At 42.1% G+C, this 144179-nt stretch overlaps 4 protein-coding genes across 4 annotated transcripts in view; all 4 read right to left on the minus strand.

Annotated features, from left to right (window-relative positions):
- Positions 1-8889: 8889 nt before the first annotated feature.
- Positions 8890-11288, minus strand: LOC143745526 (zona pellucida sperm-binding protein 3-like). The gene is made up of 8 exons (XM_077237653.1): positions 10732-11288; positions 10103-10221; positions 9925-10028; positions 9663-9840; positions 9413-9530; positions 9247-9329; positions 9041-9132; positions 8890-8974 (listed from the first exon to the last, which is right to left on the minus strand). Exons 1-8 carry the CDS (start codon positions 11275-11277, stop codon positions 8904-8906), a joined length of 1311 nt encoding a protein of 436 aa, XP_077093768.1. The 5' UTR covers positions 11278-11288; the 3' UTR covers positions 8890-8903.
- Positions 11289-35545: 24257 nt separating this feature from the next.
- Positions 35546-55701, minus strand: LOC143745533 (very long chain fatty acid elongase 5-like). The gene is made up of 8 exons (XM_077237660.1): positions 55180-55701; positions 54003-54067; positions 52496-52683; positions 46574-46651; positions 42982-43153; positions 38863-38987; positions 37644-37778; positions 35546-37555 (listed from the first exon to the last, which is right to left on the minus strand). The coding sequence occupies exons 2-8, from the start codon at positions 54058-54060 to the stop codon at positions 37436-37438; spliced, it is 876 nt and encodes a 291-aa protein (XP_077093775.1). The 5' UTR covers positions 54061-54067; positions 55180-55701; the 3' UTR covers positions 35546-37435.
- An 838-nt stretch (positions 55702-56539) lies between these two features.
- Positions 56540-107954, minus strand: LOC143745517 (glutamate--cysteine ligase catalytic subunit-like). The gene is made up of 16 exons (XM_077237644.1): positions 107453-107954; positions 100778-100890; positions 88061-88243; positions 84216-84329; positions 81964-82022; positions 79865-80001; positions 79713-79787; positions 77089-77205; positions 71807-71945; positions 70743-70855; positions 70051-70143; positions 68168-68272; positions 67704-67785; positions 65263-65375; positions 64959-65079; positions 56540-57834 (listed from the first exon to the last, which is right to left on the minus strand). The coding sequence occupies exons 1-16, from the start codon at positions 107600-107602 to the stop codon at positions 57653-57655; spliced, it is 1896 nt and encodes a 631-aa protein (XP_077093759.1). The 5' UTR covers positions 107603-107954; the 3' UTR covers positions 56540-57652.
- Positions 107955-136668: 28714 nt separating this feature from the next.
- LOC143745520 (glutamate--cysteine ligase catalytic subunit-like) overlaps positions 136669-144179 on the minus strand; it is an 84558-nt gene continuing 77047 nt past the window's right edge. The window contains exon 16 of the mRNA XM_077237647.1: positions 136669-138165. Coding sequence (XP_077093762.1) covers positions 137984-138165 — 182 coding nt within the window. The 3' untranslated portion in view covers positions 136669-137983. The remainder of the gene's footprint in view (positions 138166-144179) is intronic.

Here is a 144179-nt window from a genome sequence, read left to right on the forward strand (position 1 = left end):
TCCCATGACAACGACTTGTCACAGGAAGTGCTAACTCGTGACGTCATTTTGTAAACAAACCAGCCTAGGTGGCTAAGCTAACTTAACCTAGCGTCCATCCAGCTTAGGCTAAGCTAAGCTAACCTAGCATCCATCCAGCTTAGGCTAAGCTACATAATAACTTCTACAGTTAGCCGTTAGCATCATTTACTTGAAGCCTTAATTTCAGCTTTTATGTATACATCGCAAAGTATTCTAAAATACTTTCTTTAACCCCATTTAGGGTTTCTAATTTTTCTCTTTCCTTACTTTCAATTCTTCTCAGCTGAATTTCACCTTCACTAGTGTAAGGAACTCAGCTTTTTGGAAATATTAATAATCAATAATATCTTGTTATTATTAATTATAAATATTTGGGTCAGTTAATTGGATTAACTTGATGTGGCTGAATTAATATTACAATCAATTAATCAGTTCTTCCAACGAACTATTTTGATTATTAATTTATTCTAATAAAGGGTATCTTCCATGGCCACCGAAGAATAATTATTTCTTCGCCTGTACAGTACTTTGAGCCAGTAGCAAAAACCGTGATCGTAAAGTGACTTGTATTGCAAACAAAACAGAACCAAATACATATTATGTACAAGTTTTATTAACTAAATATAGATATTTATATGAATATAAATAAACTAAACAACATACACACATGAATACATAAATAGGTTAGTGATAGGATGAAATTGGAAACCGGAAGAGGGTCTATGAGAAGAACCATCAGAATTTCATTTTCACATTTCATTGAATTGAATACTTGCATTTGTAATGGGAACAATTCTTGAAGTTGTTGAAAATTGAAGTCGTTGATGGTTCCGGCAGCGTCAAGTGGAAGTTGGTTGAGCGTTCTCTTTCTCCAGGAACGCATGATTGGAAGTGAGGAAGTCAAAAGGATGGGTGATTGGAGTCGTTGTTGGTTGGAGTCTTTGTTCCAAAACTCCTGAGATTGTCCTTGGTTCTTTGTGAGAGAGTCATCTCTCTTTTCCATGAGGCCGGATCTGGTTGGAATCGAGGCCTGCTGGGCCCTGGGGCCCCCGTGGAGGGGGAGGGGGCTCCCCAGTCTCACCAGAACAGTGTTGCGGCTGGATGAAAAAACTAAGAGAGGGCGGTCACTGTTGCCTGCCTCTGATATACTCTGAGAAAAGAACCAACCCCTAAGGTTTGAATGGACCTATGAGTAAGGTGACATGTCCGAGAGGGGAAGCGGCTCTTAGTTGATTTATGGTCTTCGTCCCCAGCATGCTTAGACTGTTCATTCAAGCTCAAATAGACATAACAAATTCACATTGCATTCTAAGAGAAGGTGATGTACATCAAAGTGTGTGTCATTAAATGAGGATTAATTTGCTAGGAAGCATGATACAGGTGAGGTTATATTGACCGTTGGGTGGTTGTTCAACCACATACACCCCAATCAAACATACCATGTTGTTATACCTAATAGTACACGAGACAGTAAATCATCACAGTTTCTGTGAGGCATGTTCCTTCATAGATCAGAGTAACACCGCAAAGTTTATTTAATTAAAGATGGTCTCTCTCTCTCTTAAGCATGTGGCGCATGTGGCCACATTCCTTTGAGGTCGTAAAGTCTGTTATCAGTCTTAAAGTGTTCTGTAACCGGACACCCGGCTGACAAAGTAACTTCATTTGTGAGGTTAGTTTTGGGGGAGAGTTTCATAGACCTTTATATTCATTAAATATAGTGAATATGAATAATTAGTGTGTGTCTGATTGGTCCAGACCCTACACTAGTTTAGGCATAGTCCTTGCTGAGCGCTGTAGGCTAAATTTGCAGATGCCCTGTCAATTAAACCCAAGTTTAATTACATGTAAGCTGTGTAGCTAGAGAAGAATTCTTATAGTTATGAGAATTTTCATCAGCATGTTGACTAAACCTTTGGAGGGACACACACGGTGTGGTCTTAAACACGCAACAGCTGTGACCCACTATGGAGTGTTGGTCCAGGCAAATCTAAAGGTTAGTCACTAGTGCTATTGATTATTCTCAATTTCAGATCATTCCCGCTGTTTTGATCACTTACTTAAGTCCTTTTTATTTTTATTTTACTTCGATAATAATAGCAGTCAGCTATTCACTTGTCTATTCTGTCATGTATATGATTTATTTCCATTTCCTCTCTTGTTCAAATGTGGTTCCATTTCCCATAGGGCCCAGAAAGGAACCAGAGACACCTTTATTTGTGATTTTGTTTATTTTCAACATGTGCACTAATTTTTATGACCCTGCAACACAAGTAATTTCAACGATTACTAGGGCATAACTATAGTCCTGAGGATTGATAATAAGCATACTTTGAATAGGAAAGCTGTCCTTTTTCCTCCTATTCTTCACTTCGTCAAGCCGTAGTGAACCACCAGTTAAGTCCAGAGAAATATTTTAGTCATAAGAACCATCTTAAGTCATTTATTTCATCTCGGCTATGCCCTTTCCAGGAAATACTCTCGGAACCACACAAGTCTTAGCCTCCTAACATCCACAGCTAAGGTGATAAGGATACAATACACACTTCACTAGCTAGCTACACATGAAATACCTAGTTTTATGCTACATATCTAGCAAACCCATTAAACCGTGGCTCTGAACTTTCTAGGGTCATGCATTAGTCTCTCACCACAGGTGTGCCAAAATGTTATAGATCCTCTGCTTAACCTGACTTTAACCGGAGAGGAGACCGCAAAGACTGACAAGCCATTGCGAGGAACACTGTTCCACCCATGGCTGCTGACATCCGACGGCACCAGAGCCAACGCAACTGCACCATGAGAGAAGTGGACAAACGACCCATGACCCAAGCCAGAGTTACAGCCACACCGGGGTGATCAAGATTCTCATCTCCTTACCCCACCTTATGGGTATAAAAAAGAAGGTAAACAACCTCACATAATAGATCACAGCGTCCCACAAGGAGTGGACCTGTGCCCAAAGCCTTACAGACCAGATAGAGACTGAGGTTCGAACCAGATTCAATGCAGCTGGACTGAGCATGCCCAGGACCAGCACAGAACTGTCACCATGGCAACAACCCAGGTACCAGCCAAGCCCCTTGGAGAAGCCATGGAGGACAGCGCCCTCAACCTGCAAACACCACAGGAGGACCAACGGCTGTCAACGACAGCATCCTCTTCCATACCCTTTACACAGGTGTCAATCTGAGGCTCCGCAAGGACAGCTGGACGCACCTGCCTCAGAGTTACTGGAGCTGCTGACACACACAAAATAGCTCCCTGCACAGGACTCACCCGAGGAGTCCTGTAAGGTACAAGCTTCCGACTCCTTGCCCACCCCACCAGCCGTGGAACGACCACCGCTCCAGAAGACACGAGCAACCAGAGGCCACCATGGCCTTCCAGCCTTCTATGACAAGTGTGTGTCTGATCTCTCTGCACTTCCAACTTCGCTCGTGGTTGTCCTTGAGGGGGGACGACAACGATCGAAAGGGGGGATCTGTAGGGTATGGACCAATCAGACACATACTAATTATTCATTATATACAAAGGTTTATGAAACTCTTCACACAGCCCAAATGAACAAACACAAGGGCAGAAACAGTGCCATGTTACAGGGCATGATAAGGAGATTTTACTATGAAACAGAAACCCTCTTTAAAACAGACTTTGCTGCATTAATCATAGACTAACTGATCTATAAATGAACATGCATAAAACTGTGAAAGAAACAGTGTAAATGGTTTACTGTCTCGTGTACTATTAGGTATATATTATTGTATGTATCCTGGTATACAACCAACTAACGATCAATGTAACCTCACCTGTATCATGCCTCCTACCTAATTAATCCTCATTTAATGACTCACACTTTGATGTACATCACCTTCTTCTAGAATGCAGTGTGGATGTGTTATAGCTATCTGAGAATTAATGAAGGTATAATCATGCTAGGGACAAAGATCCGTAAATCAACTAAGAGCCACTTTCCCTCTCAGACATGTCACCTTTCTGATTGGTCGAGTTCAACCCTTAGGGGAGGATCTTTTCCAGGCCTTATTAGAGACAGTCCACATGTGACCTCCCTCTCTTAGTTCTTTCATCCAGCCGCAACACTGTTCTGGTGATTCTGGGGAACCCCCTCCCCCTCCACGGGGGCCCCAGGGTCCAGCAGGCCTCGATCCAACCAGATATGGGATCAGGCAGGAGAGAGATGACTCTCAGAAAGAACCAAGGACAATCTCAAGAGTTTTGGAACAAAGACTCCAACCAACAACGACTCCAATCACCCATCCTTCTGACTTCCTCACTTCTCCTGGGTGCTCGGCGTGGCCTCAACAGAGTCCCAGGCCTTGACCAAACCAGCCATGCGTTCCTGGAGGAAGAGAACACTCAACCAACTCCCACTTGACACTGCCGGAACCATCAACGACTTCAATTTTCAACAACTTCAAGAATTGTTCCCATTACAAATGCAAGTATTCAATTCAATGAAATGTGAAAATGAAATTCTGATGGTTCTTCTCATAGACCCTCTTCCGGTTTCCAATTTCATCCTATCACTAACCTATTTATGTATTCATGTGTGTATGTTGTTTAGTTTATTTATATTCATATAAATATCTATATTTAGTTAATAAAACTTGTACATAATATGTATTTGGTTCTGTTTTGTTTGCAATACAAGTCACTTTACGATCACGGTTTTTGCTACTGGCTCAAAGTACTGTACTACAGGCGAAGAAATAATTATTCTTCTGTGGCCATGGAAGATACCCTTTTCTTAGAATAAATTAATAATCAAAAGAGTTCGTTGGAAGAACTGATTAATTGATTGTAATATTAATTCAGCCACATCAAGTTAATCCAATTAACTGACCCAAATATTTATAATTAATAATAACAAGATATTATTGATTATTAATATTTCCAAAAGCTGAGTTCCTTACAGGTGATACGGGAAGTTTTTAAACGCAGCAATGCAGCACGATAGTGTACTTTTTTTTAGATATATAATTTTTCTCAAGACTCGTGAGGATGACGTTTACATCATTATTTTCTTGGAAACGCACTTTAAATGTTGGCCTTTAATAACAGCACAAACTGTGTGCATTGTCCTGAGATTCTTTGCAAGTGGCTCTTTCATCCAGAGATAGGGAGAACTTGAAAAGTGCTGTCTGTTGTGCCATTCGCAAAGTTTACCTGGTGCTCGAGCAGTTTTTAGGGGGGTTTGTGGCATTTCCAAGCCACTTAAGACACAAGGTTGTACTTGTAAGCTATAGCAGTTTTTTACACATTATAATTTTTAATGAAGATCATGCAATCATGACCATGCCGATTAATATGACACAGTATGTCCCTCAGGCTTCCCTAATGTGATTGGTGCCATAGACTGCGCACACAGTGCAGTGAAGGGGATTCTGTGAACCGAAAGGGGGATCACAATGTAAATGTGTAGGCAAGTTACTATAGCGATTCTTAATATTCCATATTATTAATATTATATCAAATTTAAAAAAAAGGCAGTTTACAGACTAAAATCTCTTAGATGATGTGTGACCATGTTCCATATCACAAATGTGAAAGCAAAATGGATCTGTGCATGACTCAATTTTCAGAGATTCACATTACGCACATTATTTGAATGTGGTAAGGAAAAATATAAATAAAGCTCACTGTGTTATATACACAAAGGCAAACAGGTGTTTTATGACCCCATTCCCTGACCCAAACCCCAGACCAGTTACAATGCAGCTCTAGCCAGGACAAGGGCATACAATGAAATTAACTTTGGCCAACTATTGCACCTGACAGGGCCTGTGACATTGCAGGTGCCATATTACACAACATTTGCCACCATTAGAAAAAAAAAAAACATTTCAAAGACAAGACAAAAATGGTTAGTTCCTTGAGTTTTATTTCAATTGTTCTTTGTAAAGAAAAATTTGCCTGCAATAAGAGATATTATGCAAGGTCAGCAATAGTACTCTGTGTGAAATAATATTAGCACTTACTCTGAAGTTCCTTTGAAGCAACTCTATCTCTAGTGCCAGTTTTTTTTTCTTTATGTTGTCAAGTTTTTTTCAAAATACTCCATTTTCTAGGGGTGGGGTGGTGGGGCAGGGGGACTAGGGGTAAACCTGTCAACACAAGCCTTATGCAACAAACATTAAAAAGAAAAGTACAACACTGGCCACCTCTGTATCACTGCTTTGTGCAGACTCTTCTGTAGATGTGGACTCCTGCAACTCAGATTGCATTCAGAAATAATAGGTAACTCAAGTGTAAATGAAGTAAAGTTATTTAAGCACTTACAGATACTTTCTCCAAAAGACAATCACCGGAGAGGGTTTCTTCGCTGTCCTGTGCATTGGGGAAAAATGGGCATTACAAAGTGTTGTACTTTCTTCCCTTTTGATGTAAAGTTAGAAAAAGTCTTCCTGCACATTCTTCAGCCAACACTTTCTCGGGAACAGATAAAAGTGTTGGTGTATTGTTTAAAAATGCACAAAAGAGGAAAACACAATTTCATTGCAATGAAGTACACTGGGGGGAAATGTGATCAATAACACATGGCAACATATATTTTTTTTACATTAACTACATGTAGTTTCACAATTGTTTCACAAGTCAAAGAAATTCATTACTACTCAACGTTTAACAGTTGATATGACTGGACTGGCCATTGGGCTTATAGGCCTACTTAATTTAATGCAGCAACTAATTATTTTACAGTGTTCGAGGATCATTTACCTGTAATGAAGGTGTTGCTGCGACTGGCCTCTGGGTCTGAGGAAGAGTGGCCCCCATGGATGCCCTCCACAATGGGTCGGTTCACATTTAACCCAAGGGCCAGCTCTTCTGCCTGTGTAGAACGTGGGGGTGCAGGACCACCACCTGTTTATTTTTCTTTTCATTTTTTCTCAGCTTTTTTCTTGGTTGCTTTTATAAACAGGCAAACATTTATTAGCAGTGCCTTATAAGTACAAATTACCATTAAGTAGAATATTCTAGTAATTTACTTTTACTTGTTCCCATGTTCTAGTAGTGGGTGGGTGATGACTGACATTACAATTAACAAAGTTATTAATTATTTAGATGTTAAAATACAAAAATATATAGGCCTATGCCTACTGTAATAGGCTAAGTGATAAAAACATCTAACATGGTCACTACACACTTAATTTAGTACTTTTTGCCAGCCCTCTCTCCTGGCTTTTGCACATTTGAGGTTAAAACTTTTAATTAAGTTTTCAAATTCTGAATATCCTTCAAGCAAGAACTCTTGCTCTGCCGCGGTGAAAAACTGAGTGCGCTCTTTGGCCACGGTGAACAGCCAATAGCAGCATTGCTGATCAAGGTTTCTACTATCGATACATATCCCTTTAAACCAACACATGAACACGCAATTATCTCAGATAACTCAATCCAGCAATACTAGTCATAAACAGGTGTGTTCGAAGAACCCAATTAGCACGATGATATCATCTTGGATGTCTCATTTGATCTCGGATGTTTTAAGCAACGTACGAAGAACGGGCCCCTGATGTTTGGACGTTAAAGTGGGGTAACTACAGTAGCTTGAATGCAGGCCCTGTTTCCTGGTTGGCATTATACGGCTCATAGACTTGAGCTTGCTGTGAGTGACACATTCAAGGAAATTGGATCTACTGATTATTTTAAAATCCTCATGGATAAACTTTACTTGCTCTACCACACATCCAGCAAAAATAAAATGGAACTGGAAGGGTGTGTCTCCTTCATTTCACGGGGATCCGAAGGGTGCATTTGAAGTCGCTTTTGAATAGGGGTAGCTATTGTCGCGCCGCGATGACGTAATCGGCCTTCGACTGCAGCCTCCGAATGGTGCAGCTTTGAATTGGATCATCTTTGTCGAGCCGCATTGACGCAACCGGCCTTGAATTGCACCCTCTGAATTTGGACACCTGCAGTCAACAGAAAGATCTAAAGGGCCCAGCAAAATAAAACTCCCATAATTCCTCGCCATCTCTTGATTTCGGGGCATGCGAGTTTCTTAACACGATGCATGATGGGATACACTTAAGAGCCCCATGGCACTTCTCAAAGAGTAGAGGTGTAACCCTGTTGTCCTAAACAAATTCCCTCCATTGGCCTCCTAATAATCACCATCCATTGAATCGGCTAGATCACTCTCCACCTAATGCTGGTGTGGGGTGAGCGCATTGGCACCGCTGTACTGTGTCTGCCGTCGCATAGTCCAAGTGGATGCTGCACACTGGTGGTTGAGGAAAGATCCCCTGATATAATTGTTAGGTGCACAGTAGTACAAATGAAAGCGCTACATAAAATGCCTCATTAGTGGAAATGATTTACCAGAACCATTTCCGTTAAACAAATTGGGTAACACTTTCATCTCAATAATCCTGACTAAGTAACTTTGCAGCTACAGGTCAACTGTCATTAGATTATTAGTAGACTGCCCACTTAATATCTGCTAACTATTTTGTTGGTCTCCCAGCAGACGTTCTACTGACTATGTAACTTGGCAACTCAATCAACTGAACTATGAATCAACTAACCGTCTACTAATACGGTGTTAATTGAAAAGTTACTTCTAGTAGAATGTCTAAAGTGGATATCGAAATAAAGTGTAACCACAAATTGTAACAAACTAATGGCTTCAACAGCATAACCTTGAGCTTTCACTAGCGGCCTTTAAAAGGTTCATCATTTAAAACTTCAATTTCTCCATTGGGAGTTATTAACTTCAGGAAGACGATGGTTGCGTTCTATACGGGACGACAATTAATTTCACAACATTGACAGAATGAGGCACTTTCAAAAACCAAAAGCAGTTAAACCAGACATGCAGCAAAATGACAAGTCAGATACAACCAAGAATTGATTCGTCAGTTTTATTGAGAACCACTCTTTTGCCCTTGAACAATTACAGGACCAAGTGCGGCCTTGCCTTCCCACTGAATGCCTAGAGAAGAAAGCCAAGTTAGAGCACTTGAATCAAAAGTAACCTTTAAGAGCAAAAGCTACCAACCTCCATAGGGAGAAGCAGCAAATTCACCATCAGGACCACATGTTGAGTCACAGCAACCACAAACTTGGTCGTTTCCATCAGCAGCAAACCACCTGCAACAAAACAAAGACATGGAACCTTAAACATGAGAGAAGTCAACTTGAAAAAACCCCCGAAACCCCCCCCCCCCCCCCCCCCCAAAAAAAAAACAACAACAACTCGCGTACCCATTGGCAAAAGAACAGGATTTACGCTGAGCATCACTGGGTGCAGAAGCAATAGTTGCCTTCAGAATACATGTTATGTAGATCTGCAAAGGATGACAGACAAGTCTCAAAACCAAAGCAGATGGGAGGAGAAGTCAAGTTAACTCATGATATTTGTAGTACATACAGAAGGACTGTTGCCCTCCTGGAACATAAACGCCTCTAGCTGGAACTGTATCTTGTCAAGCTGGGACCGAGGCATGAAGCGGGAGCTGGAAGCTGTAGTTTTGGCATCCACAAAGCACCTGTCAAAAAAAAAAAATTAACTCATGAATGTCAATAGAGCATCAAGCAACTAGACCTTACCCATGATTGTGACAAAGTGGTTACAAAAGGCAACTTAAACAGTCCTGCCGCATCAAGGGCCATGACCTTACCCGTGATTCTCAATGAAGGAATATCTCGGAAGGGAGTTCACATCAGGCACTTGAGTGGCCACACAGCGGTCCACAAACACACGCAGAGGCACATGATTGTACTGCTTCACAGATGCCTCGATGTTAATAACACCACCCAGGAAATAGGAGTATGAAGGCCTCTGATAGGACCAATCATCTACACACAAAAAAAAACATTTTAGGCACAGCCACAATAGCAAGGGTAAAGACTTATTTTATTGAAAAAAAAACCTGTACCAACCCATCATGATCTTCAGGGAGAACTGCAAGACTTCTTCACCAGCTTCTGTTGAGGCATACGGGACCCATGTTGGCCTCAAGGCATCACTGCTTACATTTTGGAGCCTTCGGTTCATGAAAGTACACATTAAATGGTCTCCCAGTTCAAGAAAGTGCAGAAAGTCACAGAGATCCCCTACCTTTGATAATGGCATTGAACACCAACAATTGCACCATCGGCCCGGGTAATCGGTGTACCTGCAAGCGCCTCAGGGGTGTAGGTAAGAGAGAAGGTGTAGACAAGCTCATCCTCATTCATCTGTAAAAAGACTGGTTACCAAGAGGGTCATCCCAGAGACTTTACATACACCAAGACCATGCACTCATATTTCTATGAATGGGAGAAGGTGCACTGCAATATCATGGAATTCCTTAAGAGCAAATCACCAATTAGTAAATTCTTCACATCACCACAGCTGCCATCAGAAGCTCCAGTGTTGCCAGAGAGATAGTCATGTTTTGGAGACACGCATTAAGGACTAAACATGCACATTTTGCTGTTCCAGAGTTAAAACTAGCTTTAACACTATAGAGGCACAAGATTTGATGTTCTTGTTTCTGAAGCTCCTTTCATACCACTTATGGGATAGTTTACATGAGATGTTGGTTTGAAGGGTTGTTTAAAGTCAAGTAACTTAAATTTAGGATTTACCCATTCAAATAGATAAAAATTGGCCTTAGCTGCCCTGGCATTGTAAAACCAAGTAAACCGACTTTCTTTGAAAGGTCCTCTGTCACAAATAACCCATTAATATGCATCTTTTCTTACCATCAGCATGCTGTTGCAGTCCTGTAATTCATACTCAAAGATGAGCACTCTTGACCCAGGATCCTGACCAACAACAGGACATCCACCTAAAGACAGACCAGTTGGCTGGATCAACTGACCATTGCTGAAAAAGTCCTGCTGGACCTCTACGAGAACCCGGTTCTCGCCACATTGAACCGCTACGCTGCTGGGAGTCACAGGTTGTCTCAACTGGAAGTCCACCGCCAACTCGCTCTGCACCTCAGGAACGATGGGATACCTCCAATCCAAAGGCTTCACTGGACCCTGCAACCGCTGCTTCTCCTGATGGCCAAAAGGATCCTGCAAAGGGATTTTGGAGTCGGCACCCAAAGGACTCTGAAACTGAGAAGCCACTTGCAAAGGGTTCCAGAGCCCTAGAGGAGAAAGGGCAGGACTTCTGGAAGCTGGATCTGATTTTGGCCCCATGCTTCTTGGACTATGACTGTACCTCAAACTTGCCAAGACATCAGGTAGATCAAATGCAACGATAACAACCACCACTAAAACAACTTTCAGGAACCACATCCTGACAAATTTTGACACAAACACCACAACAATCACCATTGCTTGGCTTTGCCATTTTGTACAGCTTTGAGTTAAGATGGCTCCACCCCTTTTACCTTAATTGATTATCCTTGATTCTCCCCTGGACATGTAGAGTGTATGCATCTTGGGGAAGCAGCACTCTGCACATTTTTCTATCAGGTTAAACTTTGATTAGTCACTCAAACCTATATCTAAACCTCTCACCGTCGGTTGCGCATATCCCCCATGTTTTGTAGTTTTTTAACACTTTTTACCCGTGTTTGTAGTTCCTCCTCCAAAAGCGTTCCAGTGTTGACCTTTATAACCTATACATTTTGATTTAAAGGCAAATGTAGGTAAATAACCGAACACACTTATCACTGTGATGGGTTGTAGATCAGTGGTAGAACACATGCTTTGCATGTGTGAGGTCCTGGGTTCAATCCCCAGCATCTCCAAGCAATGTAAATCTTTCCATTACTTTCTTTGCTTGTTTCTTAAACCTTGGAACCGCATATGTTTGCATTCCAGTTTTGACCTTTATCAACTATAAATTTTGATTTAAAGGTACAACTAGGTACATAACAGAACACACTTATCACTATGAGGGTATGTAGCTCAGAGAAAAACATCAGCTAAATCATGGGATATAGCTCAGTGGTAGAGCACATGCTTTGCATGTATGAGGTCCTGGATACAATTCCAGCAGCTCCAAGTAATGTTGGACTTTTAAGTCAAAGGCATATCTCACATATATATCGTGCATAAAGAAAATAATATTTAAACAAGAAAAAAAAAAACACCAGCTGAGGCAGGTTATGTAGCTCAGTGGTAGAGTGCATTCTTTGCATGTACGAGGTCCTGGGTTCAATCCCCAGCATCTCCAGACAATGTGGAGCTTTCCGTTACTTTCTTTGCTTTTTTCTTAAACCTCGGAATGCATCCCAGTGTTGACCATTATGACTTATACATTTTGATTTAAAGGCACATGCATGTAAATAAAGCATTCACCATCACATCTTCAAGAAATGTGGTGCTTTCCACTACTTTCTTTATCTCACATACTGTATAGGATGGATAGTATATATGGACATTGAGACGCAGGGATGAACATGCCTGCTGATATACTTAAGCAACGTATGAAGAACGGGCCCCAGGTGGGGTGAAGGGGTGCTTCTCAATTCTTATTTGTGCATCTTCGTTTCCTTTCCTCGTGTCTCAGCTCCTCCCCCTGTAGGTTGTGAGGGAAGGACGCGAGGAAAGAAAATGAGGACGGAGGAATCGAATGAAAGCTTTTTTTATACTATTGGAATACTTGATCACTCGAGCGTCACTTCACAGCGTCATCAGTAGCGCTCAAAGGATCTGCCCTCATGTTGTTGAAGTTTGTTTATTTAAGAATTAACCTGATTCATTCTTTCTGTACATTTATTCATTGCTGTTTTTAAGCTGTTTTTTCAATTTTTTTTAATAAGATGAAGTCTATATAACTCCTTAAATGGCAACTGCAAATACAGTAGATTAGAGTTACATCATGTAGCTCTAAACAAATTCTACAGAATTAAACTGTGGCATTTACTAAAAATTACTGAAGTGTGTTCATCTGTGCACCAGAAGTTGACGGGACGGGGGATTTATTTGTCATAATTTCTGGTGTATTGAGTATAGGCTGCTTCCAAGTGCCTGGGGTTCTGTTGGGACAGGAGGCTCCAAACGACAGATATTACCATCAGAATATTTTGGGACCAACGAAAAACCCAACCCAAAGAAAAATAAATGGAAATATCAAAAATACCCTATATAAAAAATAACACATATGTAGACCTTTTACATTTTATAAAGGCCCTTGGATCTTCGGGAGTGACTGGCTCTGATAAAGTCCCTCCAGGTATTCCCTCAGCCAAAAATGCTGCTGCACTGCTAGACACTGGATGCTATTTAGTTATTTAATATGTAAAATGTTTGTAAAGTCAGGTAGCCTACACTACACCCATGATATGCTCAAGCCTTACCTGATTGAATTATGTTTTTATATTTCATTTTCAGATGCTGCCACATTCTTTTAATGACCTAGCCTACATAAACATTAAAATGAGGTTTAATAACATACTGTTCTTCCAGTTTCACCTCTGATATTATAACAGTTGGGTAAGTTACTCTAAAATAGTTATTAATTACTAACTACAAATGACATCTTCAACAGTGTAATTATATTAATGTAATAACTATCTCTAGAATGTATTGGTCTACTTATTACTAATTACTTTATAAACCCCATATCAACCTCAACCACTTGGAGAGACAATAAACTGCACTTTTAATGCTTTCAAATTAACAATATACAATTGCATGAATTATTCTTGAATTGACCAAAGTGTGTAGAGGGAGAAGGTGACATTACAAATATACCTTTTAAAAATGTATGTTAAATCAACTATTGTTTTATTGTTCTGTGGTCTATGCAGTAGCCTATTTAATGTGATTACATCAGATTTTATTTTAAATTACAGAGGAATTAAGAGTAATCCCTTTAATTAAATTACAATATTCCTTGGTAATTAATTACACCCAACACTGTATAACAGTAATTCATTACTGTTACTCATAATATCTGCGCTCCATTGATAATGGCTTTTTATAGTTGTGGTGCACGGGCTTAACTCAGAGTCAGACAACTCAGAGTTGATTGAACTAACTAATTTTAGCTGATCTGTAACCAAAAACTCAGAGTTTCCCATCTCAGGGTAAGTCAACTCAGAGTTCAAGTTTTAATTTAGAGTTGGTTGAACCTCCTCGTTGAAACAGGCCCCTGCTGTACAGTGGCGGAGCCAGAGGGGGGTCCGGGGTGGCACTGGACACCCTTGACATGCGATTGGCCACCCCGGGTGCCACCCCAAAATTTTATTTGCTACTGGCAGTTGCTGATGCTGATTTTTTTTAAATTACGTTCGCCGGCAGCGCGGCGCGCGCAGTTTTCAAACGGACGAGCAGAGGACGAGAGACGGTTGCAAGATACCGAACTTCACCGAATAAGAAAACATCATATTTGAAGTAAGCTTTTAAGGTTTAGCATCAGGGTGGTTTGCTCCCAATAGCCTACATTAGGCCTAATACACGCATATACAGTACCTTGCCGTGTGTACGTTACAGTATACAAATGTCCTAGCTAATGTGAGGATAGGAGATCAAAACGCAGGCAAAGAAGAGCAGAAACAAGCGATATCATAATGCGATCACTATAGGACTATGAAGCTTTATGGGTGTAGGTTGTTGATGAACTCGATCTACTGTGTTTTGATCATCATTATGAATCTTATCTAGATGTAGTCTTTGATAAAAATGCGATTTTCTCAGCTTTTTGCTCATGTTGCTTTTTATGAAACTTGCCAACATTCAAGTGTTGATTAAAAAAAAAGATGCACGAAGCTAGAATAACATTATTTTTTTGTTTTTGTTTTAAAAGCACAGGGTTTGTTCTTTCTTTTGGTATGTACAGATATTCATACAACAAAATATTCTGGGGTGCCATGAAATTGTGAAAATTACCAAAACCACATTTTTTTTTTTTATACTGGCGAGAAAGAGTTAAATGTTGGTAATCGGATGATGATTAGAATGTGATTATGATTGGAATCATATTTTAAATTTGTCATATTTTTGAACAGGGTCAATTAAACATGAAAAGAAAGGGAGAGATATCAGTTATTTTAAAATAAGCACAAACATAGTCCAGTCATTTTATGAAAAAAAGTTTGAACAAATTGCAACAGAAGCAAACTATTATTTTTGTATCCTCATTATGTCCTGAGTAAGGAAACAAAGTCCCTAAGAATCCCATTAGGGGAAAGTTTCGAAATATGTTTCTGGGGATTCACTTTTTATTTTACTTACCTTTTGTCTTCTGCATTCTCCTTACCCTTGTCTCCTGTTCTTCCCTTAGACTCGTCCCCCAGAAACAGTCGCACAGACCCAGCCCCAAACCCCATCTCTTAATAATTAAAAAAGGCTGGTTTCTAAAGTACTTCTTCCTGCCTCTATGTATTAATGCTCATGGGTAGCCTAAATGGGTTCCATTCAGACCTTAACATTAAGTCTTTTACTGTTATGTGTCAACAAGATTCAACAAGACATTTTCACCTGGCTAGACCCAATGTTTAGATCTGTTGTGGTATTTATGCAAATTACCACATACGTAATTAGATTATGCACCGTTTGTCCATCTTAACAAACAATTTTTAAAAACTTGGAATACATTTTTTGTTTGTCTTGATGTAAGTAATCAATCAAAGTAATCAATTTTCATGGTGATATCTAAAGGTTAAACTTTTTACCCTATTCTCGTAAGAAAAAGGCTATATTTGTGTTTTTTTCTAAACTTTCCCTAATGGGATACTTTGGGACTTTTTTTCCTTACTCAGGACATATTGAGGATACAAAATCAGTTGAGTTTGCTTGTTGCAATTTGTTCAAGGTTGACCCCCATTTTGGCTTAAAATGACTGGACTAACAGGCAGATCAGGTGCAAACAGACCCCCCAGCCCTTGCATCACCACTGGCTAGTCAGAGTCAGTGTGGTCAGACTTCAGAACCAGCAACAGGTCAGAGCATCTACCAGACAAAAGCAGTCAATCACATACCCAATTCAGGAATTTAAGTTGAGATGATTCTGCCAGATTAAAAGGATTGTTCACCCAAAAATGAACACAAAAAAAATAATTATAAATTAAATAATTAGAACTAGAATTATTATAAATTATTATAAAGAAAGAATTATGTTGTATTTAATCTTCCCAGGATAAGATTTTATATTGATGGGCAATAAAATTGTTTAACTTTTTCAAGGACATGTCTGCTTGATGCCTGCTATATCCAATAAAAGATTAAATTAAATTAAAAAAAATTTTTTGTAAATGTGAGTTTTTTTGTAAATAGATGCAGCAGTTCATAACAGACACATGCGGTATCTTATCTACTTGGTGCTTCAGCTTTGTTTTCTGCAATATTTTGGATGTTCAACACTTCGACACAAACAGATTGACCGAATTCCTTCCACAAGCTTTTCCACTGTGTGTGTGTACTGTGTACCCCCGAAAGTAGCAGTGGCCACCCCCTGGCCACCCCATGTATAAAACTCTAGTTCCGCCACTGCTGCTGTATCAAAAAGGGAAGGAAAGTGTGCCTCGCTCTCACACTCTTTCTGAGAGTTTTTGTTTTGTTGGACACAAACTCATGAGATCCATCAAAGAGGAGTTTCACAGGATTGCAGGACAGTGGTGGAGAAACCGATTTAAATGAGGCTAATCTGATAAATGACATTAATTTGATAACATCTTGCTGTGACCTCTGAAAGTAACCTAATAATTAAATTTTCCTTTAGGATTTCCAATGTGGTTGGATGCATTGATGACATACATATTCCCATCATTGCTCCTGCCGAAAATGAAACAGATTACTGTATGCAAATGGATATCTGTGCTAATCGGGGCCTGCCTCAATCCTAATACTGTCTATTTCTCTATCACTCCCCAGCCCGTCCTGTTGGCTCATTTGGACAATTCTGATTTGGCTACGCAATTCAGTTGGCCTGGCATCCCTGAATCTCTGAAAGACCCCTGGAAATGCCCTATCAGCTCTGTGGAAAGGCTGTCTCCAAACAGAGGTTGGCCCACTGGATAGTGGATGCCATTGCCTTGAAATTTCAGTCCCAAGGCGAGCCGTGCCCTCTCGCAGTGAGGGCTCCTCCTGGGTGTTGTCCTGCAGATCTGCGGGCTCAGCAACACCTAATACCTTTGCAAGATTATATAATTAATATATAAAAGAAAATATAATAAGTCCCGATTTCTTCACTTGTTGGGTACATGCAGGTAATGACTCCCTGGGTGCTTCTCAATTCTTATTTTTGTATCTTTGTTTCTTTTCCTCGTGTCTGAGCTTCACCCCCTGTAGGATGCGAGAGAAGAAAAGGAGGACAGAGGAATTGAATGAAAGCTTTTTTTATACATTAGAATACTTGATCACTCGAGCGTCACTTCACAGCGTCATAAGCAGCGCTCTAAGGATCTGCCCTTATCTTGTTGAAGTTTAATTATTTAAGAAATTTATAATAAATAATAATAAAGCAAGATACCCTGTTGAAATATGTGAGATGCATGGTTTATATAAACTGCAAAGGTGAAGTATAAATTAAAATGATTGTGTCCGATGTGAAGGGGGAAGAGAATTCATACGTGTGTCACCTTTAGTCAATAAAACTCTTCCGCAAAGGCATGACTCCTCTGGAAGCTCCTCCTTAAATTTTGAACACTCCTAACTCCTCGATCCTTACTCCTCGATCCTCACTCCTCGATCCTCCACTCCTCGATCCTCACTCCTCGATCCTCACTCATTGATCCTCACTCCTCGATCCTCCACTCCTCGATCCTCACTCCTCGATCCTCACTCCTTGATCCTCCACTCCTCGATCCTCACTCCTCACTCCTCGATCCTCCACTCCTCTATCCTCACTCCTTGATCCTCACTCCTCGATCCTCGACTCCTCGATCCTCGACTCCTCACTCCTCGATCCTCACTCCTTGATCCTCACTCCTCGATCCTCACTCCTCGATCCTCACTCCTCGATCCTCAACTCCTCGATCTTCACTCCTCGATCCTCACTCCTCACTCCTCGATCCTCGACTCCTCGATCCTCGACTCCTCGATCCTCACTCCTCGATCCTCCACTCCTCGATCCTCACTCCTCGATCCTCACTCCTCGATCCTCGACTCCTCGATCCTCCACTCCTCGATCCTCGACTCCTCGACCCTCACTCCTCGATCTTCACTCCTCACTCCTCACTCCTCGATCCTCCACTCCTCGATCCTCACTCCTCGATCCTCACTCCTCGATCTTCACTCCTCAATCCTCCACTCCTCGATCCTCCACTCCTCGACCCTCACTCCTCGATCCTCACTCCTCGATCTTCACTCCTCACTCCTCACTCCTCGATCCTCCACTCCTCGATCCTCACTCTTCGATCCTCACTCCTCACTCCTCGATCCTCCACTCCTCGATCCTCACTCCTTGATCCTCACTCCTCGATCCTCGACTCCTCGATCCTCGACTCCTCACTCCTCGATCCTCAGTCCTCGATCCTCACTCCTCGATCCTCACTCCTCGATCCTCACTCCTCGATCCTCACTCCTCGATCCTCCACTCCTCGATCCTCGACTCCTCGACCCTCACTCCTCGATCCTCACTCCTCGATCTTCACTCCTCGATCCTCACTCCTCGATCCTCACTCCTCGATCCTCACTCCTCGATCTTCACTCCTCGATCCTCACTCCTCGATCCTCCACTCCTCGATCCTCACTCCTCGATCCTCACTCCTCGATCCTTGATACTCACTCCTCGATCCTCACTCCTCGATCCTTGATACTCACTCCTCACTCCTCGATCCTCACTCCTCGATCCTCACTCCTCGATCCTCACTCCTCGATCCTTGATCCTCGATCCTCACTCCTCGATCCTCACTCCTCGAAACTCACTCCTCACCCCTCGATCCTCACTCCTCGATCCTCGCTCCTCGATCCTCACTCCTCGATCCTTGATACTCACTCCTCACTCCTCGATCCTCACTCCTCGATCCTCACTCCTCGATCCTCACTCCTCGATCCTCACTCCTCGATCCTCCACTCCTCGATCCTCACTCCTCGATCCTCCACTCCTCGATCCTCGACTCCTCGATCCTCACTCCTCGATCCTCACTCCTCGATCCTCGACTCCTCAATCCTCACTCCTCGATCCTTTAGAGTATGCTTAGTAAGTAATTAACGCATTACAGTAATCAATTAGGGAAAAAACATAATTATTTTAACTTTTCTGCTACTGAAAGGGATAGCATGGGACACAATTTAGCAATATATCTAAGATAAAAATGTCTTTACAACATTTTGGGGTCAAATGTTAATAAAGAATCAAAATTCACTCTTAGATTCCTCAATTGTTTCTGAAACTCAAGTACAAAACCATCAATGATAAAAAGAGTTTGGCACGCCATATACTGTAGAGCTGATTAGGAGAACCAATGAGCATGACCTAAGTATTATCACCCTTTAAACAAAGAAAATTATTATCCATCCATGATTTTATCTCAGAAATAGATTTAGTGAGCAGTGAAACAGCCTTACTTTGACCATGTTTACAATAAATATATATCTGTGTGTCATCTGCATTAAAATTATACTTAATATCTAGAGTTTGTAGAAGTTGGCCAAGCGGGAATAAATAAAGACTAAAAAGGGTCCTGTGAGATACCAGTAGAAACTGGTCCAATCTCAGACCTGTAGACCCTTAAAGCAACAAACTCTGTGTCCAGTCAAATAAGATCTAAACCAGTTTAAAACTGTGCCAGAAATACCAAGGCAGTTAAGAAAAATATTATGATCACAGTGTCAAATGAGAGAATAAGAATAGTAGGAGATCCAGCTTTAGAAGTCAAAAATAAGTCATTAGTCACTATAACTAGGGTAGTTTCAGTGCTATGAATTTTTGCTCAAACTGCTCAAAAAGATTATTAACAGAAAGGTGATTGTGCAACTGTAAAGCAACAACACATTCTAAAATGTTTGCATGGGAGGGAAGATTTGACATAGGTCGGTAGTTATTTAAAATATACAAATCTAAGTTTCACTACTTAAGTACAGGTGTAACAGCAGCAATTTCTAATGCAGCTGATACAATACCAGTGCTTAAGGGTTCATTAATTATTTTAAGCACTGCTGGGCACAAATTTAAATTCAGGATTTAAACCAGTAGGAAGGGGATCAAGCATGCAGGTGGTAGTTTTCCACTATAACAAAGTCAGCACAAAATTTGAAAACAGAGCACCTGAAAAACTGGACAAACTGGAGTAATTGCGGTAGTTTTTGGAGAAAAAAGCAAAGAAATTTGATTACGAGCATTAGCAATTCTAGTATTTAAAAACGTCAAAAAAATAATTACAGAGCTGATGTGAGGCTGTCAGTGTACTAACATACTTTATTTCAAGAATCTTAAGAGGAACAAAAAAATCCAGTTCCCCTTCAGGGACTACCGCTGCGTGTAATCGCAGTGGGAACGCCCTCCAGCGTAACGCGTCTGAAGCATGAATGAAATCAGTCAATGGAGAGATGGAGCGTCATAGCGAGTGACGTCATCGACCAGGAAGCTACAAATATCCCCTGAACACACAATACGCCAGCTTTTTGTTACTTCAGCAAGCTCTGTGTGTGTCTGAAATCTAGCGATTGTGTTTGTCTGTTTAGACAGGAGTTTCTCACTATATATACATATATATATATATAAAAAACCCAATATGAGTGTCAAAGTGACGAGCGAGCAATATAGAGAGTGTGTTTCCCCCTGTACACGATACATCACGGGTGGGGATACACATCAGCTGTGTGTTGCTTGTTTGGGATTGCTGCATGCCCAGTCGGCTCTCGAGGGGGTCGATTGTGAGCATTGCGAGCTTTTCCCTTGAGAACTCTGCGCTCGCGGCGATCGCTCTTCGAGGAGAGTGGTTTGCTGCGAGCTCCCCGAGGCTCGGGTCCCGCTTCTGTTGAGGCAGAGCGGCGGCGCTTGTCTTGGGGCTCGCAGATGGATCTCACTGGCGACGTTGAGACGGGCTCCGCCCTATCTCAGTTATCTCCAGCGAGATCTACTGCCTCTCACCCGGCTCTGGAAGCACGAGCTGCGGCGGTTACTTCTGGCCGGGTCGAGGCACATGATGTCGAATTTAGATGATCCAGTTCTGAGGAGCTCGATGTCGAAAGTTTTGCATCAGAAGAAACTGACTCGTCACTCCAGCATACTGCTGAAGAGGGGCTGATAGATGTGTTATCTCGGGCTGTAAAAAAACAAAAATCGAAAAAAAAAAAAGTGGCCAACTGATAGGCAGGAGTCTAGAAATGAAAGCAAATTAGATGATAGACTTCTGTCTGCACGTCCTCAGCCTTCTCGCCGGTGCTTACCATTCTTCCCAGATCTTCACTCTGAGGTTTCAAAGACCTGGGTTAGACCTGTTTCAAATAGAATTTATACTAACCAGTCTTATGCTTATGGAAACATTTTTGGTGCAAAAGCTTCAGGGTACGTGACCATGCCGAAGGCAGAGGAGACGCTCTCCAGCTATCTCTCTCCTGCTTCGTCATCTTCACTTAAAGCACCGGCTCTGCCCTCTAAGCCACTAAAAAAAAAAAAAAAAAACTTCTGTGTTAGTGGGGAAGGCTTACTCGGCGCACTATGGCCATTATGCAGGCTTATCAGGCTGTCCTGCTTAAAGATGCTTGTGAGGGGGGTGAAATTTCTGTGGATATGATTTATGAGCTCAGGCAGACTGCTGATCTCACTCTCCGGGCCACCAAGGAGACCGCTAAATCTATCGGCCGGTCTATGGCATGGTGGCCACAGAGAGACACTTGTGGTTGAGTCAGACCTCTATGAAGGAGAAAAATAAGACTCTCCTTTTAATGCTCCAGTTTCGCCTGCGGGCCTCTTCGGTGACGCTCTTCACTCTGTCACGGAGAGGTTCCAGGAAGAGAAGAAACAGGCGGCTGCTTTTCAGAAATTTATGCCCCTTAAAGTGCGTGTCGCTGGGGCTGCTGAGCGAGGGCAGTCCCAGCCGCCGTGTAGTTCAAAAAGAGCGCAGAAGAAACGGAGTGTCGCGTCTCGTGCCCCCCCGCAGAGAAACTGGAGGGACGAGGCGGGGCGCTCTCCGGCGCGACCTTCTCGGGGTAGGGCTGATCTGAGGACAGTCATTATCGCCAAGAAGGCCGCGTCGAAAAAATCCTGACGTGCTGAACGTCAGGACTCTGAGGGTGGTCCCCATCGTGGAAGACTTGAGTTCACTGCACAAAAACACGGTGCCCTGTCTTTCCCGATGCCCTCAGGGGTCTGCTCTACTAACCCTGCCTTACAGGGCGTAGAGAGACTCGGCGAGCGATTTCCCGAGGGACGCTCGCCCCCCTCCGAGGAGGGTTGTGGAGTGCCCAGACCAGCTGTTCCCTGCCAGTACGTTACAGGGCGCTGTGTCTGTCACTCGGGATGTTCATCCAGAGGCCAGCCTCGAGAGGCTGTTTCCCTTAGCGAAAGGAGCTATAGAGCGGGTTCCTCCACCCAGCAGGGAGTTAGGATACTACAGCCAGTTCTTCATCTTTCCGAAAAAAGATGAAGGGCTGCGTCCCTTTCTAGATCTGCGTCTCTTAAATCGCGCTGTAGGGAAGCTCAAATTCAAGATGCTCACTCTCAAGCAGATCGTGTCAAATCAGATCCGAGGACTGGTTCGTCACGATAGATCTAAAGGACGCTTACTTCCACGTATCTATCCTACGTCAACACAGGAAGTTCCTGAGGTTCGCTTTCGGGGGCGAAGCTTACCAATAACAGGTTCTTCCGTTCGGCCTAGCACTGTCACCCCGCGCGTTCACGAACTATATGGATGCGGCTATAGCCCCGCTGAGGCTGCAGGGCATCCGTATTCTGAACTATATAGACGATTGGTTAATTCTAGCTCTATCAGAACAATAGGCGGTTCGGCATCGAGATGTCTTCCTTGCTCACATCAAGAGGTTGGGGTTGAGGCGCAACGCCAAGAAGAGTGTTCTTTCTCCATTACAGAGAACCACTTTTCTCGGTGTAGTGTGGGATTCGACGACGATGCAGGCACAGTTGTCACCTGCTCGTGTTGCTTCGATTCTCGCCGCAGTAGATCAGGTCAAGCTAGGCCAGTCATCCACTGTAAAACAGTTCCAGAGACTGTTAGGTCTCATGGCAGCTGCGTCCAACGTGATACCTTTTGGCCTCCTGCACATGAGACCGTTACAGTGGTGGCTCAGAACCAGGGGATTCTCCCCGAGGGGAAATCCGCTTCGCATGGTCATGAGTTCGCGACGGTGTCATCGCGCCCTGGTTATGTGGAAAGATCCTCGGTTTCTGTCCCAAGGCCTTGTGTTGGGAGCTCCTTGTCGTCGCGTCATGCTAACGACAGATGCCTCTCTCACGGGGTGGGGGGCGATCATGATTGGTCGCCCAGCTCAGGGTCTTTGGGAGGACCGTCACCGTCTATGGCACATAAATTGTCTAGAGATCTTGGCAGTGTTTCAGGTTCTGAAACATTTCCTCCCAGACCTAAGGGTCCACCATGTTCTTGTCCGGTCAGACAACACATCGGTGGTCTCTTATATCAACCATCAGGGGGGTCTGCGTTCTCGCCCACTTTACAAACTGGCACGTCAGATCTTTCTATGGTCCCAGGGGAAATTTCTTTCTCTGAGAGCTATTTATCTCCCGGGGTATTTAAATCAGGGGGCAGACATCCTGTCGAGGCAGGGGCCGAGGCCCGGGGAGTGGAGTCTTCACCCCGAGGTGGTGGAGCTCCTATGGGAACATTTTGGTCGTGCCGAGGTAGACCTATTTGCTTCCCGAGAGACATCACACTGTCCACTGTGGTTCTCTCTCAGCCTGCCAGCCCCACTGGGGTTGGACGCGATGGTACATCTGTGGCCGAGGTCACGTTTGTACGCTTTTCCCCTGATCGCTCTGCTCCCGGGAGTTCTGGAGAGGGTTCGCCGGGACGGGCTCAGTCTTCTGCTAATAGCCCCGTTCTGGCCGGCCCGAGTATGGTTTGCGGACCTAGTGTCTCTCCTCGACGGCTATCCCCTGGAGATACCGATCAGGGGAGATCTACTCTCTCAGGCGAGTGGGTCGATCCTTCACCCCCGCCCAGAACTATGGAGGCTGTGGGCTTGGCCTCTGAGGGGGCCCAGCTCATAGATTCTGGTCTCTCGACTGAGGTCGTTGAGACCATCCTCCAATCCAGAGCTCCCGCCACGAGGAAGTCATATGCCGCGAGGTGGAAACTTTTCACCTCTTGGTGTGGAGAGCGCCAGCAGGACCCAGTTAACTGCCCGGTTGGTACAGTGCTGGATTTCCTGCAGGACCGTCTCTCCACAGGGTTATCCCACTCCACACTGAAGGTGTACGTGGCGGCCTTAGCTGCTTACCACGCCCCTTCGAGCGGAGGTTCTCTCGGGAGACACCCACTTATATCTCGCTTCCTTCGTGGCGCCTTGAGGCTTAGGCCTGCAGTTCGCACGAGGGTACCAGCTTGGGATCTGGCCATCGTCTTAGAAGGTCTCTCCCTAGCTCCTTTCGAGCCCATCGAGGAAGTTTCGGAAAAGTTTCTTACGCTAAAGACTATCCTTCTTCTTGCTATCTCATCTCTAAAATGAATTAGAGATATTCAAGCACTTTCGGTGGCTCCCTCGTGCCTGGAATTTGCTCCTGGTATGGTTAAGGCTTTTCTCTGTCCGAGACCACGTTACGTTCCTAAGGTGCCAACTACGTTTGTTAGACCTATAGTTCTGCAGGCTTTCTGTCCTCCGCCTTTTCTGACGTCAGACCAGAAGTGACTTAATTTGCTGTGCCCCGTTAGGGCTTTAGATGGTTATGTCCACAGAGCTGCCCTGTGGAGGAGATCGGAACAGCTGTTTGTCTGTTTTGGGTCACCTAAGAAAGGGTGTCCGGCATCAAAGCAAAGGATGAGCAAGTGGGTGGTTGAGGTCATCTCGCTTGCTTACGGTTCGGCCCATCAGCCTTCACCTTTGGCTGTAAGGGCTCATTCCACCAGGAGTATGGCTGCCTCTACAGCTCTTCTTTCAGGAGCTTCTCTTCAGGACGTTTGTGATGCGGCAGGCTGGTACTCACCGCACACTTTCGTTAGATTTTATTCCCTTGATCTTAGCTCCACTCTCGGGGCTCAGGTTCTCTCGTCGGTTTGTGTCTCCTAATGACACACGACGGGGATTTGGTCGTATGGGGATGTGGGTATTGCGTTCCCACTGCGATTACACGCAGCGGTAGTCCCTGAAGGGGAACGTCCCGGGTTACGTATGTAACCCTAGTTCCCCGAAGGGACGGACGCTGCGTGTCCTGCCATACTCCCGGCATCCCCTTGGGTCGCTTGCTTCAGTAACTTTAAGCTGGCGTATTGTGTGCTCAGGGGATATTTGTAGCTTCCTGGTCGATGACGTCACTCGCTATGACGCTCCATCTCTCCATTGACTGATTTCATTCATGCTTCAGACGCGTTACGCTGGAGGGCGTTCCCACTGCGATTACACGCAGCGTCCGTCCCTTCGGGGAACTAGGGTTACATACGTAACCCGGGACGGTTTGTAGCCAACGCATTATTTAGCTGTTAAAGTTATTCATCTAAGGACGTTGGGCCCAATTCAGTGAAAGATGAAACAACAGCAGTTGCATATACAGTCTGATCAATTGATTTTCACTTTTGAAACTTCACAGTGCAAGACTAGTTACACATGGAAATAATAAATCCAAGTTGAAAAATAAAGCTAAATGGTTAGAAAGAGCAATATGAACAGGAGAAGGCTGGGACACAACTCATTTGCAGTCAACAGGTCTAGTGTGTGACCTTTGCTATGAGTAAAGCTCTTTACAAACTGAGTAAGACTGAAACATTCCAATAGCACCAAAAAATCTGTGGCCATTGTGGAATTAGTTTGATCAGTGTGTATACTGATATATCCCAGAATAAGTATTCTCTTAAACTTAAAACAGAACAAAGACAATAAATTGGCAAATTCAGACATAAATCTTTGGAGGTCTGTAGTCTGTTGCAATGATAGTAGATTGCAAGGCAGAGATACCCAAAACAACAAGATATTCTAAGGACGTAAACTTTGGTTTAGACACAGTGCTGATGCTTATTTAAATTAAGTAGCACAATGATACCCCCACCTCTACCCAAAAGTTGAGGACAATCAAACAGTCCATACCCAGGGGAGCAATTGTATTAAAACAAAGTCCTTTATTTTGTTTATGCCAAGTTTCTGTTAAAAACATAAGTCCTGGGGCCCGTTTCAATAAGGAGGTTCATCCAACTCTGAGTTAAAACTTGAACTCTGAGTTGACTTACCCTGAGATGGGAAACTCTGAGTTTTCGGTTTCAGAACAGCTGAAATGAGTAAGTTCAATCAACTGTAAGTTGACTGACTCTGAGTTAAGCGCGTGCACCACAACTATAAAAAGCCATTAGGGACTTTAAGTAACAGCTGCTGATGGAACGGCAACGGCAGCCGGAAGTAAACGCTTAACTGCCTTAGTTAAAGAACGCAACAATCGCTAAGCAACAGTGAAGAGTGCGGCGTAGGGGATAATGTAATCATTTGACAAAATACAAATAAAGAAAGTGATTTTAAAAAGCAGGAGAGGGTTGCTTTGGCCATTTAATGATATACAGGAGAACGTCGTGAAGTAGCAGTTAAGTCGCGCATGCGCAATAGATAGCCAGAACGTCGTTGCCGTTCCACCAGAGGCCGTTGCTTAAAGTCCCTATTATCAATGGAGCGCAGATATTATGAGTCACCATGGTAACAGCGCCAGACAAAAAGAGGTCTGCATATTTCTCACCAGCAGTACGCAAACTTTTTCTTTTTAAGCAACAGAGCAGCAGCGGCGATCGAGAGAGTTAGTTTGGGAGAAAATAGTTGCTCAGTCAATGCGTAAGTTTACATTTTAATTACTGTTATACAGTGCTGGGTGTAATTACCAAGTAATCTAAATACTGTAATTTAATTAAAGGGATTAATTCTCTTAATTCTTCTGTAATATAAAGTAAAATATGATGTCATTGCATTAAATACTGCATAGACTATAGAACAATTCTGTATAAAACAATAGTGGATTTAACATTTTTAAAAGGTATATTTTTAATGTAACCTTCTCTCTTTACACACTTTGGTCCATTCAAGAATAATTCATGCAATTGTATATTGTTAATTTGAAAGCATTAAAAGTGCAGTTTATTTTCTCTGTTTGTATTGTTCAAGTGTTTGAGGTTGATATGGGATTTATAAAGTAATTAGTAATAAGTAGACCAATACTTTCTAGAGATATTAATTATTACATTAATCTAATTACACTGTTGAAGATGTCATTTGTAGTTAGTAATTAATAACTATTTTAGAGTAACTTACCCAACTGTTATAATATCAGAGGTAAAACTGGAAGAACAGTATGTTATTAAACCTCATTTTAATTTTCATGTAGGTGCAATCCTGCAGGCATTAAAAGAAAATAGCAGCTGAAAATGAAATATAAAAACATAATTCAGTCAGGTAAGGCTTGAGCATATCATGGATGTAGGCTACCTGACTTTACAAACATTTGACATATTAAATAACTAAATAGCATCCAGTGTTTTGCAGTGAAGCAGCATTTTTGAAAGGTCTAATTAACACAATTAAATGTTCATTCTCATTTGACTTCTACTCAGCCAACAGAAAGAAGGAAGAGGCTCGCAACGATGGAGATGAAGATGCAGAGGAGATGGAGATGGAGATGCAGAGGAGATGGAGATGGAGATGCAGAGGAGATGGAGATGGAGATGCAGAGGAGATGGAGATGCAGAGGAGATGGAGAGGCAGAAGAGACGGAGATGCAGAGGAGATGGAGATGCAGAGGAGATGGAGATGCAGAGGAGATGGAGATGCAGAGGAGATGGAGATGGAGATGCAGAGGAGATGGAGATGCAGAGGAGATGGAGATGAAGAGGAGATGGAGATGCAGAGGAGATGGAGATGGAGATGCAGAGGAGATGGAGATGCAGAGGAGATGGAGATGCAGAGGAGATGGAGATGCAGAGGAGATGGAGATGCAGAGGAGATGGAGATGCAGTGGAGATGGAGAATCAGAGGAGATGGAGATGCAGAGGAGATGGAGAATCAGAGGAGATGGAGATGTAGAGGAGATGGAGATGCAGAGGAGATGTAGATGGAGATGCAGAGGAGATGGAGATGCAGAGGAGATGTAGATGGAGATGCAGAGGAGATGGAGATGCAGAGGAGATGGAGATGCAGAGGAGATGGAGATGGAGATGCAGAGGAGATGGAGATGCAGAGGAGATGTAGATGGAGATGCAGAGGAGATGGAGATGCAGAGGAGATGGAGATGCAGAGGAGATGGAGATGCAGAGGAGATGGAGATGCAGAGGAGATGCAGATGCAGAGGAGATGGAGATGCAGAGGAGATGGAGATGCAGAGGAGATGGAGATGGAGATGCAGAGGAGATGGAGAGGCAGAGGAGATGGAGATGCAGAGGAGATGGAGAGGCAGAGGAGATGGAGATGCAGAGGAGATGGAGAATCAGAGGAGATGGAGATGGAGATGCAGAGGAGATGGAGATGCAGAGGAGATGGAGATGGAGATGCAGAGGAGATGGAGAGGCAGAGGAGATGGAGATGCAGAGGAGATGGAGATGCAGAGGAGATGGAGATGCAGAGGAGATGGAGAATCAGAGGAGATGGAGATGGAGATGCAGAGGAGATGGAGAATCAGAGGAGATGGAGATGTAGAGGAGATGGAGATGCAGAGGAGATGGAGATGCAGAGGAGATGGAGATGCAGAGGAGATGGAGATGCAGAGGAGATGGAGATGCAGAGGAGATGGAGATGCAGAGTAGATGGAGATGGAGATGCAGAGTAGATGGAGATGGAGATGCAGAGGAGATGGAGAGGCAGAGGAGATGGAGATGGAGATGCAGAGGAGATGGAGATGCAGAGGAGATGGAGATGCAGAGGAGATGCAGATGCAGAGGAGATGGAGATGCAGAGGAGATGGAGATGCAGAGTAGATGGAGATGGAGATGCAGAGTAGATGGAGATGGAGATGCAGAGTAGATGGAGATGGAGATGCAGAGGAGATGGAGAGGCAGAGGAGATGGAGATGCAGATGAGATGGAGATGCAGAGGAGATGGAGATGCAGAGGAGATGGAGATGCAGAGGAGATGGAGATGCAGAGGAGATGGAGATGCAGAGGAGATGGAGATGCAGAGGAGATGGAGATGCAGAGGAGATGGAGATGCAGAGGAGATGGAGATGGCCCTGAGCCTGAATGCTGGAAGGCCAATGGCTGAGGGAATTCCTGAAGGGACTTCATCAGAGCCAGTCACTCCCGAAGATTCAAGTGCCTTCATAAAATGTAAGAGGTGTGTGTGATTGTGATAATAACAATATGTGTTATTTTTTATATAGGCTGCTTTTGATATTTCCATATATTTTACTTTGGGTTGGGTTTTTTGTTGCTCCCAACAGATTCTGATGTTAATATCTGTCTTTTGGAGCCTCCTGTCCCAACAGAACCCCAGACAGTTGGAAGTAGCCTACTCAATACACCAGAAATTATGACAAATAGTATTATAAAATGTGCTCAACCAAATGCTCATCTTCACAGGACGATGGGGATGAAGAAACAGTTTCTGCTGCCACAAAGAGACCTACAGAGGAAATGTTAATATTATGTGTCTAGATATCAAACAATCTACACATTCACATTTCTTCAAATTATTTATGTGGAGTAGCCTATATAATATAAGTTTATATCTAAGCATAAACGGATATTCTTATCTCTCCCCCGTCCCCAGAGTGTGGAAGAACCGCAGGAGGAAGGTCCACCAACTGTGCACAGATGAACACAGTTTTTCAGTGAATGGCACAGTTTAATTCTGTAGAATTTGTTTAGAACTACATGATGTAACCCTAATCTACTGTATTTTCAGTTGCCAGTTAAGAAGTTATACAGACTTCATCTTATTAAAAAAATTGGAGGGAAAAACAGCAATGAATAAAGGTACCGAAAGAATGAATGAGGTGTTTAAACACTGCTTCCTCTTTAAAAAAGGGGAGGAGACCGAAATAAACTCTGGGTTTGCAAAGTAAACCTGCTCCCGACCAGGTTAGGTTCACAGAGTAACTTACCATGGTAACTGACTCTGAGTATAAGTTACCTCTCTTTCAGAAATGGGCTTGACTTACCTCCCATTCTGAAACAGAAAACCCAGAGTTTCCCTCATTTCAGGGTTAACATACTCAGAGTTTTTACTTAACCTCCTTTCTGAAACAGGCCCCTGGTTGTTTTCTGTAATAATATCAGGCAAGTGAGAACCCTTTTTATCCACAGATCTTATGTTAAGCAAAGCTGTGTTTAAAGGGCTAGAAATCACTTAAGAGGGAGATTTGGAATCCAAACAGGAAAGTGTTGATAGATCTTTTTTAGATTAGCCCCAGTACAAGACTGTCTTTTGGCCTTTTGCCACGACTTGACAACCAAAATAGAAGATGAGGAAGCAGAGCATAAGCCATGACCAGAATACAGATGTCTAGTTTATTTAGAATCTTATTGGTTTCAATAACTCAGAAAATGTTTAAAACTGCAAATGCATCACACTGACCACAGAATCTAGATCTGATGATGGTTTGTGACAACACACGTGTGATCTCTGGTTTCTGCATCCTATAAAAAACCCACAAGCAGAAACAATCAATCATTTTGGACAATAATTTTTTATATAAATCTAACATACAACTTTTAAAGTAACACAAATAAAGTCAGCTCAATCAAGTCTTTAAGTCTGAGCATTATTATTATAATTATAAAAAGGTCAATAATTGCGTGATTTAAAGTCAATTGCGAGAAAAAAAATTCTGAGATAAAAAGTCACAATTCCCTTTTTTATTTTGTATTCTGTAAACAGAAACAAGCTTGCATAGAAAAAAAACATGGTAGCACTGTGTGGTGCAGGCAGAAGAAGATGAGGAAGAATAAAAACTTCCAATTTAAACTTTCGCACAATAGAATATAGACAGGCACTTAGAAGGACGGCAATAGGACAATGAACAAGGCAACACACAGGGCTTAAATACATATGGAAACAGATCAGGGAAACGAGACACAGCTGACAAGACTAACGAGGTAACAGGTGAGACAGATGAACTAATGAGGGTTGCCATAGAAACAAATTAGTAGCGGGAAAACAGAACAAAGGAAGACATGTGACTAATGAACACACAAACAAACACTGAGACTCGACACTGTGGTTATTTTGGGGAATTTTAAGCTGCGTCTGAAAGCTTAAAAATGGATGAATCATTAAATGTATTAAAATAGTAATAGAATATAACTAAGCTATGGCAGTTTTTGTTAATTTGTATTATACTAACTGTCTTTAGACTACTGTTTTTCATAACAAATACCATAGACACGTGATTTTACCTGTAGATAATATGATCCGAAAACTATGGAAGACCAAATTTTACCATATAAAAATGAGGTGACATTTTTTCAGATGCTACTGTTCCCTTTCGAAGTGGAACATTAAAGGGATAGTTCACCCAAAAATGAAAATTCTGTCAGTATTTACTCACCCTCATGTTGTTCAACCCCGTAAGACCTTCGTTCATCTTCGGAACACGAATTAAGATATTTTTGATGAAATCTGAGAGCTGGATCACTCCTCCATAGGCTTCTAAGGGATTGAACTTGCCAGCCTCGAAAAGTTATTAAAGACATCGTTAAAATAGTCCAAGTGACTACAGTGGCTCAATCTTAAGTTTATCAAATGACGAGAACACTTTTTGTGTGCAAAAAAAACAAAAATAACGACTTTATTTCAACTATTCATTTCCTTCTCTCAAGGTCTTGAAATAAAGACGTATGCTCACCCTTGGGATTGGTGATTTATATATAGGGTTGGGTACTGAAACGCGGTGCCAATAGGGAACCGGTTTCAACGTAAACGTTAGTAACGAGACCGAATAAGAACGAAAATTTCGGTGCCTGATTTTTTTTTTTACCGACCCCTGGTGTTCCGGCGTCAACTTGCGTGACGTCAGCGCCGCTACTCGGCACTCGTTCAACTGATAGCGAGGGGATTAATGAAGATGGCGAGGGCCAAACGCTCCAAGGTTTGGCTGCATTTCACGTGTTAAATTACGCGTCAGAACGCCCTCTGGGTGTGCCGCTGCCAATTGTCTGAAGCCCATATAGAATCACGCCAATACATTGGCTGATGCCGTGGGCGCCGCCACTTGGCAGCGAACGCAGCGTCTCATTCCCTATTCAGAGAACATAGGTTACACCAGTATCCAGAGACATTCTCTTTCATAGGTTCACTCAACGCTGCGTACCTAAGATGCAGTGGGAACGAAATACCAAACTCGCCAAGTTAAGCGCTGCCGTAACTAGTGCAACGACCAGATAATTTGCATGACTGGTTCAAGCAGACAAAACATGGGAACCTGGAGCCATGTCGAGATTAGATTACCCTGGTAGTTATCTATTAATCTCCAGTATTATTACATTGTTTGATAAAATATTGTTTTATTTGATATTATGTAAATGTGAATTTTTATTTTATATTGGTTTATTTATTATTACCATATGTTACTTGAATTTATATTTTTTTAAAGATTTAAGTTAATTGTGTCCAGTTTGGCCCATTAAATAAAAGGGTATTATTTTTTGACAAAGTTTGTCTGGTTTCGTTTTCTTAAGTACGGTTCAAGAACCGTTTAAGCACCGGAACCATTTAAGAAATACCAATCAGGTACTGGTATTGTATAAAACCCAACCGTTACCCAACCCTATTTATATGCCTCTCTAGTATGACCCATGTTCAAGAATCGGACAAGTAGGGGCAGACTGTCTTCAGGTCGTCCCTTCTGGTTTTCTGTTGCATGCTATAGTTAACGCCAGTGTTCGAACTATACCGTGTCCTTTGGGGAGCCAACTTTTTTCTTTTTTTTTCACGTGCACTTGCGCGTTCCAAGGACACTAGCTTGAAGCGGCTTTCAGACAGAACACGGAATGCGCGGCGCTGCACTATGAAACCAATTCATTTAAGAGACTTCCCAAAGATACATAACAGCTACAAGTCTATGCACTATGCAAGCACTATATACAGGATTCATCTTATTATACTTTATCGACACAAATTGATAAGTCAAACAGCCATCCACAAATAGTCTATAAATAGGCTGTCTTTGAGTTCACTTGAACAAGGGTTAAATTACTCGTCTACAGAAGAATACCATAAATCCTCCGTTCAATTAGGCCTAAGACATCGAGAGTCCTATAACAACGCAGACCTATAACAACCCAGCCACAAAACATAATTGGGAATAACATGCCTTACCTTAACACAGAATGGATTTCAAGGACTTTGCGCGTAGATAAAAGGCCTCCAACGTTTATATTTATTCTACGAATCTTTGAGTTAACGTACTAAACATGACTGGAATTTGCACCGCAGCGCCACCACATCTTGATGCTCATGACAAGAATAGCATGTATAGGTATCTTTACTGAAGTGAATTAGGTTTAAATCGCCATCATGCATGAATGAATGAATGATATTTTTGCTATTTTACACATAATACTCCACGATGATCACATTACACAAAACTGAAATTGCACGCCAAAATAAAACGGTGTCAATATTTTTTGAGACCCCCACAAAATTTCACGAATCACGTTTTCAGGGAAGCCCATGTCTTAATAAGGGGAGCCGAGCTCCACCTAGCTCCCCCGTAGTTCGCACCCTGGTTAACGCTAGAGTAAAGAGAAATTGCTTTATTTTATTCAGGGGTTGAGCTGCTCTCCCCCAGTGCAATGGGGAACGTTACGTAGAGCATAAGCTCCCCTGTGGCCTCCTCGGGGTGGGCTTATGCTGGATGAGAGCTATTGGTAAACTAAAGAAGCAGACTGCCTTTCTCTTGTCTGGGACATATCTCCCCTATGGAAGGCCCTTGGGTCGCTGAATAGAATTTTCTAGGGCGGTTTAGATTTCCTCTACTTCACTTACGTCCCTCCCCAATTGCTGTTGGGATTTCAAGTAGGGATGTCATGCCCTTTTGATGGGTGCTCTACTGTGGCCTGCTTTCACAATGCCAGCAAGTATAGGAAGTTCACCTGCGGGGCGAAAACAAATACTTTGGTTTAGTGCTGAAAATAAGTAAATGACAAAGCGCTAGCTATAGCGAATCTTTTAGCAGGTCGTAACAGCAAACGGCTGTTCTACCAAGTACTAGAGATGTTTGACATTGAGGGGTTGAATAATTTTTTGGACTGCAGAAGTCATTCAAATTTGCATTTTCAAACATTTGTTGTGTTGAGCTATTTCAATTTATTTTCTTTGATTTGTTCAGTGCAAACAGCTAAAAGTCTGTAAATCTTTTGCCAATAAACCTGATTTGCAATGAGAGGTTGAATAATTTAGATTACAACTGTACATGTTCTTAATATCTAGAAATATCTGTTTGTACAATGTATCTATATACAGACCGATCTACCCAGCTAACAAAATTATGTTTTAAGCACATTTTGCTAAAGTTTCATTAAGTTATGAAAACATTTTCCTTTTTCTGAATGTTTTTAAAACTATTATTTCCTGGATGTGCGAATGTTGAAGGAACATTACATTTTAAAATGTTGCAAACGTTATTGGAACATTACATTTGAATGTTCTCCGGACATTCTGAAACAAGGAATACGATTTAAAAGACGTTAGACAAAAAAAGTTTCAGAAAAAAGTTCCATGAACAATGTAAAGTTTTTGTGCTAACATTTTTGAAGCCATTCACCACTACATCCTGTGGTGGAGTTAGTGGCAAGATGGAGAAGTTATTTTAACAACTGCCCTGTACTCTCAGAAAAAATGGTACAAAAGCTGTCACTGGGATAGTACCTTTTAAAAGCTTCTCTTTGGGTACAAATGTGTAGCTTTTGAAAGGGTACCGCGCCCCAGTGACAGCTTTTGTCCCTTTTTTCTGAGAGTGTGTAATGTACTGTAGGTTATGTCTCTGTGTAAATACAGTGGTACTTGCAGTGCTGACTCTGAGCCTGAATGGTTTCGTGAACCCAGATAGACCAGTGGTTGCGCTTTTGCCACAGATAAAATAGCAACGATGGCAAAAAGCACTCACTGTTTCTCGTTAATCTTTAATACTAAGCATTTTATGTACTGATTCTGAAGTCTTTTCCCTTAAAAAAGGAATCGGTGTCTACAACATGAAATAACATCCGTTAATTTCATTCATAAACGTTACTAGTGATCTCGTCGCGTCCACTGGCGACATGCTGATCCTGTTCTCAGCAGGATTTCTTTAGTAATTTTGTCCGGCTCAATCACACAATGGTGGGAGGAGTCAGTGTAAACAGCCTCAGCACAGACTATTTGCACTCGTTGTTAGTAGCATAGACACCATCTTATAATAATTGCTGATTAATATCGCTAGATTAATAAGGATTAATTTGTTTACTGTTTGTTTTTTCAATTTTTATTCCAATTTGCATTTAGATTGCATTTATTTGTACCGTCAGCAAGAAGCTATTCATTACAGTACCTTTCAATATTCAAGTTTCAAATACCTTAAATCAAACAATGGCACAGATTTATCTCCAAATAAAAATCACTTTATTGGTATTGTGTCTGTTAACCCGTCCTGTATTAATAGTTCTGTGATACACCTCATTAATTCTCTCTTCTGTATTAATAGCAAATGTTATCTTGCACGTTGGATGGGTCTGTACCTGCACCAAAAGCAACAATTAACAGCATTACATGGAAGCATCACAGTTAATGCAAGATATTATTACTTCAACTAAACTGGACACTAACAGAGAGAATGGCTTGTTTATTAACAGCAATAACTGATAAGGATATATTATTGAAAAATCAATTACACAAGTATTGATTTCCTGTAGGTCTATGCTAGTGGTTTAACTTTAACACACTTAAATGACAAAGTAACAGCCGACTAGATTAAAGAAACGGTTCAAATAAAAGGACAAAATAACCGTAGCTCGACAATGCCTGGAATGCTAGCACAGAGAGCGTTAACCTGTCGAAACATGTTGATGTTTTCAGTTGACTTCACGAACTGACACAAGTTTATTTCACACAGCCTCACAGGAACACGTTTCAGAGTAAATGCATGTGCTGTCGTTACAGTGTAAGCAGTTTGTTCACTAAAGCAACATGCCATTTTTGACACCAGAAAATAAAAAAGCAATCTATTCACAGCTTCTCTTTTGCAGCCAAAACAGAAGAGACATTCGCCTGACACTGATATCTGCAGACGCTTGCGCTGAAACAATGCCTGTACAGTCTGTGCCAACACCAGTTTCATACACAACAAACAACTATATATTATTGATCTAATTTATTTCTTTTATACATGTATCGCTGCATGCACAGGACTGCTTGGGTCAATCTCAATGCCTGGGTAATATTTCACTCCTAAATCTACAACTATTAAAGTTGTGACTGTGTTTATGAAATTTGACCACATTTGGTAAGGAAAATAATCTGTCACACTTTACAATAAGGTCCCATTAGTTAATGCATTAATTAGCAATATGTTTGTTACAGTATTTATTCATCAAACATACAACTGTTCATTTTAGCTCAGGTCAAGTAAATAATATTAACAGATACAACTTTGGATTTTAATAATGATTTAGTAAATGTTGAAAATGAGCATTAGCTAAGACTAATAAATGCTTTAAGGTTTGTGTTATCTAATGTACTTAACTACTGTAACCTTATTGTAAAATGTAACCAAATAATCTTAGTCGTTACAGTAATGAAAACAAAAGTTACAGTAAAACCGTTTCTGTTATACTTAGAAAAAAAAAGGGATGGGAATAGTGAGAAATGCACCAAAAATGTGTAGGTTGGAATGAAATGGATATGTTTTAATGAGATTCCCCTGTCCAGTACAGCGCTAACAACAAAGTATGCTAATTCAGTGTTAACATTAAATAAACAGTCCATTTTCTTTTGTAAACGTACTGAAATTCACTAAACAATCAATTAACGGTCAATAAAACTGATTATCTTCCATAATTTCTCCTGACTGTTTCGTATTATCATCTATCGACCGTAAGATCATCGGTCTACTGTAAAGACACATTGCATAGGCTATAAGTGTTTGTATTCAGCTCTAAAAGTGTGGCATACCGCTGTATATTTGGTCAACTATGTCTACAAACAAGTTTAGTGAAAACACCAGTGCAAATGAGTACAGTAATAAGGTTAGCCATCTTTATATTTCAAGAAAAATATATGAAAAACAAAAATACTCTAGACGCCTGAGACGTACTAACTTGGACCCTAATTGTTGCTCTCTTTTCCTAATTTTTTGGATTCAATATGAATAACATGAGGTTGCAGTGTGCAAACATGTAAGGAGTCTCTTAAGGATTAAATGGCTTTAGCGCGGTAAGATGATACACATACATGTAGCTCTTCTACTGCGTTGATCTCAGTGACAGGACTGTCAATCTGTGCGTGGTTTTCTGTATTTAACCTTCTCGCTGGATGTTACGCCATTAGTGTGGCCGTTTATTGATCCGTTCGGGTGATCGGTCTTCCGAGATCCCGCGTGTCTTTTATAGGTCTGTGGAGCAAAGAAAGGGAACGTTTCCAGCCGTTTTACTTTCACTGCATTATATTCTTTCTTTATGCCAAAATGAGAATTTGTTTACCTGTATGTAGAAGTTTGAGAAGAGTAAGATAAGAGTCATGCAATAAGAGATTTGGAAATACAGCCAGCCCATTGGGAAACCACATGGCCGAACCACAGCACAAGATGTCTGGAACATGGTCAGGACGAACTGGACCTGAGAGAAAACAGCCATCAGTCGTCGGTTCTTCCATTAGGTTAGGTTAGCTAAACTAAGAATGCATGCATTCAGTTCATTTTTTATTAAAAAGTCAAAATTCTGGCAAATGCAACCATTAGAATCTATACACTATCCTTCAAAGGTTTGGGGTCTGTAGTTTTTTTAAACTTTTATTCAGCAAGGATGCATTAAATTGATCACAAGACATTTATAATGTTGAAAGATTTCTATTTTAACTCTTTCCCCGCCATTGACTGAATTGTCCAGCTATCTGCGTTTTCACTGTTATACGGTAGGGGCCGCTGTTACACGTCTACTGAAAGAGTAGACAAAGACACATTCATAAACATTAAACAGCATATCTGATATTCATACAACAAAATATTCTAAAGGGCAAATACATTTTTGTGAAAATGGTCAAAAACGCTGGCGGTGGCTGGAAACTATTTCAAAAACACACTGGCGGGGAAAGAGTTTAATAAATGCTGCTTGTTTGAACTATTTATCAAAAAATCTTGCAAAAAAGTCATGTTTTCCACACAAATCTGAAGCAGCAAAACATTGATAATAATCATAAATGTTTCTTGATCATCAAATCATCATATTATACTGATTTCTGGAGGATCATGTGACACTGAAGACTGGAGTAATGATGCTGAAAATTCAGCTTTAATCACAGGAATATATTACACTTTACTATATATATTCACATAGAAATCAGCTGTTATAAATTGCAATAATATTTCGCAATATTGCTGTATTTTTGATTAAATAAATGCAGTCTTGGTAAGAGATTCATTCAGAAACATCTTGAGCCATTTGAAACCTTTGAACGGTAGTGTTTTTTCTTTTAAAATCACACTGGGACATCTCACTAGTGAACACTTCCCCTAACTGGAACATTACACACATGTTAAAGTGCACGACTCAACACTTTCTGAAAAAGCTGAAACTTTTGTGTTATAAACTCTGTTTGAAGATGATTGGGTCATCGAATAGCAGTGACCACATATTCCATTACAACAAAGCACTAGTTATTTTAAAGAAGAGACAGATGAATGCAGTAAAAGCGTGCACTTGCCAGCTGGCCTTGAGTGATGTACTTCTTCCACCACAGATACGGTCTGATGGCCGGGACGGCAGAGAGCCCGTAATACGAGTACATCAGCACATGGATGAAGCTGTTAAACGAGGCGCCAAAGTACGCTGATGAAGAGAGAAGTAATATCAGCATTAGTTCATGCATTCAACACATCAGATTTATTCTAATGCTGGTTTCAATGTTTGCATTAATAGCCAGCATTACGCAGCTCAATCCACGATCAATAACCACAATCTATTATAACATGTAGTCTGATCCGTTTCTGTTTTGACAAGGACTCTCAGGCCTCGTTTACACTGCAGGTCTTGATGCTCAATTCTGATTGGTTTGACCGTCCGTTTACACATGCTTTCAATTGTGACAAATTTCCGATTCATGCGTTTACACTTGCCACACTATCTGAAACATCGCGCATGCTTAACGGGTTTAATTATCTTGCACAGATAGACGAACACGAAACATGCGTGATGCTAGCTCTGCGATATATGCGAAGTTCACCAAACATCAGCTTGATTTAGAGGCGGAGGAAAAGGGCTATCATTGCAGCTGCGCATGTGCTTCAGTTACTGTGTGTGCGAGAGATCTCAGGACTGGTGGCAACATACAACACGATCTCACTAAAGTGCGTATCTATACCACTAATTTTATTTCTCGTGCCATTTATACGGCCAAAATAGTTTTTGCATGCATGATACGCACTGTAAACCCCTGGGTAGGATTAGGGGTGTGTAGTGCGTGTGTATTATACACCATATACTATTTTAGCCGTAAATGGCACGAGAAATAAAATTAGCGCTAGATACGCATTTTTAATGAGATCGTGCCGGGCTTTAACGAAGAGCAGTGCGTCCGAAAATTTAGGATGAGCAAGCCAACCTGTGATGTTGCGTCACGTGTGTCCACACTCCTCTCCTACGACGACACAGCGTTTCGCAGATGCGCGTCGAGGTTTCTCTCGTCATTAAACCGCGCAGACGCTAATGCCTCAGACAATCTGATCTGCCTGTTTACATGAGTCGCATCGGCACACATCTGATTTATTTCCACATATGAACAAGGCCTGAAACAGATCTCGAAATATCCGAATGCATGTGTTTTTGTTCCTGTTTACACGGTCATAGAACACATCCGATCTGTGTCACATATGAGCAAAACATCAGAACTGGGTCACATTTCACTGACAGTGTAAACGAGGACTGAGTGTGTATTCACACTCGGCATGTGTAGTTCCATTAAACCGAACTCTGGTGTGATTATATGGACGAGCGCGAGCACTGAGCATTAGGGATGTGACGGTGATGATATTTTCCTATTGGTTAATCGAAGTGTGACAACACCGGTAATACCGGTATCACCGGCGGGGGCTTTTAAAGCGCTAATTTAAAGGCAAGCGTAAAATGCGCGCGGTTGCACGGGCATGCATACTGGTGCGGTCGTGCAGAGGAGAACTGTTTTGTTATTATGCCCTGAATTGGTGCTTATTTGAAAACGAAACAATTTTTTTTTTACATCTCTTATAAAAAGCTGGTGCAGCAGCAGTGCGCACTCAACTCTCACTTTTAAATTAGCATCAATACATCCTTCAAAGGGAGTTTGACTGACCATCGATATGACCAATCAAAATCCACCATTTTTGTCCGACAAAGCAGTCAGGAGAGTTAGTAGATTAACGTCAGTGGATTTGAACTTGGCTTTAACTGAGGCAATCTGTCACGACACATTAAAGAGCCACAAAACGTTAGGCATATTGTTTAATTTTCTTTGACTGACCAAATTTGAAAGTTGAGACTTTTCATATTTAATATAACCAGCTCGGTCCTGTCTGTCAGCGCGATCATTTAAGACTTTATTTAAATCATTTAAGAGTGCTCTTATGAGGACACTCGACAAAACGGACATTTTGGCATAATTTGTGTGTGTTATGGTTTGTTCAAGCCCGAAAGTGAACTCGATACTGACGCGCGTCTTGTCTGTGGGTTGTGTGTGTGTGTGTGTGTAAGAGGCAGGACTTAACGGATACTGCGTAATTGCGTTAAATATTTTTAATGCTTCCAACTTTTTTTTTTTCCGGTGCTGCAGTGGGCAAGTGATGAAACCGGTAGTGCAGCTGAACACCGTGTAACACCGGCTATCGTAGCAAGTCAACTGAGCATCAGTTATAAACTACTGAAACACACTTCAGAACACCAGATTTTGTCCAAAAGTATGTTCTTTGATTCACTTGAAGTTTTCCAGCAGCTCGCTTCACGAGTTCTCATCTGGTCACACTATCCTCATATGTAGCGACGCACATACAACGAGTGCATTTATCCCAGAACACAGCATTGCTTTGGGTGTTCAGTGAGTTCTGTAGCGAAACATAGCCTACGTCATAAAACAGACCAATCAGGTTGTGAACGGCGAAGGTCCGGTGTTAAAATACCATTGTGAACGCTGAGCAGACCAGGACTAGATGTTTTTTGTTTTTTCTGCTCCGGTTTCATGACAAATCAGGTTCTGCGAAATCGGATCTCCATCGGCTATCAGTTAATGATAATACTAAATACATAAGAACGATAATACTAATTTTAAATATGCATAGCTTACTATATAGTGCATAATAAAACAATGTATTAATTAACAGTTTAATCAAATGAAAGAAATTACAATTTATTAATGTTCAATTATTCACTTACCCTATTATTATTATTATTAGTTCTTTTTATAACTGAAATATTTTGGCATTTAACACAATTGAAGTCGTACTTGCAGTTGCACTTACCCTAAATGTATTTACAATCATCTTTACCCTAAATGTATTTACAATCATCTTTAATGTGTGTATAATCAGTATGCTATGCTAGTACATAAGCTAAGTAATGCAGACATGACTGGTCATTATACCATAGTTAAAACAACTTTTATCATAATATGTTTTTGTAGGAATTGTAATCAGGAACTAAAGAGAGTATCTATTAAAAGTAATTTGAGCCAATGGGATCACTTTTATTTCCTAACAGAGTCATGGTTTGTCACCAAACCGGACCGAGTGAAGTGTGAACACACACTAAGTGTGTAAGTTTCATGTTTCTTAGTTCCTGTTTCCTGCATTCTCGTTTCTATGGTTGTGTGTGTTTTTAGTTCTCATGTTTGTGGTTGTGTTTCAGCCCTCAGTTTGAGTTTGTGCCCTGTCCTCTATTGTCTACGTTTACGCTTGCGTATTGTTTTCTGTTCTGCTAAGTTGATGTTCTTGTTCACCTCATGCCATATTTACAATGCAAATGTGGCACAGAAGCGCCTCTGAAGAGGCAATGGCTCTAAGGCGAGTTCAACCACGTTTTTGAATGAATAACCAGCACTACTCACTTCAATCAATGATCACGCCATCCTAGGTGTATACAACATTCTTCTTTCAGACGAATACAATCAGAGTTTATATATATATATATATATATACACACACACACACACACACACACACACACACACACACACACACACACACATATATATATACACTTTATATGTATATATGTATATAAAGTGCATCTATCCATCATAAAAGTGCATCTATCCATCATAAAAGTGCATCTATCCATCATTAAAGCGCATCTATCCATCATTAAAGTGCATCTATCCATCATAAAAGTGCATCTTTCCATCATAAAAGTGCATCTTTCCATCATAAAAGTGCATCTATCCATCATTAAAGTGCATCTATCCATCATTAAAGTGCATCTATCCATCATAAAAGTGCATCTATCCATCATAAAAGTGCATCTATCCATCATAAAAGTGCATCTATCCATCATTAAAGTGCATCTATCCATCATTAAAGTTTATGGACTTCAAAACAGAAACGTCCCTTCACTGCCATTATAAAGCTTGGAAGAGCCAGGACATTTTTTAAATCATGTGCTAATTTTCATTTTTGGGGGAACTATCCCTTTAAAGCCAGAGATGGAGTGAATACACTGCTTTAAATACCACGTTACATAATGCAAGCAGTTATTTAAAGACAAGCACTTTTACCCTGTTCTGTGTGGGTTTGTTTTTATGCATCTGAATAATTCAGCACATAATATGCAGCATAAGCGTCTGAGTGAGTGTGTAACTCACAGTGTCCACACGGCACCCAGTTCATGACGAACCACCAGATGTTGAGCATGCTGGCGTGATGATACACGTGCAGGAACGTGATCTGGTGGTTGTTCTTCCTCAGGATGAAGAAGAACGTGTCCATAAACTCAATGAGTTTGGAGAAGTAATACCACCAGAGAACATGAATCATCTGAGGAGGGAAGGCGACACAAGCATTTACACTTTACAATAAGGTTCATTAGTTAACATGAACTAAGAATGAACAATACTTCTTCAGCATTTATTAATCTTACATAATATTATTTCAACATTTACTAATACGTTATTAAAATCAAAGGCTGTATTTGTTAACATTAGTTAATGCACTGTGAACTTACATGAACAAACAACGAACAGCTGTATTTGTATTAACTAATATTAACAAAGAGGAACAAATACTGTAACAAATGTATTACTCATTGTTAGTTCATATTAGTTAAATCAGTAAATAATGTTAACTAATGAGCCTCACTGTAAAGTTACACATTTAACAGAAATGTAATATTAGATGGTCAGGATTGGGAATTGTTGAGAATTCATAGATTATCACACCACTTCTGATTTTCACTTAAAGGTTGCGTTACATTCATTTTATTGGTCTCTATACACTTAACATCAAAAATATATACAATGCTGTTAAAATTAAAGCTTTTTATTAGGGCAGTGCAACGATTGATCGCAAGTGTTTACATAATAAATGTGTGTGTACTGTGTATAATTATTTTGGTATATATAAATACACACCCATGCATGCATGTATATATTTAAGATCTATTTGCATGGATATACTAAATAAATAAATATAACTTTTATATATAAATAAAAAAAAATTAATTTTAAATTTAAATATATACATGCATTGGTGTGTATTTATATATACAAAATAATTATACACAGTACACACATTTATTAATGTAAACAAACTTTTATTTTTGGATGCGATAAATCGTTTCGCTGCTCTTCTTTTTATAATAGCATAACATCATGAAATTTGCCTTGAGAATTGTATTGAATTTGCACTAAACTTGAGTGTGCGTGCAGATAATATAACATTATTGAAATAAAAGGCCACTTAAGTGTACTTTGTAATGACAAATTACATGCAAAGTACTTGATTATAATTTTAACTTTAGGGGTTTATTCAGTATTATGTTTAAAGCTTAAATTGCAACTTCATCATTACAAACACACAATTACAAATATATTTAATAGGGATGCTCATTACGGTTCATTTTCCCGACCGATAACCGCCGCCCGTTATCCGAGTATTAACCGTAAACTGATAAGATTATAATATTGAACTGGCTTTAAATAACAATAAAATTGACGAGTGTCTGTGACCCGTTAAAAATACCCCCAAAAAATGTCATTGGTTTATATTAACGTGCAAACAGCAGCATACAGAACAGATCAACAACAGATCCTGATTCACATCACATGTTCACTCACTGCAGCGTTCCTGACAGTGACAACAGAGAAAAACATAAAATAGGCCTACACTAAATATATATTTTTAACTTAATTCACAAATTAAGATGACTAAAAGAAAACACTGAATCCGTTTGAAGCTTTGAAAAACCGGCAGTTTGTTTTCAGTCAGACTAAGTTTTTTCGTCAAATAAAAACAGCAGGCCTACCTCAATCCACAGCTTGTCTAGTTAATTTTAAAAGAGTAACATGTCTCCATGACGTGGGGTTAGTCTGGGTCTCCGATGGCACAGATATCCCGGGAACACAGAGATAACGTCTCGCTGGAGTGGCCAGCTTCGGGAAGCACCTTTCATGTCTGCTTCGATAGTGATATTGCAGTGCACTTGCACTACTGCTGTATTTTAATACCTCATAGCATATTTTGCAAGTAACTTCGTCGCCCTTTCTGTGGAAATGGTCCCACGCAGTTCTTCTTTTCACTCGCTTCATTGTGCTTGCTCATCGATATATGTCTGTAGGCGCGTGTGGTTGCGCGTGTCGACGTGAGTTAAATAAAGGCTATACAGTATTTTTTCATAGTACTTATTTAACAATGCAGCAAAAAAACAAAAACAAAAAAACTTAAAAATGAAAAAAACCTTTTAACTTTTAAACCGTTTAACTGGTGTTAGGGTTAGTTTACTTTCGGTTAACGGTTAAACGGTCAATATGAGCATCCCTAATATTTAATGCATTTTCTTTACATCTTTTAAATTCTAATTTACCATAAATTCTTGTCAGAACACACTTAAATAATACAATTACATATAAAGACCCTTCTGGCTCAAAAAAGCGCACTGAAGTTCAGCTAATTGCATTTCATATAATTTTATACTACATTTTTTATGTAATTTCATGTTATCAAAAACATTAAATTCAGTTTGCACACAGGTACAATATTTCCCTAATATCTTCCTGTTTTTGAAGGCATGCTGAAGTGCACGTTAGTTTCCTGTGTTCTTTGTTCCACTGGTTTCCTCCTCTATTGATGTTAACTGGTTTCGCTCACCTGTATCTGGGCTAGTTCCTCATTTTCCTTTGTATGTAACGCCCTCTGTTTCCTCAGATTGTCTTTGGTTTTCAAAGCCTTTACGTTTGTTTTTTCTCCAGTTTGGTTTGTAATTATAAATAAGCGTTTGCTGCTACAGATCCTCCTGTGTCTCGCCTGACCAGCACCGTCACATGTTTGAAAAATCACACTGACCAATTCACAACTGTGAATCCATCATATAATCAGACCAGCGTTTGCTCTCGGATAGATCTTTAATACAGCCTCATAGTCTAATGCTGTGGATCATGAGGCGATGATCCAAAGTATTCAGGAATCACTCCTAATCCTAGCTAACAATACAGTGACACAGGGAATAAACTATTGGAGAACTTTGGAGATATCGGCCCCGTCCCAAATGGCACATTCATGTGGACTCACAAAAGTGCCCATCAAGTCCACCGGTGGCTCCCAGAACTAGAGACTAGTGATGGTCTGCAATTATTTCACAGACTGGTCGCATACAACTGATTATATTATTATTATTGTTAATATTATTGTCAGTATTAGTGTTGTTAATATTACTATTATTACTGCTGCTACTACCACGGCCACTAAAATTATTACTAATATTACTACAATTATTATTATTATGATGATTGTTTCACTATTAATCTATACTTTTTTTTAATCACTAAAAAAAATTACATGATCAAAAATGTTGTTATATCACAATGGAATAACCCATTCATTAGAATTATTACTGTACCTGTATATACTATTATATTAATTTATCTAGCTGCTTTTTTCTTCTCTCTGTGTACTTGTGTGTATGTCATTGGTCAATTACTTTGTATATGCAGCTATGTCTTTTTAATAAAAAGATTATAATAAAAAAGACCGTAGGGAGTCATTAGTGGTTTCATGTTTCAGAAGACTGCGAGGGCTTCGGGTCCCAGTTGGGACAGGGCCATTCTCTAACAGAATGGAGAATATCGCATGTATCCTTTCTTTTGTGTGCATTACATTGTATAATATCGAATGTTTTATATAATATTCTTGAATCTGTGAATAGTGGGATCTCATGCATGTGAAGCTCAGCGAGTTGTTTACCCTGGTGTCGGCCTCTCCTGCACTGTGTGTGTCCTGGCAGAAGAAGTTGTATCCGCCTTGATACACTGACATTACCAGCTGTAGACAGAAGGAAAACAGAGTAAATGATAAACCCAACACCACTTTAATCAGGATTCACAATACGAAACACATTTGTGGAATTAGTTGCGGAGCAGAGAGGATCGGTTTACACAATATACCAGTGAACAACATCATGCTCCGAGAACATTCTGCTGGAACTCGACACCCTTGCCTCATTTAGTATGCGCGGTTCTATGAATATGCAAATGAGCCCCGCCTCCACTCACTCACTCACTCACTCACTCAGAGATCCACTCGTTGACGATCACACGTTGATCTGATTGGTTACAAGGTAGTTTTTGACGTCAGAAACACCAGCGATTTCAAACCGTGTTTTTGAGACTGTCTTTGGTTCACTGCAGTTTTAAGCAGAAAATACTCAGCAATGCTGTCGACTTATGAATTTACAAATGGTTTGTCTTAAAGCATATTAAAAACACCACATAGACACATAAACAACATTAAAAGCTGGATTTACAACGCAGGGGGTCAAAATTTTGAGGGGTTATACGAACATTACTTATACATATACAAACTTTAAAATGTTTCAGAAATAAAACATTCCATGTATGACCTATAAAAGGTTTTGTGCTAACACTTTGAGAGCTTTATTAACTTTATTATTTCCCCGCCACTGACAGACTTTTCCGTCTATCCGTGTTTCCACTCTTATATTGTAGGGGGCGCTGTTACACGTCTACTGAAAGAGTGCAGAATCTCCTGATCAAAACACAGAAGAAGAAGCAGAAACGAGCGATAGAAGCATTTCTTACTCAAAAAATAAAATAATGATTAAAAAACCCCAAATATTCTGTTGAATGTTTGATGAAACTTACCAACATTCAAGTGTTGATAAAAGGCATGAAGCTAGAATAGAACTTTTTTTCTATTTTGTTTTTGTTCTTTCTTTTGATATATTTAATGTTCAGATATAAATACAACAAAATATTTTGGGGTCATGAACGTTTTTTGAAAATGATCAAAAACGCTGCTGGCTGGCAACTTTTTTTTTTTAAACACTGGCGGGGAAAGAGTTAAAAACCAGATACCTCTAAAAAAAAAAAAAACGTTCTATTAGCGTTACTGGAAGAACATTTGTTCATAACTTTGAGAGAAGCTTGAAACAACGTTAGCTAAAGTTCGTTCCCTGTTAGTATAACGAATTAAATCATGCGCACAGTTGCTGAAAACCGATGGCATACGGTTTAAAACATTTGATGCTTGCTATCTATCAAAAATCTTGGAATGAAATGGATCTAAACTCACAAGGGTGATCCGTGTTTAAGTTCGTTCACATGTATTCTCTGAATCGAGCAGATGCAGAGGCTCACAGGAGTAACGCTGACACACGGACAGATGTTACTGACGACTTCTACAGAAAGTGCTTCATTTTTGTAATTCTTTTAAACCGTCTTTCATGATATTGTTCTCACCTCTCAGTCCTCAGTAAAACTCCCATGAGCCTCTAATGTGTCATTGTTCATTGTCTCATTCTGAATAATGTCCTTGTTCTTTCTGTTAAAGTTTTTTTTTTTTTTAGCAAATGCAGAATGAAACTGCACATCTGTCCCAATAAATCCTACTAAACCTCAACAAATGTCCTCATTATGGCCGGAGCTCATGTTACAGGTGACGATGGCGTTCAGAGGAGGACATCTCTATTAAAATAACCTCTTTAAAAGGACCTTCAGGGGACATAAAGCTGTCCCAGTATAGCCCTGATTGCTTCTCGGGGTCAGGGTTGGTTTTGCTGTTAGAGAGACTGAAGTCCTAAAACACAGTCCCAGCTCTTACTCTGACTCGCCTCATTTCTCATCCAATCTGATAACTTCTAGACGCTCCAGCGTTCCCACGACCCGACACACAGCAGGAGAAGCAGATCGTGGAGATTTACAGGGGTCGTACAGATACTGTAAAATTAAATCCCAGGACTTTAAGCACTGCTTCAATCCGAGATCTCACTTATCAAACAATATCTTTATTATCTTTCTAATTCTAAAAAAGGTAAATGGATAAATAAAAATGAACTAATAAAACGAAGTGGTAGAAATAAAGTGCAGAAGACGCAATGACTGGAAACTTTGACACTTTGACAAAGATATCGCTTTCCTTATGCAACTGATTGCTTTCCGCAATAAGTCACTGAATAAATCCGCCGTTTTAAATCGTTTGACTAACAATAAAAAATATATAAAAACTCCCTCGTTAAGAAAATGATTTGCAGCCACCTAATGGTGGTTTTAGTTTCATATTTTAAAAAAAATCATAGAATAGATATAATGATAGATCGACTGCATTTATAAATAGACTATTAAGAGTGAAGTATGAGATAACTTTGATAAATACAATAAAGTAAAACAAAGATAATAAGACGGACCTCCGAATCGCAAAAGCCACCTCTAATTACGAGCCACATACATTTAAAACAATATTGATGTGCACAGACAAATCATTTACAATAAACACTGGAATCCATAAAAAAAACAAGAATTGTGCAACTGGATTTCATATTGACTTTAACAGATTAGGCATCATGATTAATACTGTATTTGTTGATGTTAATTATTAAACGCGCTTGAGCTAACTTGTGTTAATGTATACTTGAAATGTTAAGGAATGAAATGTTTACATTAATTAAGTGAACATTATTGCGAAACCAAATAACCAATCTGATTGGACAAACAGTGAAGTTTAAACGGATGAAATTCTGTCAAACGAGGTTTGTTCTCACGCATCGTTGAGCTTTTGTTGACCCGTGTTTGATGAGCTCCATCTATGTGTGTTGATCGCTGATATTGTGAGAATAATAGCCTAAATCTGTTCATATAAAGCAATTGTGACTTCAGAAAACTTGATTCATACGGGTTACTTTTACAATCTGTTTTTGAACTCTTTGAAGCATCAATGGGTGAATAGACTTTAAATGGAGAGAGAAATCAATCATATTTCATTAAAAATGTCTGTATTTATTTCCTATAAGGATGTACTGTATGGGTTTGGAGTGAAATGATGGCGAGTAAAGACTTTCAGCAGCCGAGAGGTTTTGCTCTGTCTCGAATGATGCTGCAGTAAAACAGCTGTAAGGTCATCGATGACTGATAAAAGAGAGCTGGTGGCTGATATATGTGTGTGTGCTGATGTGGAAAGCCAGACAGTGTGTCAGTTTTGCAATGCAGACGGCGTGGAGAGAGCGAATGAGGCAACACCGGACTCTGAACTTCCAGGTGCACACGGACTGTGACTTATCAAACCTGCTCCGTTTCCAAAAAGTCAAATCGTCATTATCAAAGTGCATGTCCTTAAAGTCCTGAGCACAATCAAATATCTTGATTGTGTAACATCTATTACAGCATAAAATCAATGCAAATGCAAGCTTTCAGGAGTGAAGGCATGTGACAGCACTCCAGAACAGAAGGAGGATTAACTCATTTAAAAAAATAAAAACGAGTTTTAGCATCATTGAGATACTATTATAGTTTTCTTTAACATTTATAGTTTTTACTTTTGTCCTATTCATTCAAGGGGAAACTTCAAATGAGTTTATAATATTGTGCGTGTTGTGAGGAAATTATGTATTTGTGTGTCAGTCAAAGTACTCATATTTTCTTTTTCAAGTCCCCATTTCTGATTGTAGATTTAAACAAGCCATTTTTTTTTACTGCTGCATGAAAATGCCCTGTTGCATGTTGTGAAATATCAGCTACAGACTGACAGATTCATAAAATAATCTGCAGTGAAATGACCCTCGTTGTAGTTTTGGAATAACATTACCTCCCCATGACTGGAAATGACGTCGTCAACGAAAATTATGACTAAATATCGTGGTCAACGAACCTTTATCACGTGACGAGACGCAACGTAAATGCTGGTCATGTGACGATGACTATAATTAAATGTAGAATGCAATATTGTAGACGAATAAAAAAATGAGACTAAATTTGGTTTGCAAAATAAAAACTGCTAAAATGTCTCTTAATTTTCGTTGACCAAAATGAGAAAAGACGAATGTTATAACGCTATTTCGTCTCGTTTAGTCGCGTTATTATTATTATTTTGCGGTATATCTGTTTCCTGTGTCTCACTCAGGGGCTGCAACAGGACGCAGGCGACATCACTTCCTCAAACCCTCGCGGCTTTATTTAGAAGATGCCGCTGCGGTGAGTTAGCATAAACGACAAATAAATAAATTCAGTCTGACACAGAGAAAGGGACCGATGGGTTCGTCTTTGGGAGAAGAGAAGAAACAACATTTGGAAAAACTTTCATTTAATCATGCGTGTACTTCTAACATGTTCGGTTGGTAAAATAAATATGTTGTAAATTTAAATCAGAGCGTCTCCCGTGTCTGGAATGGATGTATTATTGAGACTATAAGCTAACAATAATATAATAATGTTTGGCTAAAAGAAAATTTCGGTTTCATCTATACTACTTGGTTAGCCTAGAAATCTAGACGCACCCTAGCGGCAGCGAAAATTATTTCGCAGCCAGTGTGGTCTAGCAACACTCCATAGGCTTTTGAGCTGGAAAAACCAAAAACTGGTCGGGCCAATCACATCGTGTATAGAGTCGGCGGGCGGGCTTAACACAATGACGGCACAGTTCATGACGTTCCGCGTGATTTCCATAGGTGATTTCCCTGCTACTTGAAAACAATGAAGATGCAGCGGTCTTTCGAATCGGCTTTGGCCGCGACTCTGGAGGACTTGGAGTTAAGAGAACGTCACTCTTAATATATCAATTAGCTCCGCTGGTGGAAAAACTCATGGGACTCACTCATCCACAACCGTTCGTTGCTCTGGTTGGTTGTAGTGCTATCCTATTGCGTGCAGAGGGATTTTGAAAGGTAACCGTTTATCCCGCCCCTCGGATTGAGGCATGTCAATGGAGAGTTCCCAGACCTAACATCTTGATGTAGGTCTGGCATGCCAGGCTACTACTTGGTACTTATACTATATTAACGGGGTTAAAAAGAATCGCATTACTAAAAAGAGACTAAAATACAATTTTCATTGACCAAAACTAGATGAAAATAGATCATTCTGACTAAAATGAGACTAAATGCTCAGACTTTTAGTCGACTGAACCTTGACTAGACTAAAAAGAGTATGAACGTGACTAAAACTAATAAAAACTAAAATGACAGCTTGACACAAAGACTAGACTAAAACTAAAATTAAAACAAGCCGCCAAAAAAAACAACACTAAAGAGACCGGACTGGGAAGGAAGTTTTGACTTCAGGAAGTTACAGTACGTTCTCACGGTGGATCTCCTTTCACAATGCTTTCAAATACAGTCATTTATTCAGACACCTTCAACATCTCACATTATCACTGTTTGTTTTAGAAAATGGTAATAAAATATGACAAGAATCAGTTGATATTTCACTGGTTGTGTCCGTCCTTCTGTTAGACTGTCTCACACATGAATTATGTTGAATATCTGTCAGCTGTTAAATTTAACTACACAATAACTACACATTAACTAAATACCAGTTTAGCTCAACCAATCACCAAGCAATGCTTCATGTTGTTCAGTCTGTGGTGTAAAAAGGTGCATTAGTTATTAAAGAAAAAACACTTCAGCATAACATTATCAGCTCAAAGTGTCCCAATCATTTTTGGTCCCAATTGTTACTGGTAGTCGCTGTATGAAGAGTTTTTGGGTATAATATCTCACAGTTTACTGTATTTTGCTCTCCTCACTTACATAAATGAACTATAGTGTCCTGCACCCACTAGTAAAAGAATATAAAAAAATGATATCTGGTGTCTGAATGGTTTTTGGTTTGACTGTACATCAAATGTGATCGCTCATGGTGTTGTTGATAGGAAACGCACCTCGTAGAACATGTAGAGCGACAGCAGCGTCAGGCCGAGGTTATACGGCACGAGCACAGCTCTGCACGAGTACGGCTTTCGGTTCTTCATGTATTTCGGTCCCATCCACACAATCAGAAGGTACAGAACGGTGAAGGTAATAGTGGGGATGTAGTTTTCCAGCAGAAGCCATCCTTTAACCCGAGGATCTGTAAATGAGAGAGCACAAGAATCCTCAGGGCGTGTTTCCACTGTTATACGGTAGGGGGCGCTGTTACACGTCTACTGAAAGAGTGCAGAATCAGATCAAAGTTCAAACTGATCAAAACACAGGAGAAGAAGAAGCAGAAACAAGCATAGCATACTGTATATATGTAAAATAATGCCATCATCGACATTAAACAGCATATCTGATACTCATACAACAAAATATTCTGAGGACAAAGACGTTTTTGTGAAAACGCTGGCGGTGGCTGGAAACTGTTCTTTAAAAACACTGGCGGGGAAAGAGTTTAGTAAATGCTGCTTGTTTGAACTTTATATTTATCAAAAACTCTTGAAAAAGGGTCACATTTTCCACACAAATATGAAGCAGCGAAACATTTTCAACATTGATAATAATCAGAAATGTTTCTTGGGCGAGCGATAGAAGCATTAAAATAATGTGATCATCAGAAATTCAACTGCATATAAATTTAAAACTGCCTAAAGTTTCTGAACGAAAGGTCCAATCCCAGGACGAGCTTCAGGAGTGTGAAGCTTTAGAGGCGTTGATGGACTCGATCTGCGTTTCGATCATCGCTCTGAATCAAATCCGGGATGAAAACACACTTTTCTCAGCTGTTTTATAACACCTATCCACATTCAAGTGTAGATAAAAAAAGAATGCATGAAGCTAGAACAAATGTATTTATATATATATATATATATATATATATATATATATATATATATATATACACAAACAAAATGCACTGTGGGCCATGAAAGTGTTGCGTCCGCTGTCTACTTAAAAAAAGAGATGCTGGCGGGAATCAGTTCATCCGATCAGAGTTTTATAATGCTGATTTTTACACAAATCCCACTGACGGCTATGGCAGCTTGTTTCTTCTCCAGAAAATAACAATTATTTAGACTTTTATCTCACAATTCCTGTTTTTTTCTCTCACAATTGCTAGTTGATATCTCATCATTTGGATTTACAGTAAAAAAACTGAGTGGCAGAGTATGTGGTGTTTTCCTTATTATTTTCACTAATTATTATTTTCAGTCTGAAGCACAAGTTTTCAAGATACTGGGTTGATTCAATGAGCACTTTTATCATAGAATAATCATTGGATTTGTCAAAATTGGCCAGATTAGCAAAACACACCCACTAGAACGACTTGCTTGGCTGTGTGAGACATTATTAAAATCATCAGCGTGCATAATATGGTTTAAGCTATGAAAATAAAGTTGAAATACGTTCTGTTTGTAGGATTCAGGAACACAACAAAGAAAAACGAGTTGTAAAGATCACTGGTCTTACCCCGGGGTCCCATCCAGGACTCGATGTAAGTGTTAACTCTGTGGTTAATGGCCTCCATCTTCAACCTTCGAGACAAAATCATAAGAAGATTATTTTCACACACACATTCAAGACGTCTGTGAAAGTCCTAGGACATAATAAAACTCGTTAAAAGTAAATTGAAGTTAACTTAATAAATCCTCGTTGGAACACTTATTGATTACAGCAATAAAAATGGCCGCCTACAGCAAGGACTGCCATCCATCACGTTTAATTCTCTTTATCGCTTGTTTGTAGCTCAGAAAAGGTCAAGAAATGGTGCTTAGAAAGATCCTATATCCAGAAACACTTTCCCAGCAGGACTAACCATGAGAAGACCCGAGCACAGAGGAATGGAGATTAATATCAGGCAGGTTTCACTCAGTGTGTAGCCATCAGATGTGCAGACGAGGACTTGCAAGAAAAGCTTTTTAACAAGAATACAAGATCTCTTTACAAACAACCAATGGCTCAAAAACCCACACAGAAAGTGTGTAACAGCTCAGACACACGATCACAATTTCCTTCCTCTAACACTTCCTGTAAAATGTAGCCTAATATCTTATATTTAAAATAAATAATGTGCAAAAAATAAATAAATAAAAAGTAGGCGAATGGTCCGACAAACACGCTTCATTTTCTTTCTTTTGATTTCGGGGTTCTTGAAAGGTCTCATCAAAACATTATGATGTATAAAAATGGTAACAATAAATTTCCTGATGCCAATCTGACAGTATTACCACGCATTTATTATGAAGTTATAATATTTACTTGTGTAGTAGGACTATCATTGCAATTTGGAGATATAATACACTCAGAAACCAATATACAATAATTACTTAAAAATTGCATTTTAAAATGTGATGAATTATAACGTTAGCTGTCACCGATTCGCATGTTGCTTTTATACAACATATCCAAAATTACACTCGCACATTTGAAGACCATTCACACCGGCGAATCAAAGTCTTCCTCGTAAGATCAAATAAAGATCGGCTTCACATGACATCATTAAATTATAGCGCTTCTAATCTTTAATAAATTCATATGATGCTCGGAACATCCGCGTTCGCGAGGTCACGCGCATCATTCGGCCCCAGAACGCGCACTTTCGGATGGCATTTGTGTGTTTAAATCTCTTTAGCGTTATGAGTCTTACCTTTAGTCTTCTCAGATATTGGTTGTGTTTTCTTCAGGGCTCAGTGCTGTGCGGGTGGTGTCTTCAGTGTGAACGCGTGGACAGACCTCGTGAAGTAAAGAGCGTCATGAGTGTGTAGTCCGCCTTTAAACTGATGCGTGTAACGGAACGCGCTCTTATACTGACGCCCGAGGGCAAAGTCTGCGCGCACTTCACTTTCTCTGCAGATTTAAGAGTTCAGAAACGCTTTCTTCCGAGAACAACAACAAAACAGCGTGTATTCGGAACGTTTATAACAGGTTAAAATATCAGGAAAACAAACTTTCCGAGTGGTGACGTATTCACATTCGAAATGTCGTCACTTGTGTTTCAACTGGATTAAGAACGTAAATGTATCAGTTCTGAATTCCATTATGGCTTTCTAAGAGAAAAGCGCGCGTTCTGACAGCGTGTTTTAAGAAATATATATTTTTTTTGTACAAGGCGTTAACTGTTGCAGGAACTGAAGTCACCCCATTCAGTTGAAGTTAGAACGGACCAATCACAGCGCTGCTCTCACGTGGAACCAGATCTGGCCAATCACAGCGCTGCTCTCATGGATCGAGCGCATCACGTGGTCCATGTTGAAGGGAACAATCACAGTGAAAAAGTGCTCACATGGCCCACACAAGAAGCATGTCACTTTTTGTTTTAAAGCTTTGGTTAATAATTCTTCTTTTTATATAGATATTGTAATTTCCCCCAAGCTCTTGTGAATGTTTATGTGGTATTTTATTTAACAAAAATGTCAGTAAGCATTAAAAGACGGTCATAAGTGATCTCAGCTCTATCTGGCCATAGTTCAGTGTTCTAATGCTTTATGATGCGGTGATACAAACCCCTATTATTTAGCATATCCTAATGTTTTAAACATCCACTTAAAGTCCCAGTGAAGTGCCTTGAAACTGACAGCATTATTCAGTGTTGATGTAATTACTGAAGTGCAGAGTGATGTCATCAAAATTATTGATCCATATTGGCAGAAAGCGAGACTAAGTTCTGAATAAATCTTCTAAATATGATTTTTTAAACAAACTAGTGTATAGACAACAGTAAGGGTAACATATTCATACTAAAAGCCAAAAAAGGATTTTGATTCCATGTGTGTTATGTAGCCTATTAGAAACTGGGTTATCCTGCAGTTGTTGTCTTAGTTTAAATGGCGATGTGTGATTATATCTCGAACATTGGCTAAGTAAAGTTCAAGTTGTAAGTGCACTTGGTCTCTTATTTTTTGCTCTCTAAGTTTATAGAACATAATGATATCCTGATGAACACAACGAGGACTTCAAGTATCACATTTGCAAACGCTATTCATTATTTCACACAATCTACAACAACATCATGACATGGGAGCTTTATTAAGAGAGCTTATATAATACAGCGTCCATAGGATTTTGTACAAACATTATTAGAGCCAAATACATTTTACTGAACTGTAAGGCAGAATAGTGTGAAGTTACTGCCTATTGCAATGCTTGAAAAACTGTAAATAAAACCGACATCAGTACGCAGTGTTTTACACAATGTTTAATTTGTTTATTGATAAATTGCACAGCAAGTCTTAATAAATCTAATTTATAGGCCTACTGTATGTTAAGCTTTTATTGCTTCCATGGCATCAAGAGCTGGCAGACACTGTCAGCGACTACTAATGATTTAATGAACTGAATTAAATTCCATTGAAAGCATTTAAAGAATTGCAGATACAAGGCTTGAAAGATAGGTCAGGAAAATGCATTGTTGGCTACTCAATAAGCTGAAATATGTACAGGAATCACTTTATTTCAAGCCATATACCGATATTAACGCTAACAATCTACAGCATAATGTTAATCTAACTTATTTATCCATGATTATTATATTAAAAAAGACCCTCTGCGCCCTCTAGTGGTGAACAAAGCTTTACACAACGCAAAACCTCAACTAAGATGAAATAAATGTAGCCGCCCTTTAAACAATAAAATGATTCAATATAATTTGTTAGTGAAAAACACAATGCACTGCACACTTCTACGGTCCTCTGCATTTAAACTTCTGATTGTGTGTAGTAAAAGAAGAATCAACAGTTTCATCCATAAAAAAAGAAAGTACACTTGTTAATGCCTGATGAAGTACAGTATTTACATTTTGAGAATGAAAATATTACTAATGTACAATTTAGTGTTTGCTACATTTACATAATCTCTCACACACTCAGACCGGAGTGAAATATGTACACACTCGGGTACAATTGCATCATGGATCCGTTTAAGCTATTAAAATAATTTGCGAATATTAAAAAATCTGCTATTTACAAATTCAACAAACCTTTGGCTGACGTCAGCAATCAACACATGCCATTTTAAATAGATGTTTTAGTTTTTTTCTGGACTGCTGTCACATACTTGGTCTTTCGCTCTCATGCAAAGGAGCTTTTTATATATATATGATTTGCATAGTTTTGAAGCAGGCTTTATTTTGCTCGGTTGACCGGCTCTCCGATCAGCTCGGGACACTTCTCCTCCCCCTTGGCGATTCGGTCGCACTTGAGAAGCAGGTCGTAGTTGATCTTGTCTGTAATGACACTGTCCTGCTTGTACTGAGGATGTTTGGCCACAAATTCCCTCATCCACTTCGCCATAGTCATCAGCTCACCTGAGAAAAACACAAGTCAAAGCAAATATGAGCAAAATCATCCAAATAATCAATCTGAAAAAAAAGAAAGAAAGAATAAAAAATCACTAGTTTATCTGAAGTATGTCATTCTTAAAGTGTAACTGCTGTGTATATAATGTCAGAAGTAGTGTTGTCAAACAAAAAATGACTCTGCTTTTGACTAAATAACTTTAATTGTAAGAATTCATCTCTATTTAACTTTTACAATGAAAACTGTCCAGTGTTATTTAACATTTGATTACTTTCATTTCGTTTTTCTCAGCTCAGTAGTTTAGTCGTGTTTATTTCAGATCACTCTTAATTCGGTTGTTGTTGTGCTATCATTTACAATTTGTTTATTTGTTCTTATTTTCTTATTTTATTAATCTGGATTGTTCTATTTACTGTTTGTATTTATTTATTTGTTTATTTTGGAAATGTAGTTTAACGATTCAAATATAGCCTCCCCTGTTCTGTGTGTAAGCTATTACAACAAAAGTGCCCAAACAATCAAAAACTTATGAGATGATGAACGATCTGAATGGAGGTACAGTATTTATGGCAGTTTTCCCTGTGGTATTGAATTTCCATATAAGGGAGAGTAATTTCTGACAGAATTATCACTTTTGGGTTAAAAAATCTAAATGGATAGCACACAAAACGTCCTGCTTGCGTCGACATAGTCGACGGTCGACTTAATGGGGATCGCGTCAGAGAGCCTATCATCTTCGAGTACTATTGAACGAGCCAATGGAATTGGCGTGCGTGATTTGCATCACACACTCCGCCCCCGCAGCGCGGGAATAACTATACGGATCTGGATGCACGCACTAGTTGCTTTTCGCTGAGGAGCCGAGCGTAACCCGGGGTCAGCGGTGGTCCAGCGGTAGTAGCAAGGGGACTACGTCCTCCGTTCCCTCCTTCAGGGAACGGTGGGTTGCATACGCAACCAGGACGTTCCCTTTCCATCGGTAACGTCAGACGTAGTCGATGGTCGACTGAATGGGGATAACCTTTGAAAGCGCCACTAAAGCTGCCCCCTTCCAGTGCCTAAACCAAAGCCTCCTGATGCCCCCGCAATTTTAAGGCGGAAAGGACAGGGCTTAGGCCAGGGAAGTCACTGCTGTTCCTACAGGACCACTGGGAAAGCGTTCCCCGTACATTGGAAGGAAGGGACGCTGCGGAAGCCACATCCAACCCAGAGGGAGGTAACGTGGAGAATACACATATGAACTGGGCGGAGACCGGGTAGAATGTGACTGGGGTGGCTCCAGCCTAAGACGGGGGAAGACTTACTGGACAGTGACGGCAGAGAGACTCTGCCGAGGGAAGACACGGGCTCGCCGTAGGGAGCCGTATCGTGGAAAAATAAACATTTGGGATCACAGTAGGGACCGCAACATATGGACCCAGCTTAACACAGGTTCCACACTGCTTACGAGTGGTAGGCCTAACACCAGACGTTCCGCACGTCCGACGTCGGAGGGGTATGGAGGAACTCAACAGGGTTCGGCTTAAGAGAACTCAACTGGAGTAGAAAGCGCACGTATCCAGTCCATAGGAGGGGAATGGCGCAGCAAGCAGACACTTGAACCGGGCTAACGGTGAAACTGGCATCATGAGAAGGGAGCCCACGGGAAACAGCGGTTCAATAGGTGTCGCCCAGCCCCCAACTCTAAATCTGTCAGCAAAGCACTCTGTCAACGCCCAGGCGGAGCAAAAATACTCATCATAGAGGAGCTTGACACCTAAGAGGACAAGAGCATCTCGGAATTTTTCACCGAAAATAAGGCAACCTAGGGCTGGACGATAAATCGATTTTATCGATTAACTCGAATGTGTAGTTTACACCAATTTTTTTGAATGAAAATCGGTTTTCTCTTTAACAACCGCCGACGCTTCCATCTGGGCTCCCGTAGTTCCGACCGGGCTCAGCGCTTGCCATGATAGAGATACACAAACAACATGGCAAATGAGCAAGACAGCGGCAGCAGAAGCACATCCGCCGTAAACATTTACAAGCTGAATCTGCAGGGCTGCCAACTCTCACAAGTTCACTGTGAGAGACGCAATTCTGTCACTTTTTACACGCTCTCACGCCACACATCCATTTTCGCACGCAGAGAAAAATCGCGAAGCAAAGAGGACACTGACACCGACAGACAAGACAGAGAAGGTTACTATCGATATGAAACAGATTCTCAGCTCTCAGATTCTGTCAATTTTATTACAAAATTCAAACAATAAACACCGTTTTGGCGCTTGTAAATGTGACGTGAAAGAACGCTGGCAGATCTCAGTTCAAGCGGCACGTGAACCGATCATCTGTTACTCTTTACTACAAACTTATCGAGATGTAATAAAATCGATCGATCAGTGTTTTTCAACCGCGGAAAGATGTCCATAAAACAGCTGGAGAACAACATATGTCACGTAACGTTACATTTACCTCAGGATGCCTTTTAATGACCCATAGCACGCATGTTAGTTAGACGCATTATAAAATAAAAAACGCATTATATTTAATTTGAGTTGGTTTTAACCTTTAATAATACCAGCTGACAGGGCTTTCTGTATGTTTACAGCATTAGGTGATTTTTTTTTGGGAGAACAATTAACACATTAACGTATCTACTGTACCTATTTATCCAAAGGAATTTATATTGAATCAAGATCAGAATCAAATCACAAGAATTGAATTGAAATTGTGAAATTTGTGTTAAGCAATAATAAAAACAGTAGCATACCAGTAAACTTAATAAAATTATGTTTAGTTACCAAATAATTTGACAATCACAATACACTTGTTGTGATGCAAGTTTTTTGTTTTTTTACACATCCCCCCAATCCCAATCCACCCATTTTATTTTATGTTACATTTTCATTGTTTTCAAAGACAGGGGCTGTCCTCTTGTCTTTTTGGCTTGTTGTTTCTGATTGCACTTTAATCGAGATCAAATCCCAGAAGGGAATATTAAAACAATATAAAGTTAAAACTTGTTTTGAACAATTTCTTTGTCATCTGCAGATTGATTTTAAGTAGGGAGAGAAAAAAATCGATTTAAATCGTAAATCGGATTTTTTGTGAAAAAATCTGGGATTTTTTTTTAGGCCATATCGCCCAGCCCTAAGGCAACCATATCCATTGGCCACTTTGCTTGGAAACAGCCTTCCCTCTCTGCTGATTCCTAACAGATAAGAGCTGGTCTGAGGTCTAAGGCTGCGTTCTGTACACGTCTATTACTGCTATGAAGCAGACGGACAGAGAAGCCAGGGCTGGTTCTGCCTCCTCCAGGCAGCGCTTGCATGCTCACCACCTGACCCATTACAGGAGAGGTAGGAACCTTGGGCACAATCAGGGCCGAGGTCTCGGTTCATGAGAGTAAACTGGCGCGAACTCCAGGCACAATACGTTGACCGAAAGCGAGCAAGTCCCTACCCTCTAGTAGAGAACAAGCGAGCAGGAGAACTGATATAACAGAATTTTTAACTCACTGCCAGCAGTGGCTCAGGGGCGGTCTCTTCAGTGCAGTTGCACCAAAGATAAGGCCCAAGAGGATAAAGGTGGACACAAGGATTTACAATACCCTGCTCCCTCAGGAACTTGACGATCAGGACATGCTTCCTATGCTTCTGCATCATGATGCGTCAAAATATACAGAGGCAACATTATTTTGAGGGAGGAGGAAAACAGCCAACTCCAACCCATCTTGCAGGAAAGAGGGCACTGAAATGATCGAAAGCTTTCAGGACCTCCTCAGGAGAGAAGACGCACTCAACGACTAGGTTCCACTTCTAATGTGTAAGCACACCACCTCTTAGGTGATGTTACCTCTAAGTTACCTCACCTCTAAGTGATGGTAACTATCACATTTCTGTGATAACCGCCTGAACCTCCACGTTCAGATGTAGAACCGCCCGGATATATCCAGGGGTAGAACGTGGGTGCCATCGTGCCCCGTCCCTGTAATCAGGGGGAGTCAGGAAGGCTGTCAACGGGAACCAGGTCAGGTTGGGCCAATAAGGGGCAACCATGAAGACCTGTTCCCTCCTGACTTGGCACCGAGGTGCAAGCGACGGGCGCAAAAGACAGCAGCATTGCTCAACATGACATGTGAAGATCACTGCGCTACAGGAGCATTTCTGCTCAGCACTTGAGTGTGATAAGTTCACTGACCAAAAGGAGCATTTCTGCTCAACACCTGAGTGTGATAAACTCACTGAGCTACAGGAGCATTTCTGCTCAACACTTGAGTGCGAAGAACCTCACTGAGCACAGGAGCTTTGCTGCTCAAGACCTAAGTGTGATGAACTTCACTGATTTTCAGGAGCATTTCTGCTCAACATGAAGTGTGATTAAATTCACTGACTTGAGCAGGCGCTAGGCGACCCCGAGTCGCAGTCGCTTTTAGGAGGCTTACTGGGGAAACACATTTCTGCGGGCCCCTGGGGCAGCTGGGAAACAGTGTCTGTCCAAGGATTGTCCGCTCGGACAGAAACAACTGGCAGGGAGACGAACCCGGAAAGGCAACTGAGCGGCCCCGGAGTGGTCATGACCCAGCTGTACCCAGAGGGTGGAGTCTCCACTCACCCTGGCTGTAACTGTTGTGAGGCTCGTCGGCAACACGATTGAGTAGAGCGGGAAAAGTGAAACAAAGCGTCCTCAGAAGCTTGAGACTCCAAGGACGAGGTGACGGGTGAGTTGCGATTTGCAAGGGAAGCTTAATCAACGGTCGCAATGTCTAACAACTCGAGGCACGAATGCCCGTGTAGTCGAGGGTCGCCCGGGCCCCCGTTAAAACACACCCTTTGTACATGGCCCGTCAGTTGCTGAGGGTTTGGCAGCAGACCGGGATGACGTAGTCACACAGGGAGAGCTGCTCTGCCACGGTCACCTCGGGACTCAATCGTGAAGCTAGCGCTGAAGCGGTCTTCATATGGAGGAAGCCAAGTGGCTGCCTACCATATGCCCCAGGAGCCACTGAAAGTTCCTTTCAGAGAGACCCTTTCTCACTTCAATAAGCACAAGCTGAACACACTCTCACTGGAGAGACGTGTTGGATCGAGTCCACTCCAAAACTGAAAAAGAGATACTCAACCCGTGGGCGAGATTACTCTTTCCCAGTTGACCTGAAGACCCAACGGGTTCTGGAGCACTCGAAGGGAAGGACTCTGAACTGATACTCCAAGATACTCCACTCCAAGAGCAAGTTCTCCATCCCTGGGGGGCCCGTCCAAGTTCAGCGTTTTCGAAGGGGCGAAGTTCTCCACAGCGTCGCCGAATAACCCAACCTAGGAAATGGGAGAGTCCAGGAACCGAACCTTATCCGCTTCTCTCATATTGGCCAGGTTGAACCACAGATGGCGCTCCTGGACCACAAGCATGGACATCGACGAACCTACAGCGCAACCTGCAACCTTCGTGGCCCGGAGGGCGAGGTCAGTTGCAGTGCGGAGCTCACCCATGAGCTCACGGTCCGGGCTACCCTCGTGCATGTTCATGAGTGCCTGGGACTGGTGGACCTGGAGCAACGCCATGGAATGCAGAGAGGAAGCAGTTTGCCCACAAGCTTTGTAAGCCTTGCCCGTAAGAGCGGACGAGAACTTACAGGCTTTAGAGGGGTGACGAGGATCACCTCTCCAGGAAGCAGCGGTCGCCGGACACAGTTGCATGGCAACAGAGCGCTCCTCCGGAGGGATAGCCTCGTAACCCTTCACCACTCCCCCGTCAAGGGTAGTGAGGGGGGAGGAGCAACTTAGGCGGTTTCTGGCAGAGAAAGGTGCCATCCATGCCCCTGTCAGCTCCTCATGCACTTCAGGAAAGAAAGGTACCGGGGCGGCGGGCTGAGAACCAGCACGGCCCAACCCGATAAACCAATCATCCAACCGAGACGGCTCGGGACACGGTGGAGGGTTCCACACGAGCCCTACCACCACGACGGCCTTTTTCAGCATAGCTGACATTTCTGGATCTAGCTCGGACAACACTGGTCTCCCAGGAGGAGGCAGCGCAGCCGAGTCGTCATCTCCAGAGTCCAGCTCCCCCTCCGACGCTGCAACAGATATACTGTCTCCTGGAGGGACCCCAAATGAAACGACTGGTCGGTCCATTACAGAGGGACCAGCAGGTTCATTGGGGAGCTCCACCGGCTGCGGTGCGAAAGAGGAGTGAGGGATCCACGGGGCATGGCTGGGCGGATTACCCCTTACTGTGATCCTCAGATCACCCAGCTTGGACGGCACCCCAGTCTTTCTCTGGGAAGGTAACCCAGAGGAAGAGCAAGTGCAGGCCCCAGAGGCGGGGACTGCACCAACGCTTCTGACGAAGACGAGTCTAGATCTCAACACCGAGATGGCCATGTTCCCGCAATGGGAACATGAGTCATCCACAAAAGCTGCCTCAGCATGTTGTAAGCCCAAACATGTGGCACAGCTTTCGTGACTGTCAGAGGGAGACAGCGCCATACCGCACCCAGAAATGCACGGATGGAATGGCATCTTGAAAAAGACACACTCACACTCGTATTGCTCTTTTAGGAATTGGACTGTCACCAGTGCCAGAGCACACAGGGAACGACCGCGGCAAACACTGAATTAGTCTTTCAACCAAAACAGTGAAGCACTCACTTCTCGCCCTCTAACCAACGGTCAACACACAACAAAACAGTAGAAATTTGATGCTGTTAAAACAGCAGTTGGGAGCTGAAAAGCTCGCGATCACCGCTGCACCACTCTGTAGAACACCAACACTGGAAGGTTTTCCCGCAAGAACACTGACACACTCGCTCGTTGAATACAACAGCACTCTTCAGAGACATCAAAGACGATCGGCTCCGAAGTGAAAGGCAACTAGTGCGTGCATCCACTTCCGTATTTATACCCGCGCTGCGGGGGCAGAATGTGTGATGCAAATCACGCACCCCAATTCCATTGGCTCGTTCAATAGTACTCGAAGATGATAGGCTCTCTGACGCGATCCCCAGTCAGTCGAACGTCGACTACGTCTGACGTTATCGACTGAAAGGGAACTGACACTATCTATAACACAAACCTGTAATGATTGCAGAAATCAGTGGAATCAGTGGAAATACTGCAGTGTAATGAAGTCAAAGACATTTGCATACCAGAAGCGCGCTTCTTAATGAGTTTCAGATAGTTGAGGATTGTGCATCGAGTGTCGACGTCCACCTCCATGTTCTCCAGGTAGCTGTTCAACATCGGGATCAGCCCGTGAAACACCCCCTCCTGAGCAGCACATCAGACCCAACACACACACACAGACACACACACACACACAGACACACACACACAGAAACACACACACACACACACAAACACACACACACGCACGCACACAGGCACACACACATTAACCAGAGGAACTAAGAATCGCTGAACACACTGAAAGCCGAGCAGAGAAACACACACCTTCCCGTTGATGATGGTGTCGATGCTCATCAGCGTGAACTCTTCCCCATCACTCGGCTCGCTCTCCAGCCCGTTCTGAGCCGCGGCGGCTGGGTCCGACATTGGGTTACAGCCTGGAAATAACCAGAATCATGAAAGAAATATGAGAATCACTAAACTCATGGTCTTTAACTCAGACCTGCAAACTCACAAGGAGAACGAGGTGACGTGTTTCTGGAGTTAATGGCTGGAGAAAATGTTTGTGATTATGATTGAGGTGAGTTGATTAAGACTAGATTATTAACTATATATGCTTTAGATGTGTAAAACATCAGCATTTCACGTCATTATTGGGTGCTTTAATAACAGAATTGCGTATATATGTGACGTCATTGTGTGATTATGTAAACGAACTGGTGAATCGTTTTTTTTTAACCGGTTTATTGAAACAAACTGTCCGAAAGAACCAGTTCACGGATAATAATAATCGGACTTCCCATCACTAATTAACACCCACCAACCCAGCAGTGGAGAGAAACTGCTATCGTTTTAAATTCGCTTTCACAAATTCAGTGATATGAAATGTATTTTCCCAAAAACAAACTGTGGTCAGTGAAAATCACATTGCCACAGTGGCTGGTGAACAAAACAGTTAATGTCAAGTCCTGGGTCGGGTTGCACCAGCCGTTCGTAAGTTCTTTCTTAAATTGGAACGTAGAGTCCAGACTAGAGGCTTAGGGTGCTTTCAGATCTGTAGTTCGGTTCATTTGGTCCGGACTAAGGGCGAAAAATTATACTTTGTATCATTTTCAGGCGTTTTGGTTCCTTTTCACACCACACTGATTGCTCTGGTCCGAATTAGATGATGATGAGTTGATGAAACAAACCAAAATGCAGTCACGTGACAACATCCACATCACTCATTGGCCAGAGGTAACTGCACTTCGATTGGTCAGAATTAACGTGCGGGAAAATTCCAGAGCTCCCAGAAGTTAACAAAGAGGAAAATCCGGCAGACAGCTTTTTAATATGGAGAGACGACTGTGTGGGCTGACTGTATCCCTGGTCACAGTGTATTATATAGTTTGTCTACACCACTTTAGGCAAACAATAACATTTGAGAATGAAGCGAGGATGCGGCTTGAAAATAATGATTTAATGCACTGCACACGGCGAAGGAGCATCGCAAGTCACTTCAGGAGGAGGCGTGCATTAATGCACAGTGCAGCTGTCTACGGCAGCTGGTTTAGTCCAAAAATGCGCAGTTCTTTGGCAGTTGGGTCTGTTCGAGGTTGGATCACGTTCTCACCACAAACGAACTGCTCCAGAGTTCGTTTGAAAGCGTACCGAGACCACCTCACGCTTGTTTGGTGCGCACCCAAGTGCGATTGCTGCTTTCACACCGGCCCAAACGAACCGCACCAAGGGGGAAAACGAACTCTAGTGCGATTCAACCCAACTAAATGAGGCAGGTGTGAAAGCACCCTTAGTAACTACTAGCTAGTTTGTAACTAACTCTGTACTTTGTTCCGTTGCACCATTTGTTCGTAAGGCAGATCGTTGCTAGTAGGTTGCAAACTCTCCGTAAAGTATTGCGTAGTCGCAAAAATGACGTTTAGCCTCGATGATCCAATAGCAGCTTTCAAATACGCTTGAAATGCCGTGCATTTCCGTTTGTCCTTCATTCTAACTTCTTTTGCCTCACGTTACTAACGGTAAAAATAAGTTTCCATTTAATACGATACTTGATCATGAATGACATAAGTGTTTTTATATGTAAATAACATTCAAAAACTGTATTTAAAATGAAATTAATACGGATCAATAAATATTGATACAAAAAACATAAGAAATTGCGTTTATTGATTATGACTGATATTTGACATGCACAACATGGACCGATGCACACAGCGGCGCTGTTTAGGACGGGTCCGTGATAAAGAGCCGCTAAAGATGTAATCTTTTCACATAATGTTCTCTCTCTTAAACTGTAAGCGAGTGTAAATTTCAGCATTATCATGTGTCTAAAGAGTTGAAATCTGTCAGGTAGAAGAAGAGCGTATTAATGCAGTTCAGTCTGTCTCATATTTTAGTCTGACCGTTACTCCTGATCGGAGGCTGCCATAAATATTTAGTTTATACGTTTTATGCAAACATATTTAGAATTGCGTAAGTCGTAACTTAGTGTCCATTTACGTCAAAACTAGGCTAAGTTGTAACTTGCACACAGCTGGTGCAACCGGCCCCTGGTCAACAGTGTAATTTTAGAAATGAATTACATGCAGTTATTGTTGAATACATTTTTTTATACTGTACTTGTATGTACACAAGTGCACTGTAGCAAATAATTCATTTAAATGCATGCACTGTCACATATATCCACACGAGTTCAGTTGTGCCTTTATAAACATGTCACAGCTTAACACCGATATAAACGATAATGACCTCCTTTAACAACTAACCTTTAAAGACGTCCTTCCGGAAATAAAACATGCCTTCTTGCACGGCATTTCGCTTCTGAGCAACTTTCATATTTTCATCGACCTAAACCAAGAGAGTTGGAAAAAATTACACAAATACAAATGTATATTACTTGCATGCACATTTCTACTTCGTCTTGCCTTTAAGATTATGCACAGTATTTAAATCATCCCTAGAATCACACTTTTTCTGCTGTGCATAAATCAGTTAAAATGCTAAACATGTAAAAACACACACACACACACACACACACACACACACACACACACACACACACACACACACACACACACACACACACACACACACACACACACACACACACACACATACACATACACATACACACACACACACATACACATACACATACACATACACACACACACACACGTACACACACACACACACACACACACACACACACACACACACACACACACACCTTTGATAATGGAATGAGGAAATCCAGCTTGTAGGACAAGATCACACGGGTGAGAAGGACGATAAATACGACATAAGCAGAGTTCTCAAAATCTGTCAGTTGGACCTGTAAAAAAAACAACAAAAAATGTTACACATGATATTAGGCATTTCATGTTTATGCAAAACCAAACCAATTTTTGCATAAAATAGGGTGAATTTCACAATATCGGTCAAGATCATGTCGTATTTTGGGATGGATGGAGTCTATGTTGACAGCATGTTGTGCTATTGCATTTTGTGATTATTTTGTATGAAATATTGAAGTTTATAAATAAGTGTTTTGGCACAACTGGCGATACGTATTGTTCTATAATCGAGTTTTAAAATTGGCATGTTAAATTATCCTTTGACCAACACGCTAGGATTGTTTTCCTCATTACAGTGGAGAGAACTTAAAATACTCTGTCGTTTTTTGTTGTACATATTAGAGAAAGACATCATTAGAAACTGTAAAGGGTATCATTTTATTTTTATACTCTCATTATAACAACAAAACGTGATGCTTTTGTAAAATAAAGAAAAAACAAGCACGTACAAACAGGATACGCTTTATGCCGTCACTGTCTCCTTTCTGGAGCGCGTCACAAATGAACCGAAATTCTCTGTACACATCCCTCATTCACGATAAGAATTATATCTATAGAAAGCTTGAAATGTGAAATTTAAAGGGGTGGTATAATGCCCTTTCAACAAGATGTAGTAAAATAAATCTCTGATGTCCCCAGAGTGTGTATGTGAAGTTTTAGCTCAAAATACCCCACAGATATTTTTATATCGCATGTTAAAATTGTCACTTTTTGAGGGTGAGCAAAAATGCCTTGCTTTGTGTGTGTCCCTTTAAATGCAAATGAGCTGCTGCTCCCGGCACAGGGGGCGGAGCTTCAAGAGCTTGTGTCCTTTTACCTCACACACACACACACGTGCTGAAAATTTCTAAAACGTTTAGCCTTTTATGATCAAACGGTCAGACAATTAATGGAGAGACTCAAGAAGAACCTGTAGAAGCAACAGACATTTCTGAATAGTTAGTTGATGAACTTATGTATCTGATGTGGAGTTAAATATCTTCTAGGAATTGATTAGCATATTCTGTCTTGATAATCTGTAAAGGTTTCAGGGTTTGTGATGTCATTAACCCGTGAAGAAGCTCATTGTAGTTCGTACCAGCCGTTTGTTGTAGTCCTTAAAAAGTGATTTCTGTAAAAGCAAATATCTCGCTTTGCTCTGAACTTTGAGTGTTGTAACTTTGCAGATGTTGTTTATGCTCAAACAGCAACATTACACACTAACTAAAGTTAGAAAAGTGAAATTATAAATCAACCACTCCTTTAAATAACCAATTCAAATCGAAATGAATTATGTAATCCATTATGAACCCAAAGAGAGGTGTTTATGAGCGTTTCCCAACTTTTTTTTTTTTTGCAAAGTAAAAAATCCAATGGCAATTGCACAAACATGCATGGCTTGAAATAGATATTCACTTGCAGTGTGAAACGCCCGTTAGAGTGAAATCTCGCTCTACTTGATGAACTAAAATGTAATGTACATGTTCCAATATTGTTTCACTAATAGTTATTCTATAATTGTTACATTAACAGGTGCATCAAATACCCAGTGGTTCAGGACTTATTTTCATAAAAAAAAAAAAATGTTTCAAAAACATCCTCGCCCCCCCCCTCCCACACACACACACACACAGTATACGGCTAAGCTTTGCTAAGCACACAGTCAGTCGCTTCGGCTTGCATTGCTGGCACACAGACAGGTATGTGTGTGTGTGCGTGTGTGTATGTGTGTGTGTGCGCGTGTGTGTGCGCACTTGTGTGTGTGTGTGTTTAATACCTCCATGGGGCGAAACTCGACTCTCCACCCGATGTCAGAGTTTGGAGGGGGGGGCTTGAACCTCATTGTCTGCCAGTTGGTTGACTGAAGATTCTGGAACATGCAAAATAAACCGTGGTTCATTCTCACATGCTATATGATGTGGCAAACACTGGTCTAATATTAACATTTCTTGTTTGGTAATGTTGCTAGAACAGTAAAAATCACATGTTAATTTTAAAGGATTAGTTCAATTCAGAGTTATAATTTCCTGATGATTTACTCTCCTCCACGTCATCCAAGATGTCTTTCTTTCTTCTGTATAAAAGAAATTAAGGTTTTTGAGGAAAAAACACTCCAGGTACTTCCTCCTACGTCACACGTGACCTTTCAACGTGATAATGTAATGTGTGGAGCATCGCACGAGCATTTGTGGTTAAAAGTATATACATTTTTATTTTGTTATAAATGTGCGCTGGTTTGTCTAGATCAGACTCTTATTCCTCGGCTGGATCGTGTCGAGACTTTGAAGCTGCACTGAAACTCACATTTTGGACCTTCGACCCGTTGGACTCCATTGAAGTCACTATATGGAGAAAATCCTGGAATTGCTCCCTTTAAAAATGTATTTTTGACAGAAGAAAGAAAGACATGAACACCTCGGATGACGTGGCGGAGAGTTTAATTCTGAAGTGAACTCCTCCTTTAAATACCTCGAAGTGGTCCGATTCGTTCTCGTCGTCCAAGTGGATCTTCTCCTGGAAGAGCGAGAGCGGGTCCCGGATGAAGAGGTGTGCGATGTGCTGTGCCAGCAGTTTGTCAATGCCTGCAACAGTGCAAAACACAGCGCTCAAACACTGATCAGAGCTGACGAGAGCACACACCCCAGTGGTTTCACACCGTCTACATCGAGTGCTGCAAACGAACACATTAGAGGCCTTTGCTCCAGTAATTATAGGATCGAGTCTCCAGGGAGTTTCCCAGAGAACTAACGGTCCCTTATGAACGTGTTCCTGCTTGCGTTCGCAGCGCTAGTAGGAACTCTGAAGTGACGTGAGACGCGCTTGTTGTTGTGACTTTTATTTTGACGGCGCTGAGAACGACTGAACACACAGCGCTCACATTCTCCTGTTCATTAGTTCACGATCTGTCTAACACTCCTGTCTAATACGTTATTAGATAGAGCTGTTATACATAGAAAGTAGACCGTGATGAAAAATGATTAGCATATGTCGTGTGGTTTATGTCCAGTGTTGAATTACATGATCATGTTTCTCTCGGTCTCCTCAAAGTTGCGTTGGGTTTTCTCCTCAGTGTAAAGGTGAAGAGCTTCATCTATCAGTGTTTTACATGTTCGTAGAGTTTCTGGAGTAAATATATAGGCTATAATCTGTGTTTACATGGCTTTATAAAAATGGCGGGTGCTGGTGTTTCGCGTGCGTTCGGCCAATCAGCGAACACTAACGTCACTGTAGATCCTATAACGCCGGTTACTTTAGACCGACTCTGAAGTACATGAGCTCATTTATTTCCCCCATAAGGAGTTCCCACAACTAAAATCGTTCCTAGTTCCTGCGGTGCGAACACGCCGATATCCAGGAACTTCTGACAATATTTCTAGGAACTATGAAAAGGTTCCTCCGGTGCGAAAGCCCCTATTATAATATATAACGTCTTCTCACTGAGGTCGATGTAGACGGGGTGTCGGTGTGTGTGTTTTTATTTTCTATTGCAGAATGTACATAAGACAGGGGACTGTGTCAGTGTGTGTGTTCACCTGCATCGAGGAGCTGTTTGTTGATCTCCTCATCGATGGTCAGCTCAATGTCATTGTATTTCTCCCCGCAGCAGGAGAGGTAGCTGTCAATCGAATCATACCTGGATTTATTGATCTTGAATTTGTTGTTTTTCAGCGGCTGCAGAGAAACAGATAGAGAATTCATTTTAAAGAGGCCATATTATGTTCACGTCACATTTTTTGTTCATAATAGAATGATAGAAAAAATCCCAACTTTTCAGACAAGAACCAACCAATCAGCTTCAGCCTTTCCGTAACACTGAAGCTCAGTCAAGATGGAGGAACGACAAATTTTTGGACAGATGCACTTTTATGATGAATAGATGCACTTTTATGATGGATAGATGCACTTTTATGATGGATAGATGCACTTTTATGATGAATAGATGCACTTTTATGATGGATAGATGCACTTTTATGATGGATAGATGCACTTTTATGATGGATATATGCACTTTTATGATGGACAGATGCACTTTTATGATGGACAGATGCACTTTTATCATGGACAGATGCACTTTTATCATGGATAGATGAACTTTTATCATGGATAGATGGACTTTTATCATGGATAGATGAACCTTTATGATGGATAGATGCACTTTTATGATGGACAGATGCACTTTTATGATGGATAGATGCACTTTTATGATGGACAGATCCACTTTTATCATGGATAGATGAACTTTTATCATGGATAGATGAAATTTTATGATGAATAGATTAGAGATCGACCGATTAATCGGCACCGATAGTTGATTGGTGGAACAATCGTTACAGGTAAAAATCCACACCGATAGTTTTTCCGGGTTGCGTCCGTTGCTGGAGCGGCTGAGAACTTTGCGGAGTCATTACACAGTACGAGAGCGCTGAGAAGAGACTGCTGGCATTATACAGAGCGAGAGCGGCCTCTAGAGTACAAATAAAAAACTATCACTGGCTGTTTACGTTAGCATGTAAGGCTGTGTGCAGCAAGGAGAGAGAGAACACTTCTTTTTTTATCACTACAATACATCTTGTTGCTTTGATCAGATAATCATCAAGTGTTCTAAAATAGAAGCAAATAAAGTGAGAGACCATACATAGGCTATATTACGTATACGTAATATAGGTCTTTATTAGAGCCCGACCGATATATCGGCGGGCCGATATTAGGCATTTTACTATCGGTACTATCGGTATCGGCATTTATAATGGCCGATAAATGAATATTTTTAAAAATGCGGGTGCGGTGATTCATGTAAGGGTGGCGCTGCCAATAAAGCACCTAAAAGCTGTCACAAAGAACTGGCAAAAGTAATGATTGTGAATACATCAAATACAGTATAGCAAAGAGACATTTTAATTGTTTATTAATAAACAAGTGTTTTCAGTCAGTGTTGCTGCAAAGTTGACGACGCTGACTCGCGATCTTCAGTGAACACGCCAGAGAGAAATGCACATTGCATACGGATTACAGCAGAGAGTAGTCTGTCTTTCGATGTGAATTGTTCTGTTTAAAAGTAGGCATTTCAATATAGATATATTTCTCAGGTTTATACGCTGAGTTTCGGTTAATTTATGCATGAGACGACCTCCAGTTCACGCGTCGACGCCTCCATGTCGAGATTATCTATTGTCCGCTATATTTACTTCTTATTTATTAAATCCAGGCAATTGGTTGATGAAACATTGATTAAAATTAAGATACAATTAATACAAAACTAAATTCACTTTAATGAAAGGCTTTGTGCTTTCTGTTTGATGTCTCTGTGAAATTTTTAAAGCACTTTAGTGGCGCTTTCAGAGCTTGTCACGTCCTTAACATTGTTTTTCACTCATTAATGCGAACACGAAAAATAAAATAAAATGAATTTTTTATGTTCTGTTGAGAGCCAACCCTTCTTCATCCGGTGGGTAGTAGATTAGAAAAGACTATTACTTTTGATTTGCGCAGTGTAATTCACAGAATTGATTTCTCTGCTGCCAGCCTCTGTCACCTATCGTGTGAGCTTGTGACTATTGCAAGCGCGCAGCTGAGAAGTCCTGATTATTATCTGCTATATTTACTTATTATTTATTAAATCCAGGCAAATGGTTGATGAAACATTGATTAAAATGCGTTGCGCGAGCGACAAATTTCCGACAGTAAACTGATGCCCCATTCTGCTTTGTAACGGGTCGCGGGTAAACAGCTGTTGCGACGCGAGTGATAGCGGCTGCGTCCGGTGTGTAGACACAGTGTTAAAGCTCATTCTGCCTATAACGCTACGTTACAACATCAAGCAATATTCCAATCATTTATATAATTATAAAACTTTATAGCTTACTACTTATTTAAAATAGTATAAAAGTACTGTAGCCTACATATGTAATTAAAAACGTTTTCATTTTGATATTATTCATTTTACTTTAGTAAAAAGATCTGAGTTCTTCCTCCACTGGTAGAGATTAGAGGAATTAAGACTAAAAATAGAAGATAATAAGGTTGTCAGTGACACTTTTGATATATTTATTGATACAAGTTATGTTTTATATAACGTGACTAAATTAAAAGACAAAGTCGTTAGTGAAGATTATGCAACAGTATTTAGAATATAATATAACATGCAATGCAAACTAGTTTGGTTACAGCTCAAATGTATCATTCTCATTCTATCATTCCCCCTGCCTCCATTACATATCTTTGTCACACAAGTGTTTGATCACCACATTTGAGTGATCATTGCAGAACTTTTATGTTTATTCTGTTTATACTGTGTATTCTATATACACAGTACCCATCAAAAGTTTTTATACACCAATAGGAAAGTGTCCAAACTTTTGACTGGTACTGTACTATAATACACATAATATTGCTACAGTATTATGATATACACATAAATAATATCGGCCGATATATCGGTATCTAGCTTTTTTCATCGGTATCGGCACCCAAAAATCCATATCGGTCGGGCTCTAGTCTTTATTAAATTTTAATGGCCATCTTTAAGAATGACTTTTTGGAATTATATGAAATGGTAACACTTTACAAGAAGATTACATTTTTAGCATTAACTAAGGTTAATGAAAGTTGTAGAAGTATTATTCATTGTTAGTTTGTTAATTTCAACATTTACTAATGCATTTGAAATAGAGTTTTAATTCTTATTTTATCTGTTATTACCTTAGTTAATGTACTATGAACTAACATGAATGATAAAGGTTCAATTGCATTGCTCATATTAATACATGCAGTAAAAACGTATATTGCATAATGCATATAGTTCATGAAAGCTAGCTAATACATCCTTGTTAACAAATGCGACTTGCAAAGTGTTACTATGAAATTTACGTATGTTTCTAGGTTATAGCTAACGAAACTTTTAATATTTTAATGTTTAAATTATTTTCTATATAGAGTTCGTTCTGTAGAACTTCTTATTTTAATATATTAATATTTATATATTTATTTAATTTAGCACATTTCAGTTCAGCACTGTTTTACTTGTGAGTGTTATGTTTGTTTTTAATCCAGTATCCATTTTAAAAAATATCGATTGAATTATCGGTTATCGGCATTAATGGTCAAACCTAAATATCGGTATCGGTAAAATCCACTATTGGTCGACCTCTAGAATAGATGCACTTTTATGATGGATAGATGCAGTTTTATGATGGACAGATGCACTTTTATGATGGACAGATGCACTTTTATTATGATAGATGCACGTTTATCATGGATAGATGCACTTTAATCATGGATAGATGCAGTTTTATCATGGATAGATGCACTTTTATAATGGATAGATGCACTTTTATCATGGATAGATGCACTTTTATCATGGACAGTTGCACTTTTATGATGGACAGATGCACTTTTATGATGATAGATGCACTTTTATGATGGATAGATGCACTTTTATCATGGACAGTTGCACTTTTATCATGGATAGATGCACTTTTATCATGGTTAAATGCACTTTTATGATGGACAGATGCACTTTTATGATGGACAGATGCACTTTTATGATGATAGATGCACTTTTATCATGGACAGATGCACTTTTATGATGATAGATGCACTTTTATCATGGATAGATGCACTTTAATGATGATAGATGCACTTTTATCATGGATAGATGCGTTTTTATCATGGACAGATGCACTTTTATGATGATAGATGCACTTTTATGATGGATAGATGCACTTTTATCATGGATAGATGAACCTTTATGATGAATAGATGCACTTTTATGATGATAGATGCACTTTTATCATGGATATATGCGTTTTTATCATGACAGATGCACTTTTATGATGGACAGATGCAATTTTATCATGGATAGATGCACTTTTATGATGATAGATGCACTTTTATGATGGACAGATGCACTTTTATGATGATAGATGCACTTTTATGATGATAGATGCACTTTTATGATGGACAGATGCACTTTTATGATGGACAGATGCACTTTTATGATGATAGATGCACTTTTATGATGGACAGATGCACTTTTATGATGGACAGATGCACTTTTATGATGGATAGATGCACTGTTATGATTATAGATGCACTTTTATCATGGACAGTTGCACTTTTATCATGGATAGATGCACTTTTATCATGGTTAAATGCACTTTTATCATGGTTAAATGCACTTTTATGATGGATAGATGCACTTTTATCATGGACAGATGCACTTTTATCATGGATAGATGCACTTTTATCATGGATAGTTGCACTTTAGTCATGGACAGATGCACTTTTATCATGGATAGATGCACTTTTATCATGGATAGATGCACTTTTATGGATTTCAAAACAGAAACAGCCATTCACTGCCATTATAAAGCTTGGAAGAGCCAGAACATTTTGTAATATAACTCTGATTGTATTCTTCTGAAAGAAAAATGTCATATACACCTAGGATGGCTTCAGGGCGAGTAAATCATGTGCTAATTTCCCTTTTTGGGTGAACTATCCTTAGTTTTTTGGGCTTAATTCCTTCACTAAATTACATAATTACAGAGAACATAAAGATCCGTAATTCCCTCGTCCAAACAATAGACCATCGCACTTCAGTAATAATTAGAGAGATCCCAGACCTGTGTGAATCATACATAAAATGACTCCGTTAATCATTTAAAAAGAAAACTAATCTCATCCAAATTGTCCCTTTTGAGAATTTACAAAGTGAGAACTTTGTAAGTACAAATGTGAATATCAAATGAGAATAAGAGCTGCTGCGTGTGTGTGTGTGTGTGTGTGTGTGTGTGTGTGTGTGTGGTGTCCTCACCTCCAGGCCCCTCTCCTCCGGGGTCCGGTCGTCCACAGACGCAGAGATCACACCCCAGCGGCAGTCGATGTCTGAAACCAGCCCGCGGTACAGCGGAGAGGCGGCACTGAGCGCCATCTGCACACACACACACACACACACACACACACACACACAGACAGACAGACACAGACACAGACACAGACACACACACACACACACACACACACACACACACACACACACACACACACACACACACACACACACACACACACACACACACACACACACACACACACACACACACACATCAACACTAAGAGCTCAACACTGGGCCTTTCTGGAAACATTAACAACAGAGTCTTAAAAGGTTATAAAACTGCTAAGCACACAACACACATGATGACGGTGGTTATATATTACTTCATGTATAATGTAAATTTTCAACTAGGGTCAAAGTTAGAAGATCCTTTTTTAAAACTACTATTAAATTCTATTCAATTCAATACATTAATATTTGGATGTTATTTTGATTTTTTAAAAGCAGTCCTACATGCAGTAACATCATGCATGAAAGTTTGCAAGTCCATCTCCCCATATTTATACATTTTATTTAACAACAGTATAAACAGGAATTTTAATATAGAATCATGAATCATATTTTTTTCTGTGATGCATAGTTTTACTTTCTCTGCTGTCCCATTTTATATTAAGTGTCTTCAACTACTACAGGTGAAACTCGAAAAATCGTGCAAAAGTTATAATTTTGATGATTATGTCTTACAGCTTATGAAAACCTCAAATTCAAAATCTCAAAAAAATTAGAATATTACATGAAATCAATACAAAAAAAGGATTTTAAATACAGAAATGTCGGGCCTCTGAAAAGTATAATCATGCATATGTATATAGTTATATATACTAAATATATTAGTTTCACCTTTTAATTTGAATTACTGAAATACATGAAGTTTTGCATAATATTCAAATTTTTCGAATTTCACCTGTACTAATATAAATAAATTATAATAATATATATATATATATATATATATATATATATATATATATATATATATATAAAATAACGTTAACGCACTCACCCCATCCCAGATACGTCATCTTAAATTGCATAAAGTTTAGTTTATGATCATGATGTAGAGTGATGAATTCTATTAGAATGCAGTTGAAATTCACTGAAATTCACAATTGACCCTTCGCTAAGCCACGCCCGAAAACCGCCACTGGCCAATCGTGTCTTAGCAACCGTAACTAGGTGCGGGAGGTCTGGCAAGCTTTCGAGCGAGGGAAACATGCCGAAGCGTTGAGCGTATGGATTGTGCAAATCTGATACCCGGTATCATAAAAGTTTGGACGGGGGAGTGGAATTTTTTTTCTTCCCGAAAATCTAAAAGCCGAGGGGAGAAATGATGTGCGTGGATCAGCAGTGTGGGAGACCACATTCACAACTACATGTCCACAGGATTAACAAAAACACTATTGCTTGGAAGTTGGAAATAATTACAGTTCTTTGTTCATATTGCACATATTTTAACGATTTGTGTGTTTCCCATGTGAATGGTTAGCGTATGGCTGGGACTATAGGCTTTAGCTTCAATTTTTATGAAATGATTCTCTAATTTTGGTTAATTAGAGAATTATTACAGTTAATTAGATTTTGGTAATATGCAACTCTTATAATATCGGTTGCATATTATATCGTGAATATATCCCTCGAATGCACACTGCAGTCCCTTTTGTCTTGCTCTCTCAGATATTTCACATGTTCGCCAAAAATTACTAATTATCTCATTGGGAATGTCTGACACCGGTGCATACACACTGTAATAGACGTGCCAGGCGCGAAAGCTTGACAGGCGTAGCAACAGTGACTAAGGAGGGCGGGGCTTAGCGAAGGGTCAATTATGAGAGCAAAAAAATGCCCATGTATGGGTTTTGTCTTATATTTATATTTTACTCAGTCATAAAGAGTCACCTGCTTCGTTCCTGAACGAATCAACCGTTTGAATGAGTCGGGTGAATGAATGATTCAGTGACTCACTCATAAACGCGCAGCGCTACTGTGTTGTACGTCACACGTAGGCTCACTACTGGCCGGCGCCGGTCATGTGTGTGATGTGTGTGATGTACAACACAGAAGAGCTGCGCTGTTACACTAGTGAACTCACTCGAGGCCCACAGAGAAGGAAATGAATAGTTGAAATAAAGTCGTTATTTTTGTTTGTTTTTGCGCACAAAAAGTATTCTCGTCGCTTGATAAACTTAAGATTGAGCCACTGTCGTCACTTGGACTATTTTAACGATGTCTTTAATAACTTTTCGGGGAACAAGTGTCAATCCCAGAGAAGCCTATGGAGAAGTGATCCAGCTCTCAGATTTAATCACAAATATCTTAATTCGTGTTCTGAAGATGAACGAAGGTCTTACGGGGTTGAACAACATGAGGGAGAGTAAATACTGACAGAATTATCACTTTTGGGTGAACTATCCCTTTAAAATAAAGTACAACCTGACTTGTTTTCTAAATGCGGTTCTTGTTGTGCTTTATCTACTCAGACAGTTTTATTTTTGCCTTTGGCACTCTGTTGAAATATAACATGGACGCTCTGTCATCCTCTTACCACTATTGGACAGAAAACGGCCAGTTGGTCATAAAGATATCGCGCCTCTCTGATGCTGCAAGCCTGGAAGGTCACCTGTAACATTGATCCGATGTCAATCACATGACCCGAGTATTCTCAATGCAAGTGGATGAGAGTAATGGTGATGTCACCTGCAGGCAGCAATTCCCCATGCCAAAGCCCATGGCGTCCATGTAGATGTGATCGGGCAGGGCTCCCCGGGCCGCTTCTCCATCGTCTTCTGGAAATGTCTCCACAAACGGAGATGGGGTGTTTTTATCTTTAAAAACTGAGAAGGAAACGCAGGTCAAAAGATGAGCCATTGGAAATGCGACAGAAACTATGCAGCAATACACAGTAAAACTCACATTTATTCAGACACCTTGCTATCCTCACTTACATAAATTAACTATGTGAACTAGTGTCCTATACCCACTAGTAAAAAAATATAAAAAATCATATATGGAGTCTGAATAAGTTTTGTTCAGGGGAAACACATCTTTAGCTTCTGAAACTAAACAAATTTGACTTTTTGCAGAATGTCCTACCAAGCTTGCAAGAAGCGATAAAAGTAGAGATGCACGATATATCGGCCACCATATCGGTATCGGACAATATTTGGTCATTTTTCATGTTATCGTTATCGGGCCGCTAAGAAAATTTGGTCGATATATTATTAAAACCGATGAATAATGGATTATTTCCTTCAGCTGAGACACTTCAGATACACACTTGATGGTTTTGAATAGCTTGAAATATGATTGGAATCAAAAAGGAAAATACAGTTCAACATATGCTGTATAAGTGCAACATGTGCAGCATATAGACAACATAAAATTATCATGAGAACATGATTATAATTTGGTGTGCTTGGGACATAACTTTTAAATCGTGAGACTTTTTTTTTAGTAATCAGGCCTTCAAAAATTATTTTAAAAAATGGATTTGGATTTATCGGCCAATATATCGGTTATCTGCTTTTTTAAATATAAAGAATTATCGGACAAAATTTTCATATCGGTGCATCTCTAGATAAAAGCGCCCTCTTTCACAGAAATCTTTATAGTAAATTGCTGCAATGTGAATAGGGGCCTTCTGTATGTAATTATGTCATCACTGGTAGCTCCGCCCACTGTGAAATCTCATTGGTCCAAAGATCCCGCTTTTGAATCATTACGATTTGGCAAGACGTCCCTTATGCTCAACAAAGCTGCATTTATTTGATAAAAATACAGTAAGAAACAGTATTATTGTGAAATATTAGTATATTATTTTCAATGTTAATATATATGAAAAAGTAATTTATTCCTGTGTAGGGGTGTCAAGATTCTCCAAATCCTCAATTCGATTAAATTTTCGATTTTTTCGCACAGTTTTTTCTGTCTCGGATGTGTCAATATCCGGGAGACTCCCGGAACTTCCACGAGACTTGGGATGTCTGCAAACTGTGGCTTTTTTGAAGCGCGAACGTTGTCAACATAACTCACTGGAAATCCAAAAAACGTCCACACCTGCGACTTCAATGAAAGAGGAGGGGGTTCAAGTTCTGTCGATGGGTCTCCTGCATCTGCAGTTGCCATGCTATCTTTTGAGTGGCTGTAGGTAAGTTAGAGGAGGTTGACCATAGACTCGCAGCACTTCAACACGCGTGTTTTATCCGCTTGGCACGCCGACCGGACGTGACATGGGGGCGTGGCAACATCGACGATTCCATTTTTTTATTTGAAGTTCGAGATTGTGAATTAATTTCGATCGATATTCCTGTGATTAAAGCTGTATTTTCAGCATCATTACTCCAGTATTCAGTGTCACATGATCCTTCAGAAATCAGTATAATATGATGATTTGATGCTCAAGAAACATTTATGATTATTATCAATGTTGAAAACATTTCAAATTTTTTGAAAAATTAAATTCAAATTTCCCCTCCAATTTTAAACATGAATTATAGCCATTCAACATTACAGTGTGATTGAAAACAATACATTTTTTAACATCTATTAGGCTTAAAAAAATATATAACTTTAAATTTAAGTGAACTTCAAACAATCTTTACATAAACCCATAATAAATGTCAAATTTCTCTGTGCCCTTCCTGTCTTACATATACATAATATACAGTCTGCACGGCATAAGGAGGAGATCAAATGAAACCAGACATATATTATTTATTTTATTTCCAGAGCAAGATTGACTTACAGAAACAACTGTAATTTCTATAATTTACAAAAAAACAAATCAAAAGACTTACTTGGTACGTTAATCGCCACCTTCTCGCCCCTCCGGTGGCGTATGTTTCTGGTCAGAGTGCTGTAACACACATTGATGCATTAGTTAAAGCATCCATACCTCATTCAGATGCATCCAATATTCAGAAACATTACATGGTTACACAGAGCAGGATCAATTATGTGCTTAGAGTTAGTGGCTGGTTGAAATCTTTAACTTACTGTAACCTCATCCTTCCCTCGGGTTTTTAATTTAATTAAATAAAAAAAATAAAAAATGGTAATTGAGTGTTTATCAGAGAGGTCCAAGACCCTAGGACTTCTGTCACACTTGAACCTCGAATACACAAAAAAATGTATTAGTTTCAAGTTTTGTGGTTGAAATGTAAAAAAGTAACAAATCCTTCTCTCGCGGGTCAATTTGACCCCCTTAGGAATGAATGGAATGCGAGGAATGCTTCAGGACACACAGAAAAACCTAAAAATGCTCAAAATTCAAACCAAAAATTCTAAAACTTTTCCAAAATATTATTTTATAACGTCTACATGTGTATCTGAATGCATACTGAAATGAACGGACTTTAGGACCCAGCGGAACAGCTCATTTGCTCCATATAGAGTAATAAGGACATCTAGAGTCATGAAATATCATGTTTTATTATTGTTTTTTCACAAGAGGTCGGCAAAGACACACGATGTAAGATATTTTGAGCTGAATTAAAAGCATTTTAATTTTATGAGTTAGGCAAGAAATTGTGAGTTATTTTGATTATAAGTTGAAAAAAGTGAGGAATGTGCTTAAATTACTATTAATTTATTATTTATTGATGAAATCTAGTCATTTAAAGGTAAATTAAATAAAATCTCCCAAAAAATTGCATTAAAAAACATAAAAAAATATCATCAAAATGAAATAAAATAATATAAAAAAATTAAATGGGCTATAATTTTAGGGCCACGAGGGAAAGATGTGTTACAAAGTGTGAGAGAAGGACGATGGGTAAATATGAGCAAGCACCAGAACTTGAACAGCTTTTCTAAGGCCCTGTTTACACGAGAACGATTCTGGGTGAAAACGTAAAAATATTTTATCGGATGTGCCTTTCGTTTACACGGCGACGGCGTTTTGGAGGCTTAAAAACGCAAAAAAGTGAAACCACCCTCCAGAGTGGAGATCTTAAAAACTCTCCACCGTCGCGTTCCCATCTAAACAGTAAAAACGCAAATCTGCTCACTGTGGCTCTCGTCGCGTACGTGTTTACGTCACAGGCATGCGCCATTACAGGAAAATAACCCCAATATGTCGGATTATTTCCATACGTCGGACCTTCAAGTTGCCGTAGCAGCTCTGATAAACATACAAGAGTCTTTTCAGCAGTTGTACAAAATATTCTTAGATATTGGTTTTGTTGTGTCGCAGTGCTTCACATCGCCACCTAGCCGCCTGGAGTGCATACTACATCGAATTTCACACACTTTTGCGTCATCATATACACGCGGATTTCCCCCCGATAACGCTGGTCTAAACGCAGAATAAAAAGTGATAACGCAACGCCACTTTTGCGTTTTCTCTTCAGATCGTTTCCGTGTAAACATAGCCTAAAGCTCTCGGCTACTGGTATGTGGAAGATCATTGTCTGTTGAGCTGATATTTCCCATAATGCCCCTGAAATGCCTCAGAGCTCAAGCTTACGCAAACAACTCCACATTGTTCTGCATCAGATGACACTTCAAACACACTCAGCTGCAATATAAACTCACACCGTCTCTTTTCTACAGGAAACCACTGTTAGTGGCCTGGGTCACATGATCTCGCACACTGCTGCGTTTACATTTTACGTTTATTCCACAATCAGAATAAAAAAGTGACATGTAACGTCGTCATTAGGAATGAATTGCCCAGATCTGATTACAATTTTATTTCTTTTGTAAACATGTAAACACTCGATCGGATTGAAAACCGAAACTGAAAGGACTGCGCGTGCGATGACGTAGAAAGAGCGTAATGACGTATGTCTTCTTTATAAAACAAAGAAAAGGAGGATGGTTTGTATGCAAAACTCTGTATATTTGTGCGCATGTCTAAAGATTAAATTCAATGACATAAACACGCACATCAACCCCATCACATGTTTATGGTTCATATAAACACTACATTCAGACTCTTAAGTTGGAATGAATTCATTCCGATTGAAGCACAAAAAGTGCCCATGTAAACGTAGCTAATGTCTCATTTCGACACGACAGCGATAGCCTGGGTCACATGATCTCTCACCTGAATCTAGGGTGTCTGTTGATGGCCTCGTCGGGGAAGAAAAGAGATTTCGACACTCCTTTTTCAACAGGCGTGGGTTTGTGTTCTGGCAGTGTGAAGCCTGGGCAGCCTAACCTACAAACACACACACAAAACATATATAGCCAACACATTTGCATTGTACATTGCAGCTCTACACGTGATTTAAAGGGGTGGTTGATTGTTATTTGACTTTTCTAACTTTAGTTAGTGTGTAATGTTGCTGTTTGAGTGTCGTAACTTTGCAGATGTTGTTTATGCTCAAAGTTCAAAGCAAAGGGGTATTTTCTTTTACAGAAATCACTTTTTAAGGACTACAACAAACGGCTGGTAGGAACTACAATGAGCTTCTTCACAGGTTAGTGACATCACAAACCCTAAAATTTACATAAACTCCGCCCCGGGAACAGGATTTATAGATTATCAAGACAGAATAAGCTAATCAATGACTAGAAGATGGTTAACTCCACATCAGATACATAAATTCATCAACTAACCATTCAGAAACGTCTGTTGCTTCTACACGTTGTCACTTCTTGAGTCTCTCCATCTTTGTCAGACTCCGGTTTCAAAATAAAAGGCTAAAAGTTTTTGAAATGTTCAATGCGTGTGTGTGAGGAAATCGGAGCTGTTCACACACACACACACGCACGCACACACACATACACACACACACACACTCGCCGGGAGCAGCAGCTCATGTGGGGTCAAAGTAGGGCTGGACGATTTTGGCTAAAATCATAATCGCGATTAATCGAACAGGTTACCTCGATTACGATTATTGAACGATTATTTAAAAAAAATCTTTCTCATGTGTCACTGGCAAGGCTTATACTGTAAATATGTTCACGGTTATTTTTTTTAATGAAAGAATGCATAATCCTATCTTTGTGATTCTAAAATAGATTTTAATGTTACTTATTAAACATTTCAAACAATTGAATCAAACAAAGCATACAATGCTTGAAATAAAAACGTCTTATAAAAAAGTAATTAAGTTTTAATGTAAAAAGAAAGTTTCCTAAAAATGTAGTTCTTTTTGTAAACAAAATTAATTATTGTAAATATTGCCATCTTAAAAGTAAAATATAACTTGTATAAAACTAAAAAAACTAATCCTTTTCATATTGTGTAGCATTTGTAAATGCTTGTGTTATGGAAACCTGCTTTGTGGAGTGGAGGCACGTGTTGCTGGGCGTTTGTTAGTCTCTCTCTGTTTTCGCGTGTTTCTTTGGTACAAGCGGCTCCTGTTGCTGAGTCGACTCAGTGTTTGAGTTCCCTTTCACACAGAGATTCCGGAAAATACACGGATAAAGTGGCTCGGGATTTGACCCGAGTTCGTTTGACTTTGGTTCATTCACACTGCCAGTGGTTTTCCGGAATCAAGAGAGTGCGTTCATACAGACACACACAACCCGCAAAGACACCTGACATGTCCCAGCAGCGTCTATAGTTTGCTTATGAGCTGCGATTTCTCTCGAGAAACCACGCTTGTGCATTTTTTTTCTCTGATTTGATCATAAACTAGCGCATTACGAACCGTTTCAAGCTGGCGAACGATCCCGGCTTAGCACCATCATTACGACACGGCATTAATTACGGCTTTTGTTCACACAGCGCGTTCCGGGACTGAAGACGGCAATGTTACTATGTCCCCAACCTGGCATCAATCCCGGGTCGTGTTTGTGTTGACACAGAAGGTGTTTGTTCTGGCAATTTCCCGGGATCAACGCGCTGTGTGAAAGGGGCTCATGTTGCTTCAATGTTGCAGACTGGACGGGGCGGAGTTACGTGAATACACACGCGGTAATATGTTTTAAAGGGAAAGTACATTAACACACAGTGGGAGGAAATATTAATAGGATTAAAAAACCGAAATAACCGACATGGTAAAATTATGTCGGTTATAAGCTCTGAATTTCGGTTTCGATTATTTTTCGATGAATCATCCAGCCCTAGGTCAAAGGGCGTGTGTTATCTACACAGACGAGGCACACCCAACTCATTCAAACAGATTTTAGCTCTAAGGCAAATGCTTCATCATTTTTATTATTTTTTCACAAGACACACACACACAGCTCAAAAGTTTGGGATCAGTAAGATTTTTAAAATAAGCTCACCAAGGCTGCATTTATTTAATTAAAAATGCAACAAAAAAAAAAAAATAATAATATTGTGAGATATTATTATGATTTAAAATAACTGTTTTCTATGTGAATATATATAGTGAAGTGTAATTTATTTCTGTGATCAAAGCTGAATTTTCAGCATAATTACGCCAGTGATGATAAAAAAAAACCATGTTGAATGTTGTCAATGTTGATGAATAGAAAGTTTATACGAACAGCATTCATCTGGAATAGAAAGCTTTTGTAACATTATACACTACCATTCAAAAGATTGGGGTCAGTGAGAATTTTTTAAAAGAAATTAATACTTTCATTCTGCAATAATGCATTAAATTGATCAAAAGTGACAGTAAAGACGTTTATAATGTTACAAAAGATTCTACTTCAAATAAATGATGTTCATTGAACTTTCTATTAATCATAGAATCCTGACAAAAAAACTGTTTTCAACATTGATAATCATAAATGTTTCTTGAGCATCAAGTCAGCATATTAGATTGATTTCTCTGAAGACTGGAGTAACGATGCTGAAAATTCAGCTTTGATAACACAAGAAATAAAAAAAGTTATTTTAAATTGTAATAATATTTCACAATATTGCCATTTGTTTTGTAGTTTTATCAATCCCAAAACTTTTTTAAAAGCAGTGTATACATATATACATACAGGTCCTTCTCAAAAAATTAGCAGTTAAGTTAATTAGTTAATTATTTTCCATAATGTAATGATAAAAATTAAACTTTCATATATTTTAGATTCATTGCACACCAACTGAAATATTTCAGGTCTTTTATTGTTTTAATACTGATGATTTTGACATACAGCTCATGAAAACCCAAAATTATATTTCAGTTATATTTTACTTTTAAGATGGCAATATTTACAATAATTTATTTTGTTTACAAAAAGAACTATTTTCTACATTTTTAGGAAACTTTCTTTTTACATTAAAACTTAATTACTTTTTTATAAGACGTTTCTATTTCAAGCATTGTATGCTTTGTTTGATTCAATTGTTTGAAATGTTTATTAAGTAAGCATTAAAATCTATCTGTGTGTTTCCTTATTTTAGAATCACAAAGATAGGATTATGCATTCTTTCATTAAAAAAAATAACCGTGAATATTTACAGTATAAGCCTTGCCAGTGACACATGAGAAATAATTTATTTTAAATAATCGTTCAATAATCGTAATCGAGGTAACCTGTTCGATTAATCGCGATTTTAATCGCGTAACAGACAATGGCCAATAATGATGATTTTAGCCAAAATCGTCCAGCTCTAGGTCAGTTTACTGTGACAGAGAGCAACCGTTAAAAGACACAATTGTATGATGTGATAGTATCTCCCAAAGCTTGTCTACTCTTCTGATACAGACTCAAAAGTATCTACTTTTTCTCCACACAAAGAGTACATACTTTTAGGGCGTAGTATAAGTAGGCGAATCGAGACATGAATTTTTGAGTGAGTCATTGAATCATTCACTCAAACCAATCTTGTTTTTAAAAATTGATTCAAAAGAATGAAATATATTTGTAAATGGACTACAGCACTAAACATGAACCTCTAATAAATGACATGTTATTTTGCTTCTCTCTCTATTAAGAATCATGATCTCGATTAAAAAACAAATCAGTTTATCCAGAATCGTGCATCTCTAAAAGACACTGAGGAGTAATGTCTTGAATGTTTGGTACCTGGGGAATGCGGTGACTGTGAGGAGAGTTTGGTTGAGATCGAGCACAGATGAAGCCTCTCTCCTCCGCTTCCCCATGTTGTCCTCGACGGTGTTGAACTCCGACATCGAGCCCCCGTACGGCTGTCCCGGCGTGCCTTCGATCATGTAACTCCCGTACTCCGGCCTCCACAGCGTCGGGTGGCTGAACACACACGCATCGCATTTCAAGAGATCAATATTCTGTCTCTTTATGAAAAGGAACTTATAAATGTGAATTACTAGCAAAGCAATTCAATTCATGAGAGCTCGTTGAGAAATAAATGAGTGTATTAGTGACATACATCATATTCTTGCTCTAGTAGGCCTAATGGACAACGTAACAGACAATGGCCAATAATGATGTCAAGAGAGTGCTGTGGCCAATGGGCATTGAGGCTAATACAATTACAATACAGCAGTCGAAATACAGACTGAAGAGAAACCTAAAATATTGAAAGTCACTCAAATATCTGAGTTCATACATTAAGCAATGATTAGAGTTTGGATTCAAATTAGGGATGCTCATTACGGTTCATTTTCCCGACTGATAACCGCCGCTCGTTATCCGAGTATTAACCGTAAACCAATAAGATTATAATATTGAATTGGCTTTAAATAACAATAAAATTGACGAGTGTCTGAGACCCGTTAAAAATACCCCCAAAAAATGTCATTGGTTTATATTAACGTGCAAACAGCAGCATACAGAACAGATCAACAACAGATCCTGATTCACATCACATGTTCACTCACTGCAGCGTTCCTGACAGTGACAACAGAGAAAAACATAAAATAGGCCTACACTAAATATATATTTTTTAACTTAATTCACAAATTAAGATGACTAAAAGAAAACACTGAATCCGTTTGAAGCTTTGAAAAACCGGCAGTTTGTTTTCAGTCAGACTAAGTTTTTTCGTCAAATAAAAACAGCAGGCCTACCTCAATCCACAGCTTGTCTAGTTAATTTTAAAAGAGTAACATGTCTCCATGACGTGGGGTTAGTCTGGGTCTCCGATGGCACAGATATCCCAGGAACACAGAGATAACGTCTCGCTGGAGTGGCCAGCTTCGGGAAGCACCTTTCATGTCTGCTTCGATAGTGATATTGCAGTGTACTTGCACTACTGCTGTATTTTAATACCTCATAGCATATTTTGCAAGTAACTTCGTCGCCCTTTCTGTGGAAATGGTCCCACGCAGTAGGGGAGAGCCGGGACGGTTGAAACACTTTTCAGATAAACGTCGTTTTCTAAGATAAGGTTACAGATAGATTTTTTTTTGTGATCAACAACTCACATATGTGTTCTCTTAGTATCATGTGTTATTCGGTAGAAACATAGAATGATTTAAGTAAAATTTTACTTTGAACGGGATCTGGGTTTTGTTTCAATCGTCCCTCCACAGCGGGACGATTTAAACACAGGGGTGGGACGGATGAAACATAACAGTTTAAACGGTAACTATTTATCTAATTCTTGTTTTTATGAACAATACCTGACAAGTAACTTATGTACATATTTTACAAACATATTTTGTCATTTATTTTCATTTTAAAGTTCATATTAACATTTTTGTTCTGTCGCCCAATAAACAATCGGCGATAAGCCTTTGTGCATTTTGCGTAATCTTTCTAATAGGCTATTTTGAAGAAGACAGACAAATCCGTTTACAATTAATTCTTACATTTATTCCTTGAGTCATATTGAGTGATTTAGTCATATTGAGTGTTTTCCTATGAGCAGGTTTGACTGGCACGAGTCGTTGTTTCAACCGTCCCGACAGCGCCTCCAGCCATTTAAACCTGTTTTGTCCGTAAACTAAAAAACTCTGATATTATTCACTTAAGGGTGTGATGCAGTACTAATACACCTGTCATATTATTATTACAATGGCAGATGAAACAATAAATACAACTTGTCAGTCAAAAAAAAGTACCGCACAAAAGATTTCACTTACCACACTCAAAAACAGCTTTCCGGCTCTAACTTTAAAACGACAAGACCTAAAGAAGAAATGTTCTCTTACGAGAGTATCTCTCGTACTGCGTAATATCTTATGCTATGGGGAAAACTCTTTTCCACGAGATATTGAAGCCAAAAATTATCCTTTAATTTTGATTAATGTAAAACGCTGTGCGGCAGCGTGCAGACATAGGCAAGACGGCTCGCGCGCCTATTGGCTGCCCTGCGGCAACAGCAGCAAGCCTATCGAGGGAGGCCCTGCGCGACGTGACATCCAATGGGGGTGCTTCGCGCCCATTTCGTCACGTCCCGCCAGAATAGGCGTGGCCTTGGCCTGTAAATACACTCGACAGGCTGATACAAACTGATTTTCATCTCTTCAGCGAAGCACTACTGCATCGCTGGATCCGGAGTGAGAAGCCGCGCCGTCTGATAGTAAGCCTTCTGCGGGACGAGCCTTCGAGCCTGAAGCCGCTGGCCTTCACCTCGCCGCCTTCAGCCGCCGTACCTGCTACGCTTTCCGGCGTTAATATCCTTTTTCACTGCTAGAGTGTGTGTTCGCCGTCGCGACTCACACTCTCTCTCTCTCTCTCTCTCTCTTTATCTAAAAGAGCAGCGTCTTTTTGAAGACGCTTCGTTCCTGTGGAACTATTGCCATGGTGACTCTGAGGACTTGCCTGGCATTTTTTCTCCGAGTCTGCACTCCCGCCCGCTGTAGTGCCGCGCCGCAAAGCGCCGTACTCAGCGGGTCCTCGAGCCTTCTCCAGCCCGTGAAAGCTCGCCGGTTCGCCCGCCAGCTTCAATCGAGACGCTCACTGACGGACAGCGGCCGCCGCGTGCCGCCGCTTCCGCCATTAGTGACGACGAGATAGCTGCATCGGTAGAGGAGGCCAGCTGCTCTATCCCCGCGTCGGACAGTGAGGATCGGGCGAGCTCTGTGGACCTCACCCTTCTGCCCGCGAGTCGTCAGGGAAACGGGCCAGCATCAAAACCGCGGCTAGCTTTCTTTACGTTATAAGAAAGCTACCCCGCCCCCGCCCCCCGTGGGCATGTTTCACCGGCGAAATGAGGAAAGAGTGTATTTTTAGTCCCGCCGAGGCCGGACCAATCTCCATTTCTCAAACATTTCTCAGCTCCTCTTAGTTTGAGCAGCTGAAAATGTCAATATTGCAGCAATGAGCCTGTTGTATAACACGCACGCCTGCAAACAAACACTAACACACACAAAACTGTGATGACGCTCTATTATGTCGTCGAGCTATTTTAAGCTTTTGTCGTTTCCCCCTGTGGCTCAGTGGCGAAACCTAAAGCCATCGCACGGGAGACCCGTGTTTGATCCCAGCGCTCGCATCAGATAAAATTTAGTCTCGCCGCAGCCAGACTTGCACTGAAACTTTTCGCTCGTTCAGTTCCAAGAAAATGTGACTGTTCCAGTGTATTTTGCAGTAAACAAGCCGGTACCATGGCCCGCTTGCCTGCACACAAATGCCGTTTCCACGGCAACCCAGAAAAATCATATAAGCAATGTATTTTCTGGTATTCCGGCCACAGCCGATGGTGTTATGAGTGTAATAAAAATGCCCACAGCCCAGTGTTCATTTCTACACACAAACACAGCCCGCCACAGTGCAGGGCTCGCACATATGAAATCGACTCATGTCAATTGTGCATTAAATGTAGTGAATGTGCCAACAACCCAGTGCCCACAAACACTACACACTGCATGTGCCACGTTTTCTGTAAAACGAAACCAACACACATACAGTCAGCTAAGACCCACGGTGTTTAAGTCTCGCCACGGCCAGACTCCACCGAAACCTCTCGCTCGTTCAGTTCCAAACAATGTGACTGTTCGAGTGTATTTCGCAGTAAACAAGCCGGTACCACAGCCCGCTTGCCTGCACATTAACGGCATTTTTACGGCGACCCAGATAAATCCCAAAAAAGAGGGTATTTTCTGGTATTCCGGCCACGGCCGATGGTGTTATGAGAGTTGTAAGAATGCCAACGTCTCAGTGCCCATTCCCACACACAGACACAGCCCGCCACAGTTCAGGGCTAGCACAAATAAAATCGACTCATGCCGATTGTGCAAACGTAGTGAATGTGCCCACGACACAGTGCCCACAAACACTACACGATGCGTGTCCCCCGGTTTCTGTAAAAACGAAACCAACACATATTCAGTCAGCGCAAGCCGACGGTGTTCTCAGTGCAGTAAATGTGCCCGCTGTCCCGCGCCCACATTCCCTCACAGACACGCTGAACCCTACGGGGTTTGTCCCGCTCGCTCTCTCTCTACAATCTGTCATAGAGAAATCGAGCGCGACCAGGCTGCCTGCCGTGATCGGCGCGGCCCCCGCCTCGCACACTTTAAACACAGTGTTTATGTCTCAGCACACCGAAGCTCTGCAGCCGCTGCTATGCCGCGGCCAGAGCCCGGATCTCATTCTGCCTCTAGCTATTCACGCAAATGCGTGAGAAAAGCTTCCCGGGGTATCAGAATGGGTGTTGAACACTATAAAAAGAGGCTATTCGCTACAGTTCGCTCGTTACACGGCGCGTGTAGAAACCACGGTAGACAACAAAGTATCTCATCTACTTCGAACCAAAATAGCGAAACTACTGAGCAAAGGGGCCATAGAACCTTTATCTCAGGCTCAGAGCGAAGGGGGTGTATACAGCAGATATTTTCTGGTACCGAAAAAAGACGGGGGTCTCAGACCCATTCTAGATCTGCGACAGTTGAACAAAGCGCTTCTGAAACGCAAGTTCAAAATGCTGACAACCAGCAAAATCCTTGCGCAAGTGCGCCAGGGAGACTGGTTCATTTCAATAGATCTGAAAGACGCCTATTTCCAAATACAGATTGCGTCACGTCACAGGCGATTTTTGAGATTCGCCTTCAAGGGCCAGGCATATCAATACACAGTCCTACCGTTCGGCCTTTCCCCAGCACCCCGCATATTCACGAAGTGCATGGACGCGGCTCTCGCACCCCTGAGACTTCAGGGCATGCGAATTTTGAACTACTTGGACGATTGGTTGATTCTAGCTCGATCACGATCAGAGCTCATAGAACACAAGACCAAATTACTCGAGCATCTCGAGAATCTGGGTCTCACAGTCAATTGGGCGAAGAGTTCGCTGCCTCCCAGCCAGAAAATTTATTTTCTGGGAACAGTGATAGACTCGCTGCCTATGACAGCAAGTCTGTCGCCGGAGCGGGGACTGGACATTCAGCGCGCCGTGAAATCCTTCCGCCGCGGCTCTATAGTCCCGCTCAAACGGTTTCAGAAAATGCTGGGTCTCATGGCCTCAGCATCTTCGGTACTTCAGCTGGTCAGCTGGGCCTGCTTCGCAAGCGCCCAATGCAGTTATGGCTGAAAGCGCGAGTTCCGCCCGGGGCATGGGCCGCTGGTCTGTTTCGCCTCAGGGTCGACAGGAAATGCGTCTCGGCTCTGAAACCTTGGAAAAAAGCCGACTGGTACCAGTCAGGCGTGAGTCTGGGGACTCCCTCGAGTGTGATGGTGGTGTCCACCTCGGGACACCTCCACCTCGGGATGGGGAGCGCTGCTCGAGGGCAGACCGTTCTTTGGCCAGTGGTCAGAACGGGAGAAGCTCCTACACATAAACTGTCTAGAAATGCTGGCAGTAGACAACTAAGGCGCTTTTGTCCCCAGATAAAAGGCCGCCACGTCTTAGTCCGGTCGGACAACATGTCAGTGGTGGCGTACATAAATCACCAGGGCGGCGTCAGGTCCCGAAGCCTTTACAGGCTGACAAAACGCCTCCTGGACTGGGCTCAGCACAACCTGCTTTCACTGAAAGCAGCGCATGTGCCTGGTCACCTGAATCTGGGACCAGACAGACTGTCCAGAAACAATGTCCCAGCAGGGGAATGGTCGCTGCACCCGCAGACGATCCAACTGCTGTGGGAGACATTCGGCAGAGCGCAGGTGGACCTGTTCGCGTCCCAGGAAAACGCTCACTGTCCGAACTTTTTCTCCAAGAGCAGGGATGCGCTGGCCCACGTATGGACCCGACGCCCCCTCTATGCTTTCCCCCCCATCTCGCTCCTGCCTCAAGTGCTGGAACGAATCAGGGAAAATGGATGCCCAGTGCTGCTCGTGGCTCCGCTATGGACGAACCAGACTTGGTTCCCAGTCCTATTAACAGCTGACCAGCACTGCCCCGTGGCCGATACCGGTGAGGAGAGACCTCACCTCTCAGGCAAAGGGCTCGATTTGGCATCCTCGCCCGGAATTATGGTCCCTACATGTGTGGGCCATCAACGGGTACCCACTAACCTCCCGGAGGGAGTGTTAAACACGATCACGCAGGCTAGGGCCCCGTCTACTAGACGGCTCTACTCCTCGAAATGGTCAGTGTTCTCTACCTGGTGTCAAGCTCAGGGCTTTTCACCCGTAGACTGCGGGGTTACTGAAGTGTTCTCCTTCCTTCAGGAGCTGCTGGATAAGGGTAGAACCCCGTCCACGCTCAAAGTATACGTGGCGGCCATAACGGCGTTTGCAAAACTGACGTCTGGCCAATCACTGGGGAAAAACGACCTAGTCGTGCGATTCCTCAGGGGAGCTCGGAGGCTGAATCCTCCCAGACCTCCCTCAGTCCCTATGTGGGACCTTTCTACGGTTCTGGAAGCCCTGAAAGGTGCCCCATTTGAGCCAATCCATTTGTCAGACATGAAGCACCCGTCTTTCAAAACGGTATTTCTTGTGGCTCTTGCTTCAATGAAGCGCGTGGGGGACTTACAAGCGCTTTCAGTAAGCACGTCCTGTATGGAGTTTGAGCCTAATGACTCAAAAGTCATACTCAAACCAAGGCACGGGTACGTGCCCAAATCCCTCAACACACCGTTCAGGGCCCAGGTTATTTCCCTGTGCGCCCTCCCGGTGAACAATGAGGAGGCGGATGCTAATCTCCTTTGTCAGGGCGCTGAGAGCTTATGTGTCCCACTCGTCTGTCTTCAGGCAGACCGAGCAGCTCTTGGCGGACGCTCCAAGGGACTGGCCGTATCAAAACAGAGCCTATCCAGATGGATAGTCGATGCCATAGCGCTGGCTTACACTTCTAAGGGCCTGCAGTGTCCTTTGGGTGTCAGGGCTGGGCCTCGCCGTCTACATTTATACGGTTCTATAACCTAGAGGTTCCCGCCTTACAGGCCAAGCTGCTGTCGGTCTAGAATTCAGTACTATCTGTCCCGCTGCGCCGGCGCAGAATGCTGAGTTTTGCTTGAGTATCGCTCACTGATCGATAGAACAGCTCCATGGGTGTTGAATAACCCGTACTTTTGCCCAGTTCAGGCTGAACGCGTTCACCCTGTCTGCGGGAAATACTGTTAACATAACTAGCTCCTGTGGGATGCTATTTCATGGGGAATGATGCTTGTAGCCTCTCTTCTCCGACTCTCTGTGAGTCTACGGTGATTATGCACTATATGAGCCCCAGGCTACTGCCCTTGGGACTTTAGTGTGGGATCCCAGTACGCACGGCGTCTTACATTGTGTTCCCCATAGCGTAAGATATTACGCAGTACGAGAGTTACTCTCGTAAGAGAACGTACTCTGTTACTAACGTAACCTCGGTTCTCTCTAGAGAGGGAACGAGTACTGCGTATCTTGCCGTGCATACAACAGCGCTGGTTCGCTTCAGTGATGAAAACCAGTTTGTATCAGCCTGTCGAGTGTATTTACAGGCCAAGGCCACGCCTATTCTGGCGGGACGTGACGAAATGGGCGCGAAGCACCCCCATTGGATGTCACGTCGCGCAGGGCCTCTCTCGATAGGCTTGCTGCTGTTGCCGCAGGGCAGCCAATAGGCGCGCGAGCCGTCTTGCCTATGTCTGCACGCTGCCGCACAGCGTTTTACATTAATCAAAATTAAAGGATAATTTTTGGCTTCAATATCTCGTGGAAAAGAGTTTTCCCCATAGCGTAAGATATTACGCAGTACTCGTTCCCTCTCTAGAGAGAACCGAGGTTACGTTAGTAACCGAGTACGTTTTCGCGGGTCTGATACGTGTGCTGGTACGGGTGCTGTACGTGCTGACGAAAATTTGACGTACATAACGTGAGTGGTTTTCAAGGAAATCTCAATGTTTCATCCGTCCCGCGTTTCAATCGTCCCAGCTCTCCCCTACTTCTTTTCACTCGCTTCATTGTGCTTGCTCAGCGATATATGTCTGTAGGCACGTGTGGCTGCGCGTGTCGACGCGCCCCGTGAGTTAACAAATATAGCCTATATAGTATTTATTTAACCATGCAGCAAACTAAAAAAAAACTTTTAACTTTTAAACCGTTTAAATTGTAGTATTAATCGGTTACAAATTTTGGATTTTGGAAAAATCTGAATTTCATTTTAGTGGTTACCGTATTTTCCGGACTATAAGTCGCACTTTTTTTCATACCTTGGCTGGTCCTGCGACTTATAGTCAGGTGCGACTTATATATCAAAATTACCAAGATTTACTCGTCACAGGATCGCTGACGGCCCCAGATTATTATTTGCGAGTTTTTGATGTATTTGTGGTATGACGTGAATGCATCATTTGGCGAAATTGGGGGTGACATTACCGTCTACAGCCACGAGAGAGTGCTCTATGCGCTCTAGACTACAGCTCCACACTACACTTCAGTGATGTGGAATAAGATCGCGGGAGCTTGGTGAAATTGCTTTACCGATAACTGTTGGACTCGCTGTCTTGTTATGTTATTTTATTTTATTTTATCCTATTCAGCCTATTCAGGTATGTTCTTTATGCTATTGTGTAGCTAACTTTTGATGTGTTACGTTAACAACATACCGGACACATTCAGCCTGTTGTTCTTTGTGCTATTGTGTGTAGCTGAATAACTTAAATGCCTTCTGTTTTAATGAATTAAAGTCTGTTTAAATAACTTTTTCTTTGTCTTGGATTTTGTTAAATAAATTTCTAAATAAATGCGACTTATAGTCCAGTGCCACTTATATATGTTTTTTTCCTCGTCATGACGCATTTTTGGGCTGATGCGACTTATACTCCGGAGCGACTTATAGTCCGGAAAATACAGTAAATTAAATGTTAATAATTAAAAAGCATATCTAAACAATTCATGAAACTTACACAATTTATCAGCAATCTATTAGTTCTAAAAAGTTAAAAACAAAAATTAAGGCCCTATGAAATGTGACGTTTTTTTCTCAAGAATCCCCTAAATTCTGTGTTTTCCACTTTAAAATTTATGGATTTCATTTTAATGGTTTGATTACGTTTTAATAATCAAAATGCATGACTAATCAACTGAATTTATAAAACTTTCCTTCGATCATGTAGCTGCCGTACTCCGGCCTGCATTTCAAGAGATCAATATTCTCTCTCTTTATGAAAAGTAACTTATAAATGTGAATTACTAGCAGAAGCACTTCATTTAATCCATTATGCACTGGTAGATAAATGAGCACTCGTGTATTAGTGACTACCATCATATTCTTGCTCTAGTAATGTAAAGTAATGGACAACACAACAGACAATGGCCAATAATGATGTAAAGAGAGTGCTGTGGGCATTGAGGACGATAAAATTACAATAAAGTAGTCAAAATACAGACAAAATTTCCACACAATTTATTTTTTACATTTTAATGGTTAAATTAAAATGTTAGTAATCAAAAAGCAAGTCTAAACAATTCATGAAACTCATACAATTTAACAACAATCTATTAGTTTTGTTTTAGAAGTGTTAAAATGTTTTCCATTTTAAATTTTATAGAATCCATTTTAATGGTTTGATTAAATTTTAATAATCAAGAATCAATTGAATTTATTAAACTTCAACTTAAAGAAATTTTCTTTTTGTCAGAAATTCTGTTTTTTCTGCATTTATAATTAAGCCTAATGCAAATTCATTATCAAAAACGGTGGTAAACAATGGAATAAAACATAAGCAATTAAAGAAATTGAAAAAATCCTTTTATTTTTTGGCAGACAACATGTCAAGTTAAACCAAACTTTTATGATGATGGGTTGCCGTGAAAACCTTTGAGTTTCTGTGTGTAAATATGTGTGTTATATAGTCTTTTTAAGCTTTAATACTCGCACACTAGTCCATATCATGAACATATGATTATACAAACCCTAAGTTTGATTTATTCATCCAGAATTTGCAGAATTCCACAATATTCCACATTAAATATCATTTTTATGACGGGATTCCACGATTGCATCAGTGTTTTTCCACATGGTGGAATATATCCGTCTATGGCTAATGCAAACGTTTTGAACGGGATCATCGATGTGTAAAGTGTAAAGTGCTGTGACACACACACTCTTCAGTGTGTGCAGTAGAGAGGCACTAATGAGGAATGCAGTGTGTGCTGATCTTCCCCTGAGCTACAGATACACAACATCAACAAATCCACATTCCACAATAATCAAACTTCAAATAATGCTTATCCTGGGCAAACTAACTTCTGATGAGCCTGTCATTTAAAAAAAAACATATTTAAGTGTATATATTTTCTTTCATGTAGTGTGTAATAATAGAGCTGTTTGTGAATGTAAAAGATCTGTAAAGTTTCAAAGATCAAAGTTCAGATAAACTGAGTTTTTGTCTCCTAAAGAATGAATCAATTCTGAACTGAAACGAGTCGTCAGTAATTCAGTCTCACTTCCTGATGAACCTGCGTATGTTTTTAATGAATTTGCATAATGCCAGCCCATGGTGTTGATTGGCTGAACAGCGTCTCTTAGCTCCGCCCTCAAACACTGCAGTTTATCTGAGACTGGAAGAGTTTGGTTCGTGTTGTTCGTGTCGAGAAGAAGCTGTTTTCTGAGATTGATACGGTAAAACCCACGCCATCGTTTCTGTTCATATCACTGTGAGATTCAGATATGATAATGAGCGTTTGCTTTCTGACAAATCACAGCAGAGGAGCTCTCAGAGAGGCGGGGCTTAGAGAGACTAAATCTGTGATTGAAGCGTTTCAGACACTGAGAGTAAAGAGCTGATGTGTGAGTGCATATTATGAGAAAATTAAAGAACATGACTACTTTGTCAGAAAGATGTCGTTGGTGTAGACACTTGTCAATCAAACATGTCTGACCAATAGAGAAGCACCCGCCCACTGCGGAACGTTTGTGTCAAAATGATTCAAACGAAAGAATCTGAACTTCAAAACTTTTTTCACTTAAAAAAATGATTCAATTAAAACAATTTGAACTTCTAAATTTTTTTCACTTCAAATAAAAAAAAACTAAAACAACGAAAAAACATCCTCTTCAATACTTGTTTTATTCACGGGGTAATTTTTTTTGCATTTGAACAGTTTTTTCTTTGATTGAAAATATTTTTTTTGATTGAAAACAACTTTTTTGGAATTGAATGATTAAGACACAAATGTCCTACCCATGTATGGCCCAAACACAAAAAGATTACTTCAATCAAAGAGAACATTTTCAATAAAAAAAAGTGTTCAAATGCAATTTTTGGAGTCTCAAATATTTTGTTTGCATTCAAAAACGATTTTCTATATTTGAAAATGTTTATCTTTTCATTGAAGTGACTTTTTTATTGATTCTGTTGTTTGTTTGTTTGAAGCAACTTCTTTTTTGATTGAATGATAAAGACACAAATGTCCTACCTATTATATGGTCCAATCAAAAAACAATGTTACTTCAATTAAAAAGGTTGCTTTAAACAAAACAAAACGGACTTCTATCAAAGAAAACATTTTCAATCAAAGAAAAGCAGTGTTCAAATGTATTTTTTTGAGTCTCAAATATATTTTTGGATTCAAATACTTTTTTTCTTTGATTGAAAAGTTTTTCTTTTATTGAAGTGAAGGTTTTTTTAACTGAAAATATATTTTTTTATTGAATAATAAAGAAACTAAACTACCTCCATACATTAGGGGCCTTTAAAATAGCATAATTGGGGCAAGTCTAATCGAAGGGAGAGGAACAAGAAACACAAAAGATACTATCGATCGTGTTGACTTGTTAAACAGATGCATAAAGGAGGGATTGGCTGCAAGACTTTACAGTTAATGTGTACAAAAGAACAAACCAGCTAATAAATAAAATAAATGAATGGGGACAAACACTTTTTATCCCGGCGTTACACAGTTGCAGCTAAACCTGCTATTTTTGAAGTCATGATTGTAACAAACCTCTGAGTATGTAAACTAAATAATTAGGGATGCACGATATATCGGCCACTTTAGCTATAGCTATATCATCATTTTTAATGTTATTGTTATCACCCCGAAAAGAAAATTTGGCCGATAAATAATGTATTATTTCCATCAGCTGAGACACTTCAGATGCACACTGGTCACCATGATGATGTTTCGAATTGCTTGAAATATGATTGTAATCACTTCAAAATGGAAAATATAGTTCAGAGAAACATGTGCAGCGCAAGTCTGTCATATCGGCCACATAAAATTATCATAAGAACATTATAATTGTGTGTTTGGGACATGGCTTTTAATGGTGAGACTTTTGTTTTTGTAATCAGGCTCTCAAAAAATGATACAATTTTGGATTTAGATTTATCGGCCAATATATCAGTTATCGGCTTTCAAATATAAAGAATTATCAGTATCGACCAAAAATGCAATATCGGTGCATCCCTAAAAATTATATTCTAAGTGGAAAACTTTGACCTTGTGTTTTTTGGGTCATCATCACATCAACATGTTCAGAATATTTTTGTAACACAATCAGTTACTCACTTGGGGTCAATCTTTTCCCCCTTTTCCTGAAGGATTTCCAGAACCTCCTCCCCGTTCAGAACCAGACGGGCTTTTTCATGTTTGTCATCCATTTCCACCAACATGTACTCCACCTGTGGGATGAGTTAGACCTCTTATCATACGGTTTATCACATTACTACTGTAGCAGAAATATTGCCCACAAGTAGAGCTAGTTCCTGCTTTGGCTGAGGTATTATCTGCACATTATGAGTGAGAGCATTTGCCTTGCAAACCCAACCAACAATGACAGAGCACAGTGTTTATACTCTTATTACATTAATTATGAAAGTAAAAACACATTCCTAGTCGGATGCCATTCCATTATTCTTTTTCCCCCATTCCATTCTTCTTTTTCCCCCATTCCATTCCATCCCCCCCCCCCATTCCATTCTTCTCCCCCCCCATTCCATTCTTCTTTTTCCCCCATTCCATTCCATCCCCCCCCCCCATTCCATTCTTCTCCCGCCCATTCCATTCTTCTTTTTCCCCATTCCATTCCATCCCCCCCCCCCATTCTTCTCCCCCACATTCCATTCTTCTTTTCCCCCCATTCCATTCTTCTTTTCCCCCATTCCATTCCACCCCCCCCCCATTCCGTTCTTCTTTTTCCCCCCATTCCATTCTTCTTCCCCCCATTCCATTCTTCTTCCCCCCCCATTCCATTCTTCTTTTCCCCCATTCCATTCTTCTTCCCCCATTCCATTCTTCTTCCCCCCATTCCATTCTTCTTTTTCCCCCATTCCATTCCATCCCCCCCCATTCCATTCTTCTCCCCCCCATTCCATTCTTCTTTTCCCCCCATTCCATTCTTCTTTTCCCCCATTCCATTCCATCCCCCCCATTCCATTCTTCTTTTCCCCCCCATTCCATTCTTCTTCCCCCCATTCCATTCTTCTTCCCCCCCATTCCATTCTTCTTTTCCCCATTCCATTCTTCTTCCCCCCATTCCATTCTTCTTCCCCCCCATTCCATTCTTCTTTTTCCCCCATTCCATTCTTCTTTTCCCCCATTCCATTCTTCTTTTTCCCCCATTCCATTCTTCTTTTTCCCCATTCCATTCTTCTTTTCCCCCATTCCATTCTTCTTCCGCCCATTCCATTCTTCTTCCCCCCATTCCATTCTTCTTCCCCCCCCATTCCATTTTTTTTTTCCCCATTCCATTCTTCTTCCCCCATTCCATTCTTCTTCCCCCCATTCCATCTTTTCCCCCCATTCCATTCTTCTTTTCCCCCATTCCATTCTTCTTTCCCCCCATTCCATTCTTTTTCCCCCATTCCATTCTTCTTTTCCCCATTCCATTCTTCTTTTCCCCCCATTCCATTCTTCTTCCCCCATTCCATTCTTCTTTTCCCCCATTCCATTCCATCCCCCCCCCATTCCATTCTTCTTTTTCCCCCCATCCCATTCTTCTTCCCCCCATTCCATTCTTCTTCCCCCCCATTCCATTCTTCTTTTCCCCCATTCCATTCTTCTTCCCCCATTCCATTCTTCTTTTACCCCCATTCCATTCTTCTTTTTCCCCCATTCCATTCTTCTTTTTCCCCATTCCATTCTTCTTTTTCCCCATTCCATTCTTCTGTCCCCCATTCCACTCCATTCCATTCTTCTTTTCCCCCCATTCCATTCTTCTTTTCCCCCATTCCATTCTTCTTTTACCCCCATTCCATTCTTCTTTTTCCCCCATTCCATTCTTCTTTTCCCCCATTCCATTCTTCTTTTTCCCCATTCCATTCTTCTGTCCCCCATTCCACTCCATTCCATTCTTCTTTTCCCCCCATTCCATTCTTCTTTTTATCCCATTCCATTCTTCTTTTTCCCCCATTCCATCCATCTTTTTTTCATTCTTCTTCCCCCATTCCATTCTTCTTTTCCCCCATTCCATTCATATCCCCCCCCCCATTTCATTCTTCTTTTCCCCCCATTCCATTCTTCTTTTCCCCCCATTCCATTCTTCTTTCCCCCATTCCATTCTTCTTTTCCCCATTCCATTCTTCTTCCCAGTATTCCATTCTTATTTTCCCCCATTCCATTCTTCTTTTCCCCCCATTTCCCCCATTCCATTATTCTTTTCCCCCCATTTCCCCCATTCAATTATTCCTTTCCCCATTCCATTCTTCTTACCCCCATTCCATTCTTCTTTTCCCCATTCCATTCTTCTTTTCCCCCCATTCCATTCTTCTTTTCCTCCCATTCCATTCTTCTTTTCCCCATTCCATTCTTCTTTTCCCCCATTCCATTCTTCTTTTCCCCCCCATTCCATTCTTCTTTCCCCATTCCATTCTTCTTTTCCCCCCATTCCATTCTTCTTTTCCCCCCATTCCATTCTTCTTTTCCCCCCATTCCATTCTTCTTTCTCCCCCATTCCATTCTCCCCCCCATTCCATTCTTCTTCCCGCCATGCCATTCTTCTTCCCCCATGCCATTCTTCTTTTCCCCCATTCCATTCTTCTTTTTCCCATTCCATTCTTCTTTTCCCCATTCCATTCTTCTTTTCCCCATTCCATTCTTCTTCCCCCATTCCATTCTTCTTTTTCCCCATTCCATTCTTCTGTCCCCCATTCCACTCCATTCCATTCTTCTTTTCCCCCCATTCCATTCTTCTTTTTATCCCATTCCATTCTTCTTTTTCCCCCATTCCATCCATCTTTTTTCCATTCTTCTTCCCCCATTCCATTCTTCTTTTCCCCCATTCCATTCATATCCCCCCCCCCATTTCATTCTTCTTTTCCCCCCATTCCATTCTTCTTTCCCCCCATTCCATTCTTCTTTCGCCCCATTCCATTCTTCTTTTCCCCATTCCATTCTTCTTCCCAGTATTCCATTCTTATTTTCCCCCCATTCCATTCTTCTTTCCCCCCCCATTTCCCCCATTCCATTATTCTTTTCCCCCCATTTCCCCCATTCCATTATTCCTTTCCCCATTCCATTCTTCTTACCCCCATTCCATTCTTCTTTTCCCCATTCCATTCTTCTTTTCCCCCCATTCCATTCTTCTTTTCCCCCCATTCCATTCTTCTTTTCCCCCCATTCCATTCTTCTTTTCCCCCCATTCCATTCTTCTTTTCCCCCATTCCATTCTTCTTTTCCCCCATTCCATTCTTCTTTTCCCCCATTCCATTCTTCTTTTCCCCCCCATTCCATTCTTCTTTTCCCCATTCCATTCTTCTTTTCCCCCCATTCCATTCTTCTTTTCCCCCCATTCCATTCTTCTTTTCCCCCATTCCATTCTTCTTTCTCCCCATTCCATTCCCCCCCCCCCATTCCATTCTTCTTTCCCGCCATGCCATTCTTCTTCCCCCATGCCATTCTTCTTTTCCCCCATGCCATTCTTCTTTTTCCCCCATTCCATTCTTCTTTTCCCCCCTCATTCCCTTCTTTTTCCCCCGATTCCATCCTTCTTTTTCCCCCGATTCCATTCTTCTATTTTCCCCGATTCCATTCTTCTTTTTCCCCCATTTCATTCCCCCCATTCCATCCCACCCCCATGCCATTCTTCTTTTCCCCCATGCCATTCTTCTTTTTCCCCCATTCAATTCTTCTTTTCCACCCTCATTCCCTTCTTTTTCCCCCGATTCCATCCTTCTTTTTCCCCCGATTCCATTCTTTTTCCCCCATTTCATTCTCACCCCCCCATTCCATTCTTCTTTTCCCCCATGCCATTCTTCTTTTCCCCCATGCCATTCTTCTTTTTCCCCCATTCCATTCTTCTTTTTCCCCCGTTTCCATCCTTCTTTTCCCCCCGATTCCATTCTTCTTTTTCCCCCCGATTCCATTCTCCTTTTTCCCCCCGATTCCATTCTTTTCCCCCCCATTTCATTTTCACACCCCCCCCATTCCATTCTCCTTTTTCCCCCCGATTCCATTCTTTTCCCCCCCATTTCATTCCCTCCCCCCCCCCCCCCCCCCCCCCCCATTCCATTCTTTTTGCCTTTTTAAGCCACTAATGCTGAACAAAGGATTCACCTAAACCAACAACATTCCAGCAGGTTTTACCGTAAATCCATTGACGTCTTCTGGCTGGTCAAAGGTAATGAGATGAAAATCCATTTCAATAGGAGGTTCAGAAATCGACATTAGCCTGTTGATCCTACATGAACTGCGAGTTTGCACATGCAAACACTTTTAAGCAACACATGTTTAGTTTAGTACTCTTTGGATAACAGTGAACAGCTCACTGAAAGATGACTAACTGCACAGCCATCCAACCAAAAGAAATGGGATTTTGCAAAAATCTATAAGCTAAAATCACTGCGTAAGAGTGCAGATCTTCACATGCCTGGGGTGCTTTACACAAGTAATACATTACTCAATATACCGGTGGAAAATGTGGACATGCCCACTCATTTCCCATAGTTTGAATAATAACTGAGACTATGAAACAGGCTAACAGAAATGGGAGAATATGATGTCAAACCCAAAAGATATTGTATTTGAGCTTCTTTAATTTTGCCTGGATCTTCAGCACAATCTCTTAAAGTGGTTTAAAGTCCCTGTAAAGTCAAAATGAAGTATGTGTTCTGAGTTTGTCATATCACAGAAAAATGTGTTATTAGCCACCCAGCCAAATTTGAATGATAAAAAAATCTGGCAAGTACATAAAATAAGCTATCAAAATCTTGAAAAAATGAGCAGTAGTCTCTGCTCTCAAACGCGGGGGGCGTGTCAGCTGGCATAGCTTTAACCACGCCCACTCGCGGTACAGCTGCCGTTGCCACACTCAACTGTCACCCGCTACAGCCGGAATGGATGCTCCTAGCAGCTTATTAGGTTAATTATAACATAAGCAGACAAGGCAACTTACACTCATTGGTGGGCAGGCACTGCCGATGATGTCACCAGTTCTTGGCGCGATGGGAGGATGAAGGCCGAGGCGGGAGAGAGTCGGTTCGGACCCATACACCAGTAACAGCGGATTATCAGTGAATCCCAGTTGTCTCAGACGAAAGTTTATAAAACTATCCCGTGTAAAATGATCACTACAGAGGCGAGTGTTTGCGGTGATCCTCAGCTCTCCATCAAGCTGGCTCTTCACAAAATTAATCCACCTCTTCTTGATGTGATCGTTTTAAGGAAATTTAAATAAGGACAACCAATCTGTTTTGCACATGATCGTATCCAGGTAGTAGGTGGTGGTGGTGGCGCAATGGATAAGACACATGCCTTTGGTGTGAGAGACCCGGGTTCGAATCCACTGTGAGACACCAATGTGTCCCTGAGCAAGTTGCTCCAGAGGCGTGCGACCTCTGACATATACAGCAATTGTAAGTCGCTTTGGATAGAAGCGTCAGCTAAATGAATAAATGTAAATGTAATGTAGTACGCATTTCCGTGACGAAGACATAGCTAACTAGCGAACTGTACGCTGTAGTAACCAATAATAGTACTGACAGTAACTTGAGCGGCAAACTGATGCGAATGTGCTCTATTTATATTGTTAGTGGAGCGGCCAGCCTCAGTGGCTCTAGTGCGCCATCAAGTAGGGGCGTGTCCAGGAGCTCAGGGGCTCCAGTGCGTCATCGAGCCCAGTTTTAGACCCGCCCAAAAAATCCGGAAAATAGCAATGGTGAAAAACTGTTTAACGGTCTAACTCCACAATTCAGTACTTCATAGTTCACAGTCTTTGTAATATGTTTAAGCAATACATTTCTAAAATTTATAATGTGTTTAGAATATTTTTTTAAATTGCCCTTACAGGGACTTTAAAGTCGCCCTGTGGTGCAAATCCAGCTATTAATGTTGTTTATATGTTTATGTGGTGTTTTTAATATGCTTTAAGACAAACCATGTGTAAATTCATAAGTCAACAGCATTGCTGAGTATTTTCTCTCCTTAAAACTGCAGTGAACCAAAGACAGTCTCAAAAACACGCTTTGAAATCGCTGGTGTTTCTGACGTCACAAACGACCTTGTAACCAATCAGATCAACTTGTGATCGTCAACGAGTGGATCTCTGAGCGAGTGAGTGAGTGAGTGGAGGCGGGGCTCATTTGCATATTCATAGAACAGCGAATACTAAATGAGGCAAAGGGTGTCGAGTTACATTCAAGATATTTTAAGGCATTAAAAATGTTTAAATATGTCATTTTGGTGATCAAAGATGAGTTTTAAAGGATACAATTATTGACTACAGGGGGACTTTATCCAATGATTACTTTTAAACATCACAGGAGGTCAAAGGTCAGCAGGACATTTGTTGTACCGGACAGTTTGGGGTAATTACACTGTTGACCTTCGCTTACCCCTTAACTCACCCATACCACCACACCTGTCTCTAACCTTAACATATCCTACTCAATAACAGCAAATGTTTTGTAATACAACATCAACACAATAATCATTCATTTCCTACCAGACTTTTTTTTTCTTAGCATTGCTGTAAAATAGACATCTTACATAAACATCTTACTTCGCATGTATCTACAAAACCAATTGCAAGATTGTAAGCATCAGCCTTTACAATGTCTTTTTTTTAAGATCAAGTCAAGTGTGTCCAAAAAAAGTGCATTAATAACAAACACAAAGTGAGCTGAAGGTGCACCTGCTCACAAGCAGCATCTCCATTGCATCATTTAATGCAACCCAACCACGTGTTTCCCATAAATATGCAGTTATAACATGATTTCTGAGGATGTAAAGGAAAGCATGCATCCTCACCTCATCTCCCCATTTCAGCACATCCTTCTGTCGCTCTTTCACCTTATTGTAGATGTTGAGGAACTGAAGGATGCCGTGCTTTCTAACGTGGTCAGCATGCTTCTTGGTCTCTTCCCAGTTGAGCGGTGAGCCTTGTGACAGCAAGCCCATATCACAAACCTAAAAACCCTGGCTTATGATTATTACGGACTTCAACTGCAACTTCTCCGCCGCCGCGTCACGCGTTCCGTGATACTGATAAACGATAATGTATAATGCGAGCGAGCGAGCGCGCGCGCTAGGCCCTTCAACGATTCGTTTTTAAGTAGGAGATGATTCGCTTTTGTTTCCAAGCACTTTGTGTGCGCGCGAGGAATGTTTCACTAAAACTCACGTTATGTGCGAATAAAGCGGCCTCAGGCTGCGAGCTGTTGATATTTGATCGGAGTGCGCGAGTTATGTCAGTCCTGTCCTCGCGCGCACACACTTTGCTTGCACTGAAAACACGTGACCGTGTCGTTGCGGGCACGTCATCATATTATGACTCAGCAATTCCTCTTCCTCTTTGTTGTGCGCGGATGATGATGGCGTGGTCAAGGTAACAACACGCGCATCGGGTTTAATCTGTGGGGTTGAATCTGCTTTTGTAATCATGACAATGCAAAAAATATTGTTTAATTGCTTATATTTTGGAATATGTTGGCTGTGAATTATTTGGGTTATGGTTGGAGCAACACCAAGGTCAGCAAACATAGAACGGGTTTTTAGGTTTTATTTTTACAGCCATGACGTTCCCAGAACATTCGCTGCTTGATTTTGAGACAAATACCGTCACTTACAGTTATACAGGTGTGTGTGTGTGTGTGTGTGTGTGTGTGTGTGTGTGTGTGTGTGTGTGTGTGTGTGTGTGTGTTAATAAACATGAATAACATACTCAAAACGTTCTCAATGTTTTTTTTTATAACCATTATACAGAATGTTCGCTAATGATTATTTAACCGTTAATTCTTTACACTGAACATTCCCTAATGGTTATTAAAACAAAAATCCTGTTGTAAGACTGTAAGAACTGGAAGAGAGGGCAAATTAACGTTTGAATTTCTCTCTTGTGCAACATTCGAGACTCAAGCCTCACCTAAGCAATCCTAAACTACATCTCTTTCCCCTGTATTTCCCCATGTATTTTATAATGTCAAGGTATTGCATCTTCTCTCTTTATTCCAGAGCAATTGCTGTTTGTATTTATTATCTTTGAACTGATTATGGCGTGATACATTTCTGACATAATAAATTTTAAACATTTGATTTTATTCTAATCGACTCTGACATTATTTTCAGTAAAGAGTTAAAAAGAATAGTCAAAAACTCGCTCACACTTAAAATATCATATCATAGCACAAAAATCATTAAAACCTTTTTCATTTATGGAGTCATGAAATAACAAGTTAATACATATGAGAAAATGTATTTCATTTAATCAAATTCCTATGCCACGCGTGAAGATGTTAACGCGCAGAGACCTTCACCGATCAGGTTGGGTTACACCGTCATTATTTACTCACCCTCATGTTGTTCCAGACCTGCATGAGTTTATTTCTTCTCCTGAACACAAAATAAGATGTTTTGAAGAATATGTGTAACCAGACAGTTGATCAAACCCCATGTATTTTCTTTTTTATACTATGGAAGTCAATGGTGTGCATCAACTGTTTGGTCACCCATAATCATCAAAATATCTTCTTTTCTGGGTGAACTATCCCTTTAAACTGCTTTTATGTGACACCTGTACACAGTTTATATTGAATGATCCAGTAACGTAAATAGGAAAGGGCGAATGGGGTCAGGCCTTTATTATTAGGTCAGGAGTCACTTCCAGCAGATTAACTTTTGTCATCATCATAATTATGATTTTGCATTGTCATACTGTCTGTTATCTGCCACTAGCTCCAACGCCCATCTGTGTGTTTACTTTGTGAACTTGAAAGTGTAAAGTCAAAGCTTTGGTAGGTCTACTCATTTCTGTGCACCAAAGGAACCACACAAATAACAATGACTATCTTTCATTGATCAGACAAACAGGACAGGAATCTCTCTTTTTAATTTGAGAAAGTTCAAAAGAACAGTATTTATCTGAACTAGAAAGCTTTTGTAACATTAAATACTACCGTTCAAAAGTTTGGGGTCAGTAAGAATCTTCATTTTATTTTTTGGGGGAAATAAATAAAATAAATCAATATCAATATGAATTTTTTATTCATCAATGATCAATTAAATTGATCAAAAGTTACAGTAGAGACATATAATGTTATAACGTTACAAAATATTATATTTCAAGTAAATGTTCTTTTGATCCTTCTATTCATCAAATAATCCTGAAAACATTGATTATAATAATAATAATTTTGTTGAGCATTACATTCACATAGCAGGATTTCTGCAAAAATTGGGTTCTGTAAGATTTGTTTATTTATTTGAAAGAAATGAATACATTTATTTAACAATGATGCATTAAAGTGACAGTAAAGACATTTATAATTCTCCAAAAGATTGTATTTCAGATAAATGCTGTTCTTTTGAACTTTATATTCATCAAAGAATCCTGAAAAAATTGTACACAACTGTTGATAATAATCATAATTGTTTCTTGATCATTAAATCATCATATTATACTGATTTCTGAAGGATCATGTGACACTGAAGACTGGAGTAATGATGCTGAAAATACAGCTTTGATCACAGGAATAAATTACACTTTACTATATATTCACATAGAAAACAATTATTTTAAACCGTAATAATATTTCACTGTTTTAATTGTATTTTTGATCTTGGTGCGCAGATTTTAATTGTCTTGGTCAAAACATAAAAAAAAAAATCGTCCGATCTCAAAATCAATGAACCACCATTGTAAGACTGGGAAAAACTGGAAGAACAGAAGATAGCGCAACTCTCTGAGAGAACAAAGCAAATTAACTTTTGAATTTCTCTCTTGTGCACCGTTCGAGACGCAAGTCTTACCTAAGCAATCCTAACATCCTTTACCTCATGTTCTCAGGAAGTGTAAACTCAATCAAATTCCCATTGTTAGCAAATGGTCCCACCATGTAAATCAACTTCTGCCCCCACACCGGTGGGACGGTGACGTGTGACTCCAATGTCGTCGCACCACAGACGCGTGACACTAACGTGTGACTCCAATGTCGTCGCACCACAGGCGCGTGACACTAACGTGTGACTCCAACGTCGTCGCACCACAGACGCGTGACACTGACGTGTGACTCCAATGTCGTCGCACCACAGGCGCGTGACACTGACGTGTGACTCCAACGTCGTCGCACCACAGGCGCGTGACACTAACGTGTGACTCCAACGTCGTCGCACCACAGGCGCGTGACACTAACGTGTGACTCCAATGTCGTCGCACCACAGGCGCGTGACACTAACGTGTGACTCCAACGTCGTCACACCACAGGCGCGTGACACTAACGTATGACTCCAACGTCGTCACACCACAGACGCGTGACACTAACGTGTGACTCCAATGTCGTCGCACCACAGACGCGTGACACTGACGTGTGACTCCAACGTCGTCGCACCACAGACGCGTGACACTAACGTGTGACTCCAATGTCGTCGCACCACAGACGCGTGACACTGACGTGTGACTCCAATGTCGTCGCACCACAGGCGCGTGACACTAACGTGTGACTCCAACGTCGTCGCACCACAGACGCGTGACACTAACGTGTGACTCCAATGTCGTCGCACCACAGACGCGTGACACTGACGTGTGACTCCAATGTCGTCGCACCACAGGCGCGTGACACTAACGTGTGACTCCAACGTCGTCACACCACAGACGCGTGACACTAACGTGTGACTCCAATGTCGTCGCACCACAGACGCGTGACACTGACGTGTGACTCCAATGTCGTCGCACCACAGGCGCGTGACACTAACGTGTGACTCCAACGTCGTCGCACCACAGATGCGTGACACTAATGTGCGACTCCAACATCGTCACACCACAGACGCGTGACACTAACGTGTGACTCCAACGTCGTCGCACCACAGACGCGTGACACTAACGTGTGACTCCAACATCGTCACACCACAGACGCGTGACACTAACGTGTGACTCCAACGTCGTCACACCCCAGACGCGTGACACTAACGTGTGACTCCAACGTCGTCGCCCCACAGATGCGTGACACTAACGTGTGACTCCAATGTCGTCGCACCACAGACGCGTGACACTAACGTGTGACTCCAACATCGTCACACCACAGACGCGTGACACTAACGTGTGACTCCAACATCGTCACACCACAGACGCGTGACACTAACGTGTGACTCCAACGTCGTCGCACCACAGACGCTGACTCCAACGTCGTCGCCCCACAGATGCGTGACACTAACGTGTGACTCCAATGTCGTTGCACCACTGGCGCGTGACACTAACGTGTGACTCCAACGTCGTCGCACCACAGACGCGTGACACTAACGTGTGACTCCAACGTCGTTGCACCACTGATGCGTGACACTAATGTGTGACTCCAACGTCGTCGCACCACAGACGCGTGACACTAACGTGTGACTCCAACGTCGTCGCACCACAGACACGTGACACTAACGTGTGACTCCAACGTCGTCGCACCACAGACGCGCGACACTAACGTGTGACTCCAACGGCGTCGCACCACAGACGCGTCACTCTATTGTGTGACTCCAACGTCATCGTACCACAGACGTGTGACAGTAACGCGTGACTCCAACATCGTTGCACCACTGATGCGTGACACTAACGTGTGACTCCAACGTTGTCGCACCACAGACGCGTGACACTAACGTGTGACTCCAACGTCGGTGCACCACTGATTCGTGACACTAACGTGTGACTCCAACGTTGTCGCACCACAGACGCGTGACACTAATGTGTGACTCCAACGTCGTCGCACCACAGACACGTGACACTAACGTGTGACTCCAACGTCGTCGCACCACAGACGCGCAACACTAACGTGTGACTCCAACGCCGTCGCACCACAGATGCGTCACTCTATTGTGTGACTCCAACGTCATCGTACCACAGACGCGTGACACTAATGCGTGACTCCAACGTCGTCGCACCACTGACGTGTGTCACTAACGCGTGACTCCAACATCGTTGCACCACTGATGCGTGACACTAACGTGTGACTCCAACGTTGTCGCACCACAGACGCGTGACACTAACGTGTGACTCCAACATCGGTGCACCACTGATTGGTGACACTAACGTGTGACTCCAACGTTGTCGCACCACAGACGCGTGACACTAACGTGTGACTCCAACGTCATCACACCACAGACGCGTGACACTAACGTGTGACTCCAACGTTGTCGCACCACAGACGCGTGACACTAACGTGTGACTCCAACGTCGTCGCACCACAGACGCGTGACACTAACGTGTGACTCCAACGTTGTCGCACCACAGACGCGTGACACTAACGTGTGACTCCAACGTCGTCACACCACAGACGCGTGACACTAACGTGTGACTCCAATGTTGTCACACCACAGACGCGTGACACTAACGTGTGACTCAAACGTTGTCGCACCACAGACGCGTGACACTAACGTGTGACTCCAACGTCGTCGCACCACTAACGCGGACACTAACGTGTGACTACAACGTCGTCGCACCACAGACGCGCGACACTAACGTGTGACTCCACGTCGTCGCACCACAGACGCGAGACACTAACGTGTGACTCCAACGTCGCTGTGCAACAGATGCAACTTCATTGAACTATGTTGCCACCACAATAAATTAATCTCTCACCCTTGTGTTTTTTCCCTAGCTTTCCTAAGTGATCTTTCTTATGAATCATTGTTAACTTTTTTGTTTTGTTTTATTGTGTTCTGATGACATTGAATATATCATTGATACAAATTGTGTATTGTATACAAAGTTGTGTAGGCTATATCATTACTGTCATCTCTGAATTGTTTACAAACATAATAAAAAATATTTTAAAAGAATCAAAGTCACAATTTTATGTAATTTACACAATTATTAACAACTTGAAAGTTGAACAGATAAATTAATTAATTATAATCTAAAAACATATTATTTTGGAATGTGTCATTCTGAGTTTTTACTTTTGATGGTGGTAAGAATTTTAATTAACACAGTTGACCATATGGGCGAATACACAACATGATTGATTGATTTATTTCTGGATCACGACGATAAAAAGACAGTAATCCAAAGGATAACATGCTAAAGTAAAATACTTATTTCCAGCAAGGTCCTTGGTGTTACACACAGGAAACAATAGACAAGAAACAAGCAAACAAACCAGACTAAAAAGACATACAGTATGAGGAGAGGGGTAAAAAAATAAAATAAACATCACATAAAAACAAAATAAAAACGCTGCAAAAACTCTCCAATTTATCAATAAATATTCACCTTGTTCCATAAAAGTTTCTTGACCTGTGTTTTAAAAATCCCTCGTGATGATAGGAGTTCCCTTTCAAGGGAACTTCGAGCTGCGTCAAACGCTGCGGGAACGCCCCTGCGTTGTGCGTCATGAAGCACGTATGGAATCAACCCAATGGAGAGATGAAACGTCATAGGCGGGTGACGTCATCGACCAGGAAACTATAAAGCACCCCAAAAACACAAGCGCATTAGCTTCTGTGCTTTCAGTCGCGCTACATGTGAATCTGTCCCTGTGTGATATTGTCTGTCTTACATACCCTGCACCACACAAACAATTTATCCCTATATATATATATATTGAGAGATTATGGCGGACGAACAGCAGTTTAGAAAGTGTGTTCCTCCCTGCTCGCGTTATTTAACGAGCGGGGATACACATGATCTTTGTGTTGTTTGTTTGGGAGTTCAGCATGCCCAGTTTGCTCTCGAGGGAGCAGACTGTGAGCATTGCGAGCGTTTGCCGTTAAGGACGCTCCGCTCCCGCCGATCGCTCTTTGAGGAGAGCGGTTCGGTGCGCGCTCCCCGCGGTTCGGGTCCCGCTTCTGCCGAGGCAGAGCGGCGGCGCTTATCGTGGGGATCGCAGATGGATCTCACAGCGGGGTTTGAGACGGGCTCTGCCTTATCTCTCCCTTCACCTGTGAGATCCAGTGCCTCAGTCCCGGGTTCGGAAGCACGCGCTGCGGTTTCTTCCGCTCGGGCTGAGGCACCAGTGCTGCAGCTATCCAGTTCTGAGGAACTTGATGTTGTTAGTGTTGAGGGAGATGTGGAGGATTCGCCACCCCACACTCCTGAGAGTGATGAGCTTATGGAGGTGTTAACAAGAGCTGTTGAAAAACTTAATATTGAATGGCCAGTGACTAGACAGGAGTCTGTTTCTAAATCAAAGTTGGCTGAGAGATTTTTGCCGTCACGTGTGCAGCCTCCACGCCGGTGCCTGCCGTTTTTCCATGATCTCCACACCGAGGTGTCGAAATCATGGAGAAAACCGGTGTCATATAGAGTGTTTAGTCCCCAGACTTCAACATACGCTAATATTATGGGAGCCAAGGCTCATGGTTATGGTGCTTTGCCTCGTGTGGAAGAGACGCTTGCGAGCCATCTCTCCCCCGAAGCAGCATCATCTTTTAAGGCACCGGCATTACCCACCAAGCCTTTAAGAAACACTTCGGCTTTGGTGGGTAAAGCATATTCGGCAGCAGGTCAGGCTGCGTCATGTCTGCATACTATGTCAATCTTGCAGGCATACCAGGCTGATCTGCTAAGGGACATGAGTGAGAGTGAGGAGGTCAGTACTGACGTAGTTCGCGAACTGCGTCAGGCTGCTGATTTATCCCTGCGTGCCACCAGAGAATCGGCCAAATTAATGGGTCGTTCTATGGCAGCTCTGGTGGCCGCAGAAAGACATTTGTGGTTAAATCAGACTAATATTAAAGAGAGAGAAAAAGCTTTTCTTTTAGATGCTCCTCTTTCTCCCATGGGGTTGTTTGGTGATGCTGTGAATTCAGTTATCGATAAATTCCAAGAAGAAAAGAAACAAACTGCAGCTTTTAAAAAGTTCCTTCCCCTTAAAGTTCATGTCCCTGGGGCTGCTGGGCGGGAGCAGCCCCGGCCGTCTTCGAGCTCATCACATAGAGCGCAGCAGAGGCAGAGTGTCGCGTCTCGTGCTCCCCCTGCTGGACAGTGGGCTCAGCCGCGACACTCTCAGCCGAAGCCTTCTCCCAGTAGAACTGATCTGAGGACAGTTATATTGGCTAAGAAGGCTTCGGCTAAGAAGAAGTCCTGACGCCAAGCCGTTCAGGATGCTGAGGGTGGTCCCCACCGAGGCGGAAAGGTGTTCACCTCTTTTTACGGTGCCCATTCCTCCTCGGTGCCCTCAGGGGCTCGTTCTGCCAACCCCGCCTTTATGCCGGGGCACAGACGATCCAAGCGAGCGCTTTCCCGAGGGACGCTCGCTCCCTCTGAGGAGGGTCTCAGAGCGGTCAGACCAGTTGTTCCCTGCCGGTGCGCCGTTACAGGGCGCTGCGTCTGCTGCTCAAGTTACACCAGAGGCCAGTCTCGAGAGGCTGGTACCCTTAGTGGGTCCTGCAGACAGTAGAAAAGGGTTATGCTATCCAGTTCAGGTGTCGTCCACCAAAATTCAGAGGGGTTCTGCACACAGTGGTGGGCCCCGAGCAGGCTCTGGTATTGGAACAAGAGGTGAAAACGCTCCTTCAAAAAGAGGCTATAGAACGGGTTCCTCCTCCCAGTTTGGAGTCAGGTTATTACAGCCGATATTTCATCGTTCCAAAGAAGGATGGGGGGTTGCGTCCAATTTTAGACCTGCGCATATTGAATCGCTCGGTAGGGAAGCTAAAATTCAAGATGCTCACTATCAAGCAGATCGTGTCTCAAATCAGGTCCGAGGACTGGTTTGTCACGATAGATCTGAAGGACGCATACTTCCATGTGTCCATCCTTCCACAACACAGGAAGTTCCTGAGGTTCGCCTTCGGGGGCGAGGCGTACCAGTACAGGGTTCTTCCGTTTGGCCTAGCTTTATCTCCCCGCACTTTCACGAAATGCATGGATGCAGCACTAGTGCCTCTGAGGCTTCAGGGCATTCGTATTCTCAATTACATCGACGATTGGTTGATTTTAGCTCAGACCGAGCAGATGGCGGTTCGGCATCGAGATGTCGTCCTCGCTCATATCAGAAAGTTGGGGTTGAGGCTGAACGCAAAGAAAAGTGTATTATCTCCTTCCCAGAAGACCACTTTTCTGGGTGTCGTTTGGGATTCGGTATCGATGCGGGCGCGACTCTCTCCGACCCGCATCGCTTCGATTCTCTCAGCTGTGAAACAAGTGAAGCTAGGCCAGCTACTCACTGTCAAGCAGTTTCAGAGACTGTTGGGTCTGATGGCAGCAGCGTCCAACGTTATACCTTGCGGCCTGTTGTACATGAGACCGCTACAGTGGTGGCTCAGGACCAAGGGATTCTCCCCGAGGGGAAATCCGCTCCGCACGTTCAAAGTCACGCGGCGCTGCCTTCGTGCTCTGGTCATGTGGAGAGAAACTTGGTTCCTATCCAAAGGTCCTGTGCTGGGGGCTCTTTGTCGTCGCATAATGCTAACGACGGATGCTTCCCTCACAGGGTGGGGGGCGGTCATGAGTGGTCGCCCAGCCCAAGGTCTGTGGCAGGATCATCATCTTTCGTGGCACATAAATTGTCTAGAGATGTTGGCTGTGTTTCAGGCTCTGAAACACTTCCTAACAGACCTGAGAGGCCATCATGTGTTAGTTCAATCAGACAACACGTCGGTGGTCTCTTATATAAATCATCAGGGGGGCCTGCGGTCTCGCCGGCTTTACAAGTTGGCCCGTCAGATCCTCCTGTGGTCCCAAGGGAAGCTACTATCTCTGAGAGCAATGTATCTCCCTGGGTATTTGAATGTGGTAGCAGACTCCCTGTCGAGGCAGGGGCCGAGGCCAGGGGAATGGAGACTCCACCCCGAGGTGGTGGAGCTCCTTTGGTTGAGTTTCGGTCGCGCCGAGGTGGACCTATTCGCTTCCAAGGAGACCACTCATTGTCATCGGTGGTTCTCCATCACTCTTCCAGCCCCCCTGGGGTTGGATGCTATGGTGCAGCCGTGGCCGAGGTCACGTCTGTACGCCTTTCCCCCGATTGCTCTGTTACCAGGAGTTCTGGAGAGGGTCCGCCGGGACGGGGTCAGTCTACTACTAGTAGCCCCGTTCTGGCCGGCCCGAGTATGGTTTGCGGACCTGATTTCTCTCCTGGACGGTTCTCCTTTGGAGCTCCCGGTCAGGAGGGATCTACTCTCCCAGGCGGGGGGCACGATACTTCACCCCCGCCCAGAATTGTGGAAACTGTGGGCTTGGCCTCTGAGGGGGCCCAGCTCATAGACTCCGGTCTCTCAACCGAGGTTGTTGAGACCATTCTTAACTCCAGAGCTCCATCCACGAGGAAGCTTTATGCCTTGAAGTGGAAACTTTTCACTTCTTGGTGTGGAGAACACCTGCAGGACCCAGTTAACTGCCCAGTGGGTGCAGTGCTGGAATTCCTGCAGGAGCGCTTCTCCACAGGGTTATCCCCCTCCACACTAAAGGTGTATGTGGCGGCACTGGCTGCTTACCACGTCCCTTTCAGTGGAGTTTCTCTTGGGAGACACCCGCTTATAACTCGTTTCCTCCGTGGCACTTTGAGGCTGAGGCCAGCAGTTCGTACGAGGGTGCCGACTTGGGATCTGGCCATTGTATTAGAAGGTCTTTCCCTAGCTCCTTTTGAACCTATCGAAGAAGTTCCCGAGAAGTTTCTCACTTTTAAGACTATCTTTTTGCTTGCTATCTCTTCACTAAAAAGAATCGGAGATTTGCAGGCTCTGTCGGTTTCACCCTCGTGCCTGGAATTTGCACCTGGCATGGTTAAAGCTTTTCTGCATCCTAGACCAGGTTACGTTCCTAAGGTTCCTACTAATATTGTTAGACCTACGGTTCTGCAGGCTTTCTGTCCTCCTCCATTTATGTCATCGGACCAGGAGAAACTTAATTCACTCTGCCCTGTTAGGGCATTAGACGCTTATGTCCACAGAGCTGCCCTGTGGAGGAAATCAGAACAACCTTTTGTATGTTTCGGGCCACCCAGGAAAGGGTGTCCGGCGTCTAAACAGAGAATGAGCAAGTGGGTGGTTGAGGCTATCTCACTTGCTTATGAGTCGGCTGGCCAGCCTTCACCTTTGGTTGTCCGAGCTCACTCTACCAGGAGTATGGCTGCTTCTAAAGCTCTTTTGTCGGGGGTTTCCCTGAGTGATGTTTGTGATGCGGCTGGATGGTCTTCACCGCATACTTTTATTAAGTTCTATGACCTAGACTTAAGCTCTACCCCTGGGGCACAGGTGCTCTCGTCCTCTGTGCGCTAGTCTCACATGACGGTCATTTGGTCCTATGGCGACGTGGGTATTCGCGTTCCCGCAGCGTTTGACGCAGCTCGAAGTTCCCTTGAAAGGGAACGTCTCGGTTACGTATGTAACAGATATAGGGAATCCTGTATAGGGAATCCCTGATAGGGAACGAGACGCTGCGTCGCTCCGCCATACTCCCGGCACTCCCGTTAGCGCTTCCTTCAAGCCTATCAGAAGCTAATGCGCTTGTGTTTTTGGGGTGCTTTATAGTTTCCTGGTCGATGACGTCACCCGCCTATGACGTTTCATCTCTCCATTGGGTTGATTCCATACGTGCTTCATGACGCACAACGCAGGGGCGTTCCCGCAGCGTTTGACGCAGCGTCTCGTTCCCTATCAGGGAACTAGGGTTACATACGTAACCGAGACGTTTTATAGCAGTAGGCAAACTATTCCATGCTATGGTACCAGTATAAAAGAAAGATTTTTTTTATAGCATTAGTAGCTCTAGGAACTATGCAAGAGCGGATGCTGGCCCTTGTGTTATGACTATGCTGCGTATGGACCATGGTTAAGTTAGAGCATAAATATTTCGGGGCATGACCATTAACAATGTTAAACATATGGTTCAGCTTAAGTTGTTCTACTCTTAGATGTACAGGTAGTAGACCAACTCTTGTAAACTCCGCCCTACCTATATGAGTACGGGGGGGTGCTTTTAATAAGTACCGAATAACATTGTTTTGCAGCATTTGGAATTTGTTTGTAAGTTTCACAGACAACCCAGAAAACCATGCAGAGCAAGCAAAATCTACATGACATTGAATTAAAGTTAGTACCAATAATTTATTTACAAAGAAATCAAAAAACTTTGTCTTGCGATATAAAAACTTCAACTTACAGGCACATTTAGCTAAAACCTTTGCTGCAATGGATTCACCTATAAGTGATTGATCCAATGTTACACCCAAATATGTGACACTTGATTTGGATACAATTTCAGACCCATTACACATCACCTTTAAGGTGTTTAATCTTGTTAACTTCCTTTTTGTACCAAACAGGATTGATTCAGTCATCCCCAGATGCATAGAGAGCTTATTGTCTACTAGCCACTGGTTGACAGACTCAAGCTCTATGCCAAGAGTATGTTCAATGTCTTTTACATTACACCCTGGGACATGTAAAGCAGAATCATCAGCATATAATAGCACATTGCACCGTACAGCAGCTGATATATCATTTATATATACTAAAAATAACAGGGGCCCCAGGATCGAACCTTGGGGCACCCCACATGTTATACTCTGTGGATCAGAGAGGGTCCCCTCAACATCACAGACTTGAGTCCTATCTGTTAGATAACAAGTGAACCATATGAGTGCTGAGTTACTAAAACCCATGCACTGTAATTTAGAAATCAAAATCTTGTGGTTCACAGTATCGAATGCTTTTTCCAGGTCAAGTAGTAGCATACCAACATAATTCCCTTGATCAAAGTTCTGACGCATATAGTCGAAAAGGTGAATGAGACAGGTGTCGGTAGAATAGGCAGCTCTAAAGCCAGACTGGAGCTCATATAATAGATCAAGCCTGATGAGATACTCCTCCACCTGTTCATACACAAGACACTCAAAAATCTTTGATATAGATGACAGAATTGATACTGGCCTATAATTTCCAACATCAGCTCTGCTATTTTTCTTAAAAAGAGGAACCACCCTGGCAATCTTCATATCGTTTGGAAAAACACCCTGACTTATGGACAAATTTATAATATGGGTAAGAATACTATATGTAACCCCAGCACTATCCCTAAGAAACCTTGAGGGAATAAGGTCCAAGCCAGAGGCCTTATTCACTGACAGAGTGGAGAGGCTCACTCTTACTTTATCCTCTGAGACAGGACTAATTGCAAATGCATCTGCAGAGACATTTTTACTTCTATAAAAGGAGTTAACAAAATTTATGCCAAATTTGTCAGAAGCACCAGGCAATTTACTGACCAAACTAGCAGCAACGGTTGTAAAGTAATGGTTAAAATGGCCAGCAAGGTGTTTGATTGAACACCTCAGCAGAGTACTGTTTTGTACATCTGTATTTGATAGAACAGTGCTCATTTATTGGCTGAGATTTCATTTTCTTGCGTGTGCAAAAAACTGCATTATGGTCACTAAAAGCCACATCCAGCACACCTGATTGACTTATCATTCCACAATCAGATACCAAAATCAAGTCAAGAAAGGACTGGCTATTTACAGACAACCTAGTAGGCTCCGTAATTAATTGCTGTAAACCAGACACCCTGCAAAGACATGAGAGAGATTCTTTCAATCTACTTTGTGGCAATAATAAATTTGTATTAAAATCACCCATGATGATACATTCTTTTTCTAGGCATACATTGCTTTTACAACAGACAGATTCAACATGTAACTATTCACGATATTGTTTTCAGGAGTACAAGAAAGAAAGAAACAAGAAAGAAGGTGACAAGAAAGTATTTTAATACCCTATTATTTTCAAGAAATCAACAATGAAAAAATATAAGACAGGAAAATAGTCTTTTAATCACAAAATGAAAAACAATGTAGGTGCATTTTCAAATATTTTAACTAGGGCTGTCAGTAACGATTATTTTATATATATATATATATATATATATATATATATATATATATATATATATATATATATTTGGTAATTAAGATCGATCTAAGTGAACAATAGACTTTATGACTTAAATACAACAAAATAAGGGACATAAATAATTGGTTCAAATGAAGTATCAAAAGTGATTAATCATATTGTTTTATTCAACAACACTATTAAACTCCATGAAGAAATGTATAAACAATGAACTTACCGTATGTATATTATGTATTATAACAAATGCCAGCAGAGGGCGCCAGAGGCCTGACGATTGTTGTTACACTTTACATCAAGAGCAAACCATTGTTTATCTAATGGTTAATTGCACTTAATCTGTAATGTTTTGCTATAGCTAACAGTTTCATTTTGAAACCTCAAACATCTATTTGCATGTTTAGAAATATATTGGTTCATTCTCTTGTGTTGTTGGCGTATGTTTTTAAGTTGCTAAATCAGTTCAACAGCACAAGTTTAGTCCATATTCCCAAATGCACATTGTTGTGGGAAAAGTACCGAAGCATATAATAAAATAATACAAGGAATGTACATTTTTAAATAAATAAATAGAAATAAACTTTAAAAATTACAAAAATATAGATGAATGCTATATGATATAAAACTTTACTGTCAGTACACAATGGTTTCGAGCAGGGGTTATAATACAAAAAATTTAATTATAATAGATTTCTGATGCTCGGGAGGTCAGGGGGAGCTGAGCAATCAGCTCCCCCTGATTGATATATCATGATATATATATATCATTGATATATATATATATATATATATATATATATATATATATATATATATATAATACTAATAATAAATGAGCAAAACTTGGCCATTCAATATTTAATATTCAATAATTTTAATTATCACAATTTAAGTTTTAATTGTATTAAATTGAACAAGCACAACATTCAGCATTCAATCAAATATTCTTAAATATTTAATTTATAAATAATGTTATTTCAACATAGTATCTCATTATTTCGACATAAGATGTGTGCGTATTATACAGGATGTGCATTTGTACAGTGACGCGTGTGCATTAATTTCTATTAGGCTAATAAGTCAGTGTCGGCTGCAAAGATGAAGTTGACGATCGCCATCTCCGTAGTGAAGGCGCCTATAGAGAGAAACACGCATAATGGATTTCATAATCAGAGAGCAGCCTATTTATTTTCGTTTTGAATTGTTTCCTTTAAAGACATTTCAAGCACTCTATAGATATATTTCTCATGTCTGAGAGGCATATACGCTGAGTTTCTGTTAATTTATATTGAGCTGCGCACCAGTTTACCTGCAATGCAAGTGACCGCGCCCGCGCCTTCATGATTATATTGTCTGCTATATTTGCTTCTTATTTATTAAATACAGGCAATTGGTTGATGGAAAAAAATATAAAAATAATGATACAATTTATACATAATGAAATTCACTTTAAAGAAAGGCTTTCAAAACAAAACTTAATGAAGTGGTCAAAATAATGTCTGACCCACTCCAGGTCTCCCGATATATTTCGAATCCTATTTACTCATGCTGTTCACTTTTCATAATAACATAGAAGGTGGGAAAAAATAACATTATAATATTTTAACAAATATGAAACTAAATGCGGTTATTTAATGGCTACAACACATAGCCTGGGCAGACTCTTTATTTGTACAAATTGCTGCACATTCATTTAATTCTGAATTTTTCTTGTTTTCTTCACAGATTGCTTCCAGAAATTATTTTTGGGGGTGCTATCGGGGTGCTTTGGTCTTTCTTGGTGGTGATGAAGCACTGCGAGCCCCTCCCTTGCGCCGGCCATATCAAACATTGAATATACACTTAGCACCAGTGGCCCTTTTTGGTAAATAAGTTAACTAATTACTGTAAAAGCAATAGCCTATAACAACAAGTAGCCTACATCTAATGCAAACTTTGAAATGTTTTAAAGGCGACAAAATGGGGACGACGTGTTTATCAGGCGTTTTATGATCCGACATACAGAGGGACGACGTGTGTATATGGCGTTTTATGATCCGACGTATAGAGGGACGACGTGTGTATCAGGCGTTTTATAATCCGGTGTACAGAGGGACGACGTGAGTATCAGGCGTTTTATAATCCGGCGTACAGAGGGACGACGTGTGTATCAGGCGTTTTATAATCCGACGTACAGAGGGATGACGTGTGTATCAGGCGTCTTATTATGCGACGTGCCTAGTTCAGACGTATGATTTTATTATGCATTTCTCACATACGCCGTAGCCACGTCGCCATCAGGTATACGTTCCTACTGTGACGTCGCCGCCGGTCTGTCGTCTGCCGTCTCTATCAATCCCATTCAAAAATAGACATGGACTGACGGCAACGGAAGGGTAGACTGCTCCTTCTCCTTCTTCAGGGTAGTCTTAGAAACGGCATTATACACTCGTCATAAGCAATCAAGCTCAGAGCGGCAGAGCTGAAGCTTCGAGGCCACAGTGACACCTTGTGGTGTGACCAGATGATGCGCAAGCTTCAGCAAGTGACGTAACGGTGACGTCGACTCCAGATTGGTCGATACAGATTGAGCACAATGCGAAGGCCACTACCTTTGGGCTTCCCGGAGTGAGTGGAAACGATGCTCTTGGTGAGCAGCTGCAGTTTTCTCATAGTAGTCCGCCTTTAAACTGATGCGTGTAACGGAATGCGCTCTTACCCCGAATTTCCACCAAATGCGGGACGGCTGCAGTACGGCTCCGCTGCGTGTCGGCTCCGTGCTCCGCCGTCCTTCAATTCCTACCAGTTCCGGATTTGTTGCGGAACGGCTGCGGCCATGACTGACAGCTGAAGTCACGAGGACACACGATATCTCCTGAATTTACGTATGATCGCGCGATATAACAGGATGTAGTTTCTATAAACAGAACCACAAAACGTCTCCGGTTACTTTCGTAACCTCGGTTCCCTGAAAGGCAAGGAACGAGACATTACGGATGTAGTATATGGGAACTCCTCCCCTTCTTCACTTCTGCTGAAATCTTATAAGCGGAGCTGGCCAATTGACGCAAATATGCAAATACTGAAACACCGTTGCAGTATAATTGCAGATGCAACGTCAATTTCCTCAGAATCGAACACACGCTAAAACAATAGCGAACACAGCGGCAAGCGTAATGTCTCGTTCCTTGCCTTTCAGGGAACCGAGGTTACGAAAGTAACCGGAGACGTTCCCTGTCAAGGCTACGGAACTTCGCCATTATGTCGTATGGATGTCGTATTTGGGAACTGTATAAAATCCCGCCGTGGCAGCATAACACACCACTGATGACAGAACCCAATACCAAGACCGCCCTCCCAGCGAGCAAGCATCTGATTGGCTGAGGTTGGCCAATAGCGAACCACTTATCTCTGATAGGTCAAAAGAGACCAATCATATGCTCGCAGAACACTGCCGCAATTTGCATATCCCGAGCAGTAAAACCGGGGGTTTGCAGTTTGCAGTGTCGAGCATACAGGGACACAACAGTAAGAGAAAGGCCAACGCATAGCGGTGACAACAGTAAAACACACACAATAGCATATAGAACAACTCATGAGCCAAGCGCAGAGTAGCCCACTAAATGCCATGCAATGACACAAATTAGCTCACTGAAAGCACTCGATACGCCACCGAGGGTATATCCAACTTATAAAATCTGGCAAATGTGTTCTGAGAAAACCAACCAGCCGCAAAACATAAATCCTGAATAGACATATCCTTAGTCCAGGCTCACGAAGAGGCGATCGCCCTCGTTAATTGGGCCTTGATGTTAAGGGGGCATTACCGCCCAAGGCAATCATAAGCCAAAACAATAGCGTCCACAATCCAGTGAGCAAGCCTCTGCTTAGAGACCCCCCATCCACTGTTGCATCCACCAAAGCACACAAACAGCTGGTCCGATTGACGAAAAGCGGCCGAGCGAGAAATATATTCCTGGAGCGCTCTGACCGGGCAAACAGCACTCTAAGCATCCGAAACCTGAGAGGATGATGGCTCGGTGGACAGGGCAGGCAGAGAAAAAATCTGTGCTTTAAACAGGGTATTGAGCGACTTAGGGGTATAACCCGTTCTTGGCCTGAGAGTCTCATTACAGTTTCCCGGTCCAAAGCGAATACAATCTTTACTTACAGAGAAAGCCTGTAAATCCCCAACGTGCTTCGCCGACGCCAGCACGAGAAGCAGAGCCGTTTTAACGGAAAGCTTCTTAATGGCAATCGAAGCCAGGGGCTCGAAAGGCGGACGTGACAAAGCCTCCAAGATCAAAGCCCGCTCAGCGACCCTGCAACGGCCACACATGGAGGCTCCACAGCCCGGGGCTGGGATGCCAGATTGATCCGCTCGCCTGAGACAGCAGGTCCTTCCTGAGCGGAATCTCCCATGGCCGCCCTGCCAGTAACTCCACCAAGTCCGCAAACCATGGCTGGTTGGGCCAGTTTGGGGCTACCAGTGTCACCGCCGCCCTCTCCCTCCTGATTTTGCACAACACCATGGGCAGAATTTTCACCAGACGAAAATCATAGAGGCGAACTTTGGGCTATGGCGCATTCAACGCATCCTCCTGCCGGGAGGAACGAGACATCGAGAAGAACGTTTGACAATGCGTGTTCTCGCTCGTTGCGAAGAGGTCGACCTCCCCTCTGCCGAAACGCTTCCATATGAGCTGAACCGTTCCTGGGTGAAGCCTCCATTCCCCTTGAGGGATCCCGCTCCTCGAGAGCACGTCCGCCCCGCGCTTCAGAACGCCGGGGATGTGAGCCGCTCTCACCGAGAGGAAAAACCGGTCCGGCCACAGCAGAAGAGATTCTGCCTGCTTGAATAGGGCTCTGGAATGTACGCCACCCTGGCAATTTATGTACCAGACCACGGATGTGTTGTCGGTCCGAATCAACACATGCCGCTGTTCCAGCTGAGACCGGAAGACTTCGAGAGCTAGAGAGACCACCTTCAGTTCCAAACGATTTATTTGCCACTCTGCCTGCTTCTCTGACCACCGACCCGAAGCGGGCTTGCCCAAGCAGACCGCTCCCCATCCGTTGGTCGATGTGTCCGTCAGGACCTCCATGCGTCGTGTCACGATGCCCAGTTGAACACCTGACCTGAAAAGCTGCGGGTTCTTCCACAGAGCCAGAGTGTGCACGCAGCCGCGAGTGACCATAATGCGCTTTTGACCAGAATACCACGCACTTGCAGGGACGCGCACTTTCAGCCAGTGTTGAAGCGGTCTCATATGCAGCAGCCCTAGGTGACATACCGACGAGGCCGCTGCCATCCGTCCCAATAGCCTCTGAAAATCCTTCAGTGGGACGAGCTTGCCCGGTCTGAAGAGACCGAGAGAAGAGCTCAGAGCCTCCACTCGCTCGGGCGAGAGACGCGCTCTCATTCTCACCAAATCCAAGTGCACTCCCAAGAATGTGGTGGTCTGGCTCGGTGAGAGCGCACTTTTCTGAACGTTCACCCTCAAACCAAGTGTCTCCAAGTGACGAAGGAGGGCTTCCATATGGCCGATCAGGGTCTCTTTCGATTGGGCGAGAATCAGCCAGCCGTCCAGGTAGTTCAAGACGGGCATCCAGCTCGACCTGAGGGGTGAAAGCACCGCGTCCACACATTTCGAAAAAGTTCGGGGCGCGAGGGCTAGTCCAAATGGAAGCACTGTGTATTGGTACACCGAATATTCGTATCCGAACCTCAGGAATCGCCCGTAATCGCTTCGGGTCGGTCTGAAAATCCTTCAGTGGGACGAGCTTGCCCGGTCTGAAGAGACCGAGAGAAGAGCTCAGAGCCTCCACTCGCTCGGGCGAGAGACGCGCTCTCATTCTCACCAAATCCAAGTGCACTCCCAAGAATGTGGTGGTCTGGCTCGGTGAGAGCGCACTTTTCTGAACGTTCACCCTCAAACCAAGTGTCTCCAAGTGACGAAGGAGGGCTTCCACATGGCCGATCAGGGTCTCTTTCGATTGGGCGAGAATCAGCCAGCCGTCCAGGTAGTTCAAGACGGGCATCCAGCTCGACCTGAGGGGTGAAAGCACCGCGTCCACACATTTCGAAAAAGTTCGGGGCACGAGGGCTAGTCCAAATGGAAGCACTGTGTATTGGTACACCGAATATTCGAATCCGAACCTCAGGAATCGCCCGTGACACTTTTCTATCTGGATATGAAAGTACGCGTCCTTTAAATCCACTGAAGCGAATCCCCGGGGCGAATTTGCACCTGGATTTGCTTTAAAGTAGTCATCCTGAAGGCCCGCTTGTGGAGCGCTCTGTTGACGGGTCTCAGATCAAGTATGGGGCGTCTTCCTGTCAGCCTCCTGCACGTCGGAAAGGGTGAGCCACAGGTGTCTGTGGAGGACCACCATGAACCCCATCGAACGACCTGCCGCCTGGGCTGAGCGCTTTGTGGCCAAGAGCGCGAGGTCCGTGGCAGAATGAAGGTCCCGGATGGCGTCAGCGTCGACAGAGGCGGCGCCATCCAAAGACTTCAACAGTTTCGCCTGCATCACCCGAAGCACGACCATGGCGTGCAGCGCAGACACCGCCTCCCCTGCCGCTCCATTGGCCTTGTTCGCCTGGTGGGCCATGAATCTGCAGGCTCTGGATGGCAGGCTGCGGTCCGAGCCCAGAGCAGGAGCCGATGGGCAGAGGTGCGCGGCTACAGTCTCCTCGACGGGGGGGATTCGGAGGTAGCCGTGGTCCCCCGCCTAGTCCACAGGGGCAAACATGGCCTGGGTGGAAGTGAGGGTGCGCGCCGATTGCGGGGCTGCCCACGACTTCACGATGTGTTCGTGCACATCAGGAAAGAAGGGGGTTCCTCTCTTCGAAGCGGCCTGGCGGCGGCTTGACTGAAGGAACCGCGTGTCTAGCTTGCTCCGGGGCCTTCCAAGAGAGGTCCAGCTCCTCGACGGCCTTGGAGAGGATGCGAAAGAGCTCGTCCTGCAGGTCCGCCGGGGTGTCTTGCTCCGAAGTTGCCAGGTCCGGGGTGGTCTGTTCCGCGCCCCAGTCGGTCTCGGAGACAGACAGAGACATGGTTTCCTCTTCCTCACTCACCCCGAAAGACACGAAGTCTGCGACCTCACAAGGGGGGTGAAAGGAGGCGTCGGGAAAGCTCACCGGAGGCCGTATCTCGACTCCGCGGTTGGGGGGCCCCACCAGCGGCTCGGTGGCGGCAGTGGGCCCGATCCCCGCTGCTGCACGAGCTTCATCCCGCCTGGCCTTGAGAGCTCATAGAGACATGTCCGCGCAGTGCTCGCAAGACCCGGCATCCTTGAGGGCCGATTCGGCATGGGCCACCCCCATGCACGCGATACAAAACAGGTGCGTGTCCGGGGGCACGATGGGGCCCGAACACAAGTTACAGATAGTCGCCATCGGATGCAGAACACAGTTCAGCGTATCTTCGGCGCACCTTCGATGACGGCGAGAAAAGATCCTTGAGTAGATATTAGTATCAGCTTTCTAGCACACAATTTGAGCGTGAAGAGAGAGATTCCGAGGAAATTGACGTTGCATCTGCAATTATACTGCAACGGTGTTTCAGTATTTGCATATTTGCGTCAATTCGCCAGATCCGCTGGCGTTAGCTTATAAGATTTCAGCAGAAGTGAAGAAGGGGAGGAGTTCCCATATATGACATCTGTAATGTCGAAGTTCCGTAGCCTTGATAGGGAACCAGCAACAGTTTGTTTCCATCCAGAGGAGTAGAGGGGAAACAACTCTGTGCTGACCTGCTGATCTCCCTTTTTTGTGTAGATTATTGTGATTCTACCATGGTGTAGGGTATGGACCAATCAGACACATACTAATTATTCATTATATACAAAGGTTTATGAAACTCCTCACACAGCCCAAATGAACAAACACAAGGGCAGAAACAGTGTCATGTTACAGGGCATGATAAGGAGATTTTACGACCTCCGAGGAATGTGGCCACATACTCAAGAGAGAGACAATGAACAGAAACCCTCTTTAAAACAGACTTTGCTGCATTAATCATAGACTAACTGATCTATAAATGAACATGCATAAAACTGTGAAAGAAACAGTGTAAATGGTTTACTGTCTCGTGTACTATTAGGTATATATTATGGTATGTATCCTGGTATACAACCAACTAACGATCAATGTAACCTCACCTGTATCATGCCTCCTACCTAATTAATCCTCATTTAATGACTCACACTTTGATGTACATCACCTTCTTCTAGAATGCAGTGTGGATGTGTTATAGCTATCTGAACATTAATGAAGGTATAATCATGCTAGGGACAAAGATCCGTAAATCAACTAAGAGCCACTTTCCCTCTCAGACATGTCACCTTTCTGATTGTTCGAGTTCAACCCTTAGGGGAGGATCTTTCCCAGGCCTTATTGGAGACAGTCCACATGTGACCTCCCTCTCTTAGTTCTTTCATCCAGCCGCAACACTGTTCTGGTGATTCTGGGGTTAACCCCCTCCCCCTCCACGGGGGCCCCAGGGCCCAGCAGGCCTCGATTCCAACCAGATATGGGCTCAGGCAGGAGAGAGATGACTCTCTCACAAAGAACCAAGGACAATCTCAAGAGTTTTGGAACAAAGACTCCAACCAACAACGACTCCAATCACCCATCCTTCCGACTTCCTCACTTCTCCTGGGTGCTCGGCGTGGCCTCAACAGAGTCCCAGGCCTTGACCAAACCAATCATGCGTTCCTGGAGAAAGAGAACGCTCAACCAACTTCCACTTGACACTGCCGGAACCATCAATGACTTCAATTTTCAACAACTTCAAGAATTGTTCCCATTACAAATGCAAGTATTCAATTCAATGAAATGTGAAAATGAAATTCTGATGGTTCTTCTCATAGACCCTCTTCCGGTTTCTAATTTCATCCTATCACTAACCTATTTATGTATTCATGTGTGTATGTTGTTTAGTTTATTTATATTCATATAAATATATATATTTAGTTAATAAAACTTGTACATAATATGTATTTGGTTCTGTTTTGTTTGCAATACAAGTCACTTTACGATCACAGTTTTTGCTACTGGCTCAAAGTACTGTACAGGCGAAGAAATAATTATTCTTCTGTGGCCATGGAAGATACCCTTTATTAGAATAAATTAATAATCAAAAGAGTTCGTTGGAAGAACTGATTAATTGATTGTAATATTAATTCAGCCACATCAAGTTAATCCAATTAACTGACCCAAATATTTATAATTAATAATAACAAGATATTATTGATTATTAATATTTCCAAAAAGCTGAGTTCCTTACAATGGGTAAGTACAATATTTATCAGAATCAGAATCAGAATCAGAATCAATTTTATTGCCAAGTAGTGTTGTGCACATACAAGGAATTTGCTTTGGTAATAAGGTGTTACCGAGGCTGCTATATTCAGCTCCAACTTGAGAAAAAATACAGCATGACATGAGGAGAGGTGAGGAGAAAAAAAAGGCAACCCCCAGACTATGCTCCTGTAAGGAGTACAGTCTGGGAACAGGAAAAAACACCTCAGCAACATTAGCACATAAACAGTACACTCTACAAACAAGACATTGCAACACGGTTGGGAGTGGGGGATGGAGGTAGTCCAGCCCAGGCAAGCAGCCATCCGGTCCTGCAAACATTATGGCGCTGGTCACAGACCCGCCTGTCAGACTGGGGGTATGAAGCGGCGAAGGCGTGGGATGGGGTGTGGGGCAGGTGCATATCTGTGTATGTGTAAGTTCATGTGTGTGTAGGCCTGGAGAGAGTCGCTAAGCCGGCACCATAATCTAGGAGCCTCAGTCCGCAGGATTGTCGTAGCGATACACAGCAAGTTGCCATGGAGACAACCTTGATCATGTCCCAGGCAGAGTCAACAATCACCAGATGTCTGAGGAGTCGGGGAAGGAACGCAAGAACGGCTCACTGCAGTGCTCTTCCGGGAGAGTTGTTGTTCCAGCAGCGGCCTTGGCCAAGGCCAGTGCTGGTAGGGGGGTGCAGAAACAGATAAGATTGGAATTGTTTGGTCTTCGGGCGAGAAGCCGCATTCAATTTATACAGGCTATTCTCCTGGTCCATTTTGGTCTCTGAAATCCATTTGCCTTTGCAAAGCTGTGAGCTTCTCCATGATGTTATCCATATTGTGGTTCATAGACCCAGTCTGAGTGCTGACAGCTCTGCCTACCGCTTCAATCATGACGGGCAGCCTTGCGGGGCTTTTGACAGATGTCACCGTCTGTTTAGTTCCTCGATAAACCAGGGCAATGCCTAATCCAATCAGCAGAAGACCTGTTATCATGGTGCCGAATAGGTAGATATCTTCAATGTCCTCCACGGAAAGACCCACCAGACAAACAACCCGCCACCTCTCCCACGCCTCCATCGTGTAGCCAGCTGCGAACGTCCCGGCAAGGCAGTCAGGTTCCCCCGAACCCAAGCTTCTCGTCGAGAAGATGGTGTCAATTGATTTGAGAGACCAGTTGATCAAATCCATAATTTCTTGGTTTTGGAGAGCAGTGTAGCGAGAGTCTCTCAAAGTACAAGACAGTAGACGTGACGAGAGAAGCAAAGCAGGATAGGTAAGGGGAGGGAGAGGGTGAGAAAATGCGACCGCCTTCGTTGAGAGCCAAGAGGGAAGAGGGAAGAGGGAAGATATAATTATATAATCAACTTATAAAATGCTAAATGTTTATTTTGGGTTCCTTTTTGAATGTATTGGGAAAGTAATAGGCTGTGTAAAAAAAGTTAACTATTGTTCTTGTTGGAAAAGGAAAAAGTATATAAAACAAAATTGGTGTGGTTTAAATTTTACTTATGAGTGAGAATAATGTTTTTGTTTTGTTTCTGTGCTCGACTACCTGCGGTGCTCTCCGGCATCCGGTAAAAATAGAAACTCTGCGTATCTGCTAGTGCTCCGGAGGGCTGCGGTCGCCGGAGCTGGGACGGAGTCAGAACGCAGTCGTTCCGCAGTCAGTGAAAATACACACATTGGCTTTAATGGAAACCTATTGACTCCGCCGCTGTTCCGGAGCTGATCCGCAGCCGTTCCGCAGTTGGTGGAAATTGGGGGTTATACTGACGCCAGAGTGCAAAGTCTGCGCGCACTTCAATTTATCTGCAGATTTAAGTGTTCAGAAACGCTTTCTTCCGAGAACAACAACAAAACAGCGTGTGTTCGGAACGTTTATAACAGGTCAAAATATCAGGAAAACAAACTTTTCGAGTGGTGACATATTCACATTCGAAATGTCGTCACTTGTGTTTCAACTGGATTAAGAACGTAAATGTATCAGTTCTGAATTCCATTATGGCGTTTTAAGAGAAAAGCACGCGTTCTGACAGCATGTTTTAAGAAATATTATTCTTTTACAAGGCGTGAACAGTTGCAGGAACTGAAGTCACCCCATTCATCTGAAATTAGAACGCTGCTCTCATGTGGAACCAGATTTGGCCAATCACAGCGCTGCTCTCATGCATCGAGCGCATCACGTGGTCCATGTTGAAGGGAACAATCACAGTGGAAGTGTCACAGATTCCACCAAAAGTGCTCACGTGGCCCACACAACAAGCATGTCACTTTGGTTAATAATTATTATATAGATATTGTAATTTACCCCAAGCTCTTGTGAATGTTTATGTAGTATTTTGTTGAACAAAAATGTCAGTAAGTATTAAAAGACGGTCATACATAAGTGACCTCAGGTCTATCTGGCCATAGTTCAGTTTGCTGATTCTTTACGATGCGGTGATACAAACCCCTATTATTTAGCATATCATAATATTTTAAACATCCACTTAAAGTCCCAGTGAAGTGCCTTGAAACTGACAGCATTATTCAGTGTTGACGTAATTTCCAAAATCTGAAGAGAAGCTGAAGTGCAGAGTGATGTCATCAAAATCATTGATCCATATTGGCAGAAAGTGAGACTAAGTTCTGAATAAATCTTCTAAATATAATTTTAGGTGTTAAAAAATTCCCCTAAAACGCATCGTGCAGCCCAAACCGTATGGCCTAGAGACTTGAAACTCGGCCAGATGGTAGGCCTCAATTTGGGGACAACCATTCAGAGTATGAGCCCGATTGGCCCATAGGTGGCGCTACAGCAAACAAAAGTACTAAATTGCTCACCCTAGACCCTTGGTCCTAGCCTCAAGCTTTTTACACCACTGTGATCCTTGGCTCAAGACGGACAAGATGTATATCTCCGTTTTCGATTTAGGAAAAAAAAAATGTTATGTCGAATTTTGTCCAAAACCTACTTTTGCGAACTAGTCCCTGGTTTTTCGCCCCATCGGAACCAAACCAGTCTAGGGCTATTCTCTGGACTCTCTAGATCAATAATTATCGAAAAAAAATTGCATTTGGGTGGCTGTAACAAGGTCATTTAAAAGGGGCGGGGCAAAATACGGTCAAAAGCCTATAAATCCTAAACGAAGTCAAAACTTCACAAAAATGCATTAGCAAATGTGTCATAACATGGTGAAGAAGCATGCAAAGTTTGATGGAGATCGGCTCATTAGGTGGCGCTATATCGGTCAAAAAGGTCTCATTCTTATTAGGTGTTCAAGCCCTTTAGTGCTGATAACCTATTGTAATTGTAAGGATTTTTTTGACAAAAAAAATCCCCTAAAACGCATCGTGCAGCTCCATGGAATATAATGATATCCTGATGAACACAACGAGGACTTCGAGTATCACATTTGCAAACGCTATTCATTATTTCACACAATCTATAACATCCTGACATGGGAGTTTTATTAAGAGAGCTTATATAATACAGCGTCCATAGGATTTTGTACAAACATTATTAGAGCCAAATACATTTTACTGAACTGTAAGGCAGAATAGTGTGAAGTTACTGCCTATTGCAATGCTTGAAAAACTGTAAATAAAACCGACATCAGTACGCAGTGTTTTAAACAATGTTTAATTTGTTCATTGATCAGTTGCACAGCAAAAGTCTTAATATATTTAATTTATAGGCCTACTGTATGTTAAGCTTTTATTGCTTCCATGGCATCAACAGCTGGCAGACACTGTCAGCGACTACTGGGTGATTCTATAATTGGAGATACATTTTGCATTTCAATAATAAAAAAAAAAAAGGTTGTCATACAGAACCATTGTTTAAGAATTACCTTGAAAACACTTTAAAGTTGATATATTCAGTGCTATACAAATACAGATAGTTTATTATTTTCTCTATTTTATCAAAATATCACCTGGTCATAGTTTTTCTCCTCAATTCTGTTACGGACGAACAACCAAATATATAGAAGTAACAGTACATCAAAAAATTATAAATCTTTTTAGTTTAATTTGTCATGTAGTCCTTTTATTCAGGCCTTTAAAACAGATATTAAATGTTATATTCATACAACTACAAAATTAGATTCACCCCCAGGCAATAGTGGATTATCCAAAGGGTGCTGTAACGGTCACCAGCTGGAGTGCCCTTGAGAGACACCAGAGGACACTCTACACCAGACGATCATGTTTCACTCACAAACTACATTTCCCATAACTCATCAGCACTCATCTCATTCACCTGTTTCTCATCATCTTGTTTAGTTCACACCATATATACACTTATTGGGAAGTCTTGTTGTACTGTTTGTCTGCAGTTCTGAGCGGTTTCCCGTGTTTGTTTTCTGTTTTGACTTTGGATTGTTCTTGGACTCTGATTATTGCTGCCTGCCCTGACCTCTGCCTGTTTCTTGGATTCTCTCTGTGTATTCTCCATTGTCCTGTCTGCTGTTTCTTGACCCTGCCTGTACAACTATTCTTGAATAAAGCTACATTTTGGATCTTCACTTTCAAGTCTCGGAGCAGTTCATAACAGGTGCACTTGTTTTTTTTTTTATCAAATTACTTGAACATTACAGGGTAGAGATAAAACTGTATCATATATCTTACTCTTCCACAATATAAAAATAACAATATTAAGTAGTTTGATATTTCAATGTATTATCTCATTAATATTAAAAATGAAAGACTAAAAACAGAATTGACACATCTGGCAACAGAATTGACGGGGGTAACAGAATTGACCCAAACCAACCAGAACATGCCTATAACAAGAAAATAACTGCTGAGTTATTGAGAAATACTCGACCAGATATCCCTCTGGATCTCTACATGCCGTGTCGCATGTATTTTGTAAATTTCCTACTGTAAATGTATAAAACATTTATTTTTGTGAGTGAATGCAGCACAATCGCGAACATAAATTGACAACTTTAAAGGCGATTTTCTCAATGTTTCGATTTTTTTGCACCCTCAGATTCCAGATTAATTCAAATAGTTGTATCTCGGCCAAATATTGTCCTATCCTAACAAACCATACATCAATGGAAAGCTTATTTATTCAGATTTCATGTGATGTATAAATCTCAATTTCAGAAAAATGACCCATATGGCTGGTTTTGTCATCCAGGGTCACATTTGGGGCATGCACTTGACCCTCACGTGAGTCTCATTGACCTCCAGGTCTCAACACTGCTCTCGACTGGCAGCCTGGGCATTCCTCCAGTATTTCTGCTGTCTCCTCCTCTCTCTTGGTGTTAAGTCTGCAACCAATCTGACTCTTCCCATTTCTTTCTTGTGCCTCCATCTTTCCCTGTCCTTTTTTAAGTTCTCCTCTCTTCTCTCTGGGGTGGCATCACGTCTCGCTCGATATCTACTCTGTTTCTCCGCAGCAGAGTGGCATGCCTGAGGCACACATTTTTACATTAAATTACATTATTATTATATTATTGTACGGTAGCATGACAAATAACCACACATGCTTGGGTGGAGGGTGCATGTGTGTGTCTGTGTGTTGAAATCCTCTGATCATGGTAGAATAACCCAATTGATCTCTGTGTGTGGCTATAAACACACATTATGCATTTTTGTGTGTGTTTGCATCATTGTGTGATTGTAACCAAGGCATTGGTCAATTCTGTTACCGTACCTTGGTAACAGAATTGACAGTAACAGAGTTGACATTTTTAGCATTTTTTACTATAACACCACATGCTAGCATAAAGGCTAAGAGCACATGGCCTGATACTAAAGATGATTTTAAAAACTTTTAATACCTCCTTTTGTTAATATCTTTGAACTTTGCTTTCCCTATGCGATTGTTGAAACAGTTTTGACATGTTATATAAGAACTCTTGGTGCAAGTGCCTGTAAGATCACATGGCTTCAGAGAGAACAAAACACATAGCTCCTAGTTCTTCAGAGTTTAATACCAAAAGGGAAGTGACATCATCTTGCGTTGCTTAGGATACTGATGCGACAGATAAGCATAATTTTAAGAGACAATAACATGTAGTAACAGATTTGACACAGGATTTATGGATTGGTATTTTTCAACAATAAAAGTTACTTTTAAACAAATTAATTTAGCATAATTTGGAAACTGTCACCAATATTAATTTATAAACAAAATAATTAAAACCCCAACCAGAAATTTGTAATTTAAAACATGTTTAATGCATATTTTACCCTTGTTTGAAAAAAATACCACCCACTAAGGACAGTATGATATCATGACTTTCAGCATCATGAAATAGCTTTTAAATTAAAATATTTTCTAGTTTTACACTCTAACATTTTGTGACTCTTAAAAAGAATTAAAATAAAATAAAATGTGTTTTTGGAGTAAAATTTTGGTAAAGCTGTTAAAAATAAATGGCTTCGGACTTCAAATGTATCTCCAATTAAAGAATCACCCTACTAATGATTTAATGAACTGAATTAAATTCCATTGAAAGCATTTAAAGAATTGCAGATACAAGGCTTGAAAGATAGGTCAGGAAAATGCATTGTTGGCTACTCAATAAGCTGAAATATGTACAGGAATCACTTTATTTCAAGCCATATACCGATATTAAAGCTAACAATCTACAGCATAATGTTAATCTAACTTATTTATCCATGATTATTATATTAAAAAATGCCCTCTGCGCCCTCTAGTGGTGAACAAAGCTTTACACAACGCAAAACCTCAACTAAGATGAAATAAATGTAGCCGCCCTTTAAACAATAAAATGATTCAATATAATTTGTTAGTGAAAAACACAATGCACTGCACACTTCTACGGTCCTCTGCATTTAAACTTCTACTTGTGTGTAGTAAAAGAAGAATCAACAGTTTCATCCATAAAAAAAGAAAGTACACTTGTTAATGCCTGATGAAGTACAGTATTTACATTTTGAGAATGAAAATATTACTAATGTACAATTTAGTGTTTGCTACATTTACATAATCTCTCACACACTCAGACCGGAGTGAAATATGTACACACTCGGGTACAATTGCATCATGGATCCGTTTAAGCTATTAAAATAATTTGCGAATATTAAAAAATCTGCTATTTACAAATTCAACAAACCTTTGGCTGACGTCAGCAATCAACACATGCCATTTTAAATAGATGTTTTAGTTTTTTTCTGGACTGCTGTCACATACTTGGTCTTTCGCTCTCATGCAAAGGAGCTTTTTATATATATATGATTTGCATAGTTTTGAAGCAGGCTTTATTTTGCTCGGTTGACCGGCTCTCCGATCAGCTCGGGACACTTCTCCTCCCCCTTGGCGATTCGGTCGCACTTGAGAAGCAGGTCGTAGTTGATCTTGTCTGTAATGACACTGTCCTGCTTGTACTGAGGATGTTTGGCCACAAATTCCCTCATCCACTTCGCCATAGTCATCAGCTCACCTGAGAAAAACACAAGTCAAAGCAAATATGAGCAAAATCATCCAAATAATCAATCTGAAAAAAAGAAAGAAAGAATAAAAATTCACTAGTTTATCTGAAGTATGTCATTCTTAAAGTGTAACTGCTTTGTATATAATGTCAGAAGTAGTGTTGTCAAACAAAAAATGACTCTGCTTTTGACTAAACTTTAATTGTAAGAATTCATCTCTATTTAACTTTTACAATGAAAACTGTCCAGTGTTATTTAACATTTGATTACTTTTATTTCAGTGTAGTAGTTCAGTCGTGTTTATTTCAGGTCACTCTTAATTCGGTTGTATTTATTTGTGCTATCATTTACAATTTGTTTATTTGTTCTTATTTTATAATTTTATTAATCTGGATTGTTCTGTTTGTATTTATTTGTTTATTTTGGAAATGTAGTTTAACGATTCAAATATAGCCTCCCCTGTTCTGTGTGTAAGCTATTACAACAAAAGTGCCCAAACAATCAAAAACTTATGAGATGATGAACGATCTGAATAGAGGTACAGTATTTATGGCAGTTTTCCCTGTGGTATTGAATGTCCATATTTTTCAAGATATCATATTCAAGTCGGAAATTTCAGTATTGTGACGATGCTAGTCGGTAGTACCGTATATGAAAATGAACATTGTTCACTCGATCTCCGTAACCTGGGCCGAGAAGTTCATGTTTATCTGTCAGCTAAAGTCGGCTGGATGATTGACAGACTTTCATGAGAACAACGGTTTATTTCATTTTTTTATTTTGCCCTCCCTCCGTTTGGTCTAATACACTGTGTTTGTAATCAATCCAGTTTGAAATGTAGGGCTGGATATTGTAACAATTTTCGATACCGATATCTTGACTTCGATACCGGTTCCTGAACCATACTTTTTTTTGATACCAATTTTATGAAACCAGTTCCCTTTCGAGAGGTCTCTCCTATTGCGTAAGTAGCTTACGCTATGGGAAAACTCCTTTTCTCGAGAATATTGAAGTCTTTATGTAAAACGCATTGCAGCTGCACAGCTGACAGCAATGAACGAAGGCAGCTCGGTCATTGGCTGTGCTGCGGCAACTTGCTCGAAACAATGACGGGGCGACTCTGAATGCGCGACCAATGAGCGCGCTTCGCGCCCGCGCGCGTCAGAGCCCGCCAAGATGGGCGTGGCCAAGAGCTATATATTGGGCGCCCCGTCATGAGAGTTCTTTAGATTTAATCTCCTTCAGCGAACACCTTCTTCGCTGGATCCTCCGGATTATTGAAGCTTCGCCGTCGAAAAGCATACCAGCGGGATTTGCTACGAGGACGTCGGCACCTTCAGCCGCCTTCTAACGCGATCCTACTGAGCCATCCGGCGTACTGCTCACGCAAGTATTTACATCTGTTCGCTCTGCGACACTTGTAAAAGAGCAAATTTTCCAAGGCGTTGTTTCAAATGCCTTCCTGCGCGTCGTGCAGAGACCTTCTCCCGGACGGGGATCGTCACATCATCTGCGCTCGCTGCCTGGGCCGGGACCACGCAGAAGCTGCTTTGACCAAGGGCGGATGCCCCGAATGTGACGACCTGGGTCTCTCCGCACTGCGGGCTCGCCTCGCCGCTTTCGCCGTGAGCGAGCCCATCGCCGCCATCCCTCTGTTCGAGCCGCGCACTAAGAAAAAGCGCCGCTCACAGAGGCTTCCTGAACCTGAGCTCAGTGACGTCACGCCGAGCCAGTCTCCGCGTGCTTCACCGCCGCTCTTGCCTTCCCCACCGCCGGTTCAGTTCACCCAGCCGGACCCACACCCCTCTAGCAGAGCGGTGGGCCTTGTGACTTTCGGCGCGTCCGAGGACGACGGGGGAATGGATGACAGCTTGTCAATCGACGCTGCATCGGACGACTGGCCGGGCTCCACTCTCGACCCCGCCCCGTCGACGCTAGCTAGCGCGAGCGGGGGCTCCACCATGGATAGCGAGATTATCCGCGTTCTCTCTAAGGCCGTGGAAGACCTCGGGCTCGATTGGTCTTCTCCCGAAGAACCAACCCGGAGCCGACTGGATGAGTGGTTTCTGCAGGGGCGCCAGCAGGCCCCTCGGCAAAGGCCTTCTCCCTTCTTCCCGGAAGTTCACGACGAACTCACCAAGTCGTGGAAAGCCCCCCACTCTGCGCGCCCAAAGCCTTCTTTTTCTTCCTCGCTCTCCTCTCTGGACGGCGCGAAGGAAAGAGGCTACGAGGGAACACCGCCCCTCGAGGAGGCCGTGGCCAATCATCTCTGCCCGCCCTCCACCACCGGATGGAAAGCTAAAGCTTCCCACCCCTCGAAGCCCTGCCGCACTACTTCAGCTCTCGCCGGTCGCGCCTACGCCGCCGCCGGCCAAGCTGCATCAGCGCTTCACTCTATGGCGGTACTTCAAGTGTTCCAAGCCAAGCTTCTCCGCTCTATGGACGAGTCTGGCCCCGAACCCGAAGCCTTTAAGGACCTACGCAGCCTAGCCCGTGCCATGGCTAATTTGACTGTTCTCGAGCGCCATCTGTGGTTGACTCTGACTGAGATGAAGGACGCGGATAAGGCGCCATTTCTCGACGCGCCTATCTCCACCAGCGGGCTGTTTGGACCGGCGGTTAAGGGTTTCGCCGAACGCTTCACTGAGGCCCAGAATGCTTCACAAGCTATGCGGCATTTCCTGCCCAAGCGCTCCAGCTCATCGCAGAGCAGACAGAGGCCGCCGCAGCCGCAGCGGGCTAGAACAGCCCCCACCGCCTCTCAGCCCGCGCCTCAGGCTGACGCTCGACGCCGCTCGCGCTCTCACAACCGCAAGCCGCCTTCTGAGCGACGGGGTCCTCGGCCCAAGATTGTGCTGAACCCCGAGCCTCGAAAGCCGTCCTAGCCACAAGAATGAAAAGAGAGAGTGCGTGTCTCGCAAAAGCCGGACCACTCTCTCTGCAAAAGCTCAAGCATTACCCAGTCCCCTTACAGGCGGCTGGATATGTTCATACAGCAGTCAATGGGCCAGTCACAGAGCTCGCTCACCTGCAAACAAACGCCGTTTTTACGGCGACGCACAGAAAACACAAAAAGAGTCTTTTTCTGCCTGTGTCACTAAGGGTTCACATGTCCACAAAGTGTGCATTCCCAGATACTGTCAAAACAGTGCCAAATTCATTCCCAGCTCAAGCTGCGCACCCCATGAATGTAGATCACGTGCCTACGGTCATGTACGCACCACTACACACAAGCACTGTTCACACAGTTATAAATTCATCCCCAGTAAAAGCGGGAAACATTATAAAAGTGACGCGTGTGCCTACCACTGTTTATGCACCCCCACACATAAACACTGTCCTTACAGTGTCAAACACAACCCCAGCCCAGGCTGCGAGTTTTACAGACACAGCGCGCGCTGCTGTAATCACACACGCGCCCATTCACTCAGCTGCTCAGCGCGCGCCCGCGCCTCTGAGAGCTATGAGCTCAGGCGATTCGCTGGCCGGGTCCCTGCGTCACAGCGGCCCGCCCCTAGCCTGTATTCAGCCCATATCTGTACACGCAGCGGCATGGGAAAATATTCCAGATATGCCGAAATGGGTATTGAATATAGTAAAGCACGGATACTCGCTCCAGTTCGCTCGCAGACCACCACGTTTTACGACTGTGGTCGAGACGAAAGTGAGAAAAGAGTGCTCACATGTTCTACGCACCGAGGTGCGCAAACTAATAGAAAAGGGCGCTGTGGAAACTGTTCCCCCCTCTCTGAGCGAGGCAGGTTTTTACAGCCGCTATTTTCTCGTCCCGAAAAAGGATGGCGGTCTCCGCCCCATCCTAGATCTCAGACACCTGAACAAAGCACTAATGATTCGCTCGTTCAGAATGTTAACAACCAAGCATATCCTCGCGCAAGTACGCCCAGGAGATTGGTTTCTCTCAGTGGATCTGAAAGATGCTTACTTTCACATTCCAATAGCGCCTCATCACAGGCCGTTTCTGAGATTCGCTTTCGAGGGACAGTCGTACCAGTACACAGTACTTCCGTTCGGCCTGTCCCTGGCTCCCCGTACATTCACGAAATGTATGGATGCAGCACTTTCCCCCCTAAGGCGAAGGGGAGTGCGAATACTGAATTATCTCGACGATTGGCTGATTCTAGCACAATCAGAGAGTCAGTTAATAACACACAGATCTTGGATTATCAGCCATTTAGAATGCCTGGGTCTAAGAATCAATTTTGCAAAAAGCATACTATCTCCCAGCCAGAGGATTTCTTTCCTGGGAATAGTTCTAGACTCGATGCAAATAACAGCGCGTCTCTCATCAGAGCGCGCGCTCACCATCCGGCGCCTTGCAACATCATTCAGAGCGGGCGCGCTCGCCCCCGTCAAGCGGTTTCAGAGGATGCTCGGTCTCATGGCCTCAGCATCGGCCGTACTCCAGCTAGGATTGTTGCATATGCGCCCTCTCCAACGCTGGCTCAAGAGCCGCGTCCCTACTCACGCGTGGCGTTCGGGCCACCTTTTAATCAGAGCGAACCACGGCTGTATAAAAGCCCTGACGCACTGGAAAGCCGCCGACTGGTACCAGTCAGGCGTGAGTCTGGGTGTGAACACAAGGAGAAAGATGATAACGACAGATGCCTCCAAAATAGGTTGGGGGGCCCTTTACGAGGGCAGGCCTGTCTCCGGCTTTTGGTCAAACCCGGAGAAGCGCCTACACATAAACTGTCTGGAAATGAAAGCGGTCGCTTTGGCTCTCAGAGCCCTGCTCCCACAGCTGAGAAACGAACACGTCTTGGTCCGAACGGACAACATGACGGTAGTATCGTACATAAATCGCCAGGGTGGACTCAGGTCGAGCTCCATGCATTCAATGGCCAGGAGACTCATTTTATGGTCCCAGCACAACTTGCGCTCGCTGAGAGCAGCGCATGTGCCAGGTGCCCTGAACCAGGGGGCGGACATGCTATCCAGAGACAAAATTCTCCCAGGAGAATGGGCTCTCAACCCGCTGACGATTCACTGGTTATGGAAAACCTTTGGCAAAGCGGAGATCGACCTCTTCGCCTCCAAGGAGAACGCGCACTGCCCTCTTTTCTTCACGAAAAGCATGGATGCGCTCGCCCAGAGCTGGCCGAGCCGTCCCTTATATGCCTTTCCCCCGATCGCGATGCTACCGCAGGTCATCAGTCGGGTCAGAGAGGAGAAAAACGCAGTGCTGCTGATAGCCCCACTCTGGAAGAACCAAACATGGTTTCCAGATCTGATGCAAATGAAATCTGCACCACGGCCGATTCCACTGAGGCCAGACCTCCTCAGTCAGGCCAACGGGATGATATTTCATCTCCGCCCCGATCTGTGGGCCCTTCATGCATGGCCCCTCAACGGGTTCCCAGGAACCTCACGAGCGGAGCACTAAAAACCATCGCTGAGGCGCGGGCGCCCTCCATGAGACGCTTATATGCCCAGAAATGGAAAGTGTTCAGTGTCTGGTGTAATGCCAAGGGCCTGAACCCTGAAACATGCGAGATTACGAACGTACTCGCTTTTCTACAAGGGCTTCTGGAGGCGGGCCGCGCCCCCTCCACGCTCAAAGTATATGTGGCGGCCATCACAGCATCACACGACCCTGTAATGGAACGTCCATTGGGAAGAAACGACCTAATTATTCGTTTCCTAAGGGGCGCTAGGAGGATGAACCCTTCACGCCCCCCCTCAGTGCCGATCTGGGACCTAGCTACTGTCCTAGACGCTCTTAAAGGGCCTCCGTTCGAACCACTCCGAACCGTGCACCTTAAACAGCTCTCGCTCAAGACTGCGCTCTTGCTGGCACTCGCCTCGGTCAAGAGAGTGGGCGACCTGCACGCGCTTTCGACAAGCGCTGCCTGCCTAGAATTCGGACCTAACGACTGCAGGGTCGTCCTTAGACCGAAACATGGGTATATTCCTAAAGTGCTCACCACTCCCTTCAGAGCACAGGTTATCTCCCTAACTGCGCTATCGTCCCCAGCAGACGAACACGACGCTAATCTACTCTGCC

The sequence above is a fragment of the Siphateles boraxobius genome, unplaced genomic scaffold (assembly GCF_051911475.1).
Source record: "Siphateles boraxobius isolate OS27281-9 unplaced genomic scaffold, OSU_SipBor_1 204, whole genome shotgun sequence".
NCBI classification, from domain to species: Eukaryota; Metazoa; Chordata; class Actinopteri; order Cypriniformes; family Leuciscidae; genus Siphateles; species Siphateles boraxobius.

Excerpts from the sequence above, each read along its gene's own strand:
- LOC143745526 (XM_077237653.1), bottom strand. The coding sequence starts at position 11,277 with ATGTGGTTCCTGAAAGTTGTTTTAGTGGTGGTTGTTATCGTTGCATTT. Across the intron at positions 9,531-9,662 it reads TCCTTCATTGAGAATCACGG|GTGCTTTGTGGATGCCAAAA; the intron begins GTAAGGTCATGG and ends TTTTTTTGACAG. Across the intron at positions 9,330-9,412 it reads AGGAGGGCAACAGTCCTTCT|ATCTACATAACATGTATTCT; the intron begins GTATGTACTACA and ends CATCCTTTGCAG.
- LOC143745533 (XM_077237660.1), bottom strand. The coding sequence starts at position 54,060 with ATGGAGGCCATTAACCACAGAGTTAACACTTACATCGAGTCCTGGATG. Across the intron at positions 46,652-52,495 it reads CGCTCTACATGTTCTACGAG|CTGGTAATGTCAGTGTATCA; the intron begins GTGCGTTTCCTA and ends TTCTGTCTACAG. Across the intron at positions 37,779-38,862 it reads ACATCACTCAAGGCCAGCTG|GTCCAGTTCGTCCTGACCAT; the intron begins GCAAGTGCACGC and ends GTTTTCTCTCAG.
- LOC143745517 (XM_077237644.1), bottom strand. The coding sequence starts at position 107,602 with ATGGGCTTGCTGTCACAAGGCTCACCGCTCAACTGGGAAGAGACCAAG. Across the intron at positions 80,002-81,963 it reads GGTGGCGATTAACGTACCAA|TTTTTAAAGATAAAAACACC; the intron begins GTAAGTCTTTTG and ends TTTCCTTCTCAG. Across the intron at positions 68,273-70,050 it reads TCGAGTTTCGCCCCATGGAG|GTCCAACTGACAGATTTTGA; the intron begins GTATTAAACACA and ends TTTTTTTTACAG.